The sequence below is a fragment of the Grampus griseus genome (genome assembly GCF_964374135.1).
Source record: "Grampus griseus genome assembly, chromosome: 5".
NCBI classification, from domain to species: Eukaryota; Metazoa; Chordata; class Mammalia; order Artiodactyla; family Delphinidae; genus Grampus; species Grampus griseus.
The window spans coordinates 130,861,338-131,005,516 of NC_138998.1; the positions used below are offsets into that span (position 1 = coordinate 130,861,338).

At 46.8% G+C, this 144,179-nt stretch overlaps 1 protein-coding gene across 1 annotated transcript; it reads left to right on the plus strand.

Annotated features, from left to right (window-relative positions):
• Nucleotides 1-1,492: 1,492 nt before the first annotated feature.
• HUNK (hormonally up-regulated Neu-associated kinase) lies at nucleotides 1,493-111,829 on the plus strand (the record flags this gene model as incomplete). The annotated part of the gene is made up of 11 exons (XM_082655599.1): nucleotides 1,493-1,753; nucleotides 48,052-48,344; nucleotides 60,585-60,640; nucleotides 66,435-66,570; nucleotides 79,508-79,635; nucleotides 87,792-87,927; nucleotides 93,171-93,333; nucleotides 97,230-97,313; nucleotides 102,379-102,426; nucleotides 107,939-108,119; nucleotides 111,171-111,829. 11 exons carry the CDS (start codon nucleotides 1,493-1,495, stop codon nucleotides 111,827-111,829), a joined length of 2,145 nt encoding a protein of 714 aa, XP_082511725.1.
• Between the last annotated feature and the right edge of the window lie 32,350 nt (nucleotides 111,830-144,179).

A 144,179-nucleotide genomic window follows, 5' to 3' on the forward strand; every position in this document is an offset into this window, starting at 1 on the left:
ACCGAATCCTGCCTTTGAACTCTGATGCTGTAATGTCAGGGGTTAAGTATGCTTGAAACGCTGGTGCCTTTTATCTGGCTGCTCAACAGGTAGCATTTTGTAAATGCCCCCTCCCTGCCACGAGATTCCTCATTTTTGGTTTGAGAAGACGCTGGGGATCCTGGAGAAGATCAGAGTGGTCAGGGCAGCTGCACTTGTTTACGAGGGATGAGCAGAGTCAGGGCGCGCACAGAACAAAAGCCTCTAGGAGCAGGGAGCGCTGGTCCATCGCATCCTGCAATCACCGGCATCATTTCAATGGAAAGCAGAGAAGGTGTAAACGTACAAGCAGAGGCAGCAAATGCCCTGGTTCCTACGTTGCTGCTGCTACTAGTATTGTTGCGGCTGCTCCTCCTCCAACACAGCGTTCCTGTCTGGTGTGAGCCCGGGCAGACGCCCCGCCACCTCTCCATCCTTCCACCCATCCATCTATCCACCCATCCAGGGTCCAGAGGGTCCTACTATGTGCCACGCCCGGGGCTGCACACCGGGCACCTAACCCACAGTCCACCGGGTTCGAGAGAGCCTCCCTCCCTTCCTCCTGCCCGGGGTGGGTGCGGCTGGTAGTGGGGGATTTCTTCGCCGAAAGGTCCAGAAAGCCCGAGCCCCGAATCTAGGCGAGAGGCGCAGCCGGAGGCGGCCCGACTTGGGCGGCCCGGGAGCGCGCGTCTCCGAGGCAGCGCGAGGTCCCCCTGTCCGGCGCTCAGGTGGCTCCACCGCCCACTCCGCTGCTCCCCTCCCAGGGCCCTCCCCTCTCCGGCGAGGGTCGAGTTTGGCTGTTGCGCGCGGGGAAGGAGGGGCTACGAGGGATTTGAAAGTGTACAGGCTGCAGAGTGGAGCTCGCATCTGTTCCCGCCGCCCGCGCCCGGATTAAATTTCTGCAAATTCAAACTGAATGGGGCTTTCTTCTGCTGCCTTCCAGAGGGCGCCTGCAGCCCGCCGCGCGCTGCTCTCGGGCGGCCGCAGCTAGGAGCCAGCGAGCCGGACACGAGCCCGTGCGGGCCAGCCCGCGGCGGCTAGGGCGGAGGCTGCCGAGGCGCCCGGGCTCCGGGACCAGGCACCCTGGCTCCGGGACCGGGCACCGGACCGCGCCACCCACCCCCGCGCCCGCCCCTCCGCAGCCGGCTTGTTCCCCGCGCACCCGAGCGGGGCGACTGTCACTAGCCGCCCGGACGGGACCCCGGGCAGGGTCTCGGGGTCCCGAAAGGGGCCCGGGCGACCCTCCGAAGAAGAACTTCTTGTGGGCGGGTCCCCGGTACCCTGTGGCCTGGGCGACCGCTATTGTCTGCGCGCGGCGCTCGGCGGCGGCCCGGGGCGCGGGAGCCGCGGGCCGGGCGGGGCCGGGCCCGGGGTGGCGGCGGGAGGAGCCGGGGGAGTCGCGTGGGCCGGACTAGGAGGAGGAGCCGCGCCCGTGGGAGCAGAGCCGGAGCGGCGCGGGCAGCGGGCAAGCGTGATGCCGGCGGCGGCGGGGGACGGGCTCCTGGGCGAGCCGGCGGCGCCCGGGGGCGGCGGCGGCGCCGAGGACGCGGCCAGGCCGGCGGCGGCCTGCGAGGGAAGTTTCCTGCCGGCCTGGGTGAGCGGCGTGCCCCGCGAGCGGCTCCGCGACTTCCAGCACCACAAGCGCGTGGGCAACTACCTCATAGGCAGCAGGAAGCTGGGCGAGGGCTCCTTCGCCAAGGTGCGCGAGGGGCTGCACGTGCTGACCGGAGAGAAGGTGAGCCGCCCGGGGCGCCGGCCCCTGGCCTTCGGGTTGGGGGATCGGGGAGGCAGGGGCGGCGGGGACCCTGCGGAGAGCCCTGCGCTGCGAGTCTGGCTGCGGAGCCCCGGACGGGCGCCTCCCGCTCCGTCGGCTTTTCCTCTCGGGTTGAAAGTGGGGTCGAGCCAGACGCGCGCGCAGACCCTCGCAGCCGGGATACCGGCCTTTCCCGAGGGGCGATCTGGGGTCACTTTCCCTGGGGGGCGACTGGTTTCCCCGCGAAGCCGCCCGCAGCCTTTTTTTGCTCCTCGAAGGGCGCCGCCTGGCGGACACCAGCGCGGGGGTGGGGTGGGCTGGGGTCTGGGGGACTCTGATCTCCGGGCCGGTAGGGGCGGCAGATCAGTGGAGAGGCTGGAGCCAGGAATGGAGTGCGTGGGCCCTTACGCTGAGGGTGGGAGAGCCGATTAGCCAGCCCTTGGGGGAACTTAGAGTCTGATCCGCACCCTGGGCTCTGGGTAGGAGGTGGGAGAAGGACGAAAGCCCAGGGACGTACCCGCTTGTGGGCTGCGGCAGCTAGGGGAAGTTTTGCGTGCTCACAGGAGGGTTTTCACGCGCCGCTCCTCCCTCCACCCACCCTTCCCACCCCTGCATCCCCATATCACCCCCTCCTTCCCTCCTCACTCCAGCCGCTGGGGTGGGAGCTGCAGTAAGGATCCTGCTCTGGCAGATACAGAACTACACACCGCTCTCCCCAGATTTCAGAGGTTGGGAGACGCCTTCTTATCTTCCTAGAAGAGGGGAAAGCAAAGGAGGAACCCCAGACACCTGCAAGGGTACCCCCTCCAGCCTTGTGAGACGTTAGCAGTGTGTGAACCCTTGCCAGGCAAGCCTCAGCTAGACCGAAGTTGTAACTTAGATCTGTGAGAAGAAACCCATAATATGATGACTTACTTCTGAGGTGAGGCTCCAGCCGGGAGGCTGCCCCAGCCTGGGACTTACCCTAAGCTTGGAACTACTTCAGGCTGGGGTTGCCCCAAGCTCATGATCCTCTGAGACTCAAGGCTCCCCCCAGGCTGGGGCTTGCTCAGCACAGGTGGAGTAGTAGCCCCTTTTTGTGGCCCATTCACCAGGGAGGCATCAGCAGTGTGGGTGGGAGTGGGAAGCTCCAGGCTTCCTACCTGCCCTTCCACCCTCTGCCCTGGGATCCTCTGTCCGGCCTGGAAGTTCCTGGGAGTGCACTGCCGTGTGACCTCTGATTACTGGGCGAGCTGCCCTGCCCGCCAGTCCCAAGCCTCACCTGTCTGTAATCTCCCTCCTCGGTTCCCCAGTGTGTCCTGGAGCCCCTTGCATTTGAGTGCAGGTCTCCATCACCCTTGTCACTTGTCCTTTTCCTACAGCCGCTCTGGGTGGGGTGCCCTTTGTTTTGGGTAAGTGGGGTTAGAGTGAGCAGTTCTAAAAGTGCCTCTTGCTTGAATTTCCATGCATAATGGGAGTGTTCAGGATGAACTCACTGAATTGAGTAACTCTTCAAAGGAGAAGAAGAAGAAAAACAAAAGCAAAACCAAAAAACTCCAAACCTCATTCTAGTCCAAAGGGAGCGCGGCACCGTTTACTCCTGGGTTCGCAGTGGGCTGGGAACTTACACATCCCGTCATGGCACAGGGATGCCCGAGGCCCCAGCTAGCTAACTACAGTGCGCTCAATTCTCCGTGCCCGGCACACGGGGGTAGAACTTTATTTTGATTCGAAATGTATAGGATTCAGTCTAGTTGTGTGTGTTTCCTCTTGAAACTTAGCAAAAAGAGACGGGGCGTTATGCTGACAGCAGAATGGGCAACGTTAGAGGCACGCTTGCTTCCCCTGCCCTGCGGCTCAGCTGCTTCGGGCTGCCTTCCCCTTTCCGGTCCGTGCTGTGGGTCCGGCTCCTCTCCGCTGCATTTTTGCTTCTTAACATCAGGCTGTTCGTTTTGGCTGCACTGCCCGCGGATGCACTCAGAGCTCAGTCCCTAGCCCGATGCTTGGGTTCTGGAGTTCAGTGCTGGGCCCGAAGGCTCACTGAAATGTGGGGAATTCCTGCCCGGATGGGGTCCGGTGAGGATTCCCCCTCACCCTTAGGTGCTAACGCCCGTTTATCTCATCTTGTCTTTCTTAAATGATGCATCTCACTTCCTCTCCACAAGGGGAGGAACAACTAATTGGACGTAAAATTATTGTGCTGGACTAATTGATTGGATCTAGTTAAGGAATGTGGTTCTTAGAGTGGAGAAGGAGGTTGAGAGATTTTTCCGCTGTGCCCTACTTCAGCCCTGAGAATCAGTGCTCAGGGAATGCAGGCGTCGTGAGAAATCTGGGTTTTAGTTCACTTAATGGCCAGCTTGAAAGAAACAATGGGTGTCATTCATAGCTTTTTATCTCCCAGATCCAACACCTTAATGCTTAACTAAAAGATTTGGTTTTTGGCAGATCGTAGAGATTAAAATGTTTGTGTGTGTGTGTGTGTGTGTGTGTGTGTGTGTGTGTGTGTGTGTGTGTACATGATTCTGCCTGGGAAGTATTGCTGAGTTCATGAGTCCCCAGCCCCACTCATGTGCTGGATAATGTCTTACTAAGGCCAAAACAAAGGTGAAGTCAACCTCACACTATTTGCAGCCTCCAGGTCTCTTTACAAGGTGACCTATTAAGAGGGTTTTCACCCAGAGAGGGGTTACTCCTGTGAGCCAAACAAGGGGAGACCTCGAGGTGACAGGACCCAGAGGAAGGGAGGAGACGAAGTGTCCCCAGAGTGGGTGATGTGAGTGTTCCAGAAGGGCCCCTCCCTTCAATAATTCCCCCTTTGCAGAGGTGCATACTTTCTGGAGAAAGCATTTCACTTTTCTCTATTCCTTTTTTTTGGAAAGGACACAGACCACCGCGGGAGGGGAATTAAGTCATGAAGGCTGTCCTAAGAAATAAATGTATCCCCCCCACGCCATCCCCTGAGTGGAAGGATCCAGGGCAGCCCGTCCTGAGGAATCAGTTCACGAAAAATCTGCAAAGGGGGATGGAGAAAGGGAAGAAGGGGAGGTACCCCCACGCCTGCAGTTGCAGTCTCAAACTGTGCACGTTGTGTTGGGTGATTTATGCCAACAGCCAGAGTGTTGCTGGCTTAGGGTGTGTGTGTGTGTGTGTGTGTGTGTGTGTGTGTGTGTGTGTTGTGTTTTGACTTGGCGCTCGTTTCCAAAAAGCTTTGGGTGCCATCCTACATGGCTCGCTGAGAATTACCGTCTGAGTCCGTCTGACAAACGGAGCCGCTTTTTCCTGACTTTCAATCAAGCTTCAATCCTATCTTATCAAGAGGCTCCTTTTCCCACCACTGCCTGCGGGACAGTATTTTTTTTTTTTTTTTGGCCAGCCTCTCTCCGAAGTTGTTTGAAAGTCATTTGAATCTAGTGCCCTTTTACCACTGGAAAAGAAAGGATGGCTTTGGGCAAGACCTAATTTTGTCCTCCTGTAGCTTTGAGTTGCTGCCATCCTCCGTTAACGCGGCTTTGAAAATAAATCATTCACTCGATCATGTGAAACTCTTAACCCACACGTTCTCAGTCTGTCTTTGACTAAGTTGATGATTAGACAAGGGAAAATGATCACAAAATCAGACTTTGAAAAAAAGGATTCTCAGTGGCTTTGAGACAAAGAGCAAAGTTGCTGTGCAGGAGTATTAAGTGATAACTTTGAAATGTGCAGGAAGAGGTGTGCTTGCGGCCTCGGTGTCGGTCCCCAATACCTATGAAATGCAGTCTCTGGTACATGATAGGTTATTCATTTTAAAGATGAGAAAATATAGTTGCAGAGGCTTAGAGAGAAGAGCATAGGGGTATCTCAAGTATAGAGCAGGTTCCACAGGTAGGCAAAGCTGCAAAAAGGGAAAAATAGTTGAGGCCACAGTTACTTTTTTGTGTGATTAAGTCTCTCTGAGAGACAAAGTTAGGTACAGAAAATGATTGGTTGAGATGTTTACCTTGTTCTAACCCTTGGTTAAAAAAAAAAAAACCTGTTTATCACTTTCATTGGAGCTATTTTGGGGCTAAAAATAAGGGTTGCTTGCTTAGTAAGTTGCCAATAATTATGCTTCAAGCATGACAGCACCAGATACCTGGAGTGAAGGAGTTACTAAAAATACAATTTACTATGTTTTTTGGATCAGGAAATATGACTAATTTTAGAGGTGGCCTTTTGGCAGATCTGTTTTTAGCAAGTATTTCGGAAACAAACAGGTGCTAAATCCTGTATTTTTTTTTTTTTAAGTGCTAGAAATTTAGGGGTAATAGCTCTGAGGCTCAAGAAATGCCCAGGGAACTGGAAATTCCTATTAGTCCCCAGCAGGGATTTCTTGGCAAGCGAAAGGCATTGGGGAAAAGCACCTGCTCAGTGTGTTGCTTGTGATAAAGCAGTGCCTATAGTTTCCGAGATTGCATGCTGCAGTTCACAGGCACAATCTTTTTGAACTTCCTGCCCTGCCTCATCTTTTTGAAGTCCTTGTGAATGATGGAAATTGGCACTTTGGGCTCACTTCTCAGTGTTCATTGATACGCAGGTCCCATGGACTTCAAAGGGCGCTTTGAGTCAGCACAACAGTGCTGAATAGTGCCCACGAAGAGGACACAGCCTGACATTTTCTCTGCGGGTGTGGAGTCACCGGCACAGGCTGGGCTCAACGACAGCGGTCCGCACGCTGGTGGCTGTTCCAGTGCCGCGTGGCAATCATCCATCCCAGGGGTTAACTTTTCCAGGAGGTGTGGGGAGTGGCAGCCGTGTCTGCCCAGAGAGAGGAGCAGACTGGGTGTCCTGTGGGAAGGTGGTTTGGACACCAAGTATCGTTTACCTCGGGATGTACGCCCCATCTCGATTATTCATGGTAACCCAGCGACCTGCTCTCTTGGTTAATTGAAACCCGTAGATAATCCCCAAGCCTTACTTTTAGCAAACTGGTGAAACCTCTTCCTCTGCTCAGCCTGGGCCCTGGCCACTTTCAAGTGCTGACCTGAATTGAATTTCATGCTCTCTGATGAAATGGTGCTGGCTGGTAGGACGAGCAGCAGGGAAGGGGTGAACCACGGGACCTGAATGGTACCCGAGGAGGTAGATACTTCTACAAAGGTAGACAGCTGTTGCCTCTCCTGTCTCCTGAATGCCAGCTCAGCGGTATAGCGCCTTGTGGCACGTTCAGGGTCTTCCATGCATTTTCTCATTAGTTGCTAGAAGCAGCCCTGGGCAGGTGAGAACCAACTCGCTGGCGTCCTTACCTTTGTTGACTACGTGGGGGTATGCCCTGAGTAGATTTTTCCTCTGACCTTCTCTTCTCTATTGCTAGGGCTGCCCTAACAAATGACCACGAACTGGGCGGCTTAAAACAACAGAAATGTATTCTCTTAGACTTCTGAAAGCCACAGGTCCAAAATCAAGGTGTTGGCAGAACCTCTGAAAGCTCTAGGGGAGGATCTTTCCACGCCTTTTGCAGCTTCTGGTGTTTGCTGACCATCCCCGGCATCCCTTGGCTTGTGGATGCAACACCCCAATCTCTGCCTCTGCCTTCATATGCCCTTCTTTCCCCTGTGTGTCTTCTCTGTCTCCAAATCTCCCTCTCCTTATAAGGAAGGAGGGGAATGTGGTCTTACGGTGTATACTCGGGACCAGCACCTGTGAGGGGAGGAGAGGCGAGGAGAGGGGCAAGGCAGCATGGGGCAGAGGCAGAAGTTGGGCCCCGATGCAGTCCCAGCTGAAGCCCCCTGCCCATGCCATGCTGCACTCCGGAGGTGAGAGGTCCAAGCTGGGGCTCTGCATCTTTATATCTACTGAGGTGTCCAAGTTGGGGCGAGGGGACTGAGCCTTTGTAACTTTGGACCCTGGACCCGTCATTGGGTGAGGGCTGCCCTGGGAAGGGGCGTGGCTTTGGACACTTGCTGAGGGTAGTTCCCGGGGTGAGCTCGCAGCAGAGGTCAGCAGCTGGGGAGGAAGTTCTTAGTCCAGAAAGGGAAGTGGTGCAGCGCGGCCAGGTGTCCACTGCTTACTGGGAGAGACAGGCCGGAGTCCAGGGTCTTGATCTGAGTCCAGGCCAGATCCGTAAACAAAGTGGGCAGCTTCCCGCCCTACCTTGCCCACCTGGTTATGATGCTTCTCCACCTGAAATGAGGGAACAGCCACAGTCTACTTCCTAACAGGGAGCATCCTGGGAATACTCTGGCCTCACGTTTCTTTTCACGTAGGATGCTCAGGGCTCACTGTTGGGTTTGTGGGTACCTTTGGGGTACTTTCATGTGTTCTATGTGTTTTCTCTTGAGGACTTTATGTCCACAGAGTCAGGCTAACTTGTCGACCAGCGTGTCTAATCAGAGACAGTGGGAGAGATCGTCCCTCCCCCATCACTCCTGAGCTGTGGGAAATTGGATTGTTGCCAAACAGAGTCATGATTCGGGACATTCGGGTGACAGGAAGGAGTGCTCGGGAGGGAGCCATCTCTTAACACCCTCTTACCACGTCTACCTCCAGCGAACCGGCTCTTCCCTACAGCTATGCAGTTTCTAATTACTGGATTCTTTCTGGTTTTTAATCACGTGTGTGTGTGTGTTTTAAGATTCGTTTGGCTAAAGTCTGCAATAGGAAATACAGACACGTGGTCTTAAATGGAAAGGTTTCAAGAGGGGATGCAGTGAGAGGTAATTCTGCCTTTACCTGTGTGCCTCAGTGACGGGTTCCTCTCCCCAGAGGCAACCCCACTTCTAGTTTCCTGTGTATCCTTCCAAACATACTCTATCTGCATACAAGTGTACATACATTTGATACTCCATATGCATGCATTTGTAAAGGTATAGATATAGGGAAATATATTTTTACACTATACATGCTGTTCAGTATGTTGCTTTTTTCACTTAACAATATATCTTGAACATCCTTCCCCCAAATTACTACAGAATTGCCTTACTCTTTTCAATTACTGCATTGTATTCATCGTATGGAGGTACCATGTTTACTTAGTCATTCCTTGATAAGTATGCCAATGGACATTACTTAAGGAATTAAGCACAATTAAAGAATGGACATTTAGGTTGTATACAATTTTTTCTTATTCCCCAATAGTGCAGCAGTAAATATCTGTGCCTTTGTGTCATCCTGTAAATGTTTCAGGTATATCTGAGGGATAAATTCCTAGTCTTAGGCGAAAGGGTATGACTCTTTTTTTTTTGGCCACACTGTGCAGCTTGTGGGATCTTAGTTCCCCAACCAGGGATCGAACCTGGATTCCTGCAGTGAAAGCTCTGAGTCCTAACCACTGGACTACGGGGGAATTCCCAAGGGTATGACTTTTAACTTTTGACGAATATTGCCAAATTGCCTGCCAAAGAGGTTGTCCTAGTTTATACTTCCATCAACCTGGTATGTGAGTTTCTTTCCACATCTTTATCAATATAAGGTACTCTCAAACTTTCTGATCTTTGCCTATCTAGTAGATTAAACATGGTATCTTTTTTATGTGTAGTTTATCATATTTGTAAGTGAATTGAACATATTTCATATGTCCAAAAACAATTTGGATTTCATTTCTGTTAATTGTTCATGTCCATTCTCCATCTTCCCTTGGGTTTTTGGTCTTCTTCTTATTGATTTATAGGCACTTTTTATATTTTAAGGCCATCAGTCCTCTTCCAGTGATATATTTTGAAGCCTCCTCCACCTTGCTTGCTCCCTGCTTATTCTTTGTCTTTGTTTCTTGGTCATCCTCACCATTGCAGAGGTTATTTCCCTGGATTCTACTAACTAGTGAGGGGCCATAAGGAGCTTTGTGGTTCCATGGACCCCTACAAATTGTATGTGTATAATTATATTTCTGGGGCAAGGATCCATGACTTCATCAGATTCTACAAGGAATTATTTACCCCCAAAATGTTAAGAGCCACTGCTTCGTTGCCCATCTGTGTCAGCAATGCTGTCTGAATGGAGGTTTGTATGTTGGGATCAGGATTTGGATCACCTTGGCGTGTTAGCACCTGTACTAACTGGGCTGAAGTTGCAGGTTACACTCGGGCTAGGCAGGTGATTCTATGACTGTGACCTTGGCTTGGCATGCCTAATTTCTGCCTTCCTGTCCCCCACCATGCCTGGGTCACAGAGAAAGGGCATGATAGAGTGTGGACAGATTTTTGGAAGACGTTGACTCTTGCTAGGACATGTTTGAATCGTGTCCCATTATTTCTTCATGGGAAAGGTGATAGATACAGTTGATGGTGGGTGGTTGAGAAGAAAGAGAAAGAGGGAGCATCGAGGGAAATGAAAACCTTTTAAGGAGCAATAGCTGCCTCTTAACTTGGACATAAAATGCACCGAGTCAAGTGTAAGCACGTGTGTAAAAATATTCCTGGGACCCTTTGGGGCTATTTTGTCCACGCTCGAAGCATTCCGGCGGGTGGTACTGGTGGAGTGAACTGGGCCTGTTTGGAGTCCTGGAGGGCAGCATGGCCTCGCTCTGATGACCCTCTCTATTGCTCCTGTCCCTTGTCACTCTCTGCCGCCTCACCCTGCTTTGTCTGTCCTCAAAGTGCTTCTCACCACCTGTATTAGTTTGCTAGAGCTGCTGTAACAAAGTACCGTACACTGGGTGGCTTAAAGAGCAGACACTTATTGCCACACCGTTTTGGAGGCCAGAGCCCAAAATCAAGGTGTTGGCAGGGTTGGTTCCTCCTGAGGGCTGTGAGGGCAGGATCTGCTCTAGGCCTCTCTCCTTGGTTTGGGGATAGCTTTCTTCTCTCTGTGTATTTTCACATTGTTTTCCTCTGTGTGTGTCTGTCTCTGTGTCCACATTTCCCCTTTTTATGAGCGCATCAGTCGTACTAGGGTCCATCCTAATGACCTCACTTGATGACCTCTGTCAAGATCATTATTGCCGAATAAGGTGAAATTCTGAGGTACTAGGGGTTAGTCTGAATGTTTGTGTCCCCTCAAAGTTCATAGGTTAAAACCTAATCCCCAATGTGACGGTATTAGGAGGTAGGGCCTTTTGGAGGTGATTAGGCCATGTGGACAGAGCCCTTATGAATGGGATTCCTGGTCTTAAAAAAGAGACCCTAGAAAGCTCTTTTGCCTGTTATTCCATGTGAGGCTATAGCAAGAAGATGCTGTCTAGGAACCAGGAAGAGTGATCTCACCAGACGCCACATCTGCCTTGGTCTTGGACTTCCCAGCCTGCAGAACTGTGAGAAATAAATGTCTGTTATTTATAAGCTATTTGGCCTATGGTATTTGTTATAGCAGCCTGAACACACTAAGAAAGGACTTAAACAGATGAATTGGGGGGGGACTCCATTCAATTCATACCATCACCTGACCCCATGGTATGTATTTCTGTGTTCATATGTTTATTATTTTTCTCCCCATTAGACCGTAAGCCCCATGAGGAAAGGATCACTGCTTTATGCTTGGTGGCTAGAATAGTATCTGGTACAGAGACGGTGCTCAGTCAATATTTTCTGAATGGATCAAAGAATGCTTTGATCTCCCCAGGCCATGAGGACGGTTGGCCGGAATGGTTTTGTTTTGTTTTTTTGGTTGTGCCACAGAGCTTACGGGATCTTAGTTCCTCGACCAGGGATCGAATCTGGGCTCCATCAGTGAAAGCATGGAGTCCTAACCACTGGGCCACCAGGGAATTCCTTGGCCGGGAACGGTTTGACAGCCCTGTCTCTCTCACTTCCTTGCAGCTCCTGGGTGCGCCTGTGTGAGCAGTGAGGAGATTGGACAGCTTGTTCAGCTGGCGCTCTTTGGGAAAAATCCCAGACCCAGGACAGCTGTGCCTTCTGCAGGGACTTGTTAAGGAAGTCACCTAGGTATCAGAGGGACCAGCCAGAGACAGAAAGATATCCTGCAGTGTCATGGGACTGTTAATGGACCCTCAGCTCTTTCCTGAGAAAACGTACCAACACTGCAGCAGATGGGCGACGTTGCTATTTGCAAACATACATTCCTTTGGATGTTTCCCATGGAGATATATGGAGTTTTGGATTCTGTCTCTTTAACTAAAGATTTTTTTATGAGTTTATCAGTCTCTTAGCCAAATTGCTGCCGAAACATTTAGCAAACCTGCTTGCTTGTCTTGCCTGTTCTCTGAGCCATTTGATTCATTCTCATCCCTTTCCTTGCGTTATCTCTGTCATGGTTTTTTTTTTTGAAGTATAGTTGACTTACAATGTTGGGTTAGTTTCTGCTGTATAGCAAAGTGATTCAGTTTTATATATGTGTGTGTGTGTGTCTATATATATATGTGTATATATATATATATATATTCCTTTTTTATATTCTTTTCCATTATGGTTTATCATAGGATATGGAATATAGTTCTCTGTGCTGCACAGTAGAACCTTGCTGTTTATCCATCCTATATATAAAAGCTTACATCTGCTCACCCCAAACTCCCCCAACCTCCTCCTTGGCAACCATCAGTCTGTTCTCTATGTCCATGATTCTGTTTCTGTTTCATAGATAGGTCCATTTGTGTCATACGTGAGATTCTACATATAAGCGATATCATATGGTGTTTGTCTTTCTCTTTCTGACTTACTTCACTTAGTATGATAATCTCTAGTTGTATCCATGTTGCTGCAAAGGGCATGATTTCATTCTTTTTTATGGCTGAGTAGTATTCCATTATACATATGTACCACATCTTCTTTTTCTTTTTCGGCTGTGCTTTGCGGCTTGCAGGATCTTAGTTCCCTGACCAGGGATTGAACCTGGGGCCACAGCGGTGAAAAAGCCAAGTCCTAACCACTGGACTGCCAGGGAGTTCCGTGTACCACATCTTCTTTATCCATTCATGTGTCAATGGACATTTAGGTTGTTTCCCTGTCTTGGCTATTGTGAATAGTGCTGCTATGAACATAGGGGTGCATGTATCTTTTTGAATTATAGTTTTGTCTGGATATATGCCCAGGAGTGGGATTGCTGGATCATATGGTAGCTCTATTTTTAGTTTTCTGAGGAACCTCCATACTGTTCTCCATAGAGGCTGTATCAATTTACATTCCCACCAGCAGTGTGGGAGGGTTCCCTTTTCTCCACACCCTCTCCAGCAAGTGTTATTTGTGGACTTTTTCATTATGGCCATTCTGGCCGGTGTGAGATGGTGCCTCTGTAGTGTTGATTTGCATTTCTCTAATAACTAGAGATGTTGTATCTCTGTCATTTTAATCTCCTATTGAGTTTCTGTTGTCTTACATCCTGCCCCATGGCTTTTTGGTAAGGGGTCTGGCCATCCTTCTGACTCTGTTCAGATACTCTTTTTTTTTTTTTTTTTTTTTTTTCGGTACGCAGGCCTCTCACTGCTGTGGCCTCTCCTGTTGCGGAACACAGGCTCCGGACGTGCAGGCCCAGCGGCCATGGCTCACGGACCCAGCCGCTCTGCGGCATGCGGGATCCTCCCGGACCGGGGCACGAACCCGCGTCCCCTGCATCGGCAGGCGGACTCTCAACCACTGCGCCACCAGGGAAGTCCTGTTCACATACTCTTGTTCCACGAATCTCTTCTCTTGGTCACGACTTGCTCTTCGCCAGAGCTCTGTGCACAGGGCACAGGAAGGGTGAACAGCAGTGAGGGATGCTCCCTGGTCATGGTGCTGACGGACAGAGCAAGCGGAAAATGCAGCAGCCACCCACGAGGAGGCTTGCTCTCTCTGTTTCAGATGATGGGGTGAAGTTCTGAATCCCAATGATTCTCTTGTCTACCTGGAGCAGAGCAGGGTGTTCGTGACCTTCTGAATCACCAAAAACCTACAGGAGAGGATTGCGTGCTTGCTCTTTGCTTTGACCACGAGGATGTAATACTGATAACAATAGTAATAATTAACATTTGTGGATCGCATAGCATCTGCTAGGCCGTGTCCTAGATGCTTTGCTGCAGAATAGAATTTATTCCTTACAGTGGCTTTTGTAGTAGGCAGTGTTGTCCCAGTTTTGTAGCTTAGGTTGACCAGCCATCCGGGGTGCCCAAGAGTCTCTAAAGTCCTGCATTTGGGGAAACTCCTAAGATAACAGCAAAACCAGAGGAACCCAAGAAGACATCTCATAAGTATTTGGAATCCTACTGAGGGTTTTCAAATGAAAGTATTAAAGAGCAGTTAATCAGGTCATGAATAAGTGATGAACGTACCAAACCCCAAAGCCCAAAGCCCTGGGCGTAACTGAGATGCTTGTTGTGGACGAAGACCTCCACTCGTGGTCCTGGGTGGTGACGGGGGCTTTTCCCACCCCTGGGCTCCAATATGTTAGGTTCACCGTGCACTCCAAGTCTCCAGTGTGGGCAGAGGTCCTGGTCTGCCATCTTTTACAAGTTCACAATGAGATGAAGAGATTGAGCCTGCTGTGTGTGTGTGTGTGTGTGTGTGTGTGTGTGTGTGTGTATTATTAAATAAAAATCATAATACCGGGCTAAATATAAACACACATAACTTTTCAAAGATTCTTTTGATGTGAAGCATTTTGAAAGTCTTTATTGAATTTGTTACAATATTGCTTCTGTTTTATATTTTGTTTTCTTGGCCATGAGGCATGTGGGATCTTAGCTCCCCAACCAGGGATCGAGCCCACACCCCCTGCATTGGAAGGTGAAGTCTTAACCACTGGACCACCAAGGAAGTCCCCACACATAATTTTTTGGTAGCAGATTTTCTTTTTTTTTTTAATGACAAGGTATTTCACTCTTTAATTAATTAATTTATTTTTGCTGTGTTGGGTCTTCGTTGCTGTGCGAGGGCTTTCTCTAGTTGCGGCGACCGGGGGCCACTCTTCATCGCGGTGCGCGGGCCTCTCACTGTCGTGGCCTCTCGTTGCGGAGCACAGGCTCCAGACGCGCAGGCTCAGTAGTTGTGGCTCATGTGCCCAGTTGCTCCGCTGCACGTGGGATCTTCCCAGGGCTCGAACCCGTGTCCCCTGCATTGACAGGCAGATTCCCAACCGCTGCGCCACCAGGGAAGACCCGCTAGCAGATTTTCTTAATGAAGGAAGCGATGGGTACTAGGAGTTACCTTGAGCAGCTCTGATTAGCGTTCAGTCTTAGTTTTAATGCCTTTCTTTTGCGCTGGAGGGAGAAAAATCTGTATGAGGGGAGAGAGGATTTTGAATAAAGGTAAGCTGCAAATGCACGTCTTATATAGCTCACTGAACAGGCCCTGAGAGTCTCCTTGTTAGACCACCCTCCTTCAAGAATGAACAGATTATTTATTAAAAAACAATGCAGAACACCCAGTACCTTTGCCTAGTTTATTTATGCAGACGGTTGGAGCTAGACTAGCTCTTCTAAGCCTTTGCTCTGTCCCCATTTGGGCTAAGAAGGGACGCTGGAGCCAAACAGAAGGAAGTGCCCAAGTGAAAATGAAGCTGCAAGGAAAGTGACTGTAAAGTCTGGGATCAGAATATTCTAGCATGTTACCTGAGCCCTACTTTAGTGAACCCAAATGGATAGAGATAAGTGTTATCACTTACGTAATCTGGTCTTTCGGTGGAATTACTGCTTTGATGTAGAAGTCGAGGTTTTTAAGTGTATTCTTTATTCCAGGTTAAAAATTTAATTAGAGAAACTAGTTGATGACTCAGTTCTCAGTTGAACATTTACATTTATAATACTAATAAAAAAACTTGTTTTGAAAACACTTCTTCAGGTTTGTAAAGTGTCAGTTCCACGGGATGACACTTTTTTTTTTTTTTTTTTTTTTTTTTTTTTGCGGTACGCGGGCCTCTCACTGTCGTGGCCTCTCCCGTTGCGGAGCACAGGCTCTGGACGCACAGGCTCAGCGGCCATGGCTCACGGGCCCAGCCGCTCCGCGGCACGTGGGATCTTCCCAGACCAGGGCACGAACCCGTGTCCCCTGCATCGGCAGGCGGACTCTCAACCACTGCGCCACCAGGGAAGCCCCGGGATGACATTTTATTCTATTAAAAACTAACATTTGTGAGCAGTGGCTGTAATTTCAAGCCCAATTTGACATAATGAAACTTGAATTTCCCTCTGGAGGGAAGGTGCTTTATGGCTATGGTACTCCCACCCAATTCAGTACCCTGAGATGCTTCTTCCTAGATCAAAAATGAGCTTTTTGTCGTAGAAGCCATTAAATTAAAGCACCTGAGAGCACATAGACTAACGAATGGTTTCTTTCCAATAATCAGACTTGGAATAATGTGCTACAGGTTTCAGCAGGGCATATGTTTTAAAATATATATGTAAATCATCTAGTATAAATCCGTGTTTTTCCTATGATCAGCTATAAATATTTTTAAAATAAATTTTTAAAGTATTTTGGACCAAGTACTTCGTGTTTTAGAATTTTTTCAGCTAGTCTAGTCACTGGCACATTCTAGAATATTTGTGGGTTTTAATTTATCAAAATAAATCCTGGGCTAATATTTGTTAATTGCCATGTATTTGTTCTTGCATAGCCCCTTACGTATACATTTTTCATTATTTTCTTTAACATCTTTATTGGAGTATAATTGCTTTACAATGGTGTGTTACTTTCTGCTTTATAACAAAGTGAATCAGTTATACATATACATATGTCCCCATGTCTCTTCCCTCTTGCACCTCCCTCCCTCCCACCCTCCCTATACCGCCCCTCTAGGTGGTCACAAAGCACTGAGCTGATCTCCCTGTGCTATGCGGCTGCTTCCCACTAGCTATCTATTTTACGTTTGGTAGTGTATATATGTCCTTGCCACTCTCTCACTTCGTCCCAACTTACCCTTCCCCCTCCCGGTGTCCTCAAGTCCATTCTCTACGTCTGCATCTTTATTCCTATCCTGCCCCTAGGTTCTTCATAACCTTTTTTTTTTTTTTTTAGATTCCATATATATGTGTTAGCATACGGTATTTGTCTTTCTCTTTCTGACATACTTCACTCTGTATGACAGACTCTAGGTCCATCCACCTCACTACAAATAACTCAATTTCATTTCTTTTTATGGCTGAAAAATATTCCATTGTATATATGTGCCACGTCTTCTTTATCCATTCATCATCGATGGACACTTAGGTTGCTTCCATGTCCTGGCTATTGTAAATAGAGCTGCAATGAACATTGTGGTACATGACTCTTTTTGAGTTATGGTTTTCTCAGGGTATATGCCCAGTAGTGGGATTGCTGAGTTCTATGGTAGTTCTATTTGTAGTTTTTTTAAGGAACCTCCATGCTGTTCTCCATAGTGGCTGTATCAATTTACATTCCTACCAACAGTGCAAGAGTGTTCCCTTTTCTCCACACCTTCTCCAGCATTTATTGTTTGTAGATTTTTTGATGATGACCATTATGACCGGTGTGGAATGATATCTCATTGTAGTTTTGATTTGCATTTCTCTAATGATCAGTGATGTTGAGCATTCTTTCATGTGTTTCTTGGCAATCTGTATATCTTCTTTGGAGAAATGTCTATTTAGGTCTTCTGCCCATTTTTGGATTGGGTTGTTTGTTTTTTTGTTATTGAGCTGCATGAGCTGCTTGTAAATTTTGGAGATTAATCCTTTGTCAGTTGCTTCATTTGCAAATATTTTCTCCCATTCTGAGGGTTGTCTTTTGGTCTTGTTTATGGTTTCCTTTGCTGTGCAAAAGCTTTGAAGTTTCATTAGGTCCCATTTGTTTATTTTTGTTCTTATTTCCATTTCTCTAGGAGGTGGGTCAAAAAGGATCTTGCTGTGATTTATGTCATAGAGTGTTCTGCCTATGTTTTCCTCTAAGAGTTTGATAGTGTCTGGCCTTACATTTAGGTCTGTAAACCATTTTGAGCTTATTTTTGTGTATGGTGTTAGGGAGTGTTCTAATTTCATACTTTTACATGTAGCTGTCCAGTTTTCCCAGCACCACTTATTGAAGAGGCTGTCTTTTCTCCACTGTATATTCTTGCCTCCTTTGTCAAAGATAAGGTGACCATGTGTGCGTGGGTTTATCTCTGGGCTTTCTATCGTGTTCCATTGATCTCTATTTCTGTTTTTGTGCCAGTACCATAGTGTCTTGATTACTGTAGCTTTGTAGCATATTCTGAAGTCAGGGAGCCTGATTCCTCCAGCTCCATTTTTTGTTCTCAAGATTGCTTTGGCTATTCGGTGTCTTTTGTGTTTCCATACAAATTGTGAAATTTTTTGTTCTACTTCTGTGAAAAATGCCAGTGGTAGTTTGATAGGGATTGCATTGAATCTGTAGATTGCTTTGGGTAGTATAGTCATTTTCACAATGTTGATCCTTCCAATCCAAGGACATGGTATATCTCTCCATCTGTTTGTATCATCTTTAATTTCTTTCATCAGTGTCTTATAATTTTCTGCACACAGGTCTTTTGTCTCCTTAGGTAGGTTTATTCCTAGATATTTTATTCTTTTTGTTGCAGTGGTAAACGGGAGTGTTTTCTTGATTTCACTTTCAGATTTTTCATCACTAGTGTATAAGAATGCCAGAGATTTCTCTGCATTGATTTTGTATCCTGCTACTTTACCAAATTCATTGATTAGCTCTAGTAGTTTTCCGGTAGCATCTTTAGGATTCTCTATGTATAGTATCATGTCATCTGCAAACAGTGACAGCTTTACTTCTTCTTTCGGATTTGGATTCCTTTTATTTCTTTTTCTTCTCTGATTGCTGAGGCTAAAACTTTCAAAGCTATGTTGAATAAGAGTGGTGAGAGTGGGCAACCTTGTCTTTTTCCTGATCTTAGTGGGAATGGTTTCAGTTTTTCACCATTGAGGACGATGTTGGCTGTGGGTTTGTCATATATGGCCTTTATTATGTTGAGGAAAGTTCCCTCTATGCCTACTTTCTGGAGGGTTTTTATCATAAATGGGTGTTGAATTTTGTCGAAAGCTTTCTCTGCATCTATTGAGATGATCATATGGTTTTTCGCCTTCAATTTGTTAATATGGTGTATCACGTTGATTGATTTGCATATATTGAAGAATCCTTGCATTCCTGGAATAAACCCCACTTGATCATGGTGTATGATCCTTTTAATGTGCTGTTGGATTCTGTTCTCTAGCATTTTGTTGAGGATTTTTGCATCTATGTTCATCAGTGATATTGGCCTGTAGTTATCTTTCTTTGTGACATCTTTGTCTGGTTTTGGTATCAGGGTGATGGTGGCCTCGTAGAATGAGTTTGGGAGTGTTCCTCCCTCTGCTATATTTTGGAAGAGTTTGAGAAGGATAGGTGTTAGCTCTTCTCTAAATGTCTGATAGAATTTGCCTGTGAAGCCATCTGGTCCTGGGCTTTTGTTTGTTGGAAGATTTGTTTTTTGTAAATTAATTAATTAATTAATTTATGGCTGTGTTGGGTCTTCGTTTCTGTGTGAGGGCTTTCTCTAGCTGTGGCACGCGGGGGTCACTCTTCGTTGCGGTGCGCGGGCCTCTCACTATCACTGCCTCTCTCGTGGCGGAGCACAGGCTCCAGACGCGCAGGCTCAGTAATTGTGGCTGACGGGCCCAGTTGCTCCGCGGCATGTGGGATCTTCCCAGACCAGGGCTCGAACCCGTGTCCCATGCATTGGCAGGCAGATTCTCAACCACTGCGCCACCAGGGAAGCCCTGTTGGAAGATTTTTAATCACAGTTTCAATTTCAGGGCTTGTGATTGGTCTGTTCATATTTTCTAATTCTTCCTGGTTCAGTCTCAGAAGGTGGTGCATTTCTAAGAATTTGTCCATTTCTTCCAGGTTGTCCATTTTATTGGCATAGAGTTGCTTGTAGTAACCTCTCATGATCCTTTGTATTTCTGCAGTGTCAGTTGTTACTTCTCCTTTCTCATGTCTAAATCTATTGATTTGAGTCTTCTCCCTTGAGTCTGGCTAATGGTTTATCAATTTTGTTTATCTTCTCAAAGAATCAGCTTTTAGTTTTATTGACCTTTGCTATTGTTTCCTTCATTTCTTTTTCATTTATTTCTGATCTGATCTTTATGATTTCTTTCCTTCTGCTAACTTTGGGGTTTTTTTGTTCTTCTTTCTCTAGTTGCTTTAGGTGCAAGGTTAGGTTGTTTATTTGAGATGCTTCCTGTTTTTTAAGGTAGGATTGTATTACTATAAACTTCTCTCTTAGAACTGCATTTGCTGCATCCCATAGGTTTTGGGTCGTCGTGTCTCCATTGTCATTTATTTCTAGGTTTTTTTTTGATTTCCTCTTTGATTTCTTCAGTGATCACTTCGTTATTAAGTAGTGTATTGTTTAGCCTCCATGTGTTTGTATTTTTTACAGATCTTTTCCTGTAAATGGTATCTAGTCTCATAGCGTTGTGGTCAGAAAAGATACTTGCTGCGATTTCAATTTTCTTAAATTTACCAAGTCTAGATTTGTGACCCAAGATATGATCTATCCTGGAGAATGTTCCATGAGCACTTGAGAAAAATGTGTGCTCTTTTGTTTTTGGATGGAATGTCCTATAAATATCAATTAAGTCCATCTTGTTTAATGTATCATTTAAGGCTTGTGTTTCCTTACTTATTTTCATTTTGGATGATCTGTCCATTGGTAAAAGTGGGTTGTTAAAGTCCCCTACTATGATTGTGTTACTGTCAATTTCCCCTTTTATGGCTGTTAGTATTTGCCTTATGTATTGAGTTGCTCCTACGTTGGGTGCATAAATATTTACAATTGTTATATCTTCTACTTGGATCGATCCCTTGATCATTATGTAGTGTCCTTGTTTGTCTCTTTTAATAGTCTTTATTTTAAAGTCTATTTTCTCTGATATGAGAATTGCTACTCCAGCTTTCTTCTGATTTCTGTTTGCATGGGATATCTTTTTCCATCCCCTCACTTTCAGTCTGTATGTGTCCCTAGGTCTGAAGTGGGCTGCTTGTAGACAGCATATATACGGGTCTTGTTTTTGTATCCATTCAGCCAGTCTGTGTCTTTTGGTTGGGGCATTTAATCCATTTACATTCAAGGTGATTATCGATATGTATGTCCTATTCCCATTTTCTTAATTGATTTGGGTTTGTTTTTGTGGGTCTTTTTCTTCTCTTGTGTTTCCTGCCTAGAGAAGTTGCTTTAGCATTTGTTGTAAAGCTGGTTTAGTGGTGCTGAACTCTCTCAGCTTTTGTTTGTCTGTAAAGGTTTTATTTTCTCCATCAAATCTGAATGAGATCCTTGCTGGGTAGAGTAATCTTGGTTGTAGGTTTTTCTCCTTCATCACTTTAAATATGTCCTGCCACTCCCTTCTGGCTTGCAGAGTTTCTGCTGAAAGATCAGCTGTTAACCTTATGGGGATTCCCTTGTGTGTTATTTGTTGTTTTTCCCTTGCTGATTTTAATATGTTTTCTTTGTATTTAATTTTTGACAGTTTGATTAATATGTGTCTTGGCGTATTTCTCCTTGGATTTATCCTGTATGGGACTCTCTGCGCTTCCTGGACTTGATTAACTATTTCCTTTCGCATATTAGGGAAGGTTTCAACTATAATGTCTTCAAATATTTTCTCAACCCCTTTCTTTTTCTCTTCCTCTTCTCGGACTCCAATAATTCAAATGTTGGTGCGTTTAATGTTGTCCCAGAGGTCTCTGAGACTGTCCTCAGTTCTTTTCATTCTTTTTTCTTTATTCTGCTCTGCAGTAGTTATTTCCACTATTTTATCTTCCAGGTCACTTATCCGTTCTTCTGCCTCAGTTATTCTGCTATTGATCCCATCTAGAGTATTTTTAATTTCATTTATTGTGTTGTTCATCGTTGCTTGTTTCCTCTTTAGTTCTTCTAGGTTCTTGTTAAATGTTTCTTGCATTTTCTCTATTCTATTTCCAAGAGTTTGGATCATATTTACTATCATTATTCTGAATTCTTTTTCAGGTAGACTACCTATTTCCTCTTCATTTGTTAGGCCTGGTGGGTTTTTACCTTGCTCTTTCATCTGCTGTGTGCTTTTCTGTCGTCTCATTTTGCTTATTTTTACTGTGTTTGGGGTCTCCTTTTTGCAGGCTGCAGGGTCGTAGTTCCCATTGTTTTTGGTGTCTGTCCCCAGTGGCTAAGGTTGGTTCAGTGGGTTGTGTAGGCTTCCTGGTGGAGGGGACTAGTGCTTGTGTTCTGGTGGATGAGGCTGGATCTTGTCTTTCTGGTGGGCAGGTCCACGTCTGGTGGTGTGTTTTGGGGTATCTGTGGTCTTATTATGATTTTAGGCAGCCTCTCTGCTAATGGATGGGGCTGTGTTCCTGTCTTGCTAGTTGTTTGGCATAGGGTGTCTAGCACTGTAGCTTGCTGGTCGTTGAGTGAAGCTGGATCTTGGTGTTGAGATGGAGATCTCTGGGAGATTTTCACCGTTTGATATTACATGGAACTGGGAGGTCCCTTGTGGACCAGTGTCCTGAACTTGGCCCTCCCACCTCAGTGGCACAGCCCTGACTCCTGGATGGAGCACCAAGAGCCTGTCCTCCACACGGCTCAGAATAAAAGGGAGAAAAAGTAGAAAGAAAGTAAGAGGAAAAAATAAAATAAAGTAAGATAAAATAAAATAAGTTATTAAAATAAAAAATAATTATTAAGGAAAAAATTGTAAAAAGTAAAACAAAAACAAACAAACAAACAAAACGGATGGACAGAACCCTAGGACAAATGGTGAAAGCAAAGCTATACAGACAAAATCTCACACAGAAGCATACACGTACACACTCACAAAAAGAGGGAAAGGGGAAAAAATAATCTATCTTGCTCCCAAAGTCCACCTCATCAATTTGGGATGATTCGTTGTCTATTCAGGTATTCCAGAGATGCAGGGTACATGAAGTTGATTGTGGAGGTTTAATCCACTGCTTCTGAGGCTGCTGGGAGAGATCTCCCTTTCTCTTCTTTGTTCTCACAGCTCCCAGGGGCTCAGCTTTGGATTTGGCCCCGCCTCTGCGTGTAGGTCGCTGGAGGGAGTCTGTTCTTCGCTCAGACAGGACGGGGTTAAAGGAGCCGCTGATTCGGGGGCTCTGGCTCACTCAGGCCGGGGGGAGGGAGGGGCACTGATGTGGGGCGAGCCTGCGGCAGCAGAGGCCAGCGTGACGTTGCACCAGCCTGAGGTGCGCCATGTGTTTCTCCCAGGGAAGTTGTCCCTGGATCCCGGGACCCTGGCATTGGCGGATTGCACAGGCTCCCCAGAAGTGGGGTGTGGATAGTGACCTGTGCTCGCACACAGGCTTCTTGGTGGCGGCAGCAGCAGCCTTAGCGTCTCATGCTCGTCTCTGGTGTCCGCGCTGTTAGCTGCGGCTCGCGCCCGTCTCTGGAGCTCCTTTAAGCGGCGCTCTGAATCCCCTCTCTTTGCGCACCAGGAAACAGAGAGGGAAGAAAAAGTCTCTTGCCTCTTCGGCAGGTCCAGACTTTTCCCGGACTCCCTCCCGGCCAGCCGTGGTGCACTAAACCCTTCAGGCTGTGTTCACGCCGCCAACCCCAGTCCTCTCCCTGCGCTCCCACCGAAGACCGAGCCTCAGCTCGCAGCCCCGCCCGCCCCGGCGGGTGAGCACACAAGCCTCTCGGGCTGGTGAGTGCCGGTCGGCCCCGATCCTCCGTGCGGGAATCTCTGCGCTTTGCCCTCCGCACACCTGTGGCTGTGCTCTCCTCCGCGGCGCCGAAGCTCCCCCCCTCGGCCACCCGCAGTCTCCGCCCGTGAAGGGCCTTCCTAGTGTGTGGAAACCTTTTCTCCTTTACAGCTCCCTCCCACTGGTGCATGTCTCGTCCCTATTCTTTTGTCTCTGTTTTTCTTTTTTCTTTTGTCCTACCCAGGTACGTGGGGAGTTTCTTGCCTTTTGGGAGGTCTGAGGTCTTCTGCCAGCGTTCAGTGGGGCTTCTGTAGGAGTTGTTCCACGTGTAGATGTATTTCTGATGTATCTGTGGGGTGGAAGGTGATCTCCGCATCCTACTCTTCCGCCACCTTCTCCTGTCTCCTATTTTCATTATTTTTTTATTTTTATTTTTTTTAGCGGTACGCGGGCCTCTCACTGTTGTGGCCTCTCCCGTTGCGGAGCACAGGCTCCGGACGCGCAGGCTCAGTGGCCATGGCTCACGGGCTTAGCCGCTCCACTGCACGTGGGATCTTCCTGAACCGGGGCACGAACCCGTGTCCCCTGCATTGGCAGGCAGACTCTCAACCACTGCGCCACCAGGGAAGCCCTATTTTCATTATTAACGCTACCACACTTGACATGTTTCATTATATACTCCCCTTCTGTTTTAGATACCTTAAAAAAAATTATCCTTTTTTAATCTGATTAATGAAACGTAATTTTCCCCACTCGTTCCTTGTGGAAAATAAACACAAACACGAAGAAGAAATTAAAAATCACCTGTAATTATACAACCCAGCAACAATCAGTGGGTTTAGGTGTTTGGGCTGGTTACATGTGATCCAGATATATATATATATATATATATATATATATATATATATATATATATATATATATATATATATACACACACACACACACATACATATGTGAGTATGTATATACTTTTAAAAAGCATATTTTGATAATTAGTAGAGTTTATCGTAATTTGTGTACTTGATTGAAAATGTGTTTCCTCTTATTAACAACTGGTAATGATTTTCCCCATTTTTCTTCTGTCTTGTTGATTTCCACAAACTCTTTACATATTAAGGATATTAGCTTTTTCATATGTTATGTTGCAGATATTTTCTCCCAATTGATATTTGGATTTGATTCATTTTATGGCTCCTTTTTTGGGGAGGGGGTACATAAGATTTTATATTTTGTATAGTTAAACCAATTAGTCTTTTTCCTTTAGTTTTCTCTTATTTTTTATGCTTAAGTAAACTAGAGAATTTGTTGTTGATTTTGCTTTATAAATTATCAGTGAGTCTTGCCAGTGTTTCATTGTCATCTGCAGAAAAATCTTTGTGTTGAGTAGGGATTTTTGACTGAATTTTCTAGCCTGTTGCATGATTTAACTTAATGGGGTCATGTACTAAAGCACAGGCTTAGGAGCTGAAAGCCTTGGGTTCCTATGTCCTTTCTGCTGCTACCTAGTATCTGTGTGATCTTGTGCAAGGTATTTAAATCCTCTAAACTTCAGTTTTTGTATTTGTAAAATAATGATAATATCTCACGGGAATTCAATAGAAAATTGATTAAATATATATGTGTGTGTATAAAATACACATGTATGTAATATATATATATATATATATATACATGTGTATTTGATGTGGATGTATGTGTATATATGGGTAAAGCACATAGTTAGCCTGAAAATGTGTTCAATATTGTGTTAGTGAACAAATGGCAGTTGGTTATCTTCCTCTGTTTTATTTTCACATTTATATTTAATCCTTAAAGATTTGTAATTAGGCTCTTGCAGATAGCAAGTTAACAGACACCCACTCAGTTCATCATGGAAGATGGAGTTTATTTTAATGATAAAGGGAAGGTGAGGAAGAAAGACTAGGGCTACATCTCTCACCTCTGCAGTCAGCACCTCCCTGAGGTCTGGAAGGTCTGCAGGACTCCCCAGGGCCCTGGATGTCTGCATTCCAAACATTCCGCTTCCCTTCCCTGCCTCTGCCTGGAGCTTCCCAGGCTCCTAGGGAATATTCCTCCATCCGGCCCACCCTCTCTGCCTTTTGTCTTCTCTGTCTCCTGGTTTTCCCTTTCTTCTCTTTCTAAGTATTATTTGGTTCCCTGACATTTTTTGAATTGGTGACATAGTGCTTGGAAGGTCTGATCCTTGAATCCATACTGCCCTGACCTTCTTGTCACCTTTTTGGCACTGAGCATCCTTTAACAGTAAAAAATCATTTTAACAGTAGAAGAAAGAGTCAATTTATAGGTGATTCCCCACGAGTTACCAGATTGGTATGGTTTAGAAAAATGTATTAGACAACTTAGTTCTCCATGTTTTTGATTTGGTAGCCAACTCTTTCCTCAACACTCAGTAAAACATTTTACTGTCTTTAGGGGTTCTGATTTCTTCTCCATTTGTGGTTTTGGGGATATGGCACTACATTTGTTAACTGGCCCTTTGCTAGAAGTTCCCATTATTTCCAGTGTGATCTAAGATCTCCTTAGAGTCCAGGATTGGATTGAGAATTTTTTATTGGATTATTATTGCCAAAATATCTGTGTTTCCATTTCCTATAGTGCCTCCCAAACTTAGCCCCCCTTCAAAGGCAACTTTATTCTTGTATTTTTTCAGCTACACTTGACTGCCAGCCGTCCTATGATGTGAGAATAGACTATTGATTGTTTCCTGTTGCCTGTGGGACAGGAATGCTTCTTGAATTAGAGCTAATTTTGGAGTTTAAAGTACTCAGTGTCAACTTTTGAAGATAGCCTGTTTAAGATCGCTTTGTTACACAAGGGAAGGTCATCCAAGGCTGAGGGGAAGGGAAAGGAAGAAAGAGAAGCGAAAAGAGAAAACAGCTGATGACTTCTTCTCCGTCTTCTGAATCATTCCCTCTACACTCATGGAGCACTCTTTCCATTTTCATATTGTCCTTTTTAAAGATTTATTTCTTAATCTAAAGCCATTTGCTAGGTGTACTGTGAGGTCAGAACGTTCATGGCTGGAGAAGTTTCCCAGTTGTGGATGGTTTTTAAAGAAAGCATTACCTTTACTTGGCCGTTGGAGACGATCATGTGTTTTTTCATTCAAACATTTATTGATTTCTTTCATTATGCACAGCTGCTGGCAACTTGTATGGGCTTTTGTACAAATTAGAAAAGACATGTATGTCTAGACAGACTGGTTAGAAAAAGGTGTCGCCCTGGGCAGACTGTTTAGAAAAAGGAGTCTCCTTTGCTAGACCAGTTGGAAAAAGATGCCCCCCACGAGTGGCTGCAGCACCATGGTACCTGGCACCTCCAGGGCACATGGGTTGGCAAGTCAAGTGGAGTCTGGGTTTCTGTCCCTCCAGTGGGTGTTTGTGTTTGTGTGTGTGTGTGTGTGTAAGGCACCAGATGCACTGTGAATAGGCAGAAGAATCAGATCTGCCCTCAGGAAACCTGGGTTCTAGAATCAGAACCAAGCCATGAACCACAAACACAGAGCTCATGGCATTGCAGTGAAAATGTTTCCTCAAACCCTACTGTATAGCACAGGGAACTATATTCAATATCTTGTGATAAACCATAATGGAAAACAATATGAAAAAGAATATATGTATAACTGAATCACTTTTCTGTACAGCAGAAATTAACACAACCTTGTAAATCAACTATACTTCAGTAAGGTAAAAAAAAAAAATTTCCTCAGAGAGTGACAGATGAAGAGTCCTAGGGTTTTAGGAAAACTCCAGTAAAATTCTGCAGAATCAGTCCCGGTTCGTCTCTGGAAACATCCACTGTGTTGCTTTGCTCTATAAGAGAAAGCCAAGCAAGATGAAGCATCTGGGTGAGAAATAAATTCAGTTGTGTTTGTGTTACTCACTGTCCGGAAGACATAAGACATACTCCGGCATATGTAATGTTAAGATCTTGGGGAAATGCCCTTCACTGGAGCCTCAAGGCCTGTGACCCACCCCATCTCCTGAGTCATCATTCAAGCCGATGGAGAGGCCCAGGGCTCAGACTTCCTGTGTGTTAAGAGCTGCAGCAGCTGTTCAGCTGGGGTCCCATAGACCCTGCTCTATGAGTCTGAACAGAAAAATTCCCCCAAAGCACTGATTGCACCTCAGGCCCCTCGGCACAGTACCTCCCTTGGATGGGTAAATAGTGTGACCGCTTATTAAAGGGTCAGCGACAATTACACGCAAGTGGAGAGAATGAGAAGCCAGAGTCTTTGAACAGAGTTGGTTTCTGTTGTTGTTTTTTCTGGGAAAGGAACGTGATCGTTTTGGGTTTCTCCGTGTATAATCTGAGAGGCTCATCCGTCTCACTGTGACAGAGGAAAATTTCAACATTAGGAAAGTAACTTTTGATTGATCACAAACAGCTGGGTGGGCCATGCCTCACTGGTGCCTGGGCATCAGCGACCTTTTCAAAATAGTTGCTCAGTGTGGCTTCTGCCCCTGAAAGGGTGTGTAAGCTGCTGCTTGGTGTTTGCAGTGGTTGTGAGCCACTGTCATCTTGAGCCTCCCCATAGAGAGACCCAAGTCTTGCACATCTTGGGGTTTTTGTTATGGGCTGAACTGTGTCCCCCAACTCCCACCCCCTGCCCCCAAATCCCATGTTGGAGTCCTCACCGCTAGGACCTCAGAATGTGGCTGTCTTTGGAGATAGGGACTTGCAAGAGGTAATTACAGTAAAACGAGGTTGTACGGGTGGGCTGTGAACCAGTAGGACTGGTGTCTTCCTAAGAAGAGGGGATCTGAGAAACTCTGCCCTGTGTTGCTCAGCTCTCTGCCTTCCGTGGAAGCCTGCCCATCTGTGGGGCTCCCAGCTCAGTATTTCTGAGCCTTGACGTTCACCCACGTGCCCCTTGGTGAATCCCCACCTGGCAGAACCATCTTATGGTTCGTGATTACTATCAAGACCAGCTTTATATTTTGGGGTTTTATTAGGGCAAAAGTCAGTGTATTGAATATGTGTTTTGCCAGCTGTCTTTCCTTCCAGACTCTGGAGGCCTCTCCTCTGTCTCTGGGTCGCCCCTTGGAGAGGCCAAGCGTTGAACTTTGCTGTGGATTGGGGTGGGCCAGGGCAGGGGTGGGGAGGAGGCTGACTAACGTTGGTCCAGCCCTGAGGGAAGTAAGGAGTTCGGCAAGTTTAGGCGAAAGGCAGTTGCTGCTGGTAAAGAGATGGATTTGAAAGTAAAGACTTTGATATCCGCAAAGCATCCAATCGGTATGCTTAAATAGTTCGCTGGGAGCCTCTTGAGGACAACCGTTTGTGAACTTACTCCTTTATGGCTTAATGTCACTAACATTGATGATGGATGTTACAGGGGAAACAGTTTCAGTGCTTATAAGTTATCACCGTCTTCCACTGCTCTGATAGGTATATGAGTATAATGGGGGGAAAGCTGAATCCCGTACTTAGTGCTACAGACGACATGGCTTTAGGGCTGGCGGTGATTTGCCGATGAGCTAACCCTGCTCAGATCTTCTGTTTCCACATTCTGTATCCGTTTCCCGGGCCCGCCGAAACAAAGTACCACGAACAAGGTGGCCTAAAACAACAGAAATTCATTGTCTGACAGTTCTGGAGACGAGAAGGTCCGAAATCAAGGTGTCAGCAGGGCGAGGCTCCCTGTGACACCCGTAGGGGAGTTTTTCCTTGCCCCTCTTCCAACTTCTGGTTTGCCAGCAAGCTTTGTGTTTCTTTTTCTTTTTCTTTTTTTTCTTTTTGCGGTACGCGGGCCTCTCAGTGCTGTGGCCTCACCCGTTGCGGAGCACAGGCTCCGGACGCGCAGGCTCAGCGGCCATGGCTCACGGGCCCAGCCACTCCGCGGCATGTGGGATCTTCCCAGACCGGGGCACGAACCCGTGTCCCCCGCATCGGCAGGCGGACTCCCAACCACTGCGCCACCAGGGAAGCCCGCTTTGTGTTTCTTGGCTTGTAGCCGCGTTACTCCATCTCTCCCTCTGTTTTCGCAAGGCATTCTCCCTGTGTCCCTTCTCTTCCCATGGGGACACGAGCCACCTTGGATAAGGGACCCTTCCTACCCCTGTAGGACCTCCTCTTGCCTTTACTAATTACTTCTGCAATGACCCTGTTTCCGAAGAAGGCCACACTCCGAGGTCGTCAGAGTTAGGATTTCAGTGTATCATTTTGAGGGGACACAGTTCCACCCCAAACACATCTGTCTCCATCTGTGCCCCCTGATCGCCTTTTTGCCTTCCCTGCTTCTTCTGCTCAGAGGCTTGGTGTCCTCTCCTCCGGCTGCCTCAGCCCCCCCCCCCCGGGTTATTTACAGCTCCTGTGAGTTCCACTTCCGCGTTGCATTTTGATTTTATCACCCACTGACCAGTCTCTTGGCTGCATTCAGGTTTAGTCCTTGTTCATCCGCCCCACCCTCAGATCCTCAGGGCCAGAATCCATCCTAACCATCTAGAAACCAACTCTATGCCACGGCCCTGCTTAAAACAAAAACAACAAAAACAAAACCACCCTCAATTGGTTGGTTTTCTTATTCTCTACAGAGCAGATTCCAAATTCCCTCCCCTGCGTCCAGGGTTCTCAGTGTTCAGTCCCCGAGCTGTGTTCTGGTTTCTCTCCCATCAGCGTTTGTGTTCACCCAGGCCAGATGGGTTCTCTGTCCTTGGAGTATCCTTCTCGGGGGCCTGTGGCATGCCTCTGCTCCCTGCTGGTGCCACCCGAAGGCCCACCCTTCCAGCCCCGTTGAGATGCCCCTTCTTCCACGGAGCCTGCCCTGATCTGGCCGACCCGAAGCAGTTTCTCCTGCTTCTGTGTCTTCCTGCCCCTGTCACCTCTCACACTCCATGTGACATCTTGGTCATGAGGGAGCATGTGTTAGCTTCCTCATCAATTCGTAGGACTGTTTAGGTAGAACCAGGTTTTAGTCACTCAAAATAAATACTCTTCTGTGCTTCTGCTGATGTTTCGCACATGGTGGGACTTGGCAGCTCGGGAGAACCGAGGTCTTCCCGTGGAGGCTCTGGCTGTACTTCTGAGGCCTTGTCACCGTCCAAGGGTTTCCTTCGGGCAACATGACTGCCGAGCCCTGTGTGAGACCTCAGTTAATCAGTACTGTGGAAGAAAGCTTTTATTCCAAAGTCGGCCGCTGGTTTATTGTGGTTTATTTTTAACTTCCTGATGGACCGGATGTGGAGTGGTTGGAAAGGATTTTTCCAGAGGTTTCAGGATGAACTGGGTGCCAGTAACCCTAGCGTACTGGATTCATTTCCTGGGACTGTCTAACAAAGAACCACAACCTGGGTGGCTTAGAACAACAGAAACGATTTTCTTACAGTCCTGGAGGCCAGAAGTCCAAAATGAAGCTGTCAACAGGGCCAGGCTCCTTCTGAAGGCTCTAGAAAGCATCTGTCCAGGCCTCCCCTCTAGCTCTGGGAGTTCCTTGGCTTGTGGCGCATAACTCTGACCTTCACATGGCCTTCTCCCCATGTGCGACTGTGTCCAAACTTCCCCTTTTTATACGGATGCCAGTCATTGGATCAGGGCCTACCCTAGTGACCTCATCTTAACTAATTACATCTGCAGTGACCTTATGTCAAAGAAGGTCACATTCTGAGGTACTGGGGGCTAAGACTTCAACTTGAATGTTTTGGGGCACAGTTCAACCCATGACACCCCGTAGAGCCTGGGGTGTGTCTGCTAGGTTGACTTGGGTGAGGCAGTGAAGTCTGCCAGGGCAGAGGGATGCTCCCTCAGGGGTGAAGGAGGTGAAGAGAAGGATCTGACCATTCCCATCCACCCTGTTCCCCTCTAGTCCCTGGGAAATAACTCTGGTCCATACACCTGGCTGTGGATACACTGTAAGCACTTCTCCCACGGGAAGGAATTGGTAGGCCCTCTTGGAGACAGCTTTCGAGGTGTCTGAGTTAAGGTCCCAGCATCAGTCACATCTGTGTTTAGCTAATGTTTAAACTCGTCACTTGCCCTTTTCGGTTCACACTGTCCCACCTGTACGATTTCTTTCTCTGTTCACCAAGTGCTGTGCTCCTGCGGGTGATTGAGTTACTGCCCGTTTGCTAAGTCAGTTAGTGTAGGATGTATTATTAAGCAGTGAGAAGATGTAAAGATTTGGGAATTAGGCTTTTTAAGTGACTAATGTGGATAGGAAAATAAGTTGTTTTTGTTTTTCTTGGTTACATCGAATTACCTGATTTAGCTGTTTACAATAATCAAATAATCCACTGGGTAGTCCAGCTCGGGCTCCAACTCAGATCCAACGGCCCCTCTACATGGCAAGACGAGCTTAGCTGTGGGTTGAGAGTCAAATTCAGGCTGTACCAGATCCCAGCTGGGTGACCTGTGAGCAAGTTTCTTAATCTGTGTAAAACAAGAGTTTCCCCTCTGGTAAAAAGGGGAAAAAGGGACTTCCCTGGTGGTCCATTGGTTAAGAGTCTGCGCTTCCATTGCAGGGGGCATGGGTTCCATCCCCGGTTTGGGGAACTAAGATCCCGCGTGCCATGCGGTGTGGCCAAAAAAAAAAAAAAAAGGGAAAATAATAGGATCTATGGGAGTTACATGAGTCAATGCATGTAAAACGTCTTGCAGAGTCTTGCTTGGCAAGTACTTAATAAACAGGACTAGTCCCAGTCTGAGCTTTCTGTGGCTTGGTGACTGTGGTCTACGCGTGTACTTTTTAATTTGTTTTCACACTATGCAGTTGACAAAGAAATGGCAGTTGCCCAAATAGCTCATTAATTTTATGCTTACAGACAGCTCAGCTAGACAAGTTAGATCGCTAAATGGATCCCTAGCCACTTTGAATATTTGCATAACTTCAGTTATTCAGACAGTTGCCTATATTGATTGATTGATCTAGTTATCTGGACCACAGAGACCCAATCCTAATTACAACATGAATTTTTTTTTTTTTTTTTTTGCGGTACGCGGGCCTCTCACTGTTGTGGCCTCTCCCGTTGCGGAGCACAGGCTCCGGACGCGCAGGCTCAGCAGCCATGGCTCACGGGCCCAGCCGCTCCGCGGCATGTGGGATCTTCCCAGACCGGGGCACAAACCCGTGTCCCCTGCATCGGCAGGCGGACTCTCAACCATTGCGCCACCAGGGAAGCCCTACAAAATGAATTTTTAATACTATTCACACTATGAATCTTTTCTTTATGTAATGATAAAAATATGTTGAATATAATGAGATTATCACTACTGATCCACTTTAAAAACTATGATAATGATCAAAGTATTTTTTTTTCTTTTTGAAGGGGGAGAGGTGGGGTTTGCAACCAGTAAATTTTGTCTCCTATGAAAGACACTATTAAAATCTTTCCATCCTGATTTTGACATAGCAAAGCTCCATTAATTTTGATGGAAGAAATAGATAACTGGTACTTGGCCCAAATTCACAGTATGGGACCCAGCAGTGCAGGAAATCATAAACTGGGTAATAACTCCCATCACAGGTATACCTCCACCAAAACTTTAAAAAAAAAAAGCTCAGAATTTAAAATGTATTTTCATGGTTAGTGATCCCTTTCTTTTAAGTGGGAAACATCCTTTTGAAGTCTGTGATAGTCTGTTCTCTTGAAATGATTCTTTTATTGGACTTGGCTATATAAATATTTATGTTGCCGTGTGTGTATATTTCATGTTGTTTCATCAGTTACTTTTTTGCCATCAGAATAACAAAAAATGTTTCCCAGGTACTGACGATACAGTTGAGTTGAGAAATAATTTTAATTCTTGGCCAAACAGATTAGTTTATTTAATTTTTTTGTTTTTGCGGTACGCGGGCCTCTCACTGCTGTGGCCTCTCCCACTGCGGAGCACAGGCTCCGGACGCGCAAGCTCAGAGGCCGTGGCTCACGGGCCCAGCCGCTCCGTGGCATGTGGGATCCTCCCAGACCAGGGCACGAACCCGTGTCCCCTGCCTCGGCAGGCGGACCCCCAAACACTGCACCACCAGGGAAGCTCTGACTGGTGTCTTTAAAAGAACAGGAGGTTAGGACACGGGCATGTACAGAGGGAGGACCACGTGAAGACTCAGGTAGAAGACAGCCATCCACAAGCCAAGGAGAGAGGCCTCACGAGAAACCAACCCTGTTGACACCTTGATCTCGGATTTCTAGCCTCTGGGACTGTGAGAAAATAAATTTCTGTTGTTGAAGCCGCCTGATCTGATGTCATTTGTTACGGCAGCCCTTGCAAGCGAATACACTGGGAGACGTTAATTAAAATGATTGAAAGAACAACCTGTATTAAAACGAGAAAAGAATCAAGTACCGGAGCATTCTGGTTTCGCCCAGGCCCTCTCCACGCAGCCCACTGCACCCTGTGCACAAGTGCCTGTGAACACTCGTACACTGCCTGCCGAGCCCCTTTGTTATCAGCTTGTGAATTCCTGGCCCTTCCTAAAAGCCATTATCTGCTGTCAGTGGAAGCGGAGCTTTCAGGATTCCCAGCAAATGGAAGAGAGACCAGGAGGATTTATGGTGTCATTGCAGGAACACAAATTCTCCTTTCACACAGACTGACACCATAAATGGATGCGTATAAATCAGAGCAAGAGTGGGAAAAAGACCTAGTTTTCGCGTTCTGAAGAGCACAGGCACTGGGGCTAGGCCTGATGTTTAACGCGTGGTTTACGTGGAGAGGAAGGAAGCTTTGTGTGCATGTGGCGCGGGGAAGCCATTGCAGACACTGATTGAGGACCTCGTGTGAAAGGGCAGCAGCCGTCCCGGGCGCTGGAGACGGGAGGGCTGATAAAGATTCCTGTGCTGGGTGGGTGCACAACTATTATTTTGACTTTTTTTTCTGGAACCACCGCATTTCTCCCTCCCCCGGGCCTTTGCCCTCCCTCATTTTCTGGGGGCTGGTGAACTCTTTTCCACCTAGAGCAGTACGTTCCTCTTCTTGAAGGCTTCCATGAGACGCCCCCCCCCCGCCCCTGCAGTCTACCCTTCCTTCCTTCCTTCCTCCTTTCCTCCCTCCCTCTTTTCTTTCCTTCCTTCCATCCTTCCTTCCTCCCTCCCATCCTTCCTTCCTCCCTCCCTCCCTTCCTCCCATCCTTCCTTCTTTCCTTCCATCCTTTTTCCTTCCATCTTTCCTTCCATCCTTCCTTCCTCCCTTCCTCCCTCCCCTCCTTCCTTCCCCTCCGCATTAGCACGGTGTGATTAGAGCAGTAATATCCTTATCCCACTGTGTTGTCACCATTGTTTGCTCAGTTTTAACTCAACTAATGAACAGTCGCTATGTGCCGAGCACTTTATGCGGCGTATCCCGGCCACCACCATCACCCCCAGTTTACCGATCAACAATCTGAGGTTTACTGAGGTTAAGTTTCTTGCCTGCGGCTTCTCAGTTCTGGAGATTGACCTTGGTTTGGCTCCAAAAGGTGTGATTTTATTCTCACTACAAATCTGTGTGATTGGCGTTCTCCTACACAGTGTGCAGATGAAGACCAAGGAGCACCTCTTCATTCCTTTCTTCATTCACCAGGCTTTTTTGTTGAGTTCTCTGTCTCAGGCAGACAGCGTGCTGGGTCCTGTGCTCAGAGGGTGAGTGACTTGGTCAAAGTCATGGAACCAGGACTGCCTGTTTAACCCTGGCCACTCTCCACGTCTGCCTGTGGAACACTGGAAGTGTGCCTGGTCTGAACTGATGTGTCGTGAGTGTAAAATCCACATCAGACGTCAGAGACTTAGTATGAAAAAGAAAGCATAAAACAGATTGTTAAGAATTATTCACAATATGGAAACAAATTAAATATCTGTTGGATGGGTGGACAAAGAAAGTGTGGCATCTATATAATAGAATATTATGTAATCATGAGAAAGAAGAAACTCCTGCCACTTGTGACAATATGGATAAACCTGGAACACATTATGCTAAGTAAAATAAACCAAACACAGAAAAACAAATACTGCATGATCTCACTTATAGGGAATCTTGAAAAATCAAACCCATGGAAGCAAAGAGTAGAAAGGTGATTACCAAAGGAGGGCGTCACAGACAGCTGTTGCTTAAAGAATAAGGAGCTTCGCTTTTGCAAGATGAAAAGAGTTCTGGAGATGGGTGGTGGTGCACAACAATAGGAATGTACTTGAGGCCCCTGAATGGTATACTTAATACTGCTCGATTTAAACTACATTGAGGAATCACCTCACACCGGTCAGAATGGCCATCATCAAAAAATCTACAAACAATAAATGCCGGAGAGGGTGTGGAGAAAAGGAAAGCCTCTTGCACTGTTGGTGGGAATGTAGATTGATACAGCCACTATGGAGAACAGTATGGAGGTTCCTTAAAAACTAAAAAGAGAATTACCATACGACCCAGCAATCCCACTACTGGGCATATACCCTGAGAAAACCATAATTCAAAAAGAGTCATGTACCATAATGTTCATTGCAGCTCTATTTACAGTAGCCAGGACATGGAAGCAACCTAAGTGTCCATCGACAGATGAATGGATAAAGAAGATGTGGCACACATATACAATGGAATATTACTCAGCCATAAAAAGAAACAAAATTGAGTTATTTGTAGTGAGGTGGATGGACCTAGAGTCTGTCATACAGAGTGAAGTAAGTCAGAAAGAGAAAAACAAATACTGTATGCTAACACATATATATGGGATCTAAAAAAAAAAAAAGTTTCTGAAGAACCTAAGGGCAGGACAGGAATAAAGACGCAGATGTAGAGAATGGACTTGAGGACATGGGGAGGGGGAAGGGTAAACTGGGACAAAGTGAGAGAGTGGCATGGACATATATACACTACCAAATGTAAAATAGCTAGCTAGTGGGAAGCAGCCGCATAGCACAGGGAGATCAGCTCTGTGCTTTGTGACCACCTGGAGGGGTGGGATAGGGAGGGTGGGAGGGAGACTTAAGAGGGAGGAGATATGGGGATATATGTATACATATAGCTGATTCACTTTGTTGTACAGAAGAAACTAACACAACATTGTAAAGCAACTATACTCCAATAAAGATGTTAAAAAAATAATGCTTGATTTTATATTAGGTGTCTTTTCTCAACATAAAAATAAATCATAAAGAACAAACAAAAACTTCATGACTATACGTCTCACTATGACTATTATGTGAAACCCTTTAAAGAAGGAAAATGTCATTTGGCTGACAGCAGTCGGGCTAAATGAAAGTTGATAGAATGTAAGCTAGTCAAAATTTTGCTTAAAAAAAAATATGCAGAGGGAGAGGTAAGGGGGCGTGGTGGTTTGTGCCGGATCATGAAGGATTTTTAATTTCTCCTCAAGGGATCAAGTTTCTTTTAAAAGTTTCTGAGCACAGAAGATAATCATAACCATCCTTAGAAAGAAACCTCTGATGCCTCAGTGTGTAGAGAAGGAAGAAGGTGGAGACCTGAGGGAGCCCCAGGAAGCCCTTAGGAGGCTGGGCCAGCAGCAGTGGGGGTGGCGAGGAAGGAAACTTCCAGAAGAGACTTGGTGACTGGTTGCCATGGGAATTGGGGGCTGGGGGGAGAAGGGGAGGGAGTCAAGTGCTCAGCCAATAGGTGGGGATGATGATGGCCTCAGTGAGGGGAGCACAGAGAGCGATTCATTCAGAGGAGGAGCATGGCGGGTATGATCTTGGAGAGGCTGTAATGGGAGGGTTGGATGCTGGCTCTCCGTGTGGGTGTCCCGCGGGCAGCCGGGAGTTGCTGTTTCCAGCCAGTTGACATTGATGGCTGGCGAGGGGTAGTCAAGCCTAACCATCCCATTATCTTTTGGATTCCACGGATCGATTTGCTTCTAGATGATGTAATTTGTGGCTTCCTCCATATTGGCCCCGAGTTACATTCTGGGTCATTCAAAAGTGGGGCGGAGTTAGAATTGGAGCAGGAAGAGGCTCCTGGGGGGATCGGAGTTGAAGAGTATTTGAGACAAATGGACATTCAGTTTTTTAACCAATATATTTATCGATTTAATATATTCGGTGCTTTCGGAGCCAGGCACCGTGGGGAATACCAAGATGAATTACCCATGGTCTCAAAAAACTTGTAATCTGTTACTGAGCTGGGGCTTTTTGAACCTTTTCCAAAACCAGGGAGAAATGATTCTAGCACTACCTGTTTTAATTCATCGTTTAATTCTCATCTCCCCATAGGATTCATGAGCTGTGGTGAATTCCAACTGGGCAGGGAATTGGGGGTTACTTTTATCCTTGTGGATAATAAATACATTCTGACGACAAATGAGGCATGCATATTCTAACTAAGTAGGCGGGCTTTTGATAAGAATTCCAACAACTGCACAACTACTGCCCTTTGGGGGCAGCCTGGCCGGTCTACATAGCTCTCTCAAAATTCCGTGCTTTGCATTTTTCCTCCTTGCAGGAACCAGTTTCTGGTTTCCCACCCACGGGATGTTTCTAGGGTGTCAGGACGTGATTTGCTTTCTGAATCGGAGCTGGAGTCAGGGCGCAGGGAACCCCGGTGATGGCGGCTTCAGAACTTCCCAGGGTGGGTGTGGGAGGGTCTCCCAGCCCTGCACCGCGAGCTGGATTCTGCTCACATCTGCCCAGCACTGAGTTCTGCTCTCGTCACCGAGATCAGCCCTAATGAGCTCTGTTGCTTAAACTGGGGAAAGAAACGTTCCCCCCTCATTTCCACAAAGACAGCCGGCGGGGAGCCAGGGGTCAGAGCTGTTGTGCTCTGTGACATAAATAACAGTAATTAATGGGCCCCATAAAAGAGCTATTTGTGTGTGCTGTCCAGCATCATTTCTCTGTGAATTGGAGCTACCCTGAAATTAATTATAAAGCCAGCAGAGGATATTTTCTGCTTTCTGTTAAGTAAGTATCCTCCGCACAGGCACACTCTCTACTCCAATCCATTTACACATACACTGTTTCTACGGGAAAAAGGCGTGAAACCAATTTATTTCCAAATCTTCCCACTGGGTCACGCTAATCACCACAGTTTTCAGCCCTTTTACACCGAATTCAGCCTTGGGCTAGAGACTCAGAGTCCTCAGTCCCTTGCTGTTTTCTTCATGGCTTTGGGGATGTCCCCTCCAGCTCACCCCTGCTCAACTCAGTTCAGCCAGCATGGTCACCTAGATATTATTGTTGTAATGAGATCTACAGAGCAAGCCATCCTATCATCACTGATAACTTTCATGAAGATTCTCTATGAGTCTGCTCAGGCTGCCCTAACAAAATACCACAGCTGGGTAGCTTAAACAACAAATTTATTGTCTCACAGTTCTGGAGGCTGGAAGTCCAAGATCAAGGTGTCAGCAGGTTAGATTTCTCTTGAGGCCTCTCTCCTCGGCTTCCAGATGGCCATCTTCTTGCGGTGTCCTCGCGTGGCTTTTTCTGTCTGTGAGTGGATCCCTGGTGTCTCTTCCTCTTCTTACAAGGACACCAGTCTTATTGGATCAGGGCCCCACCCTTATGTCCTCATTTAACCTTAATTACCTCTGTAAAGAGCCATCTCCAAGTAGTCACATTGCAGGTTAGGTCTTTTAACATATGAATTTGAGGGGAGACACAATTTGGTCCATAACAGGTTCTGATATAGTTAATAGAATCTTTTTCTTCCAACTGCACTTGCATTCATTCATTCATTCAAGAAATATTTATTGAATGTTGTCTATGAGCCAGAGACGATTCTGGATGCTGAAAACATGCCAGCAAAGGAGACAAAGAACTGTTTCTTCCCTTCTAGAGCTGCCATGGGTCAGGCAGATTCCACACTCAGTCAGTGAGTTCTATAGGATTTAAGAGGTGATGAACACTATGGGGACAAATAGACTGGATTGAGGGGAGGGTGAGTGCCAGGTGTGGCTGTAAATAGGTGTGTCACGGGAGCCTCTCTGAGCGGTGACGTCTCGGCAAGTCTTGGAGGTGAGGGAGAGAGTGTATGGCCAGGGTGGGAATACACCTGTCACATTCGTGGACCTACAGGAAGGCCTGCAAGTGAGCAGAGGGAATGAGAGGAGATGGGTGTCCAGGCGCTGTCAGGACTTTGGCTCTTTCTCTGGGAGAAATGGGGATTCTGGGTGCTTTTGGGTGGTCCTTGCCTTGGGGGAACTTTCCTGCCCCTCTAGATTAGCTGTTCTAGAGAAGGTGACAGATGGTTCAGACAAGTTTAGGAGGGAGAAAGGGTACATGGCAGGGGCACAGGCCAGAATAAGATGTTGGGGTAGGAGGGACTTAGCGGGCATGAGGGGGAAGAGTTGGGCTGCTTCTGTGGTGGACACCAGGTCCCCAGACGGCACACTTCACCGCTGGTCATGGGTGTCCTCCAGCACCCTTCTCCTTGGTGACTTCTCCCAGCTCTCAGCCAGACCCTCAGGAAGTAAGAAACTGCTTTCTGCAGCAGGATGGCTGGGCAGCTCCAGTCCACACGTGGTGAGCAGGGGGCCACAATCCACCTCCTTCAGCTTAGCAGGGTTTCTGAATTTCTCTGTCTGCTCTGGCTCTCCCAGAGAGGGTCACCAAGGATACTGTTTGTTCCATGTCATCTAATCTGTTTTCTAGCGTGGGCATTTAGGGTACATCGTCTGGCTTCTATCCGGGGATCCACAAAGCTCACATGTAAGTGGGAAGGACCGGAGCCATCCATCCATCTTCCCTCTCCCCCACCCTCCCTTTCTCCCTTCCTCTCTCCTTAACCTGCACAATTGTTGGCTGTGTCATTGGTCCAGTACACGTTACTTGAGCTTCTTCTCTGTTCCTGACACTGCTCGGCACAAGTCGTGGAAGGGTGAGCACTGTTTGAAGTGGCAACGGGGATTGGGGTTCTGGAAGAGTATTCTACGAAAAGGATGAGGCTTGAAGAAGGGTGATCAGCAGGGCTGATCCCCAAATCTGGGAGAATTTGATGCTGTGAAGGAGGAATGTCCTATTGGAGCCCAGTGGAAAACCAGAATAGAGTAAGGGGATTATGAGTGTTGCCTTGGGGGCGGGGCTGGAGGGCGTGGGTGCAGCGCTAATTAGGCTGGTTAGGGAAGCCTCTGACGAGGTGACATCTCTCAAAAGGGGAAGGGAGTGTTTCCACGTCACAATCACGCACGAGCTGAAACCACGTCCACAGGTGGCATCACGTTTTATAACCTTAATGGTTGAAGGGAAGGCTTTTGGTCTGCCTGTGTTGTAGCTTAGGAAGGGGAGGGCTCGAGCTGCCAGCTTACCCAAGGCAGGCGTAGAGATGACCCCCAGCTCACCATCCTGACCCACTGTAGCAGACTGCTGGGACCTTTTGTTCTTTTTTTTTTTTCTTTCTCTCATGTACTTGTCCTAAATGAGCCAAGCACAGTGTGGAAGCCAGGAACACAAAAGTGGGGAGGCTGGGCAAGTCCTGCCTTCCTGGAAATGACAGTGGAGGGTGTCCCACACCGTTAAGAGTGTGTGTGATGGGTGTGACAGCTGGGGAACTGCAGGGTGGCCCGAGCCAGTCTGGAATGGAGAAGCAAACTGTAATCTGAGGTTGGAGAGAGGAGTGGGAGTTGGGAGTTGGCCTGACCCAAACAGCCCTGTGTGGGAGGGAATTTCAGGCAGTGGTGGGCGGAGTTGGGAGACATCTGGGCAGGAGAGGATGGTGGTGCAGCAAGCAGCAGATGGAATGGGGGAAGAGAGGGGGTGGGGAGGTCTTAGCAGGTGGAGGTGACTGGCCCTGGTGATTAGTTAGGTGGGGGACTAGCGGTGCGCTGGGTGGAGGAAGATGCACAGTTGGGGTGCAAGGACACCTATGGAGGGAGGTGCTTCAGGCTGAGCTGGGGAGCCCCAGGGAGGACCAGGGGAAGTGATGGGTTTGGAGAGCCAGTGGACCACCCAAATGGGAGGTGTCCATGGGGCCGTCAGAGCTCGGGGAAGAGGCGAAAGCAGGATGGAGGTGTTGGGACTGGTCAGCACATGGACGGTCGTAGGAGTCCTGGAAGTGGAGGAGATGGACTGTACATCCCTAATGTGAGGAAGAATGGGGCCTGGGGCAGAACCTTGGGAAGACTGGGCTGGGAGGAAAAGCAGGAGACAAGGAGGGAGAGTGACCTTGTGGACTGGGTGGTCGAGAGGCACCGGGGACCCTGACGAGGGGGAGTGATGGGGATGGAAGCTGGGTGGCAGGGGCTTCCTGGCTTCTCTTCCTGCACAAAACATGCAAATCCTAACAGTGGACACTTACGGAGGGCTTCCAGAAATGTTCCCGGTGCGCACCATCCTTCCTGGGTTTCCTCATTTATATCCCCAACATCTCCACGAGATAGGTACTATTATCCCCCATCCGTTTTTTTTTTTTTTTTTTTTTTTTTGTGGTACGCGGGCCTCTCACTGTTGTGGCCTCTCCCATCGCAGAGCACAGGCTCCAGACGCGCAGGCTCAGCGGCCATGGCTCATGAGCCCAACCGCTCCGTGGCATGTGGGATCTTCCCGGACCGAGGCACGAACCTGTGTCCGCTGCACCGGCAGGCGGACTCTTAACCACTGCGCCACCAGGGAAGGGAAGCCGCCCCCCCCCCTTTTTTTAAAACAGCGAGGAAACTAAGGTCCAAGCTACTGGGTGGCAGAGGCAGGCTTTGAAGTCAAGGCATCCAACCTCGGAATCTGTATGTCTGGCTGCTGTGCCGTTCCACCCTCTGAACTGCTGGGGTGTGGAAAACTGGGGGAGGGCAGCAAAGGAACTATCAGATCTGACCCCAGTCCTTGGAGAATGGATGCTAGCCCTTGGTTCTTACAGTTACACTCATCTGCATAGTAGAATTGTACGATGCTCGAGTGGTCCATTAGTCTGCTCGGGTGGCCATAACAAAAGACCACAGACTGGATGGCTTAAGTGACAGACGTTTATTTTCTCACAGTTGTGGAGGCAGGAAGTCCAAGATCAAGGTGCCAGTAGGGTTACTTCCTAGTGAGGCTTCTCTCCTTGGTTTTTAGATGGCCTTCCTCTTGCTGTGTCCTCACATGGCCTTTCCTCTGTGCATGTGTGGAGAGAGAGATCTCTGGTATCTCTTCCTTTTCTCATACGGACACCAATCCTATTAGATTAGGTCCCTACCCTTATGACCTCATTTAACCTTTTTACCTCCTAAAAGCCCTATCTCCAAATAGAGTTACATTAGGGATTAAGGCTTCAACATGTGAATTTGGGGGTGGGGTGTGTGGGCGGAGACAGTTCAGCCCACGACAGATGGTCAGTTTAAACCACTATAAAAAATCTGAATTATGGCCGCAAATGGGCCTGAAGATCCGTATCTCTCTCATGGTGTACTCTTGGCATGTAGAACAGTGTCACGTATATTTTAGGTGGTTACTAAATGTTTGCTGAAGACGAAAAGATTCACTTGAGTTTAACATACAGTATTTATTAAGAAACCAAGATGTTCTGGAAAGGAAGCTCTTTTTGGCTAATTTCCATGTAAAAAGAAAATCCTGCTGATGACAGCCTCCTATTCCCTGTGCATTCTGATTATTTAAAACATCATGGTATAAAATTGCTTTAATTAAAGAAAGGCTGAACTTACACGGCATACATTGTACAATGGGGAAAACATATATGTATATTTCTGTGATATTAAAGAGTAGTTTCTTTGATCGGCGTTTCCCTCCCTCTCCGTTGTATGGAAGATGCATCCGTTTTGCATCTGCCTTTTCAGTTTGGAGATCGGCTACGTGAACAACCCTCGATGTGTTTCAGAGGAATGAATTTTAAAGGCAGTGAACGGTGATCCAGGATGAAGGGATGAATTTTAAATCCTGTTAACTCTGATCCTACGTAGACAGTCTCAACTAAGTCAATATTTAAAGAAGATGAGAGACTAGACTGATTTTAAACCTCCTCCTTGGGATTTAAAAGCAACTCTATTCCAGAGAGTTCAAAACACCGAAATGAGGTTCAGGCTTCTTTTTCTTTTTTGAAATATACCAAAGCGACAGGTCAAGGAAGTGCACATTTTCTTCTTGGCTGAACTAAGCTTAAATGCTTTTCACTCTCTACAGGTTGCCTCAGTGAAAGTAAAATGATGATAATAAGAATGTCAATTTCAGGCGCTCTTACTATGTGCCGGACATTGTACTGAGTGCTTTACGTACGTTATCTTAGGTACCAATTGGTTTGTGGGAGTGTGTGCCGTGACTGCAGCCATGTGATTTTGTGCATCCCGCATTCTAAGTACAATTCTATGTTGGAATTTTTCTCCTAATACGTCACAGGGGCCATTAAGCATGAATACCTTTCTGCAGCTGGCGCCTCTCCTGGAGAATTGGGATTCACGCGCTTCGGTCCCTCCTCCTTCCCGTGTGGGAGGGAGTCGTGCTTCCCATCCCTGCAGAGCGCTCTGCCACCTCTTCCTTTCCTTCCTCAGGATCCTTCCTGGCAGTCGCTCCTTCTTTCCTGTATCTTCTATTTCACTGCCCCATAGCTGCCCTCTCCTCATCTTAGATCTACTCACTTTTTTTTTTCTTGGCCTTGGAGGGTTTCCTTTTCTTTCGTGTGAGCTTAGTTATTTAAAAGTTTGCTGATTTTATCCATCATTGATAGGTATTTTTTTGGCGGGAGCCTGGGGGGTGGGGTGGGGTGGGAGTTGCCATACTGTGAGAAGTGCAACTTCTTTTCTTTGGTGACATTTGGTCTTCGTTGCTGCGCGCGGGCTTTCTCCAGTTGCGGCGAGCCGGGGCTACTCTTCATTGCGGTGCGCGGGCTTCTCACTGCGGTGGCTTCTCTTGCTGCGGAGCACGGGCTCTAGGTGCGCAGGCTTCAGTAGTTGTGGCACACGGGCTCAGTAGCTGTGGCTCACGGGCTCTAGAGCACAGGCTCAGTAGTTGCGGTACACGGGCTTAGTTGCTCCGCGGCATGTGGGAACTTCCCGGACCAGGGCTCGAACCCGTGTCCCCTGCATTGGCAGGTGGATTCTTAACCACTACGCCACCAGGGAAGTCACAGAAGTGCAACTTCTTAATAAGAAGTTGATGAGTGATCAGTTTCAGCTGTGGTATACTGGCGCTGTGTTAATCTCTCTCTACTAAGTTCCTAGCACCTTAAGACTTTGCTACTTATTCGGAAATATGGGGACAATCTTTGAAAACGGCTTCCTCTGTAAAATTTCAGGAGGCTTGGCAACTTGGATCCATCGAAGGGTTGGAGTCTTCGTTTTATTGACCTTTCACAGCAAAAGTTCCTGTCCCAATGTGCTCAGGATTGCAACTCAGAAACTCCCCTGACACCCTCCCCTCCCCTCCCTCCCACACTCGAGGACCAGCTTGGGAGTTCCAGTGTGGTCCTGGGACTTGGGGCCTCAGTCCGTCTGTGCAGATTTAATTTTACTCTTTAAAACTCCCCTGACTAAAGCAGTTTATCTTTTCAGCTAGAGACCCATCATCACACTGGGCTCCCCCCGGGTAGAATTAGTGCCTGTAAATCTCTGATTACTGTCAGATTAAATTAGATGCCTCCCTTCGCTGATCATTGATCACTGCCTTTTCCTTAACTTCCAATTTAGTTTTTCCCTTTTCAGTTGTTACAGATGACGTTGATTAAATGGTTTTGTGTAATCAAGAACGGATTCCATTTTCAGTATTATCAATGCAGAGCTTATAAGTTTAAGGTCGCTTACAAGGAAGGGTGTTTAAAAATAGAGAGGGAGCTTTATAGAAAACCTTCTCCAGGTGAGGCTGCCTAAGGGTGCAGGGTTTTCACTGAGGGACTCTCAGAAACAGTAGAACTTGGGAACCAAGATGGCAAATGGTGGTGGAACAGACACCTGGTGTGTTAGTTTCCCGCTGTAATGCGTTATCACAAAACAACAGAAATTCATTCTCTCACAGTTCTGGAGGCCAGAAGTCCACAGTCGATTTCATTGGGCCAAAAGCAAGGTGTCGACAGGGCTAGTGCTCCCTCTGACGGCTCTAGGGGGATCCGTCCTTTGCCTCTCCCGGCTTCTGGTGGCCGCATTATTCCTTGGCTTGTGGCTCATCCCTGCCATCTCTGCCCCATTCGCCACTTCTCTGTGTATTCGTGTGAAATCTCCCACCGCCTCTATTTTATAAGGACACTTGTGATGACATTTAGGGCCCACCCAGATAATCTAGGTGAATCTCATCTCAACATCCTTCACTTTTTCCAAATAAGGTCACTTTCACCTGGTCCACAGATGGGGCCTTAACGTCTCTGGGTGGCCATTATATAACCTACTCCAGGCAATTAAAGAGCTAAATAAATTATCCTAATAATAATTGTGTGCTCTGTTAAGAAAGACAGATCGTTTTACTGCTGGGTTTTCAGACTACTTATTCAGAGTACCTTTGAGGATTTCACTGCCAAAGAGTGTAATTTTTAAAACATTGCAACGTAGACTCGAGCAAAGACAGAATCTGATTGTACTTCCCAGCATTCCTCTTTCCCTCCACCTCCACAAGATGATGGATACATATTTGTATGTATATATATGTATACGGATGTGTTATACATATATACACACAAAGGAGTACAGTTTTTAAAGCTTTTAGTTTATATATACTGGACTCGTAGGCCAAACTACAGCCCGCTTCTGTGGGCTGACAGCACCAACCTCTCATGGCCCAGGGATAGTACAGGCCCCCAGCTTGTCTGGTCCAATGGCTGATTGTCCCTTCTTAGTCATATCTTTGGTTTAAGGGCCTGAAAATCTCCACGAATACGGGTGAAGGTGGTCCAAAGATACACACTTCTGGCTATAAGTCCTGAGGATGTCATGCACAGCCTGGTGACTGCAGTTAACAATACTGTATTGTCTATTTGAAAGTTGCTAACACTGAAGATCTTGATAGTTGTCGTTACACACACACGCAAATTTGTAACTGGTGATGGATGTTAACTAAACTTACTGTGGTGACCATTTCCCAATACATACATATACCAAATCCTTATGTGGTACAAACTAATACACTGTTATAGGTCAATTATATCGCAATTTAAAAAAAGCTTAAAAAAAGACTGTTCCCCAGAAGAGATAATAGATGAAGCTGTTACAGCTATTTTTGCTTCAATGGTTAAAAAAAAAGGTTCACTGATTTGCTCAGTTAGTGACCTGTCGTTCACTCATTGTTTATAAAGTGCTGTGTGTGGTGAGGGGGGAGCAGTCCCTGTTTTAAGGGAGGGGTGGGAGCTTTAAATGGTATCGCAGACAGTGGGTGTGGTGAGAGCGTAAGGAAGGAGGGCTGAAGAGACTTCCTGGAAGGGAGGTGGGCCTGGAGTTAGCGTCTGCAGGACCAGGCGGATTTGAAGGGGTGAAGTAGGCTTGGAGAGTAGCAGAACGTGTGGTCTGGGCAGTGAGGAGACCCGCCCCGGGGAGCTGGGAGTCGGGGCTGGACAGTGGCGGGGCTGATGGGGAGGGAGCTTCAGGGCTGGGCTGAGGCTGTGGACCTTGCTCTGTGGGCAGCAGGGAGCCGCCGAAGAGCTTTAAGCAAGAAATCAGAGTTCCAGACCCACTGATTTCGAGTATGAATTCGAGGGGCCAGGATGAGCATCGAGAAAAAGGTAGCACGCTGATGTCATAGTCCAGGCTAGTGGTGGATAGACTTTTATTTTATTTTATTACAAACTTCTGTTAAGAAAATAACGTTTGAGCCCCTTGCTGCAAACATCTATCTATCTATCTATCTGTCATCTATCAATCATTTGCTGATTGATCTATATCACACCTCTGCACATTGAGTGCATTATGAAGCCGTTAAAAAACATAATTCCAAAAAAGGAAATAAATAGAAATGGAAGGTCCACTGTTTTTGTCCTGCGGCCCAGTGGCTTGGTAGCCTTGTATGAGAACATCCCTTGGGTTGCTGGAGTCTCACGTAGAGACAATGCGTCTGGGTGCTGCGAAACAAGGTCCTAAATGAACCCGACCTGGCATGGGAACAGAGAGGAAGGGAAAGTGAGGAAGGCAGTTAGCAGAAGTCATTGACATGATGTCCCTGGCTGGTCACGTTAGAGAGGAGCGAAGACATAGTAAGAAAAGAAGAGGGCCAAACGGTGGTGTGTTTTAAGGCCAGGTGAGTGGATTGGTGACAGCCGTTGAAGTAAGGGAGAGTGGGGAAGGGTGCAGACTTGGGCAGAAGGAACAGTCTTCCCTTCCCCTCCCTCATGCCATCGTTACTTCCATTCTCCTGTCCCTCCCTCCCCTCTTCCCTCCCTTTATAAAAAGCTGGAGGGTCCACACATGTGACATGTTGATTGTGGGGGAAGTGACCCAGGAGGGGCATCCAGTGGGCAGTTGGGATACCTCTCTGGACTTGGGGCCAAGAGGTAACCTGTACAGTGACTCACAGGGAAAGAGGTAACCATTGGACAGAGGTGGCCTGGCCTGAGGTCCTGGTACAGGGCAGAGAAAGGGTTGGGAGGAAGGGCAGGGGTGCCACATCACTGGGCGTTGCATCCCCCAGCTCCCTAAACACGCCCTAGAACTGAAGATGGGGCAGATTTGGTCGTTTCAGAAATGGAGTCATGGGGGACCCAACTTGGAGGGATGGTGGCGAGGCCGGAGAGGGAGCGGGGAGGGGCCCTTTGCTGGAGGAGAACTTGGTGTTTCACCCTGCGGAGAACCAAGTTCAACGCTGACTCTTCACGGAGGCTTCCGGACCACCGTTTGAGTTTGCTTGAGTAAATTTCATTCTCTTCCTTCATAATTGAATCTTTTGATCTTCGCTGATGTTACATCTTTCTTTTCTCCCTTGATGCTATTTCAGATAAAGTTTTTCTCCTGGTGCAGACGAGGAGCTATGTATTTTCCTAGGGTTTTGTGAATAGTCAGGGAATAAACTTTGCCTGCAGTGTCTGACAACAGCCATATTCTTGGTGTCTCCTTAGGTGGCCATAAAAGTCATCGACAAGAAGAGAGCCAAAAAAGACACCTATGTCACCAAAAACCTTCGGCGAGAGGGGCAGATCCAGCAGATGATCCGCCACCCTAACATCACCCAGCTCCTTGATATCTTAGAGACAGAAAACAGCTACTACCTGGTCATGGAGCTGTGTCCTGGGGGCAACCTGATGCACAAGATATATGAGAAGAAGCGGCTGGAGGAATCCGAAGCCCGCAGATACATCAGGCAGCTCATCTCTGCGGTGGAGCACCTGCACCGGGCCGGGGTGGTCCACAGGTAAGGGCCACGCCATGATGCTGATCGCCAGTTCTGTGCTGAGTGGACGGCACTGTGCTCCAGCGTGCTCCAAGCAAGGTTGAATCCTTGCAGCCTGTTTTACAATTCTTCTGAAGTTTTGTTTCATGGACTTGTTTTGTGAGTCGGGTTAATGCTAACATGAGGTTAAAAGAATAATGTTTGAAGTCAGAGTTGCCTGGGTTTGCATCCTGGCTCTCTCCTTTAATTGTTGTATGCCCCTGGGCTAGTTAGTTAACCTCTCTGAACCTCAGTTTCTTCTTCTGTAAAATGGGAATATTCGTGATACTTATCTCGTGGTTGGCATAAGGGGAAATGAGTTAATATACAGAAAGAGGGACTTCCCTGGTGGTCCAGTGGTTAAAACTCCACTCTCCCAATGGAGGGGGCCTGGGTTCTATCCCTGGTCGGGGAACTAGATCCTGCATGCCGCACGGCATGGCCAAAAAAAAAAAAAAAAATTAAAGAAAAACTATATATATACGGAAAGAGCTTGGGACAGCGTTTGGTACACAGTAAGGGGCACGTTTAGTGTTGGCGGCTCTCATTATTATTATTTGCAAAGTAATGAGAACAGTTGCTCAGGTGCCTGAAAGAAGCATCAATGTTAAGATGGCGTGAGATCGTTTTTCAGCGAGCGACGGTGCTTCCATCGTATTTGCTTTACATATGGTAGTCGCTTAATAGCTGTTTCATTCAATGGCACTGAATCACCACGTGAAGTGTGAACTTGCCCTTGAAAGTTAGGCATGTTCTCCATAAGCCAAACCAACGTTGCAGATAATTATGAAAATCAACCTTTTTTTTTTTGAACAGCCTGTTCCTTCCTGAGGAGGAGCTTTGCAAGCAAACCGAGTGGAAACAGGATTCTTAGCCGTGTTGCCGTTGGTGGTGGGTGCTGACTTTAGCGCTAGACTAAATGAGGTCAATGCGATACAATAAAATAAGAAAATGAAAGCGCTCTCTTTCCCTCCCAGGAAAGCGTTGACTTCACCGATAAATGCGTACTTCTTCCTTCACGGAGTCATAATTCACAGCTACTCCGGGTTGTTGAGAAAACTGAGGGCTCACGTTTGATTCTCATTTACAAAAGCAAGAGCAAGGAATTATATATATGTGCACACACATACGTTTAAAATTTTTTGTATCGAGATACAACTCACATACCATAAAAGTCACCATTTTAAAGTGTGCAAGTCAGTCATTTTCAGTATATTCACAGAGTTGTGCAACTATCACCACTGTCTAATTTTACAATATTTCCATCACCCCGAACGAGAAACCCTGTACCCATTGGCAGTCACCGCCCCCCCCCCATTCCCAGCCCTCCCAGCAGCCCCCGGTAATAAGCACCAATCTGCTTTCTGTCTCTATGAACTTGCCTATTCTGGACGTTTCATATAAATGGAAACAATATATGGTCTTTTATAAGTGGCTTCTTCACTTAACTTAACCAATGGGATTGGCACCGGGGGATGCTCTACCTTGGGTGCCTGAATCTGGGACACTGTGGGGAGGTCCCGGGTTCGGGAGGACCCTGTGGGGAGGTCCCGGGCTCAGGGGCAGAGGGGTGGCACTGGGGGGAGGGAGCCAGCCTTGGCCAGCCCCCATTCAGGCACATCTTTTTCTCACTAAGGTAAGAAAACCTCTCCTTGTACATATTTTTAGTCACACACATTGTCACAAAATCACGATTCATTAGAACTCTTGGAGTTTCGATCAGCAAGGAAGGGAACATTCAGAAATTTTAAGTGAATAACGCTATTTTTGGCTCTTTCCAACAATACCCTTGTGTAACCTGCCGTGTCAGAGCTCTGCCGTTATTAGGAAAATGATGGTCGTAAGTGCTTCTGCTTCTGTCTTCGGTGACTAAGATGACAAAGGCAGAAACCTCAGGAATGAATCAGCTTGGGTTACCCACTCAGCTGGTCACGGCAGAAGACAGAACCCGGGGAAGAGCTTTCCGAGAGACTCAAGGTGTTATTACAAGGGTTTCGTGCTGTCAGAAATCAGATGTGCACCGAGCTTGGAGCTTTGAGGACAACAAAGGGAAAGCCAGCAGAGGCTGTGCATCGCTCGCTGGTCCCTCCCACAGGAAATTCTCAACAACCATTTTAAAGTAATTTTAACAAAATCCAATCCCTCTCAGTGCAATTACTGTCAGAATGTCAAAGGAATGAATTTAATAATGTTTTGATAGCAAAGACGGTGTGCTTTTTCTCTCTCCGATCTCCAGCGTTCTACTTCCCCCCTACCTGGAAATATATTCATCAGCCAATAGTGGCAAAGGCTCAGATCTTTTAAAGTTAGGGAAGATTGGAAATACAGGTGTTGTTTCGGAGGAGTTCTTTATCTTCTTCTCTAGAAATCATGTTAATGAGCATCACCTGTGCACACATGGGCATAGGTGATTAGGTGGTTGAGACAGCACAGGAAAATGTTTGTTTAGAATATATTCATGGGTGGCTGTACCTGGACTGTCTTGATTTTGAAAGGTTCTATACGCCTCATTTTTAGCAGCCGTAATCTGGCTGGTATCCTATATGCTATAGCCTTTTTCAGTGGTGGAGAATCTTCTCCTTTATGCTATGGAGGTGGAGTGAATTTCATAATTTATTTTGAGGTTAGATTTTTCAAATGAGTAAGAGAGTTTAGATAGCATTTCAGAGATGTCCTGGAGTCCCTGGCGGGAAGAGTTCTGAGCAAACAGATTGGATCTTCCAAAAGGATTTAGGATGAATTTTGGTGGCTACATTATATGATTTAAAGGGCTTTTGGTCATGTGTTAGAGGATGCTTTAAAAAGCACAGCTCCTGATGAGGCTGGTCCTATATCGTCATGTCATCATCAACTTAATGCCTAGCAGAGCCCTCATTTCCTGTGAAATTAGATCTAAATATTTAATTATCTCTCCAGAACCATTTAGCTATCATTTAAAGGAAGCAAATCTTTAAAAATCTTGTAACTATTACAAGTAGAAGGGGAAAAAGGAAACTAAACGTCTATAAAGCAGATTTCCTTAGCTGGCAGAGAACTTCATTTAAAACTGGACCTGCCATAGCTTCTGTGTCTTCTACAACAGGGTTGTCGTTCACTTTTGCAAAGTTAGAATATGGTCTTAACTTCTTCATTACACCATTTGAGGATTGCCCGAGATGCTTTCGGTTTAAAATCTAATGAGGGTTTCTTTTCTTTTTTTCATTTTCTCTTCCGGGCTCACCCAGCAGGGTGCCCAAATCTGATGATTTTCCTATTGTACGAAGAGCGTTGACTCTTCACATCCATCATCAAGAATACTGATTCTGGGCTTCCCTGGTGGTGCAGTGGTTGAGAGTCCGCCTGGCGATGCAGGGGACACGGGTTCGCGCCCCGGTCCGGGAAGGTCCCACATGCTGCGGAGTGGCTGGGCCCGTGAGCCATGGCCGCTGAGCCTGCGTGTCCGGAGCAACGGGAGAGGCCACAGCAGTGAGAGGCCCGCATACTGAAAAAACAAAACAAAACAAAAACAGAGAATACTGATTCTGCCAGGAGGCTACTTTGAGATTCCTCTGTTCATTCAAAATAACAAAGTCCAATCAAACTGTACAGACAAGACATACCTGGGTAACACAGTACCACCATCCCCTAAGCAGGAAGAGACAAGCCATAGGGGCCCGAGGACCGGGAGAGAGACGCAGACGATCAAAGTGAACGGGAGCCTGCGTGTCAGCACGGCTGCTCCCAGAGCCGTGTCTTTATTCACTCATCAGTATTGGGGAAGGACCTTCTGCACTTGGGAGGACTGTGGGGCAAGAGAGGGGAGTCTTCTTCGTTCTCATGGGCCTGACAAGAAGCAAGCCCGTCCTGTACTGGTGGGGGGTTTTAAGAAGCTGTTTTAACTTTTAAGTTTCCTTGGAGAGGAGAGAGAGGACAAGGCACACGAGAAGGGAGCGACTTCTGCTCATATCGGGGGCTGTTGGAGATACCAGGGCCTGAGCACATATCTGGAGGTGCTGGTTATATAGATCAGAGGTTTTTTGTTTAATTGAGCTTGAAAAAACGTGACAACTTTGTGGACTGGGTTGCACGGTGGTCGGCCATGTGGATTTTAAAGCCAGACCGCCTGCGTCCACGTGCGGAGTCTACCACTTAAAAGCTGCACTGTGGCTGGACTTCCCTGGTGGTGTGGTTGAGAATCCACCTGCCAATGCAGGGGACACGGGTTTGAGCCCTGGTCCAGGAAGATCCCACATGCCACGGAGCAACTAAGCCCATGCGCCACAACTACTGAGCCTGTGCTCTAGAGCCTGTGAGCCACAGCTACTGAGCCTGCGTGCCACAACTACTGAAGCCCACGAGCCACAACTACTGAAGCCCGCGTGTCTAGAGCCCATGCTCTGCAACAAGAGAAGCCACCGCAATGAGAAACCTGCACATCACAACGAAGAGTAGCCCCTGCTCGCCGCAACTAGAGAAAGCCCGCACACAGCAACAAAGACCCAATGCAGCCAAAAATAATAAATAAATAAATTTATGAGGAAAAAAAAAGCTGCACTGGGCAAATCACTTAGGCTTTTTTGCCTCGCCTTCCAGAGCTACACAGCAGGTATAAGGGATTATCCACTTCATGTTGTTGTTGTGAGGATTAAATGAGTCAGTTCATGTAAAATGCTTAACACCGAGACCCTTAGGAAGTACTGAGTACGTGTTTGCCGTAACTACTACTGAGTCCATCTCATTCACTTTATCCACAGAGGCTGCGTTCTGTGTGCTCAAGGCCTCACAGCTGTTCTCTGCTTGTACTGCCCTTGCAATCTTTGGATGAATCGTATTCATCCTTCGGGTCCCAGCTAGGAAGCTCACGTCCTCCAGGATGCCCTCCAGGCTAGGACCCCTGGTCATAGATTCCCTGGCACCTTCTACTTTGATTTCCAAACACTTTTCACAAGATAACTGGCTTGTTTGCTATCTGTCTTCTGCATAGGCCACCATATAGCCCAGCGCCCAGCCCAGTACTCACACAGAGAGACTTTGTTGGATAAATGAAGGGAAACTGAACGGATACAGTTAGTGTCAGAGTTAGCACTGGGATGGAAGGTTTTGGTCACCCATTCATGTTCTTTCTGGAATATTCCATATTCTCCCTGGAATTTTAAGGGAGTTTCTTCATTGACTTCATACCAATTTGTTTATTTTTCAGGTCACAATTTGTAGAGTGGCATCTTTTTAGTGAATGACCAGCTCTTTCATTTTATAAACAGAATTTGTTTCCGGAGCATTGTAGGAACTCAATAAAGGTTTCATTTTGAATAAATAAATCAGGTACATGCTTAACAAATTGTTCTTATGTTTTACCAAATTGCCCATCTTGTAAATAAATCAAAGATTAAAAAATCATTTGGTTTTAATACAGTGCTTCTGAAGATAAAACCTAATCAAAAACGAAAACAGAAACGCCTCTTGTTCACGGCAAAATGCTTATTGCCTTGGGGAGTTATGTGATTTTCTGGAATGCTTTATTCTTAGCTTATGACCGAAATCCATCTTGTGGCCATCTCCACAGGTACAGCGTTCTCCCCCAGACCTAATCCTCTGTGGGTTTGGTCCAGGCTCCCCACCTCCTGCCCGGGCCCCTTCTCTCTGACCTTTCCTTCGAGGGCTCATGCCCCCCAGTACTGTTTGCTTATCACCAAGTGAACCACTTAAGTCTTTCCTGGAGTCTCCCCATTCACTTTGTCTTAGAACCTTTAACTTCATATCCTCCCCTGGCCACACCAGCCTCTCACCTCTTACCTATTAGTGGTTGCTCAGCTGAGAGTGGCCCATTTTCTCATTTCTGCCGTGAATGGCCCGCCAGGTGGCCCTTCTCGTGACGCCATTTTCCAAAGAAGAATCAGAAGCCCAGAGAGTTTATGTAACTTGCCCAGGGCGGCTCAGCGGGTCAGTGAGAGAGACCCAGCCTCCAGAGCCTGTCTCCTTCCCTCCCCAGGCTGCCGTGTTGGACCAGGCCTTGCTCAGCCCCTCCACCCTGGGCCTTCGCCAGCTCTTTCCCAGCTCCCCCATGTCTCCCTCTGCCCTCTTCTCCCTTCCCTGGAAGCCTGGCAGCCTCCAGTTTATGCCCCTCAGTTCCTCACTTTCATCTTGGGTCTCAGCCCTGAGTGGCCCCTGGAGGCTCTCGAGTTTCCCGCCCCTCAGTTTAGGCCCGGGGTCTGTTAGAGGCCCGACCTTCCACACTCACTGCATGGCCAGGTGAGGCCCAGGGGAGAAACTCTTCCTTCATCCCCATCCCAGTATTCTGGAAGCGTGTGTGTGCAGGGGCACACAGACACACGTACACACGCACACGTGTGCTCGCCACACGTGGGTGTGCGTGCAACACATATTCACACACATGCAGTCTCATACGAGTACCCATGCACGGATGTGTGCTTTTCCCGTAAGCATGCACACCCACATTCCCGCTCTGCAGCATCCTGGCGGTCCTGGCCCTCCCCTCCCCCATGGCGCCCCAGGACCCTGTGTTTGTTATGGCAACAAGGCCCTCCCCTCCACCCCTCAGTCTGGGAGGGCAGAGTTCCTTGTGGCCAGTCTCCAAATCTTAGAGATTATCATCTTTAAAGAAATGCAAGGAACCTCTGGGTGGGTGGGCGGGCAGGGGGAGGGGTTCTTGGTAGCCTGTGGGTGAACCTTTAATTATTAGCTGCGGCCTGTTCGAGCTTGTTCTTTTGAAATAACCTAGAACAAAGGGCTGGTGATTAGGGCTGTCCCCTTGGGCCTTCTCTCAGTCTCTGGAAGGATGCCTACCCACCCCCACTCCCCACCCCCAAACACTGTAGGGAACAGGACCCAATGTTTGGCCTGCCGAGGGCCGCCATGATGAGTCCCACTGGGCATTTTTCCTGGAACTGCCCAGTGACTAGAGACGGGTCCAGAAGCATCTGAGCCTGCACTCTGGGCTTGGCTGCCTCATGCTTTGCCAAAGGCCACTTCACTGGCTACTCTCCTTTGTTCCTAAGACGCACCATTGCCACTCCTGTCCCCCAGCACTGTCCTGGTCAGTGGATCCTCCACATGTGCCCCATCCCCTTTCTTGCTTGTCTTGACTCCTCTTGGAAGCCCCTTTGGCCAAGGAAAAGCTATTTCCTGTCCATCCAGGGACCACTTTCTTTCCTTCCCTTTGGCTTTCAGTTGCAAGTTCACACCACCTCAAGTTTGCCAGACACAGAGAGGAACTTCTCACACTGCAGGACGGGAGGAAGAGCCCTCCACTTCTCTCTCGTCTCCACAAAGTGCTAAATCCGATCAAGGACCATAAATATGAAATTGAGCATTACCCCATCATCAAGTGCAAACCAGTCAGCTGTCAGAACCTTCCTTCCCATCTGACAGATCTGACACTTAACACAGACAAATATTTTGCTTTCGGGATGGAGCTAAAAACCATGCTTTTCACATGGACCATGGGGGAGGTTTTCTGGATTATAGAGGCCTGCCAGTGTGTGTGTGTGTGTGTGTGTGTGTGTGTGTGTGTGTGTGTGTGTGTGTGTGTGTGTGTGTGTGTTTCTGTGTATTATATATTTAAGGTACATTGTGATACACTAACACTAAAACCTTGTGAATAAATTCATCCTTCTTTTGTTACTCATGTAATTATTTTTCAGTTTTTGGCCTTTGGGGTCATATGTTGAGTAGCTGGGCAGAGGGTCTGAGTGGCCCACTGTGCTGAATGGATTCATAATTAACTTCAGGTGGTAAGGATGCTCCACAGTGAACATCCTGAATGAGGTACTTGGTGGTAGCCATAGCATTCCTAGTACTGATCTCCTAGGAAGGGAGAAAATATCCAAGAGCTACTTAAAAAATTAATAGATTTTTTTTTTTTTTTTGCGGTACGCGGGCCTCTCACTGTTGTGGCCTCTCCCGTTGCAGAGCACAGGCTCTGGACGCGCAGGTTCAGCGGCCATGACTCATGGGCTCAGCCGCTCCACGGCATGTGGGATCTTCCTGGACTGGGGCACGAACCCACGACCCCTGCATCGGCAGGTGGACTCTCAACCACTGCGCCACCACGGAAGCCCTAGATTTTATTTTTAAAAGCAGTTTTAGGTTTACAGAAAAATTGTGCAGAACTGCAGAGTTCCCACCTCCCTTCTACATTGTTTTCCCTATTATTAGTATCTTATGATAGTGTAGGACATTGGTTACAATTGGTGAACCAATATTGATACATTCTTATTAACTAACATCCACAGTTTACATTAGTGTTCATTAGGGTACATAGTACATTAGGATACTCTTTGTGTTATACATTCTATGGGTTTTGACAAATGCTTGATGTCAGGTAGCCACCATTATAGTACACAGAATAATTTTACCACCCTAAAAAAATGTGTTCCACCTATTCATTCTAGCCCTCCTCCTGCAACCTCTGGCAACCAGTGAGTCTTTTCACTGTCTATAGTTTAGTCTTTTCCAGAATTTGGAATCATACAGTATGTAGTATGTTCATACTAGTTTCTTTCATTTAAAAACATGCATTTAGGGTTCCTCCATGACTTGATAACTCATTTCTTCTTACGGCTGAATAATATTCCATTGTCTGAGATGTCCCCCAATTTGTTTATCCATTCACCTTCTGAAGGATATCTTGGTTGCTTCCAAGTTTTGACAATTACGAATGAAGCTGCTGTAAACATTCGTGTCCATAAGTTGTCAACACATTTGGGTAAATACCTAGGCTAAAACGACTTTTTAAAATATGATTTTAGACCCTTTTTTCCTAAAGAGTCAGAAGGAAAGTCTTCTTCTCCTCTTTCTATTTAAATCTCCAAAGACAAAGCAGGAGGTGGAAATAAAGCCAAAAGAGGTTGAATGTTCCCTTCATTTGGGTAGATTAAGTACATTGATCTGGGCAGGTACTGCTGTAGCTACCTTTCCATTAACTAGTCGTGGAGGCAGTTAGATTGGTTATCACTGAAATCCTTGACCAAAGGGTATGGGTAAACAAGCCATTAACCAAGTTTGTTCTGAGCATTTTTCCTAGGGGTTGTGGGTGGCTATGGGATGCAATGGGTGAAAAGAAAAACTGATTTCATTTTTCTCATTTTGCCTAATAATTACATTTTAATGCCTTCTCCCCTGGTTATATGACATTTTCCCGATTTTAAAAGTGGGCTTTTTTTTTTTTTCTTCTACATTTTTCTTGTTTTAGCCTTCTATTTATATCATTCTTCTAATCGCTGTGCTTGTTCTCTGGGCTTTTGTGGCCCCCGAATTATCCAGCTTAGTCTTACTACTCTCGACAATTGCATTCTTTTACCTCGCCTCTTTAAGCTGTTTTTCTTTATAGTATTTGTTCTGAACCAAATTTCTCCTTTAATGCCCTAGTGTGGCTTCCATGCTTCCCAGGGAAAGAGGTTTAATTTTGCTGGAAACAAACTGTGGCTCTCCTTTAGATTAAAATAATGCTGCTGCTTTATAATCAGTTTTCACAGAATCACAGTTTGGACTATTGCTGGCACACTGTTTTTCTGAGTCTGTGCAAGTGGCTGGGAATTGCCGTATTTGCTTGAATATAAGGGTGCTGTCTTCTGTCCCCATCCTCTTCAGGAAAGAGGACGTGCCTTACAGAGTGCTTGCAAAGTCTCTGATAGTATGGGGGCACAATCTCCATTTCTTTATTTTCAACAACAAAGGACCAGTTAACCTTGACCTGACTCACTGAGGACTTTGGGAACTCTAAAGTCGCCTGAGGAAACCAACAGAAGGGGAGGCATTTTGCGTGGCTTTAATAATAACTTCTAAAGAGAGATGACTCACAATTGTGATAGTTTGTGAGACCACTCTAAAATCGATTCACTCAGCAGATAATTTATAGAGATTTTAAATGGGCTCTTGTTAGTTAAATGACTTGGGATAATATTTCCGGCAAGCGCCCGCGTCACAGACAGATTCGAAAAGTGCTTTATCTCAAATATCCAATCAACTTAAAGATCATCTTACACTGGAAACAGCGGGCCGATGATTCTGCTGGATCACCTGAAGCAGGATTCATCCTGCCCCTGCCTGCCACACGTTTGAATGAAATTGTGTCATAAAATGTGAGGGTGTGGGAACAATATTTCTACAATTAATTATGTTAGGATGATAGTATATGCTCTTAAATAGGAAGGTGCAGCTTCGTAGGTCAATAGTATAAATAGTCATTTGATAATTTCATTGCATTTCTAAAATTTATATATTTGTGTTTTCCAAAAACACTTCTGAGGGGCAGGGTCCTCCCACTGGGAAAGTGTGGAGGAACATCTTGCACTGGGGGTCACCCTGCATTTGGACATATGTGACATCTTTTAAAGCCTGGCACAGTTTTTCAAGTGTATCGTTTCATTTGAATTGAAGTGCAGGTATACAGTTCTTCCCGTTGGTGGTGCATGTGTATTACAGACTATCGATTTACCTTCCCCAGCTGCCAGGTTCAACGCAATCTCCCTTATTCAAGTGTCCAGCCTTAAGGCTACCGGCCACCTTCCAATTTTGAAATCCACTGGTCACTGTTTAGAGCCCACCTTTTTCTGCACTTGACTCCTTAACTCTTCTCGTCTTGAAATGCTGCCCTTTTGTCGTCCTGGGCTAATACTTCCCCGACTCTTCCTTCCCAGCCAGCTCTGAATGTCGGTGTTCCCACCAGCATGTCGTCCTTGGTCTTTTCACCCTCATTCTCTACCCTCTCCCTGGGCATCTCATGTCCTTTCCAGGCTCAGCTTCTACCCATACTGAGGTTGAAAATTGGTCGTCTGTAGGCTGGATCTTGCCTGCAAGGTTGGCCCACGCACTGTGATTGTTATTGTTGTTTTAAATGTGAATTTGTTGCCAACATTTAAAAAACTGGGATCGAATCGAGATTTCTGGCTTCTCTTGGGAAGCAGGATGAGGTGGCAGTGCTGAGACCAAGCTGTGAGACACTGTCCCCGTTAAATGGGACACTTTTGCTCTCCTGGCTACCACGGTCCTAGCAACTGCTGCTCCCCTTACCTCTGCACTTTGAAGAAGTGCTATCAGTTGCCATTTTTGTTTATCATGACCACACTATTCTAGTCCTAACAATAGAGATAAGAGGACAAAAATAATCCTATTGGCCATGTCTCTATTCAGAAGTGGGAAAATAAAAGCTGGACCAAGAATGCTGTGTTTCAAAACGATGGAAGAAATCATTTTGTGTGTGTACAGAAGGGAAGAATATTCTTACATATTTAATGTTCATGGTGTGTCTGAATTGACAGGCTGCAATTTAAGAGCTCATAGTCGTTGACATAGATGGTTTATACTTTTGCCTGTGTTTTTTCCTTCTGAAATCCCAAACGATCTCTTTGGTAATGTAGATTCATTGGTATTTGCTGAGTACGGAATGTGCAAAGGTACTGGGGCATAGTGGTAAGCAAGGCAGACATGTTTCCTGCCTTCAAGGGGCTTACAGTCAGCTTGTACAGATACCACAGGCCCCTCACACTCAGCATGACCCTGGGTGCATTTCTCCCTCCCACCTTCTGAATCATCTCAGTGTCCATGATCAAAGTCACCCATCTGATTAGCAATCTTCATTCCATCTGCAAACATAATTTCCTTTGGTCATGTAATGTTAACACATCCTCGGGCATAATACCAAGGATTAGGACCCTGACATCTTTGGGGTCTACTTTTCTACCCACCATAATAGCTGATTGCTAAATAGATTAATTTATTATCACTTGCCAATTTGTGGATTGGGCTCCAAGCATGGAGGTTGTAGGACCGATAATTATGTTAGCTTTCCATTTTTTTTTAAAAAAAACTGTTTCCCTGAATCTTCCTTACTCTGGTGGGTTTTGCTCACCGTCTCACAAACATGTGGCCACATTTGTATTTCCCTGACTGTTCTAACAGTGCCTGCCTTGAGTGATGCTTCCACTGTCTCCCGGTCTTAATAACTTCCAAGTTTCAGCTTTGGTCCCATTTCTTTTGGAAGCTTATTTGTTCTGCCCTTCCTGCTCCCCATCTTATCTGAAATCCTTTAGCTTTTTCAGTCTGCAGCAATTACTTATATCATGTTTTATAAATATTTGCTTATCGATTGTGTGAGTTTTGGCAGAAAGCCTTATGGGTTGATTCAAAGTGGCTCTAAAACAGTTTGTTTCCCTTCAGAAGCAAAATGTCATTCCACTATTTCAAGTGCTTATCTGAAATGTTGTATGGTTTTGTTTATTTCAGAGACTTGAAGATAGAAAACTTGCTGCTAGATGAAGACAATAATATCAAGCTGATTGGTATGACTTTTTTTTTAAAGCAAGATTATCCTTTAAGTGCTGTGTTATCAATTCTCAGTTATTTGTTTCTGACTTTGAAAATTATCATGATCTATCTCTAAACCCCAGACAATACTTCTAGTTCACCTCCTTTTACCTGCAACATTTAACAATGGTTTTGAAAAAGAAAATTAATTTGAATAATTTAGACATAAAACATGTTCTTAGGATTCTTCAAACTTCTGCTTCTCTGTTAAGTCAGATGGAGCTGAACTTTTATAGGGGTTCTTTTTATCTGAATTCACGAGAACGCTTCTTAAAAATAGTGGAAAATAGTTTGGTTCAGAAATGCTGCCCTTAGCTTGGCCATGCCTTATTTTACTTTTCAGTGAATGTAGAGGCACTGAAATAAGGGGGAATGTGACCTACCTTCTCATTTTAATATCCTTAGCCAAGCCCTGTAGTACACTGATGGTCGTGCAAAGAGAAATCCCCACAGAGGGACCCTTTAGACGTCTGTCCCAATCAGAAGGAGGGTCCAGGATGGAGTGAATCATAATTGGTTCACAAGTCAGGGTCCAGAAGAGAATTCACTCCATGGCTTATTCTCTAGAATTTCTGCTTTTGTTTGCCTGTCTTGTTGCTCTTGGCAAAATCTCAGGGCATCATTTTTCCACCCAGATTTTAGCATCATCTTTTATTCCTTTCTTTCTTTTCCCACCTCAAGTGCAAGTAATTTCTTCCACCTCAATGGCTTGAAAAAACTTTATATTAGAAGAAAAGAGAAGGATCAATAGAACTTTGTGAATTTTTTCTTTTTTTTTTTTTTGCGGTACGCGGGCCTCTCACTGTTGTGGCCTCTCCCGTTGCGGAGCACAGGCTCCGGACGCGCAGGCTCAGCGGCCATGGCTCACGGGCCCAGCCTCTCCGCGGCATGTGGGATCTTCCCGGACCGGGGCACGAACCCCTGTCCCCTGCATCTGCAGGCGGACTCTCAACCACTGCGCCACCAGAGAAGCCCAAACTTTGTGAATTTTAACTTTTGTACCCAAGAAGGAAATTTTGTTTGTCAAATACTGAAAACCATCTCAAGACTTTCTAAAACATATCATTCAAGTGACCAATTATATTCTTTGGGAGTCCAGTTGGCTTCCAACCCAGTAACAGTCAAGTGGCTGCAAGGGACTCCAGACCCCTTGGCTGTGCGATTAGGCACCACTGACAGGCGTTGATAAATACACCCATTATTAGGAGATTAACAATTAAGAGGAAACCAGTTTTTTTTCCCCAAAGATTTTATAGGAGGTATTGTTAAAAGATTCCTGGATGATTCAAATAATTTTTTTTTTAAATCAGATTGTTTTACTACTGCATTTGAGTTGTCCTGAGAGCCAAATGCAGCAGCGCTAAACAAGGCAGACATTGAAATGCCTGCAGGATGTCTTTCTGGTCCTGGTTTCCAGGATCTGCGGCATTAAACAAAGGCATGTCCTGGTGAGGGACGGAGGAAAGGAGATTGTTTTTTAGGTTCCCTGGCAGGGTGACCTGGAACTTGTCTTTGGCAAGTGTGTAGGTGACAGTCACAGAATTGCCCTAAAGCTGCAGAGATTGTAAGAGAACAGGTTGTGTGAAGGCTGGATGTCCATGACCGTACGAGTAAGAATAATTCACTTCCCCTGCGCACCGTCTATACTGAGACTGGTAATTCCAGCAAAGAGCAGGCCACCGGCAGGGGGTCTCCCTACCCACCCAGCATCCCCTACACTGTTTCTTCCCTTCACTTTGCCTCCCTGTCTGCCCCTGTGCTTGCTTTCCCTTCTCTCTCTTCAAATGATAGCCCTAGACGACCATTTGTGAGAGTATACAGTGTTGAAAAGCACAGATCTTTCCGTTGCTGAGAAGATCCTCGAAGAACCAATCTCTGTCAACAGCAGATGCATTTAATAAGTAGCTCACAGATTGGCTGCATAATAAACCCTCTTAGAGGAGACCTGTAAAAATAAGATGAAGACAGGATGGACCTAAATTAGAGCCCACAGTTGCCTTGGGATGAGTGGCGCACCCTTTGGATACCAGGGACCATTTTACTCAGTCATCATCTCCCAGCTTGGCAAATGCTGGATTGGTACCCACGCAGGGATTTCAGCTCATCCAGACAAAATGGGCCATGTCAGAAACTGGAATTCCCAAACTTGCTGGAAAAGAGGCTCTGATAATTAGATGTCCCTTTGTTAGAACTTTTCACTTGGCGCCTACTTCTCTCACGATCAGCTAAAACCAAACTCCTAATGGAAGGAGACATTATGCCATCCCAGAGGGCAGCTGGGAATTGCGTTTTGTTTAGCAGAATCTGTGTTTCCTCATTTTTTTCATAAAGAGGAGGCCGAAGGAGGGGAGGGAAGATGCTGGAGGCAAGGAAGGCCCAGTGTCTTGTGGGTTTTCTTGCCCCTGGGTTGGGCAATTTGGATCAAATGTCTCTACAACTGTCCTTTTGCAGCTTGAAAGTCCTTTGAACCTTTTCGTCAAAGGAATTACCTAGTTGTTTATTCAAAGGTTGATTATAGCTATTACCATTTTCTCTTAATAGTTTCTCTTTGAAATAATCTGATTTAAATAAATTTACTTAAGCCATGTAAGCCATGTTTCAAGTTAACTAGAATTAGCTGGAATGAGATTTGATTTAATCAGGATCCTTCCCCCGCACCCCCTTTAAAAAAAAAAAAGCAGTTTGATGTTTTTAGTTTAGTATAATCTTAAAATGTATCAGCCACAACTTAAAACGGTTTTGCACTTCAGTTTTCGAAAACAGCGTTCATTTGGACGACGTCTTTTCAGATTCATTGTGTAGCTCCCAGAAAATTGAGTGATAATTGGCTTATGCGTTTACCAAATCTAATTGAGGCAGACCCATGTGACATTACTGGGAGGCCAACTTCTCCCTAGTTTCACAATTCTAATTATAGGCATATGTGTAAAATTTTAATAATTACAGTTATGAATGTGAAACATATTAGTTATTTCTCTACAATATATTTTAAATTAAACCCTTTCGGCTAGGTCAACATAAGTCACTTAAATATAGATTTTATCTTCTCCATTCCCCAGATCCTCTTCTTATTTATCTTCTTGAAACTTAAGACAAGGCAAGACGCTGTGTGCACAAGCTTGCCTGGGAGCAAAGGGGGTGATCTGGTCTCTTATCTCCCCTCCCCTGCCCTCTTTTAAGATCAAGCACTTTGTTGTAGACCCCAAGTCAGGAGGTGAGGGAGTAATTGAAGGGTGGGTTTTTTTGTTTGTTTGTTTGTTTGTTTTGCGGTACGTGGGGCTCTCACTGTTGTGGCCTCTCCTGTCGTGGAGCACAGGCTCCGGACGCGCAGGCTCAGCGGCCATGGCTCACGGGCCCAGCCGCTCCGCGGCATGTGGGATCTTCCCAGACCGGGGCACGAACCCACGTCCCCTACATCGGCAGGCGGACTCTCAACCACTGCACAGTTAATGGAACCCCACGGAGATTCGAAAGGGAGGCTTTTAGTTTAGGGGCTCTTAGGAGATTGGGCCTCTAACATGACTGTTAAAGAAATATTCCTTGAAATGTTGGCCCGGTTAATATGATGTGTATTCCATGGCGCTGCCTCTCCGTCTTACCAGAGTGGGTGATCTTCACACACTGTTTGCTTCCTTAAATTTCCTTTGGGAATTTTAAACGCCATTCAGTTTAAAGCTCAATATGATTTTTCTACTTGTGATGCCCCCACTTCTCCTACTTCAGTGATACTACAGGGTGGGACCTGAGAGCAGGGCCCTCAGATCCTTTTGAACAGAGATCTCCTGCTAATCCAGGAGAGCCGTGGAGCCCCGGAAGGGCCTTTTTGGGCAGGTTACGTGCGGCCTGCTAGTGCAGGCTGGGCCGATGGGAAAAGAAATCGGGGCCTTTTGTCCCCCTATTTGTCAGGGTGGGAGTGGAAGAGTAGAGAGCAGAGGAAGAGAGGAGGAGGGAGATTAAGAGGAAGGAATAAAATCATATTTTAAAAAACTCTCCCAAACAAAGGAAGAGTCAAGTATGTGAACAGGCAGCATTCCTGGTTGGTTTCCTCACCCCAGTTTTGGTTCTGATTCTTCATTCGAATCTTGAGCTGAAGAGTTTGGGTGATCTTCAGAGCCTTGATGTGTTTTCAGAGCTCTGCTTGGATGGGGTTCTATTTATTTATTTTTAACATTCTATTTATTTATTTTTGGCTGCTTTGGGTCTTCGTTGCTGCACGCGGGCTTTTTCAAGTTGCGGCGAGCAGGGGCTACTCTTCATTGCCGTGTGGACCTCTCATCGTGGTGGCTTCTCGTGTTGCGGAGCACAGGCTCTAGGCACGCAGGCTTCAGTAGTTGTGGCATACGGGCTCAGTAGTTGTGGCTCGCGGGCTCTAGACTGCAGGCTCAGTGGTTGTGACGCATGGGCTTAGCTGCTCCGCGGCGTGTGGGATCTTCCTGGACCAGGGCGCGAACCCACGTGCCCGGCATTGGCAGGCGGATTCCTAACCACTGAGCCACCAGGGAAATCCTGGGGTTCTGTTCAGAAGCGCTCTTTCCTTATACGGCTTACACCAGCGACTGTGGGGAGAAGTTTTGGTGGTGCATCTTTATCCGTGGTGTGTGAGTAGCTTCGCGGACTCATAGCACAGACCCACCCTGTGTCTCTCCTTTCCTGAGCTTTTCCGCAGCTTTCACGAGAGCCATGGCTTTGCAGGTGGAGACGTGTTAGCCTCAAGGAGAAAACAGTCAACGAAATTAGACGTATATCTTGCCAGCTGAGAAAGTGCGAGGGTTTTGTTCCCGATGTGGAGCCTGTCTCTGACCACAGCCCCTTTCTGACTGAGCCCCGGGGGCTGAGCCTTCTGTTTGGGGACCAGAACCATAATATTTACATTGAAGTTCAAAGGAGGAGCCATGCTCTTAATTCTTCAATCAATGAAGATGGAGGAAAGATATCAGATGAGCACCTAACACTAACAGCCCTCTAATGACCTGTCAGTTACAGGATCTGTAAGATCAAAAGTAAACACAGCACAAAAGGCACAATGGACACAGTATGGCTTTAGATGTGCCGGGCGCTTCTTTCTTCCCCCCCCCCGGCCTTAATCATCCAGGACCAAAGCAATGCTAGGAGGTCATTTAGTCTAGTTCTCATTGCTATCTTTCTGGCGTTATTTTTCCGGCCAACGCTCAGCGTTGTCTAAATTGTTGGGTGTATTTTTCCCCCCTCGTCAAATCACCATATGTTGCCTCATGCATTAGGAGCATTTTTAAGAGACTTGCATGAAATGAAAGAATTCAGCCAAAAAAGTCAGCTCTAACTGGTGGGATCGCATGTCACCTGGGGTGACACCAACCCCAGCCAGAGAAAATCAATCTTCCTTCGGCTTTTTCCCACTTGGCCACTTGGAAGCCAGCAGGCTGACTCCAAGGACTTCTGCTCGTTTTCTCCTTCTGCCTTTAGTCCTAGAAAGCAAGCCTGTCTTTTTTTCTGGATGACTCATTTCCAAGATTTGATGAAAATATGTTTTGGTTCAACATACTTTTTAGCTCTCTCTGGATTTGACTGTGAGGCCTGATAGAAAATGTTTCCAGTTCAGCAAGGGAACTTTTGTCTTGAGACCCATACCCAGAGGTTACGGTTCACAGCTGCTGGGTTTCCTTTTGGATGTGAAATGATGTGTTAGCCCGAGAGAATGTTTCCTTTCCTGCTGCTTCCCCCAACCCTCCCCCCTTTTTCATTTCCATGGTTTTCTAATTCAGGGCTGGTTTTGTCCTCCCCTCTTTGCAGACTTTGGTTTGAGCAACTGTGCCGGGATCCTGGGCCACTCCGACCCGTTCAGCACACAGTGTGGCAGCCCCGCGTACGCCGCGCCCGAACTCCTTGCCAGGAAGAAATACGGCCCCAAAATCGATGTCTGGTCCATGTGAGTTATTGAGCTTCTAAGACTGAATGCGCCCTCCTGCTGTCTCCGCTGTTCCCTTCTTATGAAATAACCTTTGAGTATTTGATGAGCATGAATTATAATTATAGGCTCTGGGATATATATGCAGTGATTCTTTGGGGTCCTGATTTCCACCTCTGTTCTTTCTGTCTTTTCTCCACCAACTGCCCGAAAGGCCTTTATCAAAATTCATTAACGTGCCGGAAGGGAAGAAAACAGAGCCGTGCCCTCGCCGAGATCACGTTCTGGTTTCACGAGTCACTCATATCCTTCCCCTGCTTGGAGTCTCCCAAAGCTTTTCACCAGCATCAGCGTAAATCCCAGCCTTGCTGCCTGGCCCCAGACCTCATGGGTCTGCCCACCTCTCCTGCCTCTGCACCTATCACCCCACCCTCTGCTCACGGTTCTTCACACATGTCAGCTTCTGTTTTGTCTTCCCCACCTCTGGGCTTTGCACTCGCTATTTCTTTTCTTTTATTGAAGTAGAGTTGGCGTATAATATCATATTAGTTTCGGGTGTACAACACAGTGGTTCGACATTTATGTATATTACACACTGGTCACCACAATAGGTCTAGCAACCATCTGTCACTGTACAAAGTTATTGCCGTATTATTGACTATATTCCCTATGCTGTAGGTTACATCTCAGTAACTTATTTATTTTATAACCGGAAGTTTGTGCCTCTTAATCCCCTTCACCTATTTTGCTCAAGCCCCCCCCATCCCCCTCCCCCCTGGCCAGCACTCGCTGTTGGTTTTGCCTGGAATGCCATTTCCCAGCTCTTTGAATGGCCCGTCCACTCCCACATTCCAGTGTTAGTCCAGTGTCACCACTGCAGAGTCCATCTCTTGTTCCGGGGATGCCAGCACCTGGCACAGAGCCTGGGCTGGAGAGGGTTGGAGGGAGGGAAGAAGGAAGGTAGGAAAGAAGGAACGAAGGAAGCTAACTGTCCCCTTTGCTCCTCAGGACAACCTGTGAGGCCGGCTCTTACCCTCTTTTACACAGACAGGAGGGCAGCTCTGTAGTTAGAGTGGCCCAGAGCCACCCAGCCTGTAGGTGTGGGAGCTGCGCTTTGCACTCAGGGCTCTTCACGCCTCAGCCTGAGCTCCCGGTTCCTTCCCTCTCTCCAGAGGATGTGTGAAGGCTGCAGGTAGAGAGGGTGCCGTGTGCTGCTGACTTGCTGGGGGCCACTGGGGTAGGGGGGAGTGGCAGAAGGAAGCAGAGGCAGAGGATACCTTCTCTTTGAGGTGCGCTGGGTGGTGTGACTGGCAATGCTAATCCCAGACTCTTTTTATACTGTGCCCAGACGGGCCTCAGAATGCTTCTCAACACAGCCCACCAGGCAGCCAACACCAATGGATCAGAGTCAATACACAGGTGAAATCCATTCTTGGTGTCATAAGTGTCTGGTACGTAATCTGCCCTTAATAAGTATTTACTTATTAATGGGTGAATATGAAAGTTTGAGTCTATAATCATTCTCTCTCCTTAACAGTTAGGGTACGTGTTTAGGCTAAATAGAATGCTTTCAGAGGGATGATTTGTGTACAAAAAAAAAAAAAAAAAAAATGTGGAGAATGGGGAGTCTGAAAGACCAGGGGCTCAGGGGTGTCACGTAACTGTGGTGACAGGCAGTGGGGTGGGCGACATAGTGATCAAAGGGAAAGAGAGGTTGGAGAAGAGGTGACAGTTTGCTCTTGAGGTCCTGCTCTAGAGGGGACTGGATAATACAGTGTCGTCCCTGGTTGTCATGGTGATGAAGCTCAGCCTGTGTGAGAGGGACCCTTTCTGGCCCGTGACTAACAAAGCAGGCATCTCCGCAAAGTCTAGAACTGCTGGTAGAAGGAAGGAAGGAAGGAAGGAAGGCAGGAAGGAAGAAGGATTGTCAGAGCTGTAGGAGAGCGCCTGGCCTTATAACCAGCCTGGGGTCACTCGTCCCCTTGTGCTAACACTAAGATGGGGACAAATCATTTATCCTGTGTGGGGAAATACAAAGGAAAATGAAAAGCACAGGCTGCAAAAGACAGCACCATCTGAGGGTCAGTATTAAGCTCGGACTTTGTTCCTACTTCTTCTTCTGAGTCCCTTGACGTGGGAAAGGAATCCACATTTAGTGACCACAGATGCTCCACTTCTTAGTTTTGGGGCCCCATGATTAAAATAAAGGGACTTGGGACTTCTCTGGGGGCACAGTGGTTGAGAATCTGCCTGCCAATGCAGGGGACACGGGTTCGAGCCCTGGTCCAGGAAGATCCCACATTCCGCGGAGCAACTAAGCCCATGCACCACAACTGCTGAACCTGAGCTCTAGAGCCCACGAGCCACAACTACTGAGCCCGCGCGCCACAACTACTGAAGCCCGCATACCTAGAGCCTGTGTTCCACAACAAGAGAAGCCACCACAATAAGAAGCCTACGCACCGCAGTGAAGAGTAGCCCATGCTCGCCGCAACTAGAGAAAGCCCGCGCGCAGCAACGAAGACCCAACGCAACCAAAGATAAATAAATTAAAAAATAAATAAATAAAATAAAGTAAAGGGACATGGTCCATTGCCACCTGCTGTGTCGCCATCCATCCAGTGATTCTACCCAGAAGTAATGGTGGCCTCGGAGGAGGGCAGGTAAAGGGGAAGCTGCAGGAGGAATGGAGATGACCCAAGACCAGGATGCCCGGACTCTCGCCTCCCGCCTCTACCCTGGCTGCTGGCCTGGTGGGGCTGTGTCTGGGGCAGCTGGACACTTCTTTGCTAACCTCCACTTAATCGCATTTTTTTCCAGAAGATGATGTGCAGCTGAAAGTCTCCTGAAAGCTCTAATAGGGCCAATATTCTTAGTCATGATACCATCAAGTAATGTATGTCAAAGCCTTTGATAAACGGTCAGACACTTTACAGACACTGGGCTTCAGCTGATCACGGCAAAGCTCTGGAGGCCCGTGTGGGATGCGTCCAGGTAGACCAGAAACCGCAGCCCCTTGAGTCCCTGTTCTGGTGCCCTGAGGTGGAGTAAATTCTTACCCTTGCTCAGCTACAAAGGGTCATGTTTTATTCCTTCTTAGAAACAAGGTTTCCCCAGAGCAGCTCTGTGTTAGCTGACACTCTGGAACATTCCCTAGGGGATGAGACCACATGACCCACACCTAATTCACAGGGATGGTATAAACTCGACCCTTTTTAGAAGCTGTTGATAAAGCTTGAAAAACAAAAGGAAGCTATGTGAGCCCTATATTGGCTTACTAGAGATTTGTTCATTCAGCAGATATTTGTGGAGTCAGGCCCTGTGCCGAGTTCTGAGTGCACAATGGTCCGTCCTGCTCCTGTAATGATCACTGTTAACCCTCACATACCTCCCGCTGAGTGACGAGCAGCGTTCCAAGGGCTCTGCGAGTTTTAGCTCATCTCGTCTGCCTCACAGCGCTTCAAGGGAATGCTTTGTTGTCCCACTTTACAGATGAGGACACTGAGGCATGAAGAGCTGAAGGCACTTGCCCAGATAACACACACAGCTTGTGTGCGATCAAGCCAAGACGGACCGAGGGGGTTTGACTCTGGAGTCTGCCTTTCATCGTCACCCTCTACTGTTTCTACCATGTTGTACTTCCTCTTGTAGGATTTACAGACTAGCGGGGCAGACGGACAATTTTTTAAAAAGCTGTAAACTCAGTGCGGTCATGGCTGTGGAAGAAGTGGGCGGGATGCAGGGAACAAGGCTGGGGGTGGCCTCTTGAGAAGACCTCAAAGCCAAATCCTAAGTATGAGAAGAATCAGCTATGGGAAGAAGAAGGTGTGGGAGAAGGCTGTAGGCAGACAGAACAGGATGTGTGAAGGCTGTAGAGTGGGAAGGGGTGGGAAGGGGTTTGAATTTTGCCCTAAAGGTAGTGAGAGACTATTGGACAATTATAAGCAGGTGGGTAACAAAAAGTTATGGATTGAATCGTGTCCCTCCAGAAAAAGGTATGTTGGAGTCCTAAACCCCAGGACCTCAGAATATGACCTTACTTAGAGATTGGGTCTTTAATGAGCTAAATGAGGTCATTAGGATGGGCTGTAGTCCAATATGATTGTGTCCTCACATAAAGGGGAAATTTGGACACTGAGAGAAGACTATGTGACAATGAAAGCAGGGATCAGGGTGATGGATCTAGAAGCCAAGGAACCCCAGATGGCCAGCAGACCACCAGAGGCTCAGGGAGCAGCAAGGAACAGATGCTCATTCACTGCCCTCAGGAGACACCAACACTGCCACCACCTTCATCACAGACTCTGCGCCTCCAGAATTGTGAGATTTCCTTTGTTTAAGCTCTGCAATCTCAGGAAAGGTGAAAGGTGAGTAAAAACTCACCACTCCAGGTCCCAGGAGCCATTCTCCTTCCCAGTGAATCAAGTGCGCTAATTGACAAGTGAAACGGACTAGCTGAAGTCTTGGTCACCCCTCACAGCCCCCCAGCAGAGGTCACCAAAAGGTCAGACCATATACCGAAGTCTCAGTCCTTGCCGTTCCCCGTACATTATTGGCTGCATGAAAACCAGAAACAAAAGAAAACCACCAACATGTAGAATTTCATTCACATAATGGTGGGAGAGTCCCTGGAGCAAGAGAGGACAAGCCTTGGTGCAGAAGCACTTTTCAAGATGCCTCTGTGTTACCTTTTCTCATGTCTCTTTGGGCAAAGTAGAGTGCATGGCCAAGCCCAGAGTCAAGAGGAGAGATAGATTCCACCCCCTGATGGGGGAGTAGCAGGGAATTTGTGGCCTTTGTCTTTTTTTGTTTGTGTGTTTTGCAATTGAACATACTTATCTACTCCTATGGACAAGTGTGTTCCCCCCCAAATTCATATTTTGTAGCCGTAACCCCCAGTGTGATGGTATTTGGAAGTGGAACCTTTGGCAGGTCATGAGGGTGGAGCCTTCATGATGGCATTGGTGTTCTTTTAAGAAGAACTTGCTCACTCCCTGACATGTGAGGACACGGGGAGAAGGTGGCTGTCTACAAGCCAGGAAAAGAGACCTCCCCAGAACCTGGCCACGTTGGCACCCTGATCCAGACTTCCAGCCTCCAGAACTGTGAGAAAATAAATTTCTGGTGGTTAAACTACCCTGTCGGTGATATTTTGTTATGGCAGCCCAAGCTGACCAAGATACCTGCTTATAGGTGACCTAGAAGTCTCACCTGAAAACAAATAGAGCATGTCAGGAGGCACGGTGCTGAGAACAAATGAGGATGCCCAGCTGGGTTAAATTCAAGAAGGCATCAGAGGAGCCTTTAATCTGCTCCTGAGGGATGACATGGAGTTTGCCAGATGGAGAAAAGGAGGGGAAACTTTCCAGGCAGAGGGAACAGCCTATTCAAAGGTGGGAAGTTGTGAAATATCTGATTCCTCTTGCTCTTAATCTTGGAGAAAACAAAACTTCAGAACCTTCTTTGAGAGATTAATTTTCCACTGCTTTGGGATGTTTGTGTCTGAGACACTGGTTAGGTTTCTGTTTGGTGCCCACGACTTTGCTGGCGGCGTTGGAAATGGAAAACCCAAAGAGAATTTAATTTTAAAGGCTGTTTAAAAAGAGAGTGAAAGTGGGACCAATTTTCTCCCTGGGTCAGACACCAGTATTATAAAACATCCCTTTTATTGTTCTGAAAAAATAAAATGAAGAGTTTGCTTCCGAAATCAAAGCAAACTCCCATCTCCAGAGGTTTTTTTTGGACCTTGACAGGGGGATGGGGCCTTTCTTCAAGACTTCTGACACTGACTCAGGAAGAAAACCAGCTTGTCATTCAAGGGAAGCTTGGGAAAGAAAGCTCTTCCCCACAAATGGGGCCCCCAGGATCCTCCTCCTCTAGTGAATCAGGAATTAACAATGGAAATGGAAAAAGACGTGTGCCATCTTGGGGGACTCCCGTTATTTTCAATGGTCATTGTTTTTGTATTTGAACTATATATGAATACCTTTTTTTTTTTTTTTTTTTTTTTGCCGTACGCGGGGCTCTCACTGTTGTGGCCTCTCCCATTGCGGAGCGCAGGCTCCGGACGCGCAGGCTCAGCGGCCATGGCTCACGGGCCCAGCCGCTCCGCGGCACGTGGGATCCTCCCAGACCGGGGCACGATCCCGTGTCCCCTGCATCGGCAAGCGGACTCTCAACCACTGCGCCACCAGGGAAGCCCTATGAATACCTTTAAGATCATTCGCTTCTTTCCTTTAACCCCTGTGAATGAAATATCTATATCTCTATCTCCAGTGAATTTTGAAATTTCAGACACAAAAATTAAATATCCATTCTGGTGCAGTGAACTTTTTTTATGGCAACTGACTTTTCCTCAGAGTGGCATATATGCTAATTAAAAAACCCTTTAATGCAGATGTACTTTTGAAATGAAAAGAATTCAAATTAACTTAATTTTCAAAATATTACAATGCTCTTGGGAGAACTTCCTTGAATCTCTAAGGGTAGGGAAAACAGAAAGTGAGAGTTCTATCCCCAAAACATTGAGAATGCAACATTTTTTCACCAAAGTCGCTCTTTGCTTTCGTGGGGGCATCTGAGGTGAGGGAAGCATTTTTGTGAAGACCTGGTACTTAGTGGAGTGTCCTGCACAATACACCCAGACCACCTTCCCAGGCTCAGTGAGTCTGTTTTCACTTTGTGGGAAATCTCTGTTCCAGTGCTGTCTCTTTGGGTAGACAAGTTGGCCGAGGGGTGTCATCTTGTTCCCAGCCCTACTATCCCCATATAGACCTAAGCATTCAGGAGGGAGAGCGGGAGAATTTGTTCCAGTCCTCAGACTCTGTTTTGTAAAAGTACTGCCAGACACGATCAGCTACTTCCAGGGCTCAAATCTGGAAGGATAGCATTTTCTCTTCATTCAGGCCCCTTTAAAATGAAAGATGGCAGGAGAAGCAGGCAGAAAGAGGAGCCTGATGGCTTCTTTTGGGTAGTTTAGAGCCTTTGACTTTTAAAAGAGAAGGTTTCTTTAGCTTTCGAGCTTTTTCAGTTATAAAATACACGACTTTTTTGTTTTTGTAGCCAGCACGTGCATTTAAAATAGAAGAGGAAAAGGAAAAGTGTGTGTGTGTGGGGGGGTGGGGGTGGAAGCCTTAAAATCCACAAGAAAATGATTTCTTGCTGAACACAGACCATTGAATGGAGCAGTTGTGAACTTTGAGATTTACCAAATGGATGGATCTGTTCCTGCTCTGTTTTTAAGACCTTAAATCAGAAGTTGTACTGAAAACTGATACTGAAAGATGGAAGGCTATTGATTTTAAGTGGAGAGTTTTAATTTTTCCAAGGCAGTTTCTTTCTTGAAGAATCACACAGAAGCAAGGTGTGTCAGCTGAAGGTTCTCTCAGCTTCACTCTGGTATAAACTGGGCTGCCCACCGGCCCTGTGAGAACCCGTATCCACACCCTCCCCTGACACCATAGCTCTGCCAATTGCTTTGTCCCTTGTGTCTTGTTAAAGTTGCTGACTTCTCCAGGGAGCTGCGACTCTATGTCTTTCCTTTCAGAGATGCCAGGTGATACCCCAACTTTTCCTCCAGGGAATATTTTTGTGTTTCGGATTAATATCAGGACCACCATTTGGCTCCTGATTTAATCCCAAAGATTCCACATTTACATTTCCTGGGGCCCCTTCCTCTCTTCTTCCAGCTGCCCTTCAGTGGCACTTTTTCCTTCTTTCTTGACATCACAGTATTCCACCTGGCCAGTCTCTCTGGATTTGCTTCCATCCTTATTTCTTTCTGCTTGGAAAACCCTGAATTGTATGTGCTTGTTGCCCTCCTTCATCCCAGCATCTCATTACTTTCTTTCTTTAAAACTCCCTGTGGTTCTTGGGGGCCCCATGTCTGCCATGGAGAAGCTAGAAAGCCCATGGGCCGTGTTTCAAAAGACACATCAGGAAATTCTGAGCATGTTTTGAAATTCCTACTAATTCTATGGGATTACAGAGGTTTATAAACCGCATTCCACATTTTTCCCTTGGTATTCTCACATCCTTCTGAAATGTCAAAGGGACTGGATTTCTCTTTATCCAGATATTAAACGTGTATGAAAACTCTAGGGGAGGGGAATTAAGATGCTCAGTCTGGTTTCCCTTTTCAAATCTGCTGAGGCTGTAGGACTATTAATGTACGTTTCTATTATTATTTGGCAATAAGGTACAAATATAATGGGAGCTTTTTATCTCTCGTTTTTAAAAGTTTTGTGATGAAATGACAGGTCACATTTATCAAGCAGTAAACTTATGCCAGGCACAGCATTCAGCACTTTCTGTGGCTTAGTTCATTTGACCCTCATACAGCCTGAGATGTAGGTACTATTATTATCCACGTTTTATAGATGAGAGACGCTGGATGAGAGAGCTGGGTCTTCTTTACAGATTTGTGACTGTTTTTTGTTTATGATAAACTCCTCCAAGAGAAATGGAAACCTGGAGTGAGTTTGGTGAAATAATCAGGTAGAATTACTATAAAAACCACTTGCTCGATCCTGGTCTGACCACAGAGTTCACGGGCACCATTTTTAAGACAAGCATCTGCTACCTTTATCTGTGGTCACCGCCAGATCGTGGAGAGGGGCAGTGACTGGAGGAGATTTTTTTTTGGGGGGGGGCTGCTTTGGGTCTTTGTTGCTGCACGCGGGCTTTTCTAGATGTGGTGAGCGGGGCTACTCTTTGTTGTGGTGCGCGGGCTTCTCATTGCGGTGGCTTCTTTTGTTGCGGAGCACGGGCTCTAGGCGCGCAGGCTTCAGTAGTTGTGGCACGCGACCTCAGTAGTTGTGGCTCGCAGGCTCTAGAATGCAGGTTCTGTAGTTGTGGCACACAGGCTTAGTTGCTCCGCAGCATGTGGGATCTTCCCGGACCAGAGCTCGAACCCGTGTGCCCTGCATTGGCAGGCGGATTCTTAACCACTGCGCCACCAGGGAAGCCCTGGAGGAGATTTCTGTCATCTTTTGCAGCCAGGGGTGACAAGGAGACAAGCAGTTTGACGTCTTAAGAACTCCTTGAAGGAAGAAAGTTCATAAAGCTTTTAGAGTCAGTTCTCTGACCCCATATCACACTCACCAAACTTCTTCAGTTGGATCCCCGTCCCATTACCATAACATGCTACCTTATGTAGCATTCTGCACTATTTCAGGCACCCCACCTGTCACAGGATGCTCTGTGTCCCTAAAGATAAAGGGAAATAGAAACGGTCATAGGGCGATATTCGTCAAACTTCAGTATCGTTCACTCTTCTTATAACCCCGCGTGTTGACTCGTGATTTTTATTTAAGTTTTACTTATTGTGCTTGCATGTAAAATTAAACTCCTTTTGGGCTTCCCTGGTGGCGCAGTCGTTGAGAGTCCGCCTGCCGATGCAGGGGACATGGGTTCGTGCCCCGGTCCGGGAAGATCCCACATGCCGCGGAGCGGCTGGGCCCGTGAGCCATGGCCGCTGAGCGTGCGCGTCCGGAGCCTGTGCTCCACAACGGGAGAGGCCACAACAGTGAGAGGACCGCGTACCGAAAAAAAAAAAAAAAAAAAAATTAAACTCCTTTTATTTAGGGTCCTGTAGAAATGAAAAACCAAAACTCATTTACAAGTTAAATCTAACCAAGACTAAAAGAACCCCCAAATATTCAAATGAGCAACATTCACTAAATGCTAAGGCTCCTGTGGGTGGGAGCTGAATTGCTGTACGCGGTCTGAGTGTGGCTCTCACCGCTGGGCACAGGCTTTCTGAGCTGCTCAGTCCCAGCTTGTGATCACTGCACTCACTCACCACTTTTCACTCTTTGAGTGGCTTTTAACCTTGGGTGTGCACGGGAAGCACGTGGGGGGCGGGTGCCCACCCCCAGAGTTTCAAACTCAGTAGGTCTGGCGCGGGGCCCCAGAATTTGCATTTCTAACAAGTTCCCAGGTGATGCCTCGGCTGTTGGCCTGAGGACCACACTTTGGGAACCACCACACTCTTCAGGTAATCAGGAGGCTTTCTTTCCCACAGATATAAGCACAGAGACATCACTGACAAATTAAGTCCACCTCTGCTCCGTTCTCATTGGCCTATGATAATAAAGGTGATATATGTTAGCACACACCTTAATAAAAGTGTGTGTTGGTAAACACAAACGCAAAAGCAGGCACTGCAGTCAAGTGTGTACAGTTGGAGGGTGACTGGGTTACATGGCGGCCGGCCCATGTCCCTGGTTGGGCTTTGTCAAATGTTTTAGTATTGTCACCACAAGAAAAGCAAAAGTAGGACTGCTGAGCCCCTGAAGTTGTGTCCCTGGGCCTCAGTTTGAGAATCACTGTATGGGTTGGGTACCGTAAAACACCTGTGGGAAAAATGATATTGTTTAAGTACCAGGCTGTTCAGCTTTAGGTGTGAGTGTCAGAGCCAGGATTAAGGCACACAGAGGTGAGCGGGGACAGGATTGACTGGTCGTGTTCCACAGCCAACCGGTAGAAGTAGCCTTTGGCCTTCGTATCTGAAGCCCCTCCCCATGCATTGCCCTGAATGGCCCGAGCTGCCTTACGGAGGTTGGAAGCTGTTTGAGGTTCTTCAGGGGTCTCCAGCAACAACCTCGTGGAGTGTCTCATGGGGTTTCCATCCATAAGAGCCGTGTGTCCAAGACCCCTTTGATGCAAAAACGATAAAATTTGGAGGCCCTCTTAGTTCTCCCCTCTCATCAGTCTCCAAGCGTCCTCCAAGCAAGGATGGTTGGCTCTGCCTCAAACAGACCCACAATGCAGCACTGCATCCCAGTTTCTCAGACAGGTTACATCCCCTAACACCCCTTCCCTCTGCCCCCAAACTGGCTCTCCTCCCAGCTTCCTGTCTTCTATCACGCTCACCACCACCATCCGGCTTTCCATGTTTGCATCTTGCATCCCCTTCAGACGTCTCTATTGCTGATTTGCCTTTCTCTTTCCACTGCACGCCATCCCTCCCGTTCAGACTTTAATAACAACATGACACAGTCTCCTGCTCATTCTGAGCCCCCATCCACTTAATGCCAGGTGACTACTCCCCACATTATCTGGCCATAGAAGGTTTATTCACCCAACATCTATGCTTGTCCTGGGAAACGTGTTCCACTGAGCACACACAGGAAAACGCTGCTCTAAACGGCTCTGCATGTGCTTTGTTCATTCTTGTCCCCATTTCTTGGTCTACACAGTGTTTCCTCATATCCAGCCGGCCAAGACAGATAAGCTCACACACATATACTTACCCCTGAGAGGCCTCCCATCTTCACGTACTTATTATAGTCCTCTGTCGCCCTTAATTCCACTCCTCTGGTGTCAAGGGCAGCAGAGTTCAGCATTTTCGTACCCCCTCTGCACTCGCTATTGGAAAGAACTGTGCTTGTTTATTTGTTGACTTGCTGGCTGTCAGCCTTCACCCAATTCTAAGTCCAAGATGGCGGCTCCTTGTCTGGCTCCCCACCCGCCCCAGAGCCAGCATCTATTCCACTGCCTGGGGCAGAGAGCCGACCTGCAAGCATCTGTGGAATGAATGTTGACGTATCAGTCAGGAGCTGGGTCTTGGCATATGCCTGCAATTCGAGAATGATCTCTAGCTGGAGCCTGTGGGCTCTGTACCTGTCCTTCTCCAGAGCGCTGTGATTCAGAGGCGCCTTGGTGGAATCGGGCCCCAAGGGTCTTCATTTCAGTCTGTCTCATTGGATTTGTTTTGACTGGAGATCCTGTTGCCTCTTTTTAAAACATTCCCTTGGGCTCTTTTGAACACTTCAGACCTCTTGGCAGGCAAGGCATTTCATCCCCATCAGGAAATCTCATCAAAATGATATTAGGATTTCACATCAGGAAAATAAAAATCCTCCAAGAGATGTTGCTGCTCTCTAGCTTGGCTTTGGATAGAAGTATAGTTAAGCCCGTTCGGAAGGTATTCTGACCACATCTGAGATACTGGTCCAGAGCTGGGTGGCCAAATCTCTCAATAAACAATAAGATAGAGAATAAAAGTGGGAAAGAGACTTCCTTTCCCCTCCCCACCTCCAAAGGAATTTCTCCAGGGTCAGGCCAAAACAGAACTCAAGGGAAGAGCAGAACACCAGTGTGGGCTCTGAGACTTCTGTCTCAAAGGGCTGAGTGGTAGCCAGGCACGCCGGCTATGCCGTGACTTGACCTCCTGGGCAGGGTCTTGCTGTGTAGTTTTTGGTCTGGCCTCCTCCAGGATCCACCTTTTAAACTGTACTTGGAAAACCACATCACGGCAGACCTACTTTTATTCGAGGTTCCTATTTATATGAGGTTCCCCAGGTATTTTTCACATCATTTGGTCTGGACTTCCTTCCAGAAGGAAGGGACATAGTTTCCCCTCCTTACTGGGATAGCTCTTGAAGCTCTTTATTTATTAATTTTTAATTTAATTTTATATTGGAGTATGGTTGATTTACAATACTGTGTTAGTTTCAGGTGTACAGCGAAGTGATTCAGTTATACATATATCCATTCTTTTTCTCATCCTTTTCCCATAATAGGTTATTACAGAATATTGAGTAGCGTTCCCTGTGCTATACAGTAGGTCCTTGTTGTTTATCAATTTTATATATAGTAGTGTGTATCTGTTAACCCCAAACTCCTAATTTATCCCCCCCTTCCCCTTTTGGTAACCATAAGTTTCTATGTCTGTGAATCTGTTTCTGTTTTGTAAATAAGTTCATTTGTATCATGTTGAAGCTCTTTAACCTCTTCTGATTGCCTGTGCAAATCATCAGAGTTGTGCTTTCACCCACGCCTTTCACATTTGCTGTTTCAGAGAAGAGCTGAGTGTTCTAGAAAATGACCAGGAAGGAGCACCGCGGTGGACATGAAAGTGGCAGGACTGCAGCTTCCCCAAGCCCATGTCCTCTTTGTCCTCCTCTCCCCGGGGTCTTCTTCTGGTCTCATGCTCTGGTGTCTCTCTTTTCAGAGGTGTGAACATGTATGCCATGCTGACCGGGACCCTGCCTTTCACGGTGGAGCCTTTTAGCCTGAGGGCTTTGTACCAGAAGATGGTGGACAAGGAAATGAACCCCCTTCCCACCCAGCTCTCCACAGGTAATGCACCTGCCACTCCGATTCAGGGTCCAGGGCTGCACTCTGACCACTGGAAGCAGTGTTTGTTTTGCAGCACTGGAGTTAGGACGACCCTCTGATTGTACTCGGTCTCTTCCTAGTATTAAAGCTAAGTCGCAAAATATGGTTGGGTTTCCCATCCCTAAGGAGGCACTCTCCTCAATCCTTTCTTTTTCCGTTGTAATTCTGAACCCCTAACTTCCTCCTTCTGCACAAAATACACATATCAAAAGGATCGTATAGTCTCCCTTGGAAAAATACTTTCAGGCTGGCTTGTTTTAAAACTCACCATATTATAATGTTGACTTTGAAAAGAATTGAACATCACGTTTCTGTTGTGTCTTCCTTAGTCAAGTCACTGTAAAGAAATATTAGTTTCATTCAACTTTGGTCTGGGATTTGTTTAGCAATGTGAGTTTTTGAGCCTGTTCAGGAGCTTTTAAATATATATAGGTTTGGTTACTTGATTAAACTGAAGCATCAGGTGTGTTTGGAAAGTACACTCAACTTTACCTGGTTCACGTTTCAGTAAACAGTTCGTATTAAGGTTTGGTTTCAGATCCAGCAGATTAGTACAGTTTGTTCTTTGGTTTGTTTCACAATTCACTTCAAGTTCCTGGCCTTGGCTTGGCCTCGACATTCATTTAATTGGCTCCTTAGAATAAACTCAGCTTCACTAAGATCAGGCATGTGGCCAAGAAAGAAAAAAGGAGTAATTATTTAATTTCAATGTATGAAACATGGTTAAAATATAGCATTTTTGTTTGACTGCTATCAGGTATTTTTTTCTTGAGTTTATAAAGCATCCATGAGGCTGACCCGGAATTTAATGCTTGCCAAATGGCACCCAAGATGAAATGCATTCCTATAGGTAATTATCTAATTCGGTTCATACTTTCACCTCTGCTGGGGAGGTTCGAATCTCTGGAGGCTGAAAGCAAAGCAGGCATTACGTACTTAGAAAGATGAGTTACACAGTTCTGTCGTTGTAAAAGAAATAGTTCTGTACCAAGAGCCATAACTCCTGGAGTTAGAAAATGTGAAAAATGTTGATTGAATTGTTATCTTTATGTTTTAGAGCTTTCGGAAATGTTGAAAGTGCTGCAATGAAAGCACATTCATTCATTCCTTCCATATTTCACATTCATTCACTTATTCCATGAATATGTCCTGGGCATCAACTCTGTGCTAGGAATGCTCTAGGCACCAGGAGAATAAAACAGTCTCTACCCTTATAGAGCATACCTATCAGCAGGGGAGGCAAAAAAATAACATATAAACAAACACGTGTGATGTTTAATAGTTTAAATGCTCTAAAGAAAATAAGATAAACCAGGATAAGGGGATAGAGAATAAAGATAGGTTTTTGTTGATGTTGTTTTTTAACCAATTACAATTTTTAAACACCTTTTTGTTGTGGTGTAATTGTGGATTCACATGCAGTAGTGAGAAATCATACAGCGAGATATGTTTACCCTTCACCCAGTTTCCCCCATTGGTAGGATCTTAAGTAACTGTAGTTTAATATCACCACCAGGACCTTGTTAGAATCCACTGAGCTTATTGAGATATGCCTGCACCTGTGTGTGTTGGTGTGTATTTAGTTCTATGCAGTTTCATCACACGTGCAGAGTCATGTGACAGTACACAGTCAAGGTAGGGAACAGTCCCAGGACCAGGATTCCTTGTCCTACCCTTCTTTAGCGACAGCCACCTCCCTGCCTCCTAATTAACCCCTGGCAACCACTAACATGTTCTCCAACTCTATCATGTGTCCTTTCAAAAATGCTGTATATTTATATATATATCACTTTTTGTCACTCAGCATAATTCCTTTGGGACCCGTCCAAGTTGTTGCATGTATCAATCCTTTGTACCTTTTTCTTGCTGAGTAGTAGTCCATGGTATAGATATACCATAGTGTAAATATTCACCCATTGAAGGACAACTGGTTGCTTCCAGTCTCCAGCTACTATGAATAAATATTCTGTCAACATTCATGTACAGGTTTTTGTGTGAACATGTTTTCATTTCTCTGAGATGAATGCCTAGGAGTGAAATCGCTGGGTTGTATAGTAAGCACATGTTTGGTTTGTAAGGAACTGTTAACACTCCTGTTCTGAGTGGCTGTACCACTTGGCATTCTCTCTAGCAATGTGTGAGTGATCCAGTTTCTCTGCATCCTTGCCAGCATCTGATACTCTCACTACTTTTTATTTTAGCCATTCTGATAGGGTCTAATGATACCTCATTGTGGTAACAAAAAAGATTTAATGTTTATAAATAAATTCAGTCTTTCAAGGTAGTCTCTTTAAGAGTTATATTGTCATAAGTACTACCATCTTTCAGAGTGATTCTGAAGTTCCTCTTATGATTCAGAGCCTGTTTTGTCTTAAGTGGCCCAATACAAAGAACAATAGGAGGTTGTTTGTATCCTCATGCCTGGAAAAGGCAGACAGTGTTCACTTTGAATCCCAGTGAGACCCTAAAGAGCTGGAGCTGCTTCTCACTGTATTAGTCAGGATAGCCCAGGTTATGCTGCAGTAACAAACAGCCCCCAGATCTCGGTGGCATAAGACAGCAAAGATTCTCTTTTTTTTTTTTTTTGTTCACGCCATGTCGCATGCGGGATCTTAGCTCCCCGACCAGGGATTGAACCCGTGCCCCCTGCATTGGAAGCACAGAGTCCTAACCACTGGACCACCAGGGAATTCAACAAAGATTCATTTCTCATTCCTGCTTTATGCCTGTGGAGAGTTGGATCAAAGGTCAAAGGGTTCTGCTCATTTTAGTTAGTCAGGGTCCCAGACCAATGGGGCAGCCACCATTTCAAATGTATCTGATGCGTGCAGAGGGAAAGAGAAATCTAGAAGGTCTCTTGTCAGCAGTGAAATCTTCCACCAACATTCCACTCATAACTCCTAACTTTCTAAAACATGTCACATGGCTTCACCCAGCTAAAGGAACTGAGGAAGGGCAACCCTACCATATATCTGGAAGGCAGAAAGCCAGAAATATCCGTTGACCAAACAGCATTATCAGTGAGAGCCACAGGCTATAGGAGGAGGAGTGGGGGCGGGGGGTGGGCAGTGGCCCCTGCCATCGTCACTGAGGAGGGTTGGGCAGCAGGGCAAGGAAAGGTAGAGTAAGAGCACGAGGAAATCAGTCTCATTACTTCTGAACCAAACTTGTTTTTACTCCAGTACTGTTATCTGGCCTTAGCAGTCTAGGCTCTAAGTGTCTTCTGATTGTGACAATTAATTTTACCCTTAAAGAAGTAAAAGTTGCACCCCTGAAAATGTTAAAAAATAAAAAATCCAAAGGAAATTCCACAGAAGAAAAATTAGAAATGTTCCCAGCAATGTCAGCATCCCTGGAGTTGGTGTCCAAGCTCACGTGGCTCCTGCGCTGGGCAGACAGTTTTGACTTTGGCCTTAAGCTTTGTGTGTGCTTGTTAAAGGTCTTCACATTCCTACAGGATGCTGTGGTCTTGACCGGTCAGACATGAACAAGCATGAAGTGCATTTCTATATCTGATTTTACGATTAAGGAATGTGGACATTGCCCTCCCCCTTTTATTCTTTTACCATTGGGATATGTGTATATCTACTCAACTTGGGCTTTAACCCTTTGTGCCAGGTACAAAACATAGCGTTGGCACATAGTAGTTGCTCAGGGAATCTAAGTCTCTGGCACTTGTGTTAAAGTGTGTGGTCTGGGAAGGCAGCCCATAGATTCATTTGAGTACTCAGATATGGGATCTGGCTCCATGCGGTAGGGCCCAGAGCTGTGCCCCAGCTGCTGAGGAAGCTCAGGTCATCTTGTTTACAGAGGGAATGACTTCAGTTTGGGGGATCAGCCACTGCCCTTCCATCAGCCCCCTGCTTCTCCTTTGTTCTTTGCACCTCGAGTTTACCACTTCTCCCTTCCACCGTGCCTGGCCCACCTTCATTTGTGATACTGTATGATACTGCCTTGTTTACATCCCAGAATACAAGCTTACAGTAACAGGAGTAGCTGTCATTTACTGAATGGCCATTGGTAAGTGCTTTTCATAGCACCTCCTGTTCTCAAAACAACTCTGTAAGGTAAGTTCTATTATTCCCAATTTATTAAGGAGGAAACTGAGTCTCGGTGAGGTCATATAGCTTCTCTGGTTTTTCATTTGCATCTGCTTGACCCCCAAACCTGAACTTCCCGACTATACTGGGTTGCTTCCCTATCTTTCTTTATGTTATTCAGTATAAGATGCCTCCACTCCCCTCCCCATCCCAGATTTGGTGGTTTTATCTGTTGTCCTCATGTTTTGAGTAATATCAAAATTGAAACATCCAAATTGAGGATATGCCATTTTATTGTGTCTCTCGAACACATCTTTTTTAATTTGATGATTCTATCATTCATCCTTTTTTTGAGAATATTTATTTGGTTGCGCTGGGTCTCAGTTGCGGCAGGCGGGCTCCTTAGTTGTGGCTCACCAGCTCCTTCGTTGCGGCACGTGGGCTCCTTAGTTGCAGCATGTGGACTCTTAGGTGTGGCATGCATGTGGGATCTAGTTCCCTGACCAGGGATCAAACCCGGGCCCCCTGCATTGGGAGCATGGAGTCTTAACCACTGTGCCACCAGGGAAGTCCCCTATCATTCATGTTTGTGATGATCTTTCCACGTCTGTTGTATAATAGCACTCTTTTTTTTGGATTAAGTTGGAAAAATTTTTGCCATATTTGAGCTGAAAAAGAGCACAGTGTTATTGCCCTTGTAAGTCTGTTCTGCATGCTTTTGAAGAATTGCCTCTTTTCTCCACCATGTAGTTTGAAAGCTTAAGCTGTTGGGATCTTGCCAATTCTGGCTTCTAGACAGTTTCTCTTTCTGATTGTTGGTGCTTGTACATCACAGAGTTGTGAATGCCTTTCATGGTTTTCACATTTACCTTTTCATCACTACACCTCAATGATGGCACCTAGAATATATTCCAGACACTCAGTTAAGATCTAGAGGGTTTTGCACCATGAAGTCACTGAAGTGATGCTGAAGGTGGGGTGTTAGCATTTGTGAGGGTTGAGCCAATGCCAGTTAAGATTGCTGAGATGGCCAACAGGCACATGAAAAGATGCTCAACATCGCTAATTTTTAGAGAAATGCAAATCAAAACTACAATGACATATCACCTCACACTGGTCAGAATGGCCACCATCAAAAAACCTACAAATAATTAATGCTGGAGAGGATGTGGAGAAAAAGGAACCTTCCTACATTGTTGGTGGGAATGTAAATTGGTGCAGCCACTATGGAAAACAGTATGGAGGTTTCTTAAAAAACTAAAATAGAACTACCATATGATCCAGCAGTCCCACTCCTGGGCATATATCTGGAGAAAACTCTACTTGGAAAAGGTATGTGCACCCCAATGTTTACAGCAGCACTATTTACAATAGCCAAGACATGGAAGCACCCTAAATGTCCAGCAACAGATGAATGGATAAAGAAGATGTAGTATATATGTACAATGGAATATTACTCAGCCATAAAAAAGAGAATGAAATAATGCCATTTGCAGCAATTTGGATGGAGCTAGAGATTGTCATAAGTGAAGTTAGTCAGACAGAGAAAAACAAATATATGATATCACTTACATATGGAATCTAAAAAAAATGATTTAAATGAACTTATTTGCAAAAAAGAAATAGACTCACAGGCAGAGGAAACAAACTTATGGTTACCAAAGGGGAAGGGCAGTGGTGGGGGGAGATAAATTTGGAATTTGGGATTAACAGTTACATAGTACTATATATAAAATAGATAAACAACAAGGCCCTACTGTATAGCACAGGGAATTATATTGAGTACCTTGTATATAACCTATAATGAAAAAGAGTCTGAAAAAGAATACATATATTTTTATATATGTGTGTGTGTGTGTGTGTGTGTGTGTATACACACACACACACACACACACACACACACATACATATATATGAAAAAAAAGATTTCTGAGAAGCCTCAACTGTCCAATAATTGTTGTTGCTGCTTACTCCTGGGAGGTGATGAGGCAGGAGCTTCAGGTGTGGGAGACCCCAGCTGTCGTCCCATGGACGGCACTGGAGCAAAATGTTTGATGGCTTCGTCTGTCTCCTGCGGCTATTTCCCTAGGCACAGTGTCAGGAGCTCACACAAGCCAGTCCAGACTTTGGAAAAGCTGAAGCTCATGGAGGTGACAGGTTTTGCACTGGAGGAGTGCGTACCTTCTGTGACATGGAGCACAGGCAGGGAGTGCGCCCCGTGTGGGCCATCCCTATGCTTGAGCCCGAGTGGAGACCCCAAGCGCTAGCCTAGAAGACGGGCTGGGACTCATGGCTGTGCCCCCCATGGCTTTCCAGGACAGTGGAGAGTATTTTAATCCCTTTTGCTCATGAGTCATAGGGATATTCAAGACCCTAACACAAACTTCAAAGAGCTGTAAGCATGTTTTCTAAGTCCTTTTTGGATAGTAAGGCAATATTTGTGATGTCCACAGAAAGAAAATTCACCAGTAGAGATCTGAACTAAAATTACTTGTGCTCATCAGCAATTTGTGAAGGCGCAGAGCGCTTGTTCTGAAAATAGAACAAAAACACACATCCAGTCTGTTCTTAGCTCTGTTCTTAGCTTAGTTAATCATACTCTGAGAAAGCCTGGGTTGCTGTTCAGGTCCTTTGAGGGTAAGCAACAGAGATGTCTGTAAAAGAAACATCATTTACTGAATAGCCTCCCCGTTTCAACTCATTTAGCTCACATCTTTTTTTCTTTGACCAATAGATGCCCCGATAAAGCAAATAGAAATGACCTTACAATATAGGGGAGGTGAGAGAAGGGAGATAGAGGTTCCAACAAGAGGAACCCCTCTTTTGAAGCCCCACTTGCTTTTCAGAGCATTGAAGAACATTTTAGAAAAGTTTTATTTGGAGACCCAGCTATAAAACTTAGAATAGTTAATGTGCCTCATTGACTGTTCTCGCATCTACGCATGTATTTTTACCCACAACGTTCTCAAAGGGAAATGACCTTCTGGTGACCTCATCAACTGTGTGGGAACCCACCTGGAGAGGTTACCTGGGGTCCTGAACTAGCAAAAGCTATTTCTTTGGGGTTGATTCTGGCATCAGAGTTAGCTCCTCTTTTGATGGCTTCATTTTTACCCCGCAAAAGATGGTTGACAGTAACACCCATCATTCTGTAAAGGACAGTTTTTGAAATGACAGCTAAAGCCTGTGAGAAAGTGAGAATTTTTATGACTTATCACCGAAAACTTAGATTATCTTAGAAAACTGAAAAACAGCTTTGGAGAGAAGACAGAAAAGTTTGGTGACCAAGCAAATTAAGATTATTTTCCGGAATCTATTACTTGGTATATTGGAAATTGGGTATCATGTACAAAGCTACATAAAAGAGTATTTTTTTTCTCTTGCAAGGATAATATCACAATGCTTCATACAATGAGTATAAATAAGAAAATATCCTGGTCCCAAAGCTCAAGCAAGACAGACCATCTTCATTTTGAAGGAATCCCTGGCATTCCTTGTCCATAGGAAGACCTGCATATTCTCCTGCTGAACAATTTTGGAGCCTGTGACCTTCATGTGCATTATAAACGTATTTTCCCATGTTGTGTAGTTGTCTCCACTGTTATAATCTTAAAGGATGCATGTATAGCCCAGGGAAGTATACTCAGTATTTTGTAATAACCTATAAAGAGAAAAGAATTTGTATATATATAATATATAAATATATAATTATATTATATATATAATAATATATATATATTCCTCAAAACCTACCTTGAGATCAAGCATTGTCTTTTTACTTTCTTTCCTCCCTCTTTGGCTCACCTTTAGCAGTGGGCCAGAGAAAAAAACCACAGCGGTGGACCATGAGACCACAGGTGGTTTGGGGAAGTACAGGATGTGGGGAGACCCGTACTGGTTCGTGCTCTACCGTGTTCCAGGTGCACCTCTTGGACAGATATCTTAAACTCTTGGCTTATGACTCCCAGAGATCCAGAAAATAGATCAGCAGTGGCTCGGGAGGTGTGGTGGGTCCCTTGCCCTGGGTCTTCCTTCAGCCTGTAACACGTGCGTGTTCTCTGCTGAATGTCTTTGCAGGAGCCGTGAACTTCCTGCGTTCTCTCCTGGAACCAGATCCTGTGAAGAGGCCCAATATCCAGCAGGCACTGGCGAATCGCTGGCTTAATGAGAATTACATGGGCAAAGCGCCATGCAATGTCACCTATCCCAACAGGTAATCAAGTGCACACAGAGGGACTCCTCCTCGGGCAAGATGGGGCCTGTCTTACGAGCCCCTGAATAGTTCTGGACAGGAAGCTTCACGTGATTCAAGCAAAGGCCACGTCTTCTCTTGGCCGCCCTTCCCCACTGCACACACAAGAGGAAGTGAAGGCGGGGCTGGCCCGTGTGGCTGTGCAGAGTGCGCCCTGCAGGGGGCGCCCGGCGGAGGGCGTGCGGGCGCTGAAATCAGGCCGCACTCCCCTTATCAAACCTGCTCCCGAGGGCGTGCGTTTTTCCAGAGCAGCACCTCTTTCTAATTCACACCAAGGGACCGTGTAGACTAGCTATGACCTGAGTGAGTGTGTGTGTGTCTGTGTGTGTATGTTTGAGTGTGTGTGTGTGTGTGTGTGTGTGTGTGTTCCACTCAAGAGCTCTCCTGTCGGCATCGGGCGGAATCCAGTGGAATCGCCTCTCTCCCTTTTCAAACCATCCCCCGGGTTCCTCTTCTGCCACTTCTTTGCTCCGATGTTTGTTTCAGCCCTAAGTCCCCTGCCCTGAAATGTTGGGGGCAGAAAGAAAAGTCAAGAGCTGGAGTCCTTTGCTTCGGGCCGTGTCTCCCTGTGCCATTTCTGTGAGGAGGAATCTTTAGGGAAGCTTACAGGCAGGAGTCCACAGGAGTCCTCAGGTATCACTGAGGGACACCTCATGATGGCCCACGTGTCCCCATGCGCGGGTGTCGAGTACAGATTTGAAAGCAGGTACAGGAAAACATTTCCTTGTACTTTTCCCTACTCATCTGACATATTGTTAACTAGCCCGAGTGGAGGAATGAGGACCCTCCCCTTGGTGACTTTAGAGCCAACGTGAGGACCTATGGGTCCAATACCCCCCAGGACTGGGACCTACCTTGAGTCCCTTCTTTCTTCAGACCTGAGTGGCCTGCGCATTCTAGATCTGAAGCTCAGATGAAGACAAGAGAACCACTGATGAAGTGGGACAGGTAGAGCACTGACAGGGCAGGGAAGAGGTGTCTTCTGTGATCATATCTTCAAAATGCCCAGGAAGGTCTGGAAACATCCACCAAGACTTATGAAAGTTGCAGCACTGACTTCTCCAAGTGAGATGGGCAGGCAGAGCTCCGTCTTGGGGAGGAAGTTCTAGAAGAACTTCAGGGGGTGTGGGTGGACGGTGCTGGACCCGCCTCCTGGCTACTGGGCCACATTTGCACTCACCATGGCCATAGATAGCTGTCATCTACAATTCTAGCATTTGACTTGTGGGAGGTAATGTAAACAAAGTCTAGGTTACTTAGGTTACCAAGGGAACCTGGAAATAGACTGCTGGTTTCCAGTGCTGGCTCCGTTTGAGCTAGTACCTGAAATAGACACCGGGAATATTAGCCCAGCGTGAGACGGAAAGCAAAGCCGAGGCGCCATGCCCCGTCACCAGGGCTCATGCTGCCTGGGACGCCCAGGTGTGCTCTCTGTAAAGGAGGAGGCGCCGGTGGCAGCCAAATGGGTCATTAGCCTAATGTAATCACGGTCTAAATGAGCAGAATCAATCCACTCGATGCAGCAGCTGTTAAAGGAAGTGAAGCCACTGTTGAAAATACAGTCCCCCCCTCCTTGCTGACCACATCTTCATTCACAAAGATTCAGGCCCAGGCATCTCATTTTGTAGCTTATAAACAGGCTTTTGTAGATTAAAACTTAAATTCTAGTAACCTATACTGGCTTTGCCAGGTGGGTCATTTTTGCATTTGGACTTGGTCAAAAGCAATACAGGCTGCACGTGATCTAGTTGGGTAGATTGTAAAACCGGTTAAGAGCTTGTATATTAAGGAAAACGGCAGCTGAATGTCTTTTGTTTAGGTAAGGTTCGTTACGCATTTTATACTAGAGGCAAATCAATGTCCAGTTTTTAAGTAATGAAACCAGAAATCGCAACTATTGGAAAAGACACGAGTTATTTACAGTCTTTATTGTGAAAAATATATAATGCAAAAAAAAATGTGCTTTTGATGATGAGTTTTCTGGTTTTACCAGATAAAGGGAATAAGAATATGTGACCAGGGAAAGGAATAGTTTCTTTATAAAGTCTATTTTATAGCTTCCCAACATTCATAGCCCCAGATTTAATTATTTTAGATGTTGTCAATGTTTTACTTCTGGGAAAGAGAGAAAACAAAGGTCCTGTGTTTTATATCACTCTTCTTTAAAGCCTTCTGTTAATTTGTTTGGGCCTCCAAGTTGATATCCCCATGAGGCAAGAGGAAAATGTCTTTAAATGTAAACTCTTTATAATAAATGTTCATGCCAGTTAGTCACAGATGTTTGCTGTGTGCCAGGCGCCCCTCCCTGTTCTGGGAGCAGACATTTTTTTTAGAGCCGACCCTGGATACCTCCTTCCTGTCCTGCCTGGGCCTGGACACTCTCCCACACCTCCAGTTAGCTCTGGAGATGAGTGGGAGGGAAAGCAGGTCATTGGTTCACAGGACGGAATTAGACCAAAGTGGAATAAAATTGGATTTAATGCAAATTTACTCAAAATTATACCTAGTGTTCTGGAACATTTTTTACCATTGTCTATCTCATCAAAACTTGGAGAGATACGTTTGTTCTCTACATCTGTGTCTCAATTTCTGCCCTGCAAACCAGTTCATCTGTACCATTTTTCTAGGTTACACATATATGCGTTAATATACGATATTTGTTTCTCTCTTTCTGAATTACTTTACTCTAGATTCAGCTATATCTCTACAAATGACCCAATTTCATTTCCTTTTATGGCTGAGTAATATTCCATTGTATATATGTGCCACATCTTCTTTATCTGCCAATGGGGGAAAGCGGTGGGGGGGAGGGGTTGGTGGTGGGATGAACTGGGAGATTGGGATTGACATATATACACTAATATGTATAAAATGGATAACTAATAAGAACCTGCTGTATAAAAAATAAATAAAATTTAAAAAAGAAAGAAACTTGGAGAGATAACACAGGTTCAACAACTGATACAAGAGAACACTAAATACATGCATTGCTTATTGAAAATGTATAAAATATTACTCTCAGTCGAGAGCCAGTCCACAGTCTACGTTGGGCAGAGTTCACCTGATTTGGAAGACACGGGTACAAACGGCAGAGACGGGGTGTCTCCCCCTGCTCATTTTCTTCCTCTCTCCTCCACCCCCAGCCCCACCCTGGTGGCACCCCACACCCAGAGCACCATCCCTTCCAGGGCCTGCTCCTGGTAGGGGGTGGGGCCATCCATGTGTAGCTGTGGGTGATTGGCCAGGGGTGGGGGGAAGGGTCACAAAACTCATGATCTGATTGGCTGAGAGGTGAGGCCGTGAGGCTGTGGTCTGATTGGCCAATGTCAGTGATCTCATTGGCCAGGAGTGAGGTCAAGCAGCAGTGGTGTCACTGACCTAGGGCAGGGCTGCTGGCACGCGGTTGTTACCAGATAGTTTCAAACAGTTGTGCTTTCTGTGTTAAGTGCTTGTGTCAATCTTCACGTAATTGTATCCTTTTTAAACAAACGTTTTTATTTTTAACCATTAATCATACCAACCATACTCCAACCTGCTTTCTAGAATTTGTGATTTTGTAGCCAACAGGAGTGAGGAAAGCAGATTTTGTGGTTTCTTGGACACCTTTTCTTTGGACGGCACTTAGCCAAATAGAGGGAGAGCTGACCTAGGTTGCAATGGTCAAGAGACCTAGGTCTGCCCTTGCTGCCCCTACTAACGGGCCTGTGAACCTGGCAAGTCGGTTTCCTCTTCTGCACCATTATGGGGTTATACTGTGTGGTTTTTCCTACTGTTATGGTTCTGAGGTTCCACCAGAAATGTCTTCAGACTCTTTGGCGGTGGTTACAGAGCTCTCTAGCCAGATGTGCTCGCCTTCTGCTCACAGAGTACCGTATTTGCATCTCTCTTAAGGACTGTAGCACGTTCTCTCTGATGACACACCTCCACTACCAACACACATACTCTGTATGCCCCTCAGCCTGTTTTTGTGTTCTCCATATCTGCCACTTCTTGCCTGTGTGTCCCTGGGCAAGTTACTTCCCTGTTGTGGCCCTCAGCTTCTCCATCTGTAAAATGGGGATAATAATGGTACCTACTCAGAAGACTGTCATGAAGAATAAATGAAGTTATTTTCTCTCTTCCCCACTGGAATGTAAACTCCCTGAGGCAGGGACTTGTTGAATAAATGAATGAATGAATGAGTGGTTAAATGAATGCCTGACGTTCATTTCTTTGGCATTTTATCCCAAGGAGTTTATCTTCATAATACTCCTGTGTAGAAGCTTTAACCTGTCCTCTGAGAGCACTTTACTTTACAGCTGAGCCCCAAATCCTCTATTTGTGAACTGTGAACTCACATTGTTCCTTCAAACACGCTCTGGGCTGTCTCCTGAACACCCTCCTTTCCCAACTCAGCTTCCACCCAACCTAAGTGTGGGCCCCACCCCAACTCCAATAAATACATTTTAAGGAAAACATGTCAAATTGTAAAGAAATTTGGGACAACTGGGGAAATTTGAATATATTCTAGATATCAGAGAATATTAAGAGATTACTAACAGTTTGTTGGGTTGTTGATGGTATTGTGGTTCTACAGAGATGTCCTTGGTTTTTAAAGATGCATGTCGAGGTGTTTAGGAAAGAAGATGTCATGATGTTTGTGATTTAAAATACTTTAGGAAAGAAAGGAAGGGAGGGAGAGATGGAGGAAGGAAGGAAGAAAGAGAGCCAAAGTGTTAACAACTGGTTCAACCAGGAACTGGGTACACACATAAGCTATTAGACTATTCCCTTTTCTTTTCTGAATATGTAACTTTTCATAATAAAAAGTCAAGTGAGGGCTTCCCTGGTGGCGCAGTGGTTGAGAGTCCGCCTGCCGATGCAGGGGACACGGGTTCGTGCCCCAGTCCGGGAAGGTCCCACATGCCGCGGAGCGGCTGGGCCCGTGAGCCATGGCCGCTGAGCCTGCGCGTCTGGAGCCTGTGCTCCGCAACGGGAGAGGCCACAACAGTGAGAGGCCCGTGTACCGCAAAAAAAAAAAAAAGTCAAGTGAATGAATGAGTGAATGAATGGACTGATTGTTCATGAGGGGGCGTGTGTGTGTGTTGTGCGGGGGGGGGGGGGCGATTTCTGTGCTGTCATGTTTGTGAGCATCGCTAAGGAGGCCCTGGAGCCTCTCAGCGACAGTGGAGAGGTGACTGGTTCTCTGTCCCTCCGCCCCGCAGGATTTCCCTGGAAGACCTGAGCCCGAGTGTGGTGCTGCACATGACGGAGAAGCTGGGCTACAAGAACAGCGACGTGATCAACACCGTGCTCTCCAACCGCGCCTGCCACATCCTTGCCATCTACTTCCTCTTAAACAAGAAGCTCGAGCGCTATTTGTCAGGGGTGAGTGGAGCCCCGCCGTGGTTTTCTCTGCTCTCTGTGGAAAAACGAGCTCTGACACTTGAAGTGTTTCCCAGTTACTGACACTTGATCTGAGCTGTTAATTGAAACTAATGTGAGGCTGAGTTTCCTGAAGGTGGGATACAATAGTAGCAAAACCTGCTTCTCAGGGAGCACTTTTTATCTGAGGTGTTTTAAAAATATTCTCCCACAGAGTTAAGCTCTGGGCAGACTCGTGAGAGATTCAAGCCTCTGTTCCTTTCAGCTTCTTGTTGCCTTTTTGGCTCTGTTTCTCTTTTCTCCTTGGGGTCCCCACTTAGATGCACTGGGGCTTGTGTAATCATAAAAGTTGGGGAGCAGAGCCCCTCAAGCATTCACCTCTAAAGCATGGTAGATGAGAAAGCCACTATTTACATTTACTTCTCTAGAAAACAAAAGTGAAACCTTGGCCCCTTCACTCAGTCTGGGCATCAGATAGTCCAGGTGTCGCGTGTGTTGAAGATGAAGGAGGTAGAGCTGGGAGCCTGTTTTGGACCATGGTACCCTCATGCTTTGGTCACCTTCATCCTTCCGCCTCATGAAGTTCATACATGCCTGGATGAGGGAATTTACATGCTTCAGTATGTAGTTTTGACTAAATCAACTCTTTCCAAATGGACAATGGTTAAAAAAGAATTCTGCAAAGAAAACTGGATCCCAGGCAGTATGGATTCTGCATATCACTTCTTCTGTTTCTCCTACTCAGAATGGTGAGGACTGACCAGATCTAACAGGAAGTCAGCCAGAGAAACCTGGAATTGTCAGGAAGCCCATCTGAAATTTGATTTCATACCCATTCCTGAAGGATGACCTTCACCTTGCCTGTATGGCGCCTTGAGATCAGGTTGTATGGGGTCATCACTGTTAGGAAGACGTTTAGAATCCAGAGCGTAAAGAGGAACTTCTAGAGTTTTCCGTACTATTTAAAGTCATGTGATAGCCCGATATCACACAACATTCCACTAAACAATAGGCTTACAAACCTTTTATGAGGTTTTTACATTAAAGCTAAAGGTGAAAATTCACCAATAGTTGGGGAAATGCTGTTCTCCCTGATGAGGGAGAAAATGACCAAAATCATGCCCAGAAGACAGCATGATCAGAATGTGTCTCTCATTAGCAAATGGATTGGGGAGACATCTAGAAAACATTGCCGAATAGATGAAGAAGCTTGACGGGAGAGTTGTTAAACAACGGAACAAAAGTACAGATGTTTCGAAGCGGATTCAGCTTAGGCTATTTCCTAGATTTGGCTTCAACGGGAAATGATCCACAGAACACCTTTTTTTTTTGGTGAGCCACCAAAGGAATGATGTACATGAGAAGAAACATTATAGTAAAAGGCATTTAAAAATAAGAGCAATGTTATGGGGGAAAAAAACGTGCTCCAGAAGCAGTGATGGGACAAAACTTCAGAAGGGAACAGATATGCAGCTGGATTTCAGAGCCCGTGTCATGGTCACGGGAAAGCTACTGCAGGAGAGAAGTGGAGTTCAGAAAGACTGGACCTTTGATACATAGTATGTTATTTATATCATTTTATTGTGTGATAGGAGGGATTAGGAAATTCCCTCACACCAGAGGACAGAGGTCCTCTGTTCACCGATGATGATAAGCTTAAAAGACATGTTAGACTTGAAGCCATTTCTCATTTCTCTTTTATAAGAAGACCATATGTCCTATATTTCTTTCTTATCTTATCCTTTTAAATTCCTATTTTATTGTCTATTTTATAATGTACACGATATGTTAGTACAGTACATGCTTATAATTTATAAATAAATGTGCACATCTTGTAGATGCCTGCTAACAACTTTTTTCACTCATATGAGCTCAAGGTCACACCATTTAGGAACCACCATGCTAGGGACAAGTAGTTCTGAAGTAAAAGGAACAGAGGAGGGTCACACGCTGATTTTCTTTTTGAAATGATGAATGTTGTTCAAAAATTCGTTTTAAAAAATGTTTCCATGAAACTGACTCTAAAGTTTATGATTTCACATATTTAAAGGATGACATTGCTACTTTCCTGAGTGAGCTAGCAGATTCAAACATTCTTCTTTTGGAAGGACCAGTTTTCTGGATACTGATCAATAAGATAGAGGGGCTTTTGTTTTTAAAATAGTTTCTTTCCTTATTTAAATTATATTTTTTATTTTTGTCTGTGTTGGGTCTTCGTTGCTACGCACGGGCTTTCTCTAGTTCCAGTGAGCGGGGGCTACTCTTCGTTGCGGTGTGAGGGCTTCTCTTATCGCGGAACACGGGCTCTAGGCATGCGGGCTTCAGAATTTGTGGCACGCAGGCTCAGTAGTTGTGGCTCACGGGCTCTAGAGCGCAGGCTCAGTCGTTGTGGTGCACGGGCTTAGTTGCTCCGCGGCACGTGGGATCTTCCCAGACCAGGGCTCAAACCCGCGTCCCCTGCATTGGCAGGCGGATTCCTAACCACTGCACCACCAGGGAAGCCCTAGTTTCTTTCTTATGTCTACCTCCACATCTACAGATGCAAACTTTGGTTACTCACACTCTTAATCACATGGCTCATTCCAAGTAAGAGACATTTGTGTGAAACTCTTAGGGTATGTCTTGCCTTCTCTGGCTGTCTTGCCATCTGCTGTGTTTGCCCAGCATCAGGGTTACAAATGGTGCAGTGTTGCAAAGCTCTGTGGTTTTGTTTCCTGAGAAGTTCCTGGAAACTCAACTAACTTAGTTCTAACTAAAGAAGGTTCTTTCTTATTTTATTGTCTGTTTCACACTTAAACCTTAAATCATAGGACATAGCTGGTGTGAGAACCACTGTCTAGGTGGGTGGCTGCTTTTAAGAATGAATTATTCCCCACAGACAGCCATAGCTGGTCCACTCAGTAATTTCCACACAAGGCTAATTTAATTGCACCTGTGCACTGTGCCCGTTACGAATATCATTAACCAATTACTAACAACCGTGTATAATTTTGAAAGCAAAACTAGTGAACTAAAAAGTAAAATATTGTATTGGGCGATTGGGATTGACATGTATACACTGGTGTGTACAAAATGGATGACTAATAATCTGCAAAAAAAAAAAAAAGTAAAATATTGTAACTTAATTATTTGTCATTTCTCCCCTTATCCCTTGATTCTTGTTTCCTCTTTCTAAAACCTAGAAGCGTGGATTTTAATTTGGAGAGCCTGTAAAGGCATTTTGTGAATGTTTGTTGGCTGAAAATTTAATCAGTCATTTAATTTCACCTGTCTCCAGAGAGGATTGCCCCTAAACAGTGCCCCTAGATCATCTTAGGTGTGGTTACCTGTCTTCTTCTTTAAGCTATATTATGAATTGCTGTGACATTTATCGGGGCGGGGGGCAGGAACTAGGGCTTTTTTTTTTTTAATTGAAGTATAGTTGATGTACAGTGTTGTGTTAGTTTCAGGTATACAGCAAAGTGATTCAGTTATACATATATATATATATATATATATTCTTTTTCAGATTATTTTCCATTATAGGTTATTACAAGATATTAAATCTAGCTCCCTGTGCTGCACAGTAGGTCCTTGTTATTTATCCATTTTTCATGTCTTAGAGTGGTCTTCATCGCACCGATGAGAGGACTGAGGCCCGGCAAGGAGCCGTGATGTGCCCAGGGTCACCTGGCCCTTTCCTGGCAGAGCCAGGAACAGAAGTAGGTCACCTGATGCTGGGTGCCGAGCTCTCCCCACACTTCGTCCTTGGATGAGGCTTTGCACTGCAATTAAGTGCCTTGCCAACCCCTTTCTGCCTTTTCTCAGCCAAGCGCTGGTTTAAAAATTAATGAATGCTTAATGGACATTTCTATTTCCTGTGAGTTAAGCCAGCCTTTTTTTCTCTTCTCCTCTGGTAGAAATCCGACATCCAGGACAGCGTCTGTTACAAGACCCAGCTCTACCAGATAGAAAAGTGCAGGCCCACCAAGGAGCCCTATGAGGTGAGTGGCCCCCAGAGCAAACCCCAGGATCCCTTAGGAAGAGTGGATTTCCATTCTGGGGGGAAGAGGGGAAAGGAAACCAATTATCGTAGGACACAGAAGTAGCCAAAGACAAATACTTACTTAACTGAGCCTTTGAGACATGGTTTACAGCGGGACCACCATCGTTCAGTCTCTAGACTGTGGTTCTCAGCTGTGGCCACATAGTGGAATCCCTGAGGAGCATTTTAACATCTGGATGCCCAGGCCGTACCTCAGACCGATTCCATCGATCCATTCTCGATCTCCAACGAGATCGGGGGTCAGTATTTTTTAAAGCTCCCTGGATGGTTCCCAGTGGAATCCGCTGTCAGATCTCCAAGAGGTTAAAAACAAGGTGCTGAAAAATATAAGTGTATGTAACACTTGGCATCAGGAGAACAAAGTACAGTGAGGAACAGGAAAAAGTATCTGGAACAATCCTTTCCAGTCAGCTGTCCCTGCTGACTTGATGCTACCTGGAACGTACCTGAGAGAAAATACCAAGATGCTTTGATTTCAGAATAAAAACTGGTATCATATCACCCCAAATTTGGACCCCAAATACATGCTTGTTAAGAGACTGTGCCTGGGAACTCGAGATCCAAGGCCTGGAGCACAGGGTAAGGGTCCCGCCACCAGGACTCCTCATTCGCTGTTTTGTGCAACGGGGCCTGCCTGTCTTCTCAGTGCATTTCCGTGGAATATGGAACGAGCCGGGCTGCGCTCCACGGCAGCAGCAGAAAGCAAGTGGGACACGGCCCAGGCCAGCCCAGTGACGCCGGTGACGGGGCTGCTGAACTGCCGGCACCACGTGTGAATGCGGCCACCCCTGAGCATCGAGGCGGGGGTCGGCTGGGGTAGCTGCAGGAGGAGGGCGGGGCTGGTCAATCTACACAGCCTGGGGGATGGTACCATTTAAGGAGGCAGAGAAAAGGAGGCGCTGATGACAGAGAAGCCAGCGAAGATAACGGGGCAGCCGGAGACCCAGGAGGGAGGGATGCCAGGGAGGACATGGGAAAGGTCAAGTATAAAGCAGCCAGTGGTGACAGCTGAGCGGTTTCTCGTCCTGGAGGAGGTGGAGAAGGCAGAAAGGAGATTGCGTGGATTGGGGGGAGTGAGGACCGTGAACAGAGATCTCTCCGTCGCTGCCGCTGGCGGTGAAGAAGGGCTGGGGAGCAGGCGGGCTGGGGGGCAGAGGAAGGAACTCCAGTGATGGGGGGGAGGGCATGCATTCAGAGCAGCCAGGGTGGGCCCTGGCCTTGACCCCAGGCTGCAGGCCTCCTTCCTCTGCGACTGGCTGTGAGGCACCAGCATGCTGAGGACGGAGATAAGATTTTGGAGGGGCAGCAGGGGGGTGCGGACTGGGGCTGGGCGGGGAGCATGGCTTCCAGGGCTGGGAGAGGGAGAGCAGAGATGGTGTAGGGCCAGACTCCCCTGAGCTCCACACCCCTCCGGCCAGTTGCTTCCTGAACCTTCTGTGGCGTGAATGAAGGGGTCTCAAATCCAGCACGCCTGGAACCAACCCCACCTCTCCTCCCCCATCTCCCCCCACCCCTGGCCCCTATTTTCTGTCTGCAAATGGCATCCCCACCCTCAGTACAGGGCAGAAACCTGGAAGACCTTTGTATTCCTTTCCCTCACCCCGAGAGCCAGTCTGTCGCCAGGTTCTGCTGGTTTGACTCCTGAAACTCTCCAAGCCCTCCACTCTCCATCCGACCCATCCTCGCCACCATCACCTCTTGCGTGGACCTCAGCTGCAGCCTCCTTCCTAACTGGTCCCGCTCCTTCCCTGTGACTACCTGGCGCTCCGTCCACACACCGGCCAGAGCGAGCGATTCACACTCAAATCAGACCATGTCACTTCCCCGCTTGAAACCTTCAAAGGCTTCCTTAACCTGGAAGGCAAACTCTGTGACGTGGCCACCACGCCCCGGATTGAACTGGCTTTGCCAGCAACTCCAGCCTTGTCTCCCAGGCCCCGCACACAGCCCTGCTTCTTGCTTCATGCTCAGTCCCATGGGCCTTGAGACTCTGTGCTCTCTTGGCTGCCAGGGCTGGCCACACCCTGTTCTCTCTTCCAGAATGTTCTCCCCACCCCTCTCTGCTGAGTTAATGTGTATCTTCAGCTCCCACTTCAGCTCACGTCCTCGTGGACCCCTGCCGTCCTCTGACCTCTGCCATTGGGTTGCATCCCTCCAGTACACACGGTCACACACATCCTGCTTCCTGGGGCTTGTCGCATTGGCAGGGTTCTGTTTGTTCAGGGATTATTTGATTATCATGTCTTCCCCACTCCGGACTGTGAGTTCCTTAAGAGCAGGGACGGTGTCACTTTTACTCCTCACGGTGTCCCTAGAGCCTACACAATGCCTGGCACCCAGTAGAGGCTCAATAAATATTTGCTAGATGAACAGATGAAATAATCAAGTGGACCTTGGTTCTAGTCTCAGAAAATAGAATTGGGCCAGCATCTGGGGAAGGTCGAACCTTCCAGGTGGGACCCCTCGCTTGATTAAAGTAGGGGACCCCCTGCACCATCGCGTGCAAGTCGAATTATCGTCACCTGATGGCCATGCCCTGTGGCAGGGAGGAACCTCTTACAGTCACTTGCAGGGAGGGTGGGCACCTCGGCTGGGGTCCAGGGGATTCACTGTTAGGCTCCCTGCCTCTTGGTTTGACTGTTTAGGGCCTCAGGTAATAACACAAACTTAGACGCACCGCATGCCCCTATGTGTGTGCCTAGGCAGCTCTAAGCCACGTGGCTGACGCCCATGTCCTTGGTTGCCCTAGTACCCTGCCCTGCTTGTGTGTTAAGTGTCAGAACCGCGATGGGAAAGGGGCCTCTTTTTTTCATCCAGATTATTACTCTCAGCTGATTATTTCATTTGGCCCGGAAGACACATAGTAAGCATTTTAAAACATTTGTCGAAATATTTAATGGTTAGGGTTTCAATAGGAACGCTAATGGGAAGACAGCATTTCAATTTTCTGTGATCCACTTGTTTTCTCCAAACTGCAGCGATCCTTGTGCTAATTAAATTACAGGCTCTGACTAGATGATGCAACTCCTCTCTCTGTTGGAACCTAGAAAGTGGAATGGGGCCAGTTAGAAAAAGTGGTGAGAAAGTCTGAAAGAAGCCAGATTTTCCAGGTAAAGCCCACTCAGAGCCTCTGTGGGGTTCTTCCCAGTTACCATCAGCTGGTCCAGGAGGAGAAGCGGCCAAGTGACAGGGGCGGGAGGTATTGTGAGCAGGAACCGTGGAATGAAGTTCAAGGTTGTACACAAGCCGGCTGGGGAGCGGCTCCGGGGCCATGTCCGGGCACTGAGGGCACGTGATGGTCTCTTCTTCTCCATCCTGGTTCTTTTTCTCCAAGGAGACGGAGGAGCTGAATTAAGTGGGAAGAGCTTCCCTCTTGGGACTACAGTGCCGTCATTTTATGACTTTACCACTTTCTTCCCCTCTTCTTCCTGTAACAGGCAGAGATTATGTCTGGAAAAGCGGGACACTTGTCTCACCTTAGGCATGTGCCCCAGAGATTCCTTTTCCTAAGACAGAGGCCCTGGGGGACCATGGGGGTCGTGGCAGAGCAGTCATCATTTCTAAACTGGCTTTAAAGCTGTAGAGAGCCAGGAGCCAAGTTTGTTTAGTCTTGAAGAATAATGCTAATTTGTAGCAAAATGTAAGTTAGAACTGGGGGGCTTCTCTGTAGTGTCAAAGTAACATTGCAGTTTTGGAAGAAAAGTTGTGCAGGGGTGTGGAGGGACTGTATTCGTTTGCTAGGGCCGCCATAACCAAGTCCCACAAACTGAGTGACTTAAACAACAGAAGTGTATTGTCTCCCAGTTCTGGAGGCCAGAAATCCAAGGTTGAGGTGTCCGCAGGATTGGTTCCCTCTGAGGGTTGTGAGGGAGAATCTTTCATGCCTCCTAGCTTCTGGTGGCTCCTGGCAATCTCTGGCATTCTTTGGCTTGTAAGAACATCACCCCGATCTCCGCTTTCGTCTTCACATGGCGTTCTGTGTGTGTGTGTGTGTGTGTGTGTGTGTGTGACCAATTTCCCCCTTTCTATTAGAATACCAGTGACATTGCACTAGAACGCACCCTGATGACCTCATCTTAACTTGCTTACCTCTGTCAAGGTAACACCAACACTCCTTCTTCTCAAAGGCAAAGGAGAGCAAACTTTCATACTCCCCCCTCCCCCAAGCTTCAAAGAGGATGTGATGGGCCTGTCCTGACCCTGTCTTCAAGTAAGGCCACATTCTGAGGTCTGGGGGTTAGGACTCCAGCATATGAATTTGGGGGGAATAAAATTAAACCCATAACGGGGACTGTAAGTTTAAAGGTAAAATATTACAATGATTTTCCTTTGTGTCATTTTAAAATCTGTACAAATTTTTTTTTTCTTTTTTTTTGCGGTACGCGGGCCTCTCACTGCTGTGGCCTCTCCCGTTGCGGAGCACAGGCTCCGGACGCGCAGGCTCAGTGGCCATGGCTCACGGGCCCGGCCGCTCCGCGGCACGTGGGATCTTCCCGGACCGGGGCACGAACCCGTGTCCCCTGCATCGGCAGGCGGACTCTCAACCACTGCGCCACCAGGGAAGCCCGTGTACAAATTTTTAAAATCAAGTATGGAATCAGGTCAAGCTGAATTGTTAGCAATCAGAACAGTGGTTACCTTTGGGGACGGGGAGAGGATGCTGGGAACGAGGGACTTCCAGGTGCCGGCTGGGTTCTGTGTCTTGATCAGGGTGCCATTGCGATGTGTTTTTGCTGTTTGAGGCAACATGTTGAACCCCTTACTCATCATCAGAGCACCCTTGTGTTATGTGTCCTAGACTTTAATAAAAATGTTGCCTAGAAAATCTATCCAGGGCAGGCGTTAGGACATCTGCTGCCTGCTTCCACGACAGTTTGGCTTCTTGTCTATAAACTTTGAAATGGAGAATCCTCAACCGGAGCTGCAAGTGGGAGGGGGTAGAGTTCAGGAAATAAACAGCAAGTGAAGCTTCTTGAATTGTTGAAAAATGCTGCTTTTTACAGGCCTCCCTGGGCACCTGGACAAGAGACCTCGAATTTCACGCTGTGCAGGTAAGAACTTGGGGGGTTATGTTGGATTACTCAGAGTTCTCCAGAGAAACAGAACCAATAGTGTGTGTGTGTGTGTGTGTGTGTGGATGTGTGTGGTGCTTGGACACCCAGGGAAGGGCTGATGTTTCAGCTTCATCCCCATGTCTCCTGGTGGCAGAATCCCTTCTTCCTCAGGACACCTCAGTCTTTTCCTCTTAAGGCCTTTAACTGATTACACGAGGCCCACCCAGACTGTAGAGGCTAATCTGCTTTACTCAAAGCCTACCAATTTAAATGTCAGTCACGTCTACCATATACCTTCACCGCAGCATCTAGACTGGTGTTTGACTAGACACGGGGTACCCTGGCCTAGCCAACTTGACACATGAAAGTAACCATCACCTATGACCCTGAAGGTTGGCAGATCTCTGCCCAGGGCTCTGGACCTTGCACACCTCCATCCTGTCCTGAATTCCACCATGCAGAATCCTGTTGTAAGTGGATTTGTCAGAATCCCTCAGATCAGATCAGTGCTGTCTATGCGTAGTTGACCATTTTTTTTATTGTCTTGCTAAAACTACACGCTTGGCTATGCGTTCGTGTTTCTACCTGTAAAGAAGTGGGGTTTGGCGCAGTGGTTGAGAATCTGACTGCCAATGCAGGGGACACAGGTTCGAGCCTTGGTCTAGGAAGATCCCACGTACCGCGGAGCAACTAGGCCCGTGAGCCACAATTACTGAGTCTGCGTGTCTGGAGCCTGTGCTCCGCAACAAGAGAGGCCGTGATAGTGAGAGGCCCGTGCGCTGCGATGAAGAGTGGTCCCCGCTCGCCGCAACTAGAGAAAGCCCTCGCACAGAAACGAAGACCCAACACAGCCAAAAATAAATAAATAAATAGATTAATTAATTAATGAGGACATACTTATTCAACATCATCCTCTATTAAAAAAAAAAAAAGAAGTGGGGTTTACAACAGTCCAGGGCTTCCCGGCTCAGTGGCCTAATTTATGAACCAAGCCCTCTTTTTTCTCAACTCAGTTGGTTGTTTCCTATGGCGAAATCAAGCCTCTGTGGCTTTCCCTTATGGGATGGGCCGCAAGGAGCCAAAATCATCCAGCAGACAACACCTGGGCCCCTGGGCCATCCCAGGTGTCCACGATCCGCACCTGGTTCTGATGTTCCAAACATCCAGGTGAGGTTGTCTCATCGTCAAGGGGACACCAGGCTCCAGAAAGCCCAAGCTGAGTGGACTTGAAGGCTCCTCAAAGAGGACAGCTGTAGCTCGCCCCCAGTCCCCTGGCCCCTCCGCTGTGCCATCACTGACACCCTGTGGTCAGTTCTGCACCGCGTGAGGGGCAGGTGGCCCGGCTGGGCAGCACTTCCTCCTGCAGCCTCGGGGGTGCGGGGCTGAGGGGGTGGGCCCAGGAGGCGTGGCCGCATCTGTCCTTGTTGAATGAATGCCTTTGCCTTTCAGACAGTGAAGCAGGCGAGATGTGGGGTTCATTTATATAACCGAAGAGCTTAGGAAGGACCCACCCTTTTGGTTATAGATGGGGAGGCCCGTCCCTCAAGGGGAAATGACTTGCTGAAGGTCACCTGGCCGTACCTTCAGGAGCAAAACGGGAAAGGCAGGGGGAGGGCTGCGGCTCCTTGGAGCCAGGAGCCTGGAGTCGCAGGGAAGAGTCTAAGGGGACCCGCGCCCTGGAGCTCAGATCTCAGAAGCTGAGGACTGGCTCCCCCATACCCCCCGGCCCGGCTGCCGAGCCTGCAGACACCTCCCTCCCGTAGCCCAGTGGATCCTCACTCACTGGTTGCTCCCTCTCCTCCATCAAACAATCCACGACATCCGAAGAGTCTTGGGTAGATAATCCTTAAGGGGTCACATTTTCCAAGTGTCCAGCTTTGTAAAGGTCCACGCACATGTGTGGTGGTTGGAACATGGTTGAAAGAAAACAAGAAGCTGTTTTGTGCGGGGTTTGCTTGTGGCCTCCTCTTGGATCTGCCTTGGGGGTGCGGACCGAGCATGAGGGGGCAGAGAAGACCCCTGAAGCTTCAGCTCCACGGCCCAACCTTAGGCGCACGCGGGGGAGGGGCGCACCGCCCTCCCGTGAGAATCAAAGGGAAACCAAAGAGACCCGAAGGCAGCCAGCGTTGCTGGGTGGGGTGCGCGGGAATGGGTGCAGGCATGTCAAAGGGGGAACGTAATTAGTCCTCCTGAAGATCTGTTTCTGTTACACAAGGCAATTTAGCGTCCTGCTCCCTGGGAAATCTCTTTTGGAGAAAATAGGCCATGCAAATGAGAAGGTAGAATTGGATGATCAGTTGCATTTGTCACCTGTGTTTGGAAGGCATGAGGATGGCTGCTTGTAAACAAACTTGTTTCCTGGGGGCTGGTGACCCTTCCACCGGGACTGACTGACCCAGCGGGTTATCCCGATGAACTCTATCTGGGTGGTGATATTGGCCCCCCGAAAGTTTGCATCTGGAACCTTTAGCTTTGAGAACCCACGGAGAGTTAGAAAAGGGCTGAGCCGGACCCAGGAAGCCGTCGGCAGGAAGCCGTCTGAGTGTAGGGAACGCAGGGCAGCCCAGAGGAAGGCGTGCTCATCATTCTTAAAAAAATCCTTAAAAAGGGGCCGGGGGCGGGGGGAGGGGGGGACTCCAGTTTTGTTTTTTCTTCCAAATACTCTTGTTTTACAATGTATCACGAAAGCGTGTTTGATTTCTTTTTTCCTGTTTAAGGTGTTATCAGGTAGAACTTATGAGTTTTCTCATAAAAACAGAGATAGAACAGAGCAAAAGGATGGAATTCTGCCAGACTTTTCAGGACAGGCCCCTTGATGCTTGGGGGAGGCTGGGGAGCGTGAAAGCTCACTCTCCTTTGCCGTAGAGACGGGGGCCTGTTGGTGTTCGATAGAAATGGGGAGAGGGGGGCAGTGGAGAATTGTGTTTAGCCTTGGCCTGGAGCAGATGCCCCCTTCCCCCCTCCGTAGTGTCCTGCCCACGGCCTCCTCTGTAGCATTCCAGATGCCGTCCCGGAGCCCTGGGACTACAGCGTGGTCCCTGATCCTGCAGTCGCTGTGCCCAGCCTTTCTCTATGCCACTGGAAACGCCTGGCCCTGCCCCAGGCTTCTGGAGGGCAGTGTGGAGTCAAGGGTCAAGAACACCGACTTTCACGGAGGACTGTGAACAACTGAGTTGCCGTCCGGCTCCTGGATGAATTCTTTTTTTTTTTTTTTAATTGAAGTATAGTTGATTTACGATGTTGTGCCAGTCTCTGCCTTACAGCAATGCGACTCAGTTATACACATGTAGACATTCTTTTCTTTTTCTTTTATAAATTTATTTATTTATTTATTTTATTTTTGTCTGTGTTGGGTCCTCGCTGCGGTGTGCAGGTTTCTCATTGTGGTGGCTTCTCCCATTGCGAAGCACGGGCTCTAGGCGTGTGGGCTTCAGTAGTTGTGGCACACAGGCTCTAGAGCACAGGCTCAGCAGCTGTGGTGCACGGGCCCAGTTGCTCCACAGCATGTGGGATCCTCCCGGACCAGGGCTCGAACCCGTGTCCCCTGCATTGGCAGGCGGATTCTTAACCACTGCACCACCAGGGAAGCCCGACATTCTTTTTTTAAATATTCTTTTCCATTATGGTGTATCACAGGATATTGAATCTATTTTTGTGTCCTATACAGTAGGACCTTGTTGTTTACCCGTTCTAAATGTAATAGTTTGCACCTGCCAGCCCCAAATCCCAGGCCATCCCTCTCCCTCCCCACCTCCCACCCCCGCCTTGGCAACCACCGGTCTGATCTCTACGTCCGTGAGTCTGTTTCTGTTTCGTAGGGAGGTTCATTTGTGCCATATTTTAGATTCTATATATAAGTGATATCACATGCTATCTGTCTTTCTCTTTCTGACTCACTTCACTTAGTATGATCATCTCTAGGTGCCTCCACGTTGCTGCAAATGGCATCATTTGTTCTTTTTTATGGCTGAGTAGTATTCCGTTGCATATATGGACCACATCTTCTTTATCCATTCCTCTGTCGGATATTTAGGTCATCTCCATGTCTTGGCTATTGTGAATAGTGCTGCTATGAACATAGGGATGCATGTCTCTTTTTGAATTATAGTTTTGTCTGGGTATATTCTGGGTCAATTCTTAACCACTGCAGGCTCCTCTGCAAGAGGGGATAACAGTATTTGCCTCATCCTGGGTCGTGCTCTTAGAATAGGGTCTTGCATTCCAGGCATCCTCAGTAAAGGTGGCAGTGGCTGCCCAGAAGCTGGGGAGGGTGTTTGCAGAAGTTTCACCTCTGCTTTCATCCCACTTCACTCCTCCCCAGGTGACAAGGCGTAAGCCCCGGGGAGCTATTGTCCTCATGGTGACGCTCAAGGCTGTGCTGGGCATCCCCACTTTCCATCTCTTCCCAGTCGTTCTTTCCCACTCAAAACCTGGACATAATGAACCCCAGTTCGTAAAGGCTCTGAAAATCCTCATTAGAAAGGGCTACCTGAGTGCAAGGGGATGTTTCCTTGAGAAGCTTTTCAACAACATCAATGAAAAATAGATGAGCTCTCTTGAATTGCAAATGCTCTTAAGGTTTTAAGGCAAGAAATGTGAAAATCGGTCTCTTTTTCCCCCCCTCCCTTGTGGTGAGGTCCGGTTTCAGTTGCCTCTGTTTAACAGTAAACATCAAACGTAATCTTTAGGGCCAGAAAAAAGCTTCCTCTTAGCAACATCACCCTTCCCAGAAGCTTGAACCCAATTAATTTTAATTCAGTTCCGTTTCCACTGGCTTTTTTGTTTTTGCTTTTTAATATTTCAATAACTATTTATTAAGCTTTCTCTCTGTGCCTGGCTTCATGCCCGAGGCTGTGGAGTGGAAGATATATAAAACAGTCAAATTCACTCCTAGCAGAGGGATTATAATTGAGTTAAATAAAGGCAAGACTGACAGCACAAGTGGTTGAATCGTGCCGATTTAAGTACGCAAGTAAGAGCCCGCGTGCCCAGAGCGGGTAAAGGGGTCAGAAGCTCACCTAGACGGGCTCAGGGCTCCGTGGGCTGCTCGTCCACCTCCTGGCTTGACTGAACACACAAGCACTGAGGAAGCAGTTGCGTTGCCTTTGTAGAACTGCCTTTGCAAAACCGCTACTGTGGGCAGAATCGTAGGGCTCTGCTATAAATAAGGCAGCAGGTTTCCGGGAGTCCTCATCTGCTTTGCCTGTTTGTTCAGCTTGTTCTAGAATAATGGACTGCCCAGGGATGACCTTGCCCTTGTTGGAACACATCAAGACGGCATAAGGCAGGGACCTGGGGACCACCGAAGGCTGCTGTGGCCCAGGCGGAGGGAGGGAGGTTCCCTGGAGCATCCGCTGGGCCTCAGCGCTTCCATTGTTCAACACGTAGCTGAGAGCCTAGCGTTTTGGAAAACTGGCGTTTCTTAACTCTATTCGATAACTCTTCAGAGAGGGACGCCATTGTGTATTCTTGTGTGTGTCTGAGTACCTATGTTGCTTCTGATTGGAAGGATAAAAAGCCCAAAGAACAAGAGAAAAGAGGGGATTTTCTTCATCGGCCGTTTTCCAAGAAGTTGGATAAGAGCCTGCCATCGCACAAACAGCCCTCAGCCTCGCTCATCACGCAGATTCAGAGCACCAGGGCCCTGCTGAAGGACCGGAAGGCCGCCAAGCCTGGCTTCCCCGACAAAGGTGGGTCGGCTCGGGGGGCTCTCCAGGCCATTTGTGTTCAGCTGCATGGCCGCTGTGTACCCCATGCTGGTGGCTGTGTAGGCCCCTGGGACAGACACACCTCTCGTGCCCGTGGGAAAGCAGGATTAATGCATGCAAGGCAACCTGAGAATAAGCAAGTCCAGACTGCCTGGTGTTGTCCACCGGTGTGGGCAGGATTTGAGAAAGCAGAGATGGGGTGCACGGGATTGTGGGAGCAGAGATCAGGGTGTAAGGTATTACGGGAGTAGAGATCAGGATGAAGGAGCAGAGATCGGAGGAATGGTTTTGCAGGAGCAGATAGGGTGCGTGGCATTGCGGGAGCAGAGCTTGGGATGCATGGTATCATGGAGCCAGGAATGGGTGTTCAGTACTGGAGGGGCAGAGATCTTGGCGCGGGAGCCGTGATGGGGGCGTGCTCTTGTGGGAGCCTTCACCAGAAAAGTGCACCCTGAGAGGCAGTGATGTGGGCTTTGGGGTGGAGGTAGGGTGCTCAAACCCAGCTCTATAGTTGGTTGCGGCCCAAGTTCCCTCCCCTCTGAGGATCTTAATTGGTTCCCTCACTTGTGAGGAAATCTACCCATCAGAGCTATCGGGTGGCTCGAATGAGATATGTGTGTGGGCTACTCTGCCTCGTTCATCATCCAGCACGTGAGATAACTAATCGATACGGGTCTCCTTCCTCTGGGGCAAGCGTCCAGCGATGCAGAAGGGAGGCTTAACACACACTGAGAGCCGGGAGGTGGGCACAGGGAGCCGGGGAGCATCCCGAGGCCACCTGTGGGGTAGGGGAGAGGTTCTCCTTACAGACGGCGGATGGGAGAGATTGTGGAGTCCGGTCTTCGATCTCTCTGTTTGAAATATGAAGAGACTGAGGTTCCAGGAGGGCCCTGGCTGCCTGAGATCAACCAGTGGTTCCCTGGGCAAGCAGGAAATTATCAGAGAGATTCAAACAGCACCAAGCAGCGCGGTCCATTTGGCTCTGAGACCGGTTCTCACCCAGAGAAGAACACCTCCATTTAGTTCAGTTTCATTCTGCAGGTTTCAGGAAGGCAGGGACCCCGCTGGAGGGACTGTGCTTGTCCCTCCTTGGGGGATCCTCCTTTCTGGCTTGGGAACAGGCAGCAAATCCTGTTAGGACCCTTGGCAGTGGTGTCCTGTGGATTCCCTAAGGAAAGTCTAGGTCAGGGCTGCATATTTGGGGGTAACTTTGCAGCCCCGGAGATGGAGTGCGTTCCTTGATACTTTTCTGGACCAACTGTCCTGTTTCTTTGCATTTTCCTGGGATTTGAGAGCCTGTTGCTGAGAAGCACCCCGGAGCCTATATAATTGCTAGCACTGACCACTCACTGTGTGGTAGGCAGTGTTTCAACTCTTGCCTCAACCCAGGGAAATCATTCTCGCCCCCATTTCTAGAGATGAGGAAATAACCCAGAGAGTTGTCCAAAGTCAGAGAGCTGGTGAGTGACGGCGCCCAGATTTCCAACCATGCAGCCTGGCTCTAGAACTTTCTCTCCTGACCAGTGTAGCCTACTGCCTGCCGGGCAGGATGGGATGAAGACGAGCCGGCAGTCATGCTCGAGGGTCGGGGCTGGTGACTGTGCCCTTCTTGCAGGGACAATGCAGTGTCAGGCTCTATGCCCCGGGGGCTGACTCTGAGCTGGGGATCAGTAGGGCCAGTGTGAGGGGCGTCCTCCCAGGATTTGCACCTCTGGGGAAGTGAAGGAAGCAGGACGACACGGAGGGAGAAGCCGGGCTACAAGTTGGGAGCACGCAGCCATCTCGGAGGGACAGGGACCTCACATGCCAGCTGGAACACTGGAGACGTTAGCCATCGATGAAATTTTCCTTCTCTCTGCCAGTGAATCTCGGGCATCTGTGCTGGCCCGAGGAGGAGGTTTATTTCAGGAGCTGTGTATTTATTTGTGTAAGGTGAAGAGGATTCCCAGTGCCCTGGGCTGTCCCCGAAATCACTGCCGGGGGCGGCAGCTTGCTCCTGCCTCTGAGCCCCGACGGGGCCTATAAAATATGATGGTAGGAAAAGGCAGCTAAGACAGGGCCTGTTCCACAGGAACTTGGCTTTACTTCCCTCACCTCCAAACTCGTGGAGGTTTTCCCTTTCTTTTCTGGCAGAGTCTGCAAGCCTGGATTCTAGTCTGTGCCAACTTGAAATGGAAGCCGTGGGGGTCAGCTGGTTGCCTTAAATATACAGAGGAAGAGTGTTTCACCCCTGTGCAGAATTAGGTGAGGCTCCGGTGAGACCAAAAAGCACGAGGGAGCCTTAAAAAGGAAGGGAGTTCTGACCCGTGCTATGCTGACACGGAGGAACCTTGCGGACATCGTGCTCAGTGAAACAAGGCGCTCACAAAAGGACAAATACTGTGTATTCCACTTATACAAGGGACGTAGAGTAGTCAGATTCATAGACCGGTTGCCCCTGGCAACCACTGTTAGATTTGCAAGGTGAAGTGTTCTATTTCACAGCAGTGTGGATGTACTGAACACTACTGAACTGTACACTTAAAAGTGGTTAAGTAATAAATAAACACTTTAAAATTCATGTTATGTAATTTTTACCATCATTTTTTTTTAAAAAGTCACGAGGGAAACCCTCCTTCCAGCTTTGATTATCTGAGGACCAAATTTGCAAGTCCTCAGAGAGCTGGTATCCACGTGCTTCCCCAGTTTTGTGGTCATTCTGTTGAGCCGTGGACCTTGTCATTCAAAGGCTCTTCGGCAGGGTCCGGAATTTTAAGCAACCGAAAGGAGAACAGAAGTTAAGCTGGAGCCATGAGGCAAATCAGAATCCAGGAGGCCTCCCATCACCAGCCTTCTGTCTCCTCCATTCTAGGAAGACCGTCTGATTCCCCATGGGGAGGATGGGATGCTGAGCACACTCACTTCATGGTTCCATCTGACCTCCCTGGATAACACACTGTCTCAGTGGAGCTGGAGGTCAGAGCAGGCGGGAGTGGGCCATTGGCACTGTTTGTGCGGCCGTCTTCATGTTTCCTTTGCTTTCTTGGTGTGCAGATTCCTTCGGCTGCCGCAATATTTTTCGCAAAACCTCGGACTCCAATTGCGTGGCTTCCTCCTCCATGGAGTTCATCCCTGTGCCACCCCCCAGGACACCCAGGATTGTCAAGAAACCAGAGGCCCCTCAGCAGGGGCCGGGGAGCGCTGGCATCCCTGCCAAGGAAGACCCCCCGATGCTGGATATGGTGCGCTCCTTTGAGTCTGTGGATCGTGATGACCAGACGGAACTGCTGTCCCCGTCCCATCACTATAGGATTCTGAGCTCCCCTGGAGGCCTGGCTCGAGGGAATCCCGGTGAGCGGATGCTCTCTCCCGTCCTGCTGCCCGGAAGCCCGTCACCTCTCCAAACCCCTTTGCACCCCACTCTGGTCTCCTTTGCCCACGAAGATAAGAACAGCCCCCCCAAAGAGGAGGGCATGTGTCCCCCAGCCCCGGGGCCCAGCAACAGCACCACACAGCCCCTGGGGAGCCCGAACTGTGTGAAAAGCCGAGGCAGGTTCCCCATGATGGGCATCGGACAGATGTTGAGGAAGCGGCATCAGAGCCTGCAGCCCTCCGCAGACAGGCCCCTGGAGGCCAGCATGCCCCCGCTGCAGCCCCTGGCCCCCGTGAGCCTCTCCTTCGACGTGGCTGACGGGGTCAAAGGCCAGTGTTAACCTGGGCAAGCAGTGGGGTTCTTGGCATTTCTAAGGAAAGCAATGGAGCAGCTCCATACATCTGTCAGGGCATGAAGACTCAAAGGCCTCTCACAGAGCATCCTTCACGGTCTCACCTCCTCCTGACATGCGATGTCCCCACAGCTGAAACCCACAGACCCAAGAGCCCGTACAGCCCAGTCCCGAGTAGGGCCCCCTGGAGATGCTGGGATCCCCCAGGAGGGTTGCCTGCCCGTGCATCCAGCTCCAGTCATGCACGGCCTCCTTCCTCCCACCCACTCACGAACGCTCCACCCACCTCCCTCAACTGCGCTGGGGGTGAGAAGCCAGCATCGGGCTCTGGGCCACTCAGATGACAGACCCTTCTGAGCTGTTTCTCCACTTCGTGCTCTGTGTGCGCCTCTCAACGGACTGTCCTCTTTTCAGCAGTCAGATGGCGGCGTCACAAACTGGTTCACCCAGGCACGGTTTCCCCTCTTTTCATAGAGGTGGATCCCATGAACCCCTGGGGAGGACAGGCAGGAACCTCCGAAACCAGCACCGTCCCCTCTGAGCAAAAAGGGGCATCTGGTCAAAGACCGATCCGAACGGTGGGGACGCCAATGAAAGGAAAGGGCCGATGGGGACAGTCATTTGCCGAGCGAGGTCTTGACAGATTTCTTTTCTCTTTTGGTTGAAACTTGCTAATGGTTGAATTCTCTTCTCCGAAGATGATTTTTCTTTATGTGATGTCATTAGACCGAAACAACATAATTTTTAAAAACCTGGATGGAGAGATGAGAATTGATTTCACCAAACTCCTGTTCTCACGGGAGAGTACGCATGGAGGGCATCAAAGCTCACCCGGGTGATGTTTTGAGTGGCTGGTGGCCTACGCTGGCCTGCAGGAGGGGCGAGATCATAGCCGGCCGTGTGTTCTTCCCATCAGATCAACAGAGCCCTGATCCTGCTGGAAAGTGTAACACATAGTTGGAAAGAGAGAAGAGAATTAAGGTTGGATATGGACGTACTCAGAAGGCGCCATTAGCTCTGTGCAATGCGGTTTTCAAGCTGCCGAGGAAACAGGCGTGATTTAGAATTCAGCCAGTTTGCCGTGGGCTGTGAGAGGCTCGTCTGGAGGGCATCACGTTCAATATACAGTGTCATATCTTCTCTGAGGACAGCAGCATTCCTCACGCAGGCTTTGAGTCCATGTTCTGTTTTCACACCTTTTGCCAAGGATGGAACCAAAGATGCATCTCTGGGTCTGTGTCTGTGCCGTTCCCTCTGTACGTGTTCTGTGGACCCCAGCGTTGTCTGACCGTGTGTAGCTTGGAGCCCCCCGGGGGCTGTCTCCACTGGGGTCTGGGCCCTGGCACTTGGTGGGGACCACTTGGTGGTGAGCAGAACTGGCAAAAGAAGAAGAATCAGCACAGGTTGGATAGAGGTCAGTTCGGAGACAGGTTACACTGCAGCCTGGAGTCTTCAACTGTTGGCTGGTGCAGGTGCGGCCAGAAACCACTAATGTGGCCACCCCAGGGCTAGTCCTCCCAGCCCGCTGATCCCGAACAAAGGCCACAGCCTCTGAGCATTTGCAAAGCCTGCCTTCCCTTCCACCGGCAGCCAGCCTGTGCCAGAGAGTAGCGGGGATGGTCCTTCATTTCTTCTCATTCAGCACTGGTGACCTTCTTCCGCCCCAAACGTCTCTGACTGAGCAAGGAGACAGCAGATACCTGGCTGTCCCCAGAAGCCACTGCCGTGGCCCGTCTTGGCTGACCTTGACAAGACCTGGGGCTGCTGCTTCCCCCTTGATGGGCTCGCCCCAGCCCTAGGGCTAGGGAGTAAGTCAGGCTCCCCGCTGTCGGTGGCACTCCTTTGGATGGCTGCAGACCGGCTTGCGGAACTTTCCGTTGAAAATAGAGCTTTTTAAGTCGAGAGAAGAAAAGCATCTGAAAAAGTCCCTCTCTCCATTTGACATGAAGTGTTTGGTTTTTGATCGCCGAAGAAGCCTTTTTGAAGATGGTTTCCAGCTGCAAGTGCCGACTCTGCAGGCTTGCAGGCTACGTGCCTGTGAACTTGGTCTCGCTCTTTATGTCTCTCTCTTGTGTTTTACTTGCCTCGAGAACATGAGCATTTCTGTGTCGCTGTTAGCTTGCTGGGACGTGTTCCCCGATCCTCGTATGCTTCCAGAGCAGCTGCAGGCTCTCCTACAACTGACCAAATGCATCGCCACTGGCAACTTGAACTGTGAACTCAGGTTTCTTCCAAACCCAGTGAGAGGTGAGGGGGGAGTGAGGAAGGGGGGAAACTGTATTGTGTGTGTGTGAGCACCTGACAAATCTATGGAATCGAGTGAGAGGAGAAATGTTAATTCTTTATTATTTTATTATATTTATATGGAGACCTTGATTATCCCTTTGGTAGGTACAAAGCGTGTTGTCTCTTTGACCCATGACTGTCTCTCAGTAGTAGTCTGCACCTGTGAGCTGAGTCAGCCTATAGTTACTGCCGGAAGTGACAACTATCTTCGTGTGACATCCGGGAGGAAAAGTCGGCTTTCGTTGTACCATCTGGTCATAAGTAAGGACTGTATTTGTGTCACCATTATTAAATATATGTACTTTTATAACGACTGTGAAATACACTTTTCCCTCACTATGGCTGCTTCATTTATTGGCTAATATAGCTTAAAACTAAGAGCACGTTGCAAAATAGTGGTATCATCTTCTACGTAAAGTTCTTGGCCCAGGAACTGACAGGATACAAGAGGGGATCAAGGTGTGGGTATCTGAGGGCATTTTTGGCTTCGTTTCACTTGCCACAGGGTGTCTGCCAACATCTATCTGCCTGATGTCCGGCAGATGGCAGTTCAAGACGAATCAGCATTTTTCTGTTTTGGGGGCAGGGGTATCAGGATCTTCCTTGTAGACTCTGAAAATGGCACATGAAGAATGCCATCTGTGAACATTACCTCTAGCTTTTGTCCTTGTTTGAGGGTTGGGGGAAGAGGAGTGGTGAGTAGAATGGAAGGGGGGTCCAGACGGGGTGTTCGGATTGGCCCAGTTCTGACTTCTTTCATAACTGTTCACAAAACATTTTTCGTATCTACAGACTTGCTTAAGCCCTGTGTCCCCCTTGCAGTGTGGCTCCCCTGTACGGTGCAGCATGGTAGACAGTGAGAGGCCCACAGTTTCCACTATGCAAAGCTCGCTCTGAAGTTTGATGGGGTGGGGATGGGGGAGGCAAGAAGGTGTGTCTAGTTTTGATGATGATGTTTTCTTTTAGGAATCAGAACAATGTAGAACAGAAGGGACCTGAGATCATGGGGTTCAACCCAAGCTTTTTCGAAGAAGAGAAAACTGGGACCCCAAATGGTTTAAGGACTCTCCAGGGTCCCTGAGTGGGTCTGGGGGGCAGGGCACCTTCCTCAAAGAACACAGAGAAATCAGAGAGCATGGCCACCGTGGGCAGAGGGGAAAGTCAACAGCAGATCGGGCTGTGCTTACAGCATGTATCTTTGGGGTTTCCACGTGGGCCAGGTCTTTGCTGTTTTAAGTTGTTCTCAAAATTGTGCAGCCTCTTGAGATCCTGAGCATCACACGCTTTCTGTCTACCATCAACTCTTTTTTTTTTTAAACTCTTTATTTTATACGGGAGTACAGTTGATTAACGATGTTGTGTTTCAGGTGTACAGCAAAGTGATTCAGTTATAGAGCTCCTGAGCATCACACGCCTTCCGTCTACCATCAACTCTTTTTTTTTTTAACTTTATTTTATACAGGAGTACATTTGATTAACGATGTTGTGTTTCAGGTGTACAGCAAAGTGATTCAGTTATACATATACATGTATCTATTGTTTTTCAAATTCTTTTCCCATTTAGGTAGTTACATAATATTGAGCAGAGTTCCCTGTGCTATACAGGAGGTCCTCGTTGGTTATCTATTTTAAATACAGCAGTGTGTACATGTCAACCCCAAACTCCCTAACCCTCTCCCCTCCCTTTCCCCCCAGTAGCCGTAAGTTCGTTCTCTAAATCTGTGAGTGTGTTTCTGTTTTGTAAATAAGTTCATTTTGTCATTTTATTTTAGATTCCACATATAAGTGATATCATACCATATTTCTCTTTCTCTCACTTCACTCAGTATGGCAACTCTTGAAGCCGGACAAAAACTCTTTCATTCTCAACAGATCTCCCAAGTAAGCAGCCACCCTGGATAGCCTCGTTATCTATGTTAGCTGTTAAAAGGCTACTGGGTTTTACTAGATTAAGTCAATAAAATACTTTCTATATAGCCATGTCATAACGTGAGACCAGTTCAGAAAGAATGTGAGACTGATATTTTTAGGGGATCTGGAAGCCTCTCGATTTTTGTATTTGTTTTCTTTGTAAGACCCTCGAAGTGTTACAGGCACAGTTAGAATAATGCAGAGCAGTACTGGTTCAATTTAATGTCATCACTTTTCAATGAAAGGAGCATATTTCCTGAGTGTACTATTTGTGGCAGGTTTTTTTTTTTTTTTTTTGGTCAAGGGTGCTTTTCAGACACCTGGTTCCAAACACAAATGGCGTCTGTATTTGCACTTCGTTTCTGTGGACCTGTTTTCAGGACACACACTTATCTCTGAGAGCTGATGTCTGTGGCTCCAAGGGGCCTGGGGGTGGGAAAGGGCGGGAAGCATCTCAGCCTTTGCAATTTCCTTCTACATGTATATCCACGTTTGAGCTGGTGTGCGGATAAGGAGGTCTTTGGGGGCATGAGCTCTGGGAGTGTAGAGTAGACTAATGTGCAGCAAACTCGGACTAACCAGTGACACATCACAGAGTGGACAATGCCAGGACGCTGCATTTTTATTTAATAAATGGATCCAATTTAAGGGCCTGAGTTAGTTACACAACATATTCCTTGTTCAGAAGATGGCCCATAGCTGTTTTGTTAATCATTTATTTACTTTATTTATTTATTTTTGGCTGCATTGGGTCTTCGTTGCTGCATGCGGGCTTTCACTAGTTGTGGCGAGCGGGGGCTACTCTTCGTTGCGGTGCGAGGGCTTCTCATTGCGGTGGCTTCTCCTGCTGCGGAGCACGGGATCTAGGTGCGTGGGCTTCAGTAGTTGTGGCTCGCGGGCTCTAGAGCGCAGCTCAGTAGTTGGGGCACACGGGCTTAGTTGCTCCGTGGCATGTGGGATCTTCCCGGACCAGGGATTGAACCCATGTCCCCTGCATTGGCTGGCGGATTCTTAACCACTGTGCCACCAGGGAAGTCCCCCCATAGCTATTTTGAAAGGAAAGTCTTTGGCTAATATTATATATAAACCCTCAGGAATAACAAAATTTATTTTTTCTAGGCCGTGTTACCACAGCCAGCTAACAAAGGGCAGAGTGCAAGCCTGTGTCAGGACTAAGGCTTCTTCTCCAAGGTTAGGTAGTGAATTCACGGCAGGTCTGAAATGAGCGTAGTGCCTTCTGTGATCCTTCACCAGTGTACTCTTCTCTGACAGCCAGTGTGTTAGATAGATCAGGCTTTGCTATGAGAAATTCACCCCCAAATCTCTGGAATTTGTGCAATAAAGCTTTATTTCTTACTTACACAAACATTTATGCACTTTGGCTGACTCCAGAGTAGCTGTCCTCCATGTGGTGACTCAGGGATCCAGGCTGCTTCCAGCTTCCAGTTCTGTGCACTCAAAATGAAGCTTCTCTAGCTGCTACAGCCAAGAAGGGCGAGCTGGAGGGCTTCCCCTGGCCCTTGAGAGCTTCGTGAGAGCTGGAACTAGTCCTATGGCCCTGCCTGTGAGCAAGAGGCTGAGAAATGTGTGGGACCATATGGATATTTTGGGTGCAGTGAATGTTTCTGCCACAGGGGAAGTACAGATGCCTCTCCCTTAAAGGTTCCCTAAAATTGGGTTGGCCTTTCCCATTGTTCCACAGTTATGGCCCCTCTTCACGTGTAAGGACTATTTGTTCTACATAAAGGGATAAGCATTGTTAATTATAGATACTTCCTTTAATTTAAGAAGAGTGTTATAAGCTGAATTGTATGCCCTCAAAAATTCATATATTGAAGGCCTAACCCCCCGTACCTCAGAATGTGGCTGTGTTTGGATATAGGGCCTTTAAAGAGGTGAGTTTTAAAAAGGCCACCATTAGGGTGGACCCTAATTCAATCTGACTGGTGTCCTTATAAGAAGAGGAAATTTGGATACACAGAGGGGACACCAGACAGAGGAAAAAGACCATGTGAAAACACAATGAGAAGGCAGCGTCTGCCAGCCAAGGAGGGAGGCCTCGGGAGAAAGCCAACATGCTGACACCTGGATCTTGGATTACTGGCCTCCAGAACTGTGAGGGAATACATGTCGGTTGTTTAAGCCGCACGGTCTGTGGTATTTTGTTATGGCAGCCCCAGCAGACTAACACGGTGGGGAGGCCAAATAGTAATATTTATATATTCTACAAATCCCACAGATTTTGTCCCGTATGTTGAATCTCGTTTACCCTTTTCTTGCAACTAAATTACTCCCAGAAAGTTGTCCTTTTTTTTGGAGTGAAATTCCACCTTTTCCAAGTGTCCCCGATATGCTAGACCCATGAGCCAGTTGTTTTCAAGTATATTTCTTCCTTCAGTCCAGAGACCCACAGACTTTTCTGTAAAGGGCCAGAAAGAAAATACTTTACGCTTAGTGGATTATCGTGCAGTCTGTGGTATGTTCTTCTTTGTGTTTTGTTTTTGTTTTTCTACAACCCTTTAAAAATATCTGGTGGGCAGACAAAAACAGGCCACAGAGACTTTGGCCCTCAGGCCTCCCGCTTTAATCCTCACAAGAACCCTGTGAGATTGGGTTCAGATTGGTCAGATTGTCAGATTGTCTCTATTTTACAAGTAAGTTGAGGTAGCTTTGCCCAGTTCACACAACCAGCACTAATGCAGTCACAGACCACAGATGTTCAAAATGTCCCACCACCCGAAAAGAAGAAAAAGAGAGCTCCTTCCTTATTGCTTTTGGTAGACTTCCAGCGGTGGTTCCATCCACAGGCGCGGCGACACTCCAAGAGAACGTCCTGGTCACCAGTCTGCCGCTGCCACTATTAGTCCCCATTCTCGGATTCATCCTGCTTCACCCACACAGAAGAGCATGGCCCTGGTGCTCAAATCACATTCCATTCAAGCCGTTTCCCATTCTCTTTGTGAATGGCCTCTCCAAAATGGGCTCTTGCTTGCTCATAAAAAGAGAGAGCTTAGTCACCATTTGAGGGAAGAAGTCTAAATCTAGAGCAGATGTGTAGCTGCATGATGTCTTGTAGATGAATCATGGCCATTACTCAAACCTGAATGACATGGTGTGGCCACTGGCTGGACCAGCATCCCCTCCACTGAAAGATGAATCGTGCCATCTGAGTCAGAGAGCCCCAGAGAGCCCATTCAGAGCCCTTCCCACCTTGGCCACTTCAATTACGTGAGCCATTCTCACTTTCAGAGCCTTTGGGTCCAAGTCACAGAATCACAAGGACCTTGGGGTCACCTAGTTCCTGGGCTTAGTCCCCCCCCCCAGGAGTTTGGGGCATTCCACAAAGAGCGACAGGAAACATGGGTTCTCAAGATAAGCACGAAGCAGCTCCTTGGAGCAGAGCTTTTATAACTCACTGCTAATTAAAACAATTTTTTTGTTTTTTTACTTAAAACTAACATATGTCATGTATTCAGATGCAAAATTAGTGTGCATATTGTGAATCCACCCCTGATTGTCCTCTCTGCTTTGGATATTTCAGGGGATAATTTTAAGAGGCACAGTCAGGGTCAACCTCCCTCATTTACAGATGATGCATTTGAGGCCAGAATGGAGAAATAAGGCATGAGGAACTCAAACTTGTCATTGGCAACATCTGCCTCCATGGTCAGTTCTCTTCCCACCACCCTGCGTGAAGAGCCCAGAATTAAAGGAGGGCTCTCCTTTGCAGATGGGGATGCTTAGGAGTGTCACGATGTCTGGGGTCTACTCATTCCGTCTTGCAAATTTGGGGCCACAGAAAGGGTGGATAATAGAAAGAAGGAAATTGATTTGTGAGGAGTATTTGAAGGAAGAGGGTATGTGTAACTGCTCTCTCCACCTTCCCAAGCATGGTTTGTCTTGCCCTTCTCTGGGTACTCATGGTCCTCCACGAGTACATCCAACACAGGGATGGATGGGTGGGTGCATAGTAGGTGGATGAGTGGGTGAATGGGTGAGTGGCTGATGGATGGATGGGTGGGTGGTGGATGGATGGGTGGGTGGATGGGTGAGTGGCTGATGGATGGATGGGTGGGTGGTGGATGGATGGGTGGATGGATGGGTGGGTGGATGATGAATGGATGGGTAGGTGGTGGATGGATGGGTGGATGGTGGATGGATGGATGGATGTATGGGTGGGTGGATGATGAGTGGATGGGTAGGTGGTGGATGGATGGGTGGGTGGATGGGTGGGCGAGTGGCTGATGGATGGATGGGTGGGTGGATGGGTGAATGGCTGATGGATGGATGGGTGGGTGGTGGATGGATGGGTGGGTGGATGGGTGAGTAGATGATGAATGGATGGGTAGGTGGTGGATGGATTGGTGAGTGGATGGGTGAGTAGCTGATGGATGGATGGGTGGGTGGTGGATGGATGGGTGGGTGGATGGGTGAGTGGCTGATGGATGGATGGGTGGGTGGTGGATGGATGGGTGGGTGGATGGGTGAGTGGCTGATGGATGGATGGGTGGGTGGTGGATGGATGGGTGGGTGGATGGGTGAGTGGCTGATGGATGGATGGGTGGGTGGTGGATGGATGGGTGGATGGATGGGTGAGTGGCTGATGGATGGATGGGTGGGTGGTGGATGGATGGGTGGGTGGATGGGTGAGTGGCTGATGGATGGATGGGTGGGTGGTGGATGGATGGGTGGATGGATGGGTGAGTGGCTGATGGATGGATGGGTGCGTGGTGGATGGATGTGTCACCATCTTCTGCTGTTACCAGGACCAGAGGCCTGGCAAGTCTGGACCTGGCACAGGGCCTTGGGAACCACGGGGGAGTCAACTCTGTGAAGTCTCGAGATGTTCAGAATTGAGTATGTTAGGAAGTGATGCTTTGGGTGGAAATTTTGGGATGCTCAGAGGTGGGGAGGAGCAGAAACCACATCTGACCATGTGGAGTGATTGGCAGGTCCACCCCAAGGAAGGCAGACACTGGGACCAAGTTGATAATCTGGTCACCTCCTGACATAGACTTTCACAGAGAGACAACCCTGGAGGGGAGGGGGGATGCTGAATTGTGGGAATGCTGTGTCCAGGGGTTTATGAAGTCTCGATTCTCCACAAAATCCATGGATCAGCATACTGTTTGTCCTAAAACTCTATCTTCACATCAGAATATTCTCTGGAGTTTCAGGCATGTTTACCAAGCCCCAGAGAAGGACCACATTCAACTCAGTGTATCCAAAACAAATTATCTCATTCTTCAGACCAAATTCTCCTGGTCTCCCTCTTGTAGTGAAGGGCACCACAGATGCGTCCTTGCCCAAGCCCCAACCTGAGCATCATCCTGGACCACATTCTCCCCTCACCTCCCACCTCTAGTCCATTCACAAATCCTGTTAGTTCCACCCTCCAAAGACGAAGGGCTACCAAGGGCTAGTATGAACTCCACATGGAGGTATGAAATCCACTCTCCTCTCATGCCCTTAGCATGGGGCAGTGGAAGACACATCAAATCCAGAACCATCTGCAAAATAAGAATTTGGGATAATAAGTTAAATGAGATTAAATAGTTAATATATGCAAGACACTTAGAAGTGTCTGATACAAAGCAAGTGCTATAGGTGTGTAAGCTATCTTGTGGCAATTTGCTGTGCTGTTGTACAGAGTACCAGAGTCGAGGGGCCTGCGTCCTCAGCCTTGATCTGCATTAAGGAGCTATGGACAAGTTGTCCCACTCTCTAGGGAGAGATTCCTCACTGACATAAAACAAAAACAGTTGAATTCAGCCCCTTGAGAAAGTGAACTCGTGTTCTAGCATTGCTGCCAGTTTTCAGAATGCTTTTGTGGAATTCTGTTTTAGTATTTCTCTTGGAATTCAAAATATTCTTTTTTTTAATTGACTTTTTATTTTGGAAAAATGTTAGATTTACAGAAAAATTACAAAGATAGTACAGAGAGTTCCCCTTACCTGGATATTCCTTACCCAGTTTCCCCCATTGTTAACATCTTACTTTATTAGAGTATATTTGTCACAACTAAGAAACTGACATTGGTGCATTACTATTAACTAATCTCCAGACTTCATTTGGGTCTCATCAGTTTTCCCATTAATAGGACAATTTCTGTCCCATGATCCAATCCAGGACACCACATTGCATTTAACTGTCATGACTCCCCAGTCTCCTCTGGCCTGTGGCAGTTTCTCAATCTTTTGTTGTTTTTCATGACCTTGCGGGTCTCAAGGAATACTGGCCAGGTATCCTGTAGAATGTCTCCTAATCTGGGTTTTTCTATTGGTTTCCTCATGAGTAGACTAGAGTATGGGTCTTTGTAAGGAATTCCATGGAGAAGAAGTACCCTTCTCAACCCATTGTACCAGGGCGTACCTGGGAGCCACATGGCAACATGATGATATGAACCTCAATCATTTGGTAAAGGTAGAGTTGTCAGGTTTCTCTGTTGTCAAGTTCCTCTTTTTCCCTTTTTCTAGTTTTTGGAAGCCAGTGACTAAGTGAGAAGAGGGGAAATCAAGCTCTACCTCTGGGAAGAGGGAGTATTACATACATTATTTGAAATTCTTCTTTAAGAAAGATATGTCTCTTTTTGCCCATTTGTTTATTCAGTCACTTATTAATATCAGTATGGACTCGTGGTTTATAAGTTTATACTTTAGGTTATAATCCAATATACATTATTTATTTTGTTGCCCAAATTGTTCCAGTTTTAGGCATTGAGAACCCTTTCAGGTTGGTTTCTGCATCCCTTTGACATGCTTCCTCCCTTCTGTTTTTTTAACACTCCCTTACTTTCTGGCATTCTAAGGTGCTCCAGGCTCATCTTGTATTCCCTGCCTCTGTCCTAGAAGCAGCCATTTTCCCAAGGAGCCCTGGTTCATTATGTTCTTTTGAGTGCCATCAACAGTGCCAAGTCCAATTCCTTTGTGAGTGGATTTTAAAAATATTTTAATAACTAAACATCATTTGGAATCTTATCTGGTGACATAGATTGGTAATCAAGTGAGTTAAATAATCTCATTCATCAAAAACTATGTGACAGAAAGTAAGTGGTGAACCAAAGCAATGGCATGGTTGAGAAGCAAATCACAGCCAGTCTTTTTTTTTTAAAGTATTTAACATTTCTCAATGACTTCTGTGTTTATGCATTAGAAAAATCTGATCAACTCTTGGCTTTTGTGGGATGAATTAAGCATGAACAACATCACTGATGCAAAAGAAACAAATGAACACTTCCTTCCCTTTTGCTTTTGAAGGGGGTGTTTTTCTTAAGTCTTAGGGATGTTGAAGTTTTCCACCATAAATGTTGAAACTTAGCTTCTGGATCATAATAGAAACACCACGTTCCATGATTAGTTACTATTTTTCTCAAAAACCTGTGCTTGTTCATTTCTTCAAACCCCCCTTGAAAAATCAGAGCAAATGCCAAGGCTTTTTAGCTTTAAGTTCATGAATTAAAATTCTTGGCAAGTTTTCACAGAAATCTCTCTAGTGTTCAAGTCCTCTTCCATCTGACTGTAATGGAAGCCATCATGCTCACAATTAATTGTCCAGTGTGCCGATCTTTCAGCATTTCCACTGCTCTTTTGAGTGAGAAGGCAACTCCCCGTTCTCCATCGCTGAACCAGCTCCTTCCTTTCTTAAGCCTTCCATGACAATCAAGAACTCTCTTCTTTGCCATATGTTCTTGGCTTTTTCTCCCAATGCTTTCTTTTGAAAAAAAAGTCAGATGTCTAGCTTACCCATTGTTTTATTTTATACAAAATTGGAGACTCTTTGCTCTTAAAACTGCCATCATTTTTACTCAGACATGAAGCAACATGCACATCCTCTTCAACCCCCTGGCACAGAGCTGTCTGCTTGGTGTGGGAAATCCTGCAGCCGTCAGGCAAAGGCGGGTTATAGCAAGTCCCTTTTAAGATCAGTCTTTGACTTCCACAAGTCTCACGGGCCACCCCTTTGGATACACAGAAATCCACTGCAGTGGATGGACTGATATTCCTGGTGCAAAGAGTCAAAAATGTTTGTCTTGTCTACGATGATGAATTTTACATGTCAACTTGTCTGGCCATGGAGTGCCCAGATTCAACATAATTTTGAGTGTGTCTGTGAGGCTGTTTCCAGAAGAGAGTCGCATGTGAATGGGTGGACTCAGTAAAGCAGATGGCCCTCCGCAAGGTGGGTGGGCATCATCCAATCCATTGGGGGCCTGAATAGAACAGGAAACAGAGGAAAGAGAGATTCTCCCCTTTTATTCCTGCCTCACTGCTGGAGCTGGGACATCTCATCTCATCTCTGGCCTTTGAACTGGGGTTTATACTAGATCCTCCCCTGGTTCTCATGTCTTTGGACTTGGACTAAATTATATCACCAGCTTTCCTGGGTCTCCAGCTTGCAGAGGGCAGACTGTGGGATTTCTCAGTCCCCAATTCCTCATGATAAATCTCTCTCTCTCTCTCTCTCTCTCTCTCTCCCCGTGTGTGTGTGTGTGTGTGTGTCTCCCCATATATGTGTGTGTGTGTGTCTCTCTCTCTCCCCATATATATGTGTGTGTGTGTGTACACCTCTATAGGTATATATGTTCTATTGGTTCTCTTTCTCTGGAGAACCCAGACTAATACACTCTCCTTAGAAGGACCACATGTCATCTGGCTAGGAACCACCGCCAGAAGTTCCCCACCAAGCTATCTTCTGTAGAGCCTCATACACCACTGTGAGCCCCTCCAGTACTGCCCTACCTTGACCCAACACAATTCCAACTTGGATCTGTTCCCTCTCTTCCCCTTCTCATCCCAACATATCCAAACTTTTTGAAGATATTCTCACATTTGCTGCTTCCGTTTCTTCACGCTGTTCCATCCACCAGGCACCACTGCCTTCTGGTCTTCTCCCACTGTGTCATTGAAATTGGTCTCCAGCATCATTAGGAACTTCCTCATTGCCAAATATAATGAGTATTTTTCATTTATTTCACTGGACTGTCTCTGTTATGGACTGAATTATATCCCCCTGCCAAATTCATGCATTGATGCCCTAACCCCAATGTGACTATATTTGGAGATAGGACCTTTAAGGTGGTAATTAAGGGTAAATGGGGTCATAAGGGTGGACCCTAATAGGATAGAACTGGGGGAACTTATAAGAAGAGGAAGACACATCAGGGATGCACAAACACAGAGGAAAGAGCATGTAAGGACACAGTGAGAAGACTGCCATCTATACAAGCCATGGAGAGAGGCCTCAGGAGAAACCAACCTTGATCTTGGACTTCCAGCAGTATTTTGTTATGGCAGCCCTAGCTGACTCATACACTTTTTTTCCTAGAAACTCTCTACCCTCCCAGTTCTGTGATTCTCCTCTCATCTCTTTGACTCTTCCTTCTTTGTCTGTCTCTGGATTTCCTCTCCCCTCACCGCTTTCTAAATGCTGGTGTCCCCACCTCCCATCCCCAACCACCTCACTCACTGTCATTGTTTCAGCTCCTCCCTCCAAGCCAAAGTTGTTAACATCTATATCTCCCTGAACTTCAGACATGAGCGTTCAGTCTCTGGTTGGAAATCTCAGCAATCTCATAGGCACCTCAAAGTCAACGTGTGCAAAGCCAGACTTACAAGTGTCCCCTCTGAATCTGTTCTCTTTCCTCCATTCTGTTTTCTTCTGCCCTGAGGCCCCCAGGCCAGAATCCTAGCTCTCATGCTTGATTCCTCTCCTTCAGCTCCCACGTTCAACCAACCTCAGGATCTTGCTTCTTCCACCCCTTCATTGAAGCCACTTCCCTTCAATAGCCTTTACACCAGTCTTTATCATCTTGGGTCAAGCCTATTGCAACAACCATCTAACTGGTCTCCTGAAATCCACCCTTCATCCACTTGGTCACTGATCTTCCTAATATTAAACTCTGACCATGTCACTGCCCTACTTACAGACCTTCATTGGCTCCCTAATAGCCACAGGCTACAACCCCCACTGCTTAGCAAGAACACTCTGTGCAACCTGGTCCCTGCTTATCTTCCAAGCTCAACTCTTACCATTCCTTGTCTGTAACTGTGCTTTAGCCATGCTCAGCTGCTCGTATTTCCACACACATATCTGCTGTCTTCTCTGCTGGGCCCCTCTCTCCCACTTTTCCTGCCCATTTTGTAAGACTACGTCCAATGTTCTCTTATCAAGGAGACATCATTGTCCCCACTCCTACCATCCTGGAGTGGGTCATCATATGCCTGTATTAGTTTCCTATTGCTGCTATAACAAATCACCACAAACTTAATGGCTTAAATAATACAAATGCATTCTCTTACACCTCTAGAGGTCAGAAGTCTGAAATGAGTCTTATGGGGCTAAAATCAAGGTGTTGTCAGGACTGGTTTCTTCTGGAGGTGCTGTTTTCCTGCCTTTTCAGCTTCTAGCAGCTGCCTGGATTCCTTGGCTTGTGGCCACTTCAAAGTTATATCACTCTTATCTCTGCTTCCTTCATCATACCTCTTTTTTCTGACTCTGACCCTCCCTTCCATTTTGTAAGGACCTCTGTGATTAGATAGGGCCCTAGATAATCCAGGGCACTGCCCACTTCCCTCACATGGTAACATCTTTATATCCTTAAGTTAATCACATCTACAAAGTTATTTTTGCCATAAAAAGTAATACTTATAGGTTTTGGGGATTAGGATGTGGATATTTGGTGGGGGGCATTATTCAGTCAACAACAATGCCCCTCTCTGATTCTCCCATAACTATTGATGCATATCCTGATCACTTCACTTATTACGTTAGTTTGTAGTTGTCTATTTCTGCATCCATCTTGCCCGTTTTACCCCCAACTGCTCTTCAGCCTTCGGAATCATATCTTTCTCATCTTGTATTCCCAGTAACAGCTGTGCCTGGAGCATAGTGGGTGCTTAGCAAACATTTGTTGAATAATGAAATGAATAGAGATCTCATCCTGCTTTTAAGATCTGACCTTTGGCTGGACTTGATGTATGCTGAGATTGCCCAAGAATTTAGTAGTTCAGAGAGTAAAGAGCATGGCAAGTTGTTTGCCCCCCTTGTACCTAGCGTCCTTCCACCCACCAAGCCAGGAGAAGCAACATGCACCAGTTTCAAGGAACTGGAGGTCAGTAGTGCACAGGCAGAGCAGCCCTGCAGAATTTGGATGGGGAAGACTCCCTGAGGGTCCTTTCTCCACACACAGGGGAGGTTTGAGGTTTGGAGGTATTAGTATTGCCAGTTTTTCATGCTGCCAAACCACACAGAGTTGAAGTTCATGATCCCATTTGGACCCACCAACCACCCTCCCCAATGTAGTGTGTGAGCTGTGAATTCCCTTGATTCTGGGCCAAGCCACAAGCTGTGGGTTTGGGGCCACCATCCAATCCTCCCATGGTGGGAACCTGGCACCCTGATCTGTGGCTGTGGCCATGCACCAACTGACCTGGGAAATGCAAGGCTGTATAACAGCTGTTTAGCAAGGTTACCACAGGGCCACATGTCCTGCCTTTAGCCTCCCAGTTTGGCTGGCATCTTGGATCCCGAAGGTCATCAGGTCCTGTGGTCCTTGCTCTGGACTGTGGCAAGGTAGAATTGGGGGAGGGGTCTTCCAGTTGCGTATTAGTGTAATTAGTCAGCTTTTTGGTGAGCAATTCACCAGACTGGAAAATAACAAGGTAAAAGGGCTGGAGGGACACAGAAGACAAATTTGTGTCTTTGAGGTACACAGGGGAAAACAGCCATTTCAGATTTGGGTCTGGGAAGGAGAGTTTAACAACAGCTGATCCAAAGGCAGAGCCTACCCTTCGGTGGCCTGATATGGGCTTGTCAGGCAAGTACTGGCTTGGAAGATGAAACGAAGGGTAGTGTGTTAGTTTCCAAGGGCTCCCGTGACAAAGTACTACAGGCTGGGAGGCTTAAACAACAGAAAAATATTGTATTACAATTCTGGAGGCTACAAGTCTGAGATAATGGTGTCAGCAGGTTTAGTTTCTTTTGAGGGCTCTGAGGGAGAATCTGCTCCAGGCCTCTTTCCTAGCTTCTGGTGGTCTCGGGCTCTCCTTGACTTGTAGGTGACTGTCTTCTCCCTGCATCTTCACATCATCTTCCCTCTGTTCATGTCTGTCTCTGTATCCAAATTTCCCCTTTTTCTAAGGACACCAGTCATTTTGGATTAGGGCCCATCCTAATGACTTCATCTTAACTTATTTGTCTCTATAGAGACCCTATCTCCAAATAAGGTCACATTCTGAGGTACTGGGGATTAGGACTCCAACTTATCTTTTTTGGGGGGGATACAATTTCACCTATAACAGCCAGTCAGCTAGGAAATGAGAATTTTTGCTCAAAATGACGTTTCTTCTTGAGAAGAACTTTCTCTGCAGTTTGTGGGGTGGGTTACTATGGGAGAAGGGGTTAGAAAAGGACGGGGAGTCTGATGAAAGACACCAGAGCCCCCAGGTTGTGATTGAACTTCGTAGAAAAGCTTCCTGATCATCACTGACAAGGCCACTAGTCTGTTTGTGACAATAACATTCTTTCCTGTTCAGAATAGAGCATCCCATCTTTAGCCTGGGCGGGGACTGATGCCTTTGTTGTCTTTTCAGCAATTGCTCTTCTGGTTCTCATCTCACTGTTCATTATAGGGATGGTTATTATATTTCCTTCAATAAAAACTTATTTGTGTTTATAAATATAGATTTATAAATCTATAAATATATGTCTATGAATAACTTTTTGTGAGTCTTTGGGGATCTAAAAATGAGACTTTGTTTTGGCCCTTGAATATCAAGAGACTCATGTTTCTATATTTGACTAGAAAATAGCAGAGGGTTTTTTAAAAGTGAGGGATTTTTTTCCCCTAATTGTAATAATACTGTTGCATTTTAGCAAATTTAGAAGGTTAGGAAAAAAGGAAAAACCGTTTACCCCAAATCCCATGCCTAAAAACATTTGTAATTCCTTCCCATGCATTTATAAATACAGTTTTACCCTTTACAGGGTTTGCTCATCTTACTATTATTTTTTAACTTTTTATTTAGAAATAATTTTAGGCTCATACAAGTTGCAAAACTAGTATGGAGAGTTCCCATGTACCCTCCCCCAGTGATTATTTTATTTTATTTTATTTTATTTTAATTTTTGGCTGCACCACACAGCTTGCAGGATCTTAGTTCCCCAAACAAGGATTGACCCGGGGCCATGGCAGTGAAGGTGCTGAGTCCTCACCACTGGACCACCAGGGAATTCCCTTATTTTTTTAAATTGTGGTAAAATATACAAAACATAAATTTTAAGTGTCCCATTCAGTGTCAATAAGTACATTCACACTGTTGTGCAACCGTTACTACCATCCGTCTCTAGAACTTTTTTCATCTTGCAAAACTAAAACACCTGACCCATTAAACAAGAATGCCCCATCATCCTTCCCCCAAGCCCCTGACCACCTCCATTCTACTTTCTGTCTCTGAATTTGACTGTGTTAGGCACCTCATATAAGTGGAAGCATACAGTATCTGTCCTTTCAAGACTGGCTTATTTCACTTAGCATAAAGGCTTCAAGGTGCATCCATGTTGTAGCATGTCTCAGAATTTCCTTCCTTTCTGAGGCTGAATAATAGTCCATTGTATGACTATACAATGTATACTATGTATAATACATTTTCTTTATCTATTCATTCATTGATGGATACTTGAGTTTTTTTCACCTCTTGGCTATTGTGAATGATGCTGCCATTAACATCGGTGTACAAATATCTCTTCAAGATCCAGCTGTCACTTTTTTGGGGTCTATACCCAGAAGTGGAATTGCTGGATCACGTGGTAATTCTATGTTTAGTTCTCTGAGGAACTGCCATGGTGTTTGCCATAGTGGCTGCACCATTTTTACATTCCCACCAGTGAAGCACAAGTGTTCTAATTTCTCCACATCCTTGAAAACACTTGCTATATTCTTTCTTTTTGATAATAACCATCCTAATGGCTGTGCCTAGTGATAATATCTTCTATAACCATAGTGCGATTGTCAACATATATGATTTTTTAAACCTTATTTTTCTTTTTAATTGCATATGCAATCTTTGTGGCCACCAGCTTTATTTACTTAACAAAATACAGATACATAACAAAAGCACTTGGCCCTGTCACTAAAACCTCTCCATAAATACCATTTTATTTGGCAGCCTCCTACTCCACTGCGGGGCTATGACTTCCCTGCCATGAGTGGACTTGTAAAGAGAAGGGAGGGTAGTGCTTACTCTTCCCAGGCTTTGAGGCCAGCAGGTCACTGGATCTCCTGTGTCCTGGGTGACTCCCTGAACCTGATGACCTGGAGTGGGGACACTGAGTGGGAGAAAGAGACTTGGTGAGTGATGCTTCTTTTCAGCTTATTGGTGCACTAAGCCACCAGACTTAGAAATATCGCGATAGCAGGTCCATAGGGAGCCCTGATTTCTAACACTTGTTCTTGAGGCTCAGAAGGGAAAACAAAAGTTTGGGGTTTGCTTCGGTCCGGATGAACGTCAAGCTATCAATGGCTGATTGCAGAGGCAGAGCTGCTCCAGTAGCAACTGTTTTGCCTGGACATCGAATCCAGGGCCCTTGGACCTCAGGACCTTAGCAGCTTCCCTGGCTGTCCCCACTGGATAAAACACCCCTCAACTGTCCAGGGCCCTTACAACTGTTCCCCTGAGTCCATAATTACAGAGCCCTCCTGGCTTAGTTTCCTGTAGCTGCCATAACAAAGTACCACAAACAGAGTGCCTTAGAACAGCAAAAATTTATTCTCCTACAGTTCTGGAGGCCAGAAGTCTGAAATCAAGGTGTCGCAAACAAAAGCTCGCTGGTTTTGGGCAAATTACTTAATCTCCCTGTACCTCAATTTGCTCATCTGTAAAATGGGAGGATATTAGCACCAGGGGACACTCTTGATGTCCAGGTGTCCAGGAATCCCTTTTACCCATTCTGCGCGTGCATCCCCCAGCTTCCATGTGCTTTGCTCCTATATGCTTGCACCTGTGTCCTTCAGATGCCTGCCACTGGATCTGCTTCACCTGCAAGGGCATGGAGTGGAAGTGCCAGGGAGTTGACATCCCTGGGGATGGCCGGTAGCCCAGCACTGGCTTGTGCTCCTTGGAGATGAGGCAAAGAGCAATGACCCCCCCATGGTGGGAGCGGGGCTTGCAGTATATACACTTGTGGCTTTCCAGGAAGGGTAATGAGGGCATGGGGACCTCTAGGTAGGGTAAGGGCCTTGTCTTGGTTTTCCCTGGACTTGCCCAGTTTTCATACAAAGTCTATTGTATTAGTCTACTCAGGCTGCCATAACAAAGCACCACAGAATGGGTGGCTTGAACAACAGACATGTATTTTCTCACAGTTCTGGAGGCTGGAAAGTCCAAGATAAAGGTGCTGTCAGGGTTGGTTTCTGGTGAGACCTCTCTTGCTGGTTTGTAGATGGTTGATTTCTAGCTGTGTCCTCACATGGCCTTTTCTCTGTTCAAGTGCAGAGAGAGAATCACTGGAGTCTCTTCTTATAATGGCACCAGGCCTATAGGATTGGGGTCCCACCCTTATGACCTCATTTAACCTAAATTACCTCCTATAGGGCCTATCTCCAAATACAGCCACATGGGAGTTAGGGCTTCAACGTAAGAATTTGGCGGGGGGGTGGTGTTGGGAAACACAAGTCAGTCTATAGCATCCTCCACAAAGGCTGGTCACCACTACATTAGCAAGACACACAAGACTAAAAGACAGCCTACTGCTTCTGGCCTCCACTTGATGCTTCTGTGCTTACGTGGATGAGGTGGGACCCTTGCCTTGGCTGCCACAGATGCACCTGGCACTGCTGCCGAGGGGATGGGGTTTTCCAGGGCCCCCTATGTATTTCCCCCAGCCTGACCTTTCTTTCTGGCAGCTGACTGCAGCCTCAGAGAGTCTGAGCCAGGAGTATGAGTAGCAGGGACATCCCAGGCATTGCCCCCTTTCAGCATGATGGGTGGGGAGGTTCCCAGAGGAGTTCATGTTGGCAAAGGGCAGGGAAACTGTGGATGAAAGGCAGCCTCTCAGATATCCTCATCCGCTGCCTGGAATAGGCATGCAGGTCTGGCACCCAGCCTGTCACCATCCGTGTGATGCCAAACAGCTCCTGGGTGGACAGAGACAGGAATTTCAAGGCAAGGCCTGTGTCAGTGGTCCTCCCTGACAGCCAGAAACCCCAGCTTGATAGTTTCAAAGGCTTGGGGCAAAACATACCACCGTAGTGAGTTAGACCAGTTTATAAAAGAAGCTCCAAATAGGAGGTTTTGCCAGCATTTCTGTTTCATGTCATCCTGCTGTTTGATTTAACTGCTTTGGTGAACTTTCCTGATGGTCACGATGGTGGTGGCCAGGGAAATGTTATCAAATCTTCTTGCATTAATTCTGGAAAATGGTTCTTAATGATCCCAGTGCAAGCGTTTCCATCTCTTCATCTCATTTGGAATGATTGTAGAACTTTCCAAGGGATCTGCCGGATTCCCTGCAGAAGGTGGCCCTCACTCATCCTGTATCTCTGACATTTTGCAGAGCTGTAACTTTTGGAGGTAGGCTAGGGACAGACCAATTCACAGGAGAAAGAAACGCCTTATGGCGTTTCTGCAATGCAGGAAGTTTCAAGTTCACTTCTGAACTTTCCTCTTTCCTGATGGAATAGGAGGAAACTGAGAAGGGAAGGAGATAGGAAATGGCATTTGGTGTATGGAATAAAAATCTGTCTTTCTACTGGACAAGGGGGGAGGGGACATGCAGACATTCCATCTTGTAAATGTCTGTTCACAGGTGATGCTAGGTGGTTTCAGTTTCATTTCAGAGGGGAACCCAGCCAGAAAGCTCTTTGCTGAACTTCCAAATCTCAATTTTCTCTGGGCAGGAAAGGAAGAAGATCTGCTAATGAAGAAGGTACCCAGGTCTCGACAGCTTATTAGTTCTATAGTTCTGTTGCTCAGAATCCAGTGCACATGTGAACAGGCAGGACTGGGTCAGGGCATAGATGGGAGAGTCTTTTAGGAGGAAGAAAGAGAAGGGTCTGGGTAACACAGAGGTGGGATAATTTCCTCTTGCAAAACTCAGTGCTGGTTATAGACTCTGATTTCTCCAAATGAAATCTCTACAAGACCAATGGCAAAGAAAAAAATGACTGTCATCTCTCAAGACTGCCATGAGTTATGATTTCAATAAACCCCGGAGACCACGCTTTTATTAAATCCCCAAATACCTGCCACTTTTGTCGGTATAATGCTAGTATTTCACTATCATTAAAAAAAAAAACCCTCCAAAATCAGAATCATGTCCATCTTGAGGCAAACCTAGGGAGTTATAAGCTTAAAGGTCTCCTTACTTGGAAAGAGTGGAGACCACTTCTCTCAGTTGTTCAAAACCCTCCTAAAGAATTGTATTGTTGCTTTTAATTCCTATTCCTGGAGTTCCTAGTGAGGTTGAACATCTTATATTTATTGGTCATTTATATTTTTCCCAGAGCGTTTGGCCCACATCTCTTTCCTTAACTCTCTCAGAGCCATTTCAGAATTACTGGGGATTATTAAGGAGAAGGGTGTATTATTAAGGAGTAGGGGATGATGTTGGGGGAGAGGAAGGAAGGATGAGAAGAGGAAGATTCTCAAACCCAATCCCCTGCCCCAGTAGCAAATCACCTCCCACTCCTCAGGGCTACATTCCCTCCACTTTATTCCCACTTTTTCCTCCAAGGCCAAGTCCAGTCTCTCAGGGAAGATCTCTCTTCTAAGATAATTTATTTTTCCAAGGCCCTTCTTTCTCAATCATTCCACTTGGAGAGAGAAAAAGTTTAGTCCTGGATCCTGACCTCCTCTCGGGTAGAATCCCTCTGAGGACAAAATCATAGATGGTCATGGTGATCCTCTTTCACTTAAAAAGTAAAATACTAGTATTTTAATTGGCATGAAGCAAAAGAAATACCCAAATCCTGGCTTCATGATTTTTCCTTCCCAGAAGGGAATCAGTAAGGCAGAGGGTTGTCTGATTCAACATTTGCATGAAAATTCAGGCTCCTCCCCAGAGATGTGAGGGAGCAGATGCTGCCTCTGGAGCCTCAGAGAGCCCTGCCTATGCCTTCCTCTTTCCTTCCTTAAAGGTCTGTGATATGCTGGGTCCACCCCTGAGTTGTATGTCCTTTTATAATAGTTTGTAATATTTAATCCTTGCTGTCGTGTAGGAAATCACCTTGATCTAGTGGTAGCCTACCCTGAAAACAATTCCAATGGTCCCTGAACAGACAGCACACAGACCAAACTAAGATGCTTGAATCTCATGGTTTGTTAAGTCAACTTAAAACACACAGCAAGAAGCAAAGGGGCTGGGATGGGGTAGTTACCATAGTTAGCATAGCGGGCAGCCCATGTGAATCCTGGGTTACATGGCATACACACACCCTGTCTCTACAGCTACATCAACCTTCTGCAGTGATGGTTTGGTGCCAAGGTTGAGCAGGGGTCAGCAGGCAGAAAGCACCTGGGGTCAACATACACTTGTTCTGCTGGAGAGATGCAGAGACATTTATGCCCAGTCATAGCTGGAGTCTGCCGACTAGCTTACTGAACAGCTGTGGATTTTATCAGCATTCCTTGGGCAGAGCACATGGGGATCAGAATGGGACATACTGAGTGCCACAGATGGGTGGCCAATCCAGGGATGAAAAAACAATCAGCTTAGAGGTGGCGTGACCCATACATTATGACTTGCTCTTTCCATTCCTTTCTATCTGTAAGCAGCAGTCTTGCTAGTCCATCCATTTTTTTAAACATCATACAACATCACTTACAGGTTACTAATTTATTATCTACACTTGACATTTCTTACAAATTCTGCTTATGTCTTACAAGCTACTTGCTTATTCATTCTTTGTACTTCACTTTATTTCATCCAACTCATCTCATTTCCTATACTCCATCACAGAATTAAACATCCTCAGATAATATGACAGATTCATGTTATACCTGCTCGTGACCTGAACTTTAGATGACAAAATCCCAAGATTACCTTTAAAAGAAATGAATCCGATTTGTCTTACACTTAAGGCATGTAGACGTCACCTACATGGAAGGCTTCAGGGAGCTGCATCAACCTTATTCTCACCAACCTCCACTCCCATCACTGGTGGACCCCAAGGACTCAGGACTAATCTAGATTAGGGTTTGGAGATGACATCTGACCTAGAAAGGACAAACAGGCTGAGGCATTGAGTCTGTCCAGATTGATGAGACCCAGTGAAGAAAAGCAAATGCGACGCATGGCAGGATTCCTTTGAGGGAGAAAGAAGTCTCGTCTTTTGTGTGGAAAGAATTCAACCTTGCCCAGAGAGAGTCTGGCCTTTGTCCTCAGCTTCTAGGAGGGGACGTCCAAGCCCTTGGGATGTCATGCTTGATGGGAGTGTCTTTGTTTGCCTGGAAGTTTTGAGCCACATCAACAATGTGACTTAGGGTGGGTACTTTGGGTTATGCGGTATCAGCTGACGTCTGGAGGAGCTGGAGACTGAGGTCAACCACGTGGGGGCCTGACCAGGTTGAAACCGATGGAGCACCAATAAAGGCTGTGGACTCCAAGGCTTGCTGAGCTTTCCTGGTTGGCAGGACCCTGTGTGGATTGTCACACACCTGTGCTGGGAGAGTGATGCTGGCCTGACTCTACTGGGAGAGAACAACTGGAACTCTGCACTTGGATCTTGCTTGGCCTCCACCCTATGCTTCTCTTCCCTTGGCTGAGTTTAATCTGCATCCTTTTACTGTAATAAACTGTAACCGTGAGTAGAAAGCTTTCAGTAAGTTCTGTGAGTCCTTCTAATGAATCATCAAACCTCAGGGTGGGGAAATGTGCCCCCCTGAACTTAGCAGTTGGTGCCAGAGGCAAGGGCTATGTGTGCACAGCCCCCAGCCTTCACATCTTCCCAAGCAAAGACCAGCAGTAGAGGGAGGAAAAAGGATGGAAGCTTCATTTTTCCCTTGTGACAAATTGTGTGTCTTGCCTCCTCCATCATCCCCTTCCCTTCCTTCCACTGGTCCTGCACTGGTCCCCTCTGGGACCAGATCTCCAGTTATCAATGAAGAAGTGGAAATGATTGCAGAGCACTTACCTTCATGGATTTCTGAGCATTTCATACGTGGATCCAGTTAAACCTTTCCTACATTACAGGGTGAATTAGAAAAGCAGGCTCAGATTAGCATCTTTTATTTGCTCTTAGGTGCAGAATCAGTTCATTATTTGGCCCAAATGGAAGAGCAAGCCTCTCATAGCTTCCATGCAGTCATCATTCGTGGAAGACAGGGTTTCTGTGCCCTCTCTGACCCAGGACCAGCCTGTCTTTAGATATTACTCATTCAGTGTCCCAAAGCAGGACTGCCTGGGCTTCATTTGAGCTGAGATGCTTTTAACTCTGACAACCAAGCATAGACACGAATCAAAGAGAAGCAAAGCCAGCTCTTCAAGTGAAATGTCAAGTTCAACCATATGAATTTTCCTTTCTTGTAGGCCAATTTTACATCAGCTTAATACCTACAAGTTCACTAACAGCTAAAGTACTGGTTCACAGTTTGACTGTACATTACACTGGGGAGCTTTAAAAACAAAACAAAACAAGAACAATGCCCAGGCCATACCCTAGACCAATTAAATTGGAATCTCCAGGGTTGGAACCCAAATGACAAGACTTTGTTTCAAAAATCCCCAGGAGATTTCAATGGGCAGCTGAGGCCAAGAATTTCTAAAACAAATTAAAATGTGTGGTTTCCATGAAATCATCAGTAGACCTTCCTCATTGGAAACAGTCGTTTAACACGTTTGCTGAGAGCTCACCATGAGTCAGGCACTGATTCGACCCTAGGACAGCAGGGAGCCCCTGCCTTGACTCATGGCAACTCTGCTTCCATCTCTCTGCACACCTGTACCTGGGGTTATGCCAGCAGTCCTTCTTCAGGTGTTCTCTAGGCTGGGTTGTTTCTTCTGGTGGGCTCACCTGAAGGCATCTCTTAGGGTTCTTTTCAATGACTTGGAAGGTTATACTTTTCCTATGGCCTCCTCCAGGAATAACAATCTTCTCTGTCCTCTGGGGCCATGTTTCTCAAAATATGGCCCAGGGACCACCTGCCTCAGAACCACAAAGGGATGTTTGTTTAAATGAAGGTTTTGGAGTCAATATTTTAAACAAGCCCCACTTCCCAACCAAGATGATTTTAATGCACCTAGAGTTTGAGAACCAGCTGAAAGACTTGACCTGGTGGCCTGACCACAAGGTCTGTGTCTTACTTCTTCCAGCTATGCCGGCCACCCTCGCCACTGACCAGAGGCCACACAGGGTGGGCTGGCCTCCCAGGCCACAGCCCTTGGAGTTTCATCTCTGGGGTTTGCCCTGACTCTCATGTCTTAGTAAGATGCTGGGGCCCTGAAGTACCTCATACCTCCCCTCAGCTTAAGGAAGAGGTCTGTGTTCATGTATTATTTATCTATTATCTATCTATCTGTCTATCTATATATCTATCCATCAATCATTTATTACCTATCTATCTATCTATCTCCATGATCTATCCATCCCTTTCTTTCCTCCCCTTTTCCCTTCCTTCCTTTTTCCTGTCATTGAACCCACTATGTGCCAGGCACTGTTCTAATCACGTGGGATGTATAAATGAACAACACAGTCTAAAATCACTACTGTTGTGGAGCTTGCATGCTGCTGGGGGAAGAAAGACCATGTTTTCTGGGGCAGCAATGACTTCAGGGCACAGACCTGTTTGGAAGATACCCTCCCTGGGAGTGAAATATAATTTCACTTTTTTTGGACTTTTTTTTCCCTCTGTAAAAATCTTTTCCCTTCCTCTACAAACTTTTGCTTCTACAAAGCAAAAAACTTTCTTGCTTTACATGTGAGAAGTTGGAGCTCTATTTCCACCCACTACAGAGAGAGGACACACCAGGGCTGTTTCTTAAATGAGTGTGGATTGTCAGTTTGGGGGGAGAAAACAGAATTGTGGGGTGGGGGGCTTTGCTGGCCAATTCAACATCAGATGGTGAGTGGAAAAGAGCTAGAAGTCTGAAAATATCGCATCATTTTCATCACAGTGATGGTTCACACCAGACTCCATGGAGCCAGTCTGAATCCCAGTGGCTCATTTCCTCTTTATCTGCTGGGTCTGGATCCTGGTAGGAAACAGGTATTCTCAAGCTGGGTAATTGAGGGATGTTTCCTAAAAGGACTATTTACAAAGGTGTGGGCTGATTTAGAGAAAGAACAGGGACGGTGCATTACCCTGGGGGATAACATCAGCGGGAGCCCTTACCTCCCCTTGCCTGGAGGGGAGGGACAGCGAGCGGTTACGTCCGGGTGAAGAGGACAGTGGAGCGGCGAGGACCGCCAACAGAGCAGTGACATTTGCTAGATGAACACAGCCAACTGGGAGCCTCTCAGCAGAAAGGGACCCTGGAGAATAAACAGCCCAAGCGCATGCTCTGCCCCTCCATCTCCCTCCGCTGCTGCCTCCCACTGGCGACCCCAGGTGGAGGGAGGCTGGCGATGCAGTAAATGCAGGCCAGCCCCGCAGGTCGCAGAGCCGAGCTGGGAAGGACAGAGGCAGACGAAAAGCATCGGGCATGTGCACCTGTCACGGCATATTCCAGAGGACCATACTCCCAGGGGAAGGGTTTGCAAGCCCAGGCCTCCATGCCCTCCCTCGGCTCCTTCACCCCACAGGCAAACCAGCTGCACAACTAAACCTCTTGTAGCTACAGAGAACCTTCCCCGGCTCGTCCCTTGTCTGGTCAGCCAGAGCTGTGCCTGGGCTAAGAGAAGGCTACGAAACAGCGTGAGGTTCTTCTGAATCGTTCATTACCCGTTTCTCCCCACCCTGCTGTGTTGCCTGCAGTTCCGGCTTTGTGGGGTGCGTGTGTGCACACGTGCGTGCATGTGTGTGTGTCCTTGGTCCACAGTCCCTGAGTGAGAGCCACAAACGTCTCACTAAGGGGTCCTTCCAGAGCTCAGTGCCAAGTGTAGCCAAAGCCTTGCTTTCCTTTCTCCTCCTGAGGTGTAAAAGTAAGACCTTCACCCATTGGACCCTACAATCATTGGGGTTCTCAATCTAGTGTTTGGGGAACTCAGGTTGTCTGAAGAGGGGAGCTGCTAGTTGGTTGAACAGAGAACTCAGTAAGAGGAAAAGTTAAGGAATGTTTCCCAGGACCTAAAACACAAAGTCTCCACTCTGAACTCAGACTCTCGAATTTCCTTTTTAGAGCCTCCATGCTGCTTTTTAAATCCCTGAGAAGACAGGGTGACATCATGAATGCCACAGTAAAAATGAGTTTATCAGGTTCCTGTCTTCCAGGGGGCAGGGTTTGCAGCAGGAGAGCTGGGGACCAGCCTGGGAGAGGAGGTAGGGAGGTTGGAAGGTACTCAGGGGGTTCTCCGATATTCTAGGCTTTCACCCAATCCCAGCATTGGTCCCTGAAATTCTAAATTAAAGCACGAACTCCTCAGAGGGCCCAGGCACCCCTGGGGAACTTCTCTAGAAATAATGTGAATTCGCCTGCATTTCCGCCTCCACGTGGGGTAGAGTGGGAACTCCGGCACCCTCTCCCTCCCAGGCCTTCTCTTCTCCTGGGGGGATCCTGGAGCTTAGCTGGAAAAATGACAATCTCAGAAATCACCTTCGCCAGCCAAAGTGTTCCTGGAACTAAACGTGAGGGCTTCGCAAGCGGAAGAGATAGCCCCTCTGTACCCCACTTGTGGTTGAGCAGTCGGAAGGGACGGAGGCAACAGACAGAAACAGGGCTTTCGGGAGAAATTCTGTTTGTATTGTACAGGCCAGGTTTGCAATTTCTGGAAGGGCCAGTGTGGTAGCTTGACAATCAACTACACAGTGAAATCAGGGGAAAGTGACGGCAAGGGCAGTTTTCCTGGAAGTGAAACAAACAAACAAAACAAGCCACCATACAAGGTGGTGGGGAGACCGACCAGACCGGGAATCCTCAGGCCCCCAGAGGATTCCGTCCACTGCCTGGCTTTGGGCCTTGGGTCTGGCTCAGCACGAGCCAGCCACACCACCTACTGATCTACTGCAACCAGCCCCCAAGTCACTGTCCTACCTGGCTGGAGGTCCCACAAACTTGGGACAGTCACCCCAGTTTGTTCTTCTAGACCGTCTTTGTCTCACAGGCCACGTGAGGGGAGTTTCTTACAAGCTGTGCTTTGTCAGTTGAGAGAACTTTTCTCTGAGAAATGAAGGAAAGGATCTGAGTTGCCACCATCCACTTCAGTGGCTATCCCACCCCATGGACCAGAAGCCTGGCTCCACTACTCACCTCACCTTGATGCTCCAGAACATGGCCTTGAGGTGAGGAGACCCCAGTCACACTGGCCTCTTTATCAAAGAATAACCTTGGAAATGGCATTTTTTCATTCTTTTTTACAGCTGAGTAATATTCCATACATATAGAGATTGTCATACTTAGTGAAGTAAGTCAGACAGAGAAAGACAAATGTCATATGATATCGCTTATATGTGAAATCTAAAAAAATGGTGCAAATGAACTTATTTACAAAACAAAGATAGAATCACAGATGTAGAAAACAAACTTATGGTTACCAGGGAGAAAAGGTAGCGGGAGGGATAAATTGGGAGATTGGGATTGACATATACACACTACTGTGTATAAAATAGATAACTAATAAGGACCTACTGTATAACACAGGGAACACTGCTCAATACTCTGTAATGGCCTATATAGGAAAAGAATCTAAAACAGAGTGGGTATATGTATATGTATAACTGATCCACTTTGTTGTACACCTGAAACTAACACAACATTGTAAATTAACTATAATCCAATAAAATTTTTTTAAAAAAGGAATAACCTTGCCCTTCTCGCTGTGTGATGCTGCTGGCCTGCTGAGGAGCCGTAGACTAATTGTGAAGTATGAACAGGGTCTCCCTACTGACAGCGAACTGTTCATGCAGGTTTGTTCATTAATCAGCGAAGATAACCTGGAGTCTAGTGTCTTAAGATTCCACCCTTTAAGAATATGACTCAGCCATAAAAAGGATGAAATATTGCCATTTGCAGCATCATGGATGGGCCTAGAGATTATCATACTAAGTGAAGTAAGTCAGACAGACAAAGACAAGTATCATATGATATCAGTTGTATGTGGAATCTAAAAAATAGTACAAATGAACTTATTTACAAAACAGAAACAGGCTCACAGACATAGAAACAAACTTATGGTTGTCAAAGGGGAAGGTAGGGGAGAGGGATAAATTAAGAGTATGGGATTGACAGATACACACTACTGTATATAAAATAGATAAACAACAAGAATTTACTGTTTAGCACAGGGAACTATATTCAACATCTTGTCATAAAGTATCGTGGGAAAGAATTGGGAAAAAAGAATATCTATATCTATATATCTGAATTACTTTGCTGTATACTTGAAACTAACACAGTATGGTAAGTCAACTATACTTCAAAAAAAAAAAGATTCCACTCTTTAAAAAAATTTTTGTTTTCAAACATTTATTTCATCTTGACTGAAAAGAATCAAGAGGAAGTCTCCCTAGTTGGTTGTCTACAGAGCAGAGTTTCTCAGAGTCGGCTCTGTTGAGTCCTGACCAGATCATTCTTTGTTATGGGGGACCATCCTGTGCATTGTAGGGTGTTTACCAGCATCCCCGGCCTCTCCTCACTAGATGCCAGTAGCAGCCCTCCCCTTGGCCAGTCATGACAACCAAAAATGTCTCCAGACATTGCCAAGCAACTCCTGGTGCCAGGAGTGGGGGTGGAGGAGCAAGGTCATCCCCAACTGAGGACCATGGCTGTAGAATGACTTTATTCAAAGAGCAGACATGGGTTGCACATGTCTGTGATAACTCATTAAACTTCTTACCTGAATCAGCAACTGGAAGGGTAAAGCTATGACTAAGACATCATCCCTGTTCTCTGGAAGCTTGCCACGTGGAACTGGAGATGTCTCACAAAGGACTGGAGGTAAGAGAGAAGGTGAGCGCCTCCAGATAGAAGGGGGCCCCTCACCTGCCTCACTTTTGATCAGGGCGGAAATAACCTTCCCCAAAAGTCCCCAGCAGATCCCTCCTTACGTCTCATTGGCCAGTATTAGGTCACATGTTCACTCCTAGGCCAATCACTGGCCAAGGGGAAGGTGATTGAAAGACAGGCTGGGCCAATCGTGACTCATCCTCTAGGATGGGCGTTCTTACATGCCCACCCCCACCACCACTCACCCCAGAACGCTTTTTGTTTTTTAATCGAGGAAATAAATGGACAGAATACTGATGATTCAGCCAGACGTGTCTGCCACACCATGTCCCAGGATTGGGTCCTCCTGACCTTCTTTTATTACCACCCACAGAATATACTCTGCTCTTTGCGGTCACAGACACTGCTTTTTATTTTATTGTTTTGGCTTTACTTTTTATGAGAAAGCTAAGTTTGGGCTGCCTTTAGATAATATCACGGTAGAGTTAAGTGCCTCTAGTCAAGAACAGACATTGAAAAAGAGTTGAGCTGGTTCTGCCTCAGAATGTGAGCAGTTCATCGTGATTGCTAAGAGTTGATTCATCCTCTGGCTGAAAGGGTTTGGCAAAGCCAAGAGGCCACCATCTACTTTATTAATGAACTCACAACCAGGCCACACAAAGAAACCACTGGCTGTGCTTGTAATGCATGGATGCTTGCATTGAAGAACTGTCAGCTATCGCCCGGTGTCTGGCTAGTTGTGTGTCAGTCTTTCCTGCCCACATTTGGTGTATGTCTGGGCGTGTACCATGCCAGCTGCCACTTGCTGCACACTTACTATCTGTCCCTTTATGTACATCATTTCATTTAACCTTCACAGCACTCCTGGGAGGCACCTGATTTACTCATGAGAGAAATAGTAGCTTCCTGAGGTCACCCAGCCAGGACCGGTGCCCACCCAGTCTGCCTAATGCTTGTCTGCATGTCAGACCATCTCTCCGGAGGCCGAGCAGGCTTGTGAAGAGAAACGATGGGCCCTCTGTTCCAGTAATGGGTAGAGAAAAGAAAGTAGCCACGGAAGGAAGATTCTGGGGGCTGTTAGACCCACCTTGGAGGGTGTGACACATAAGAATTGCTGTGCCCTTCTGGGCCACCGAGCCTGCCCTTCTTCAAACATCCCCCTGCATTGCCTGATGGTTTTCATCTTTTCAACCTCCCACACCCAACAGTGTAGGAGAGTTCCCTTTTCTCTACACCCTCCCCAGCATTTATTGTTTGTAGACTTTTTGATGATGGATATTCTGACCAGTGTGAGGTGATACCTCATTGAAATTTTGGTTTGCATTGCTCTAATAATTAACTATTTTGAGCATCTTTTCATGTGCTTTTTGGCCATCTGTATGTCTTCTTTGGAGAAATGTCTACAGTAAGTCCTTCATACGAATGAGTTCTGTTCTGAGAGCGTATTTGTAAGTGCAATTTGTTCATAAGTCCAACAAAGTTAGTCTACGTACCCAACTAACACAATCGACTATATAGTACTGTACTGTAATAGGTTTATAATACTTTTCACAGAAATAATACATAAAAAACAAACACAAAAAATAAAGAAAACATTTTAAATCTTACAGTACAGTACCTTGAAAAGTACAGCAGTACAGTACAACAGCTGGCATCCAAGGGCTGGCATCGAGTGAACAGGCAAGAAGACTTACTGACTGGCAGAGGGAGAGGAGGTGAGAGATGGTAGAGCTGAAGGATCGCCAGCAATAAGAGATGGAAGGCTGCAATTTCACTCCCGCCTGACGCTGATGACACAGGTTCTGGTTCCTCGCTGGAACCAGATGAACATTTGCATCTTTGAAAGTTCGAAACTTGAAGGCTCGTATGTAGGGCACTTGCTGTATTTAGATTTTCTGCCCATTTTTTAATTGGGTTGTTTGTTTTTTTGATATTGAGCCACCTGAGCTGTTTGTATATTTTGGAGATTAATCTCTTGTTGGTCACTTCATTTGCAAAGAGAGTGATCCTTTTAAATGCATGAGGCCCCAGCTGTCCCTGGATTTCCCATCCCAGCAGGGGTAAATCGCTAGGAACATCCCATCCCAACTCACACGTGTTCCCTCTG